Source organism: Polypterus senegalus, chromosome 10 (genome assembly GCF_016835505.1).
Source record: "Polypterus senegalus isolate Bchr_013 chromosome 10, ASM1683550v1, whole genome shotgun sequence".
Lineage (NCBI taxonomy): Eukaryota > Metazoa > Chordata > Cladistia > Polypteriformes > Polypteridae > Polypterus > Polypterus senegalus.
In genome coordinates, this window is record NC_053163.1 from 1,054,585 (window position 1) to 1,198,763 (window position 144,179).

The 144,179-nt window shown below is 41.1% G+C and overlaps 4 protein-coding genes across 4 annotated transcripts; 1 reads left to right on the forward strand and 3 right to left on the reverse strand.

Moving 5' to 3' along the window:
• Positions 1-1,981: 1,981 nt before the first annotated feature.
• On the reverse strand, positions 1,982-27,543 carry LOC120536437 (cathepsin E-like). The gene is made up of 9 exons (XM_039764785.1): positions 27,425-27,543; positions 26,712-26,868; positions 26,507-26,624; positions 19,431-19,549; positions 19,140-19,339; positions 18,740-18,862; positions 16,076-16,220; positions 4,620-4,718; positions 1,982-3,259 (listed from the first exon to the last, which is right to left on the reverse strand). The coding sequence occupies exons 1-9, from the start codon at positions 27,487-27,489 to the stop codon at positions 3,092-3,094; spliced, it is 1,194 nt and encodes a 397-aa protein (XP_039620719.1). The 5' UTR covers positions 27,490-27,543; the 3' UTR covers positions 1,982-3,091.
• A 28,738-nt stretch (positions 27,544-56,281) lies between these two features.
• LOC120536438 (gastricsin-like) lies at positions 56,282-67,211 on the forward strand. The gene is made up of 9 exons (XM_039764786.1): positions 56,282-56,350; positions 59,968-60,127; positions 60,410-60,527; positions 62,051-62,169; positions 62,251-62,450; positions 62,548-62,664; positions 66,226-66,373; positions 66,524-66,622; positions 66,715-67,211. Exons 1-9 carry the CDS (start codon positions 56,295-56,297, stop codon positions 66,877-66,879), a joined length of 1,182 nt encoding a protein of 393 aa, XP_039620720.1. The 5' UTR covers positions 56,282-56,294; the 3' UTR covers positions 66,880-67,211.
• A 15,430-nt stretch (positions 67,212-82,641) lies between these two features.
• LOC120536167 (gastricsin-like) lies at positions 82,642-95,957 on the reverse strand. The gene is made up of 9 exons (XM_039764494.1): positions 95,886-95,957; positions 92,060-92,219; positions 89,278-89,395; positions 87,135-87,253; positions 86,845-87,044; positions 86,639-86,755; positions 84,099-84,246; positions 83,886-83,984; positions 82,642-83,239 (listed from the first exon to the last, which is right to left on the reverse strand). Exons 1-9 carry the CDS (start codon positions 95,939-95,941, stop codon positions 83,075-83,077), a joined length of 1,182 nt encoding a protein of 393 aa, XP_039620428.1. The 5' UTR covers positions 95,942-95,957; the 3' UTR covers positions 82,642-83,074.
• A 28,422-nt stretch (positions 95,958-124,379) lies between these two features.
• On the reverse strand, positions 124,380-135,481 carry LOC120536168 (gastricsin-like). The gene is made up of 9 exons (XM_039764495.1): positions 135,426-135,481; positions 129,140-129,302; positions 128,762-128,879; positions 128,338-128,456; positions 128,042-128,238; positions 126,743-126,859; positions 126,364-126,511; positions 124,759-124,857; positions 124,380-124,671 (listed from the first exon to the last, which is right to left on the reverse strand). Exons 1-9 carry the CDS (start codon positions 135,479-135,481, stop codon positions 124,507-124,509), a joined length of 1,182 nt encoding a protein of 393 aa, XP_039620429.1. The 3' UTR covers positions 124,380-124,506.
• Positions 135,482-144,179: the final 8,698 nt, after the last annotated feature.

Genomic DNA, 144,179 nt, shown 5'->3' on the forward strand with positions numbered 1-144,179 from the left:
GGAATACAAGCGGCTGAAATGAGTTTCCTCCGCAGGGTGTCTGGGCTTTCCCTTAAAGATAGGGTGAGAAGCTCAGTCATCCGGGAGGGGCTCAGAGTAGAGCCGCTGCTCCTCCGCATCGAGAGGAGTCAGATGAGGTGGCTCGGGCATCTGATCAGGATGCCTCCTGGACGCCTCCCTGGTGAGGTGTTCCGGGCACGTCCAACCGGGAGGAGGCCCCAGGGAAGACCCAGGACACGCTGGAGGGACTACATCTCCCGGCTGGCCTGGGAACGCCTTGGGATTCTCCTGGAAGAGCTGGAAGAAGTGGCCGGGGAGAGGGAAGTCTGGGCCTCTCTGCTTAAGCTGCTGCCCCCACGACCCAACCCCGGATAAGCGGAAGAGGATGGATGGATGGATAGATGGATCACAGGCAGGTGAAGTGACTTGCTTGTGGTCACATAGTGTCAGTAGCAAGATTTGAAGTCCTAGGGCCACTACACCACACTGCCTGCCATATACAGTAGACATAAGTCGTAAAAATAAACTAAATGATGTAAAATATCAGTGGCTTAAAAACAAAATCTGCTGTGAAGCACAACACTAGCACTTTAACCTCAAAGGCGCTGCTCTCATTCTTTTTCCCTTCCTGATCACATCAAAAAAGGACTACATAATTAACTGGCAAACAGCAACTGAAAAGATGGCCAAGGTGCAGAACCCAGGACTTGACGGGACTTGGGTGTGCCAAGAGTGAGACAATGCTTTTGGAAGTGTCACAAATGCTGTGGCATTAGCAAGGTACACTCCCGTAAGGTATGGAAATTTGTGGTACTTTTACATTCTTCCTTCTAGTGAAAACCTTGGAATTTTAGATGGGCAGTGATTAGCCATATTCAACTTCTATTGTTAAGCATTTACAACATGGGTCTTTTCTTTGGGGAAATTCCATCTAGCCATACAATGAACAAATGCAGTCCTACTGGGTTATAATAGCTGCAGTTTCTCATTGTAGTCTACTGGACAGTCCAGCCCAGGGGTCTCCAGCTCCAATCCTGGAGAGCTGCAGTGGCTCCAGATTTTCATTCTAACATTTTTCTGAATTAGTGACCAGTTTTTACTGCTAATTAACATCTTTTGTCTTCATTTTAATTGAAAAAGAGCCAACACATAACCAGCTAACATGTGTCCATCGTACAATAACTGAAAATAAAGGAAGGTGAAGGTCTCAGAAATGCCGATCTGCTCAGATCCAAAAAACTCAAAAGAAAATCAACAGCATTGGAAATGTCTTCTTGTAGCAGAATGAGAGCAGCAGTAAACCATAGAATGAAATAATAGGTTTAATTAACAACAAGAAACAGGTTGGAGTTTGAGGCCCCTATTTAGCTGGTCACCTGTTGGCTCACTTCACTTCTGATTTCCTTTTGGTACATTTAAGGAAAAATTTAAACAATTTAGAGGACTGCGTCTTAAAAAACAAATCAATTAAAATGAAAGAATAAAGAAGTCAGAAACTGAGCACTGATAAAAAAAAAATGGCAGGAAAGAAAACCCTGCAGCCACTGCAGCCCTCCAGGATCGGCGCCAGACACCCTTGGGCAAGCCAGAGTCTTGCTGTGATTAAGCAATTTTATTTATGTTTTTTACATTTATTTTTTCCATATGTTTTTGATTTATTTGATTATGGTATGTGACGTCACTCTCACAAGTTATAAAGGTCAGCTTGTGCACTTCCAGACTGCCCAAAATTAAGGATTTTAAACTAAACTTTGTGTGTGCTCTTTGTTTAAGTTTAAATTAGATATGAGAATTTTGGCTAGGACTTATAACTTTAGTAATTGCTTAGAATCATCAAACCCCTACTCAGACGGCAGGCTTCATCCTCGAATGGCCCAGAAATGGAGAGATGGTTTATTTAGTTCAAAGGGTTAAAATAATAACCAGAATTCCACAAAAATAGAGAACAGGAAAAGTACAAAAAACACTAGAACAAATTAAAAACTTTTATAATCAAAGAATTATTTAATGAATAGAAAGATGAACAAAACCAAGAATTACTATCATTCTAGAGAGAGCACCTTCAGTGAATAAGGGGACACAAAGCTAGGAAATCCAGAAAGCAAAAAATGACACAAGAACACAGACAGGAATTGAAAACTAAAATCAATAATCAAGCTCCAAAGGTTCGACTTGAAAGCTATCTGGAGCAGTAGCCTAGCTGCCTAATCAGGTGGGCCGTCCCCCAGATTCTAATTAAATTATTTTTGTGTCTTTTTCTGACAACATTTTGCTTTACATGGATTTGTTGCTGTGATATGCTGACCTGTTGTTAAGGGCGATGGTTTCAGAGGCGGCAACACGTGTCTCACTTTTGTGACAGTTAAAGGTTGGCGCAGTTCACTTCCTGGTGTCCGAAATTGCAGAAAACTCCTTCAAAAGTTTATCTCTCGTAATTTTTCTTTTGTTTTGTTTCCTGATGCATTAATTTTAACTTCATATTTTGACTTTGAATTGGGATTTTTGCTGGGCTTTGACCTTCTAATGTCAACCCCTGCATGCTTATATTGAACAAATTTCATCTTGGGGGTTTTGGGGTTGGATCCCAAAAGAGTTGGGAAACCTCACACTATAAATACTTATTGTAAGTGTATTACTTTTGAAATCAAGTCAGGCAACTACAGAAACCTAAAGTAGACACTATGCATTTTTTCTGTGACATTGTAAGGAACTGATGTGATTAGGGGTGACAGAAAAAGGGGTCAGGTTAGGAATTCCATTTCCTTTGTTTAAATTACAAATTTTCATTCCACTATGATATTGCATAGTGAGTGATTCGTGTAGATCAGTGTAACAAGTATGCTTGAGTTAAAAGATGTGAAAAAGTCAAATGGCAGCATAATCCATTTTTTTTCTATCATTTCAAGCCTACTCGGCTAATCAATTTCATCCCTCACCCAAGGATATCCAACAAAGGTACATGGCTTCCATCTTCAGACTATTGTGAGACACCTTATTTAGTCATATAATTTCTCTACAATAAGAAGACCAGTGTTCCCCCTTCCACAGGATCATCCACAGAAGTCACATTGTCCTTCAGCAGACTGTCTGATCACGGGAGGACCTTTGCCAGCCCCACCCTGTTGTTTCCCCGGTCAAAGACAGCATAGAACTGAGCAATGAAAACGTCCCCCAGAATCCACAGTGGTCCTGCAGGAGGGGGAATATCCATAGCCTGAAAACCTGAGGTGCACAACTGCATCTCACCATTAAGGGTCTCCTGAAAGAAAGGATTAAATCACATCAGACTCAAATTTGTAGCAGGGTGATATGTTTTTCAGCATTACCAATCCAGAAACAAGTCCCAGGCCTACCTCTAGACATGGCAAGAACTACAAAGTTTCTACCCATGAAAGCCTTCAGTGCTGAGCTACCCTTAAATTCAACTATTCAGATGTCTTATGTAAGTAAGCAAAGCTTCTTTGCTACATTTTACCAGTGCTGCCAGGTCCATGATTTTTCCATCCAATTGGGATATTTTTGATTTAGTTACATTGGGAAAAATGTTTTTTTTTTGTTCTTCTTTCAAAAAGCTGTTTTTAAGCCACACTCTAACCCACCCCCACCACTGTGTGATGTTATATACTGTCAAACACCACCCCAGACCAGGTGGGTGTGCCATTATTAATACTTTCTCCCTCTTCATCTATGGTCTGGAGGCTTCTAGACAGGAGGAGCACTGCTGATATCTCTTCTGCTGCTGCCTTCTGCTCCAGAATCCACCCTTCCTGTCTACGGACATAAAAGGAGCCAAGCCACTGGAAGTCCCTGTTCAGTCTGAACTAGAGGACTATCCCAAGCTCTGAGACGCTTCACCTTTTTTTCCCACAGATGTGGCTGTGGTTATTGCATCCACTTGTGCTATTTATTTTTACCTTTTTTAGTCTGCCATCATTAAAGCTGTCTTGAAGCTGTGTCTGTTGTCTTTACAATATGTATAACATAGCACTTGAAATACAAAGGGGTGTAACCCACCACCTGTTGGAAGTTATATATGTATAACATTGTACCTAGGGGAATCTGCTCTTCAAGGGGTGGCATGGTGGCGCAGTGGGTAGCGCTGCTGCCTCACAGTAAGGAGACCAGGGTTCACTTCCCGGGTCCACCCTGCGTGGAGTTTGCATGTTATCCCCGTGTCTGCGTGGGTTTCCTCCCACAGCCCAGACATGTAGGTTAGGTGCATTGGTGATTCTAACTTGTGCTTGGTGTGGGCTGGGATTGGCTCCAGCAGACCCCCGTGACCCTGTAGTTAGGATATAGCAGGTTGGATGATTGATGGATGGATCTGCATTTCAATGTTTTATACAAATTATATTGCACTAAAATCCCCAACTTGGACATGTTCGATAGCATCTAACTATAACATTGCACATTCTTTGCTGTTAGATTATTTATTATGATCAAAAAGAAACATACATCATATATTGAGCTGTTTTCTTGCAGAACTAGGTGGGTTTTGAGCTGGGGATTTTTACAGGACCTGGCAACCCTGCTGTTAATTCTCAGTATGCTGGGCAGCAGTCTTTTGTAACAAGCTCATTATGGCAACATTGCACTCAGTTTAAATGCTGGGGCCTTACCATCTGTATATAAGCAGAAGGGGTCATTGTGAAGTCCACACCATTGATCTGGAAGGTGATGTCTGGGAGCAAGGGGATGTTGCCACATTCCACAGCGTCCTGCAAAATAAAGGACTTGGCTTGAGTTTGGAGTTCATAATGGTGCATAGTCATCTGTTTCAGATGTCACCCTTGCTTTTGGCTTTGTAATGAAGCCTGCCTTTCTCTAGAACAAATGTCAAGGCCAAGCTGACAGAAGTGTATCGATAAGCCTCTTAATACTGATAAGAATACATTTTATTTTTAGATAAATTCTTTCCCATGCTTAAATTGCTTCAGAAATATTTAAAAGGGTATAACAGGAGTAATATCTCAGAAAAAGTTTAAATGAACTAATATGATACATTAACAATTACATACCAAATAAAAGGTAAATACAGGATTCATAAAGATCTGAATTAGAATAAGAAACAAACATTATGTTTAAGCCAACGTCACTACTTTTTTTTGGTCCTTTTGTTATTTGCATTTATGTGATTGCTGTTGTTTATGGTTATTATTTGTAAAATTATGTATTTTTTTATCAGTTTTGTTTATTTTTTCATTTCAGTGTGAGGATGCTGAGTCTGCCATGTCCCCTATGTTTTGTGGGTGGTTCCCCTTGAGGTGGGGCTACCTGTCCATCACCATTGAGGGATGGCTCCCAGCCCTGTAAAGGCTCATGGGAATTGTAGTCCCTCATGGTACATTGAATGTGCTTGGTGTTTGGTGAGTTTTTTTTTCTTTTTGTTATTTCTTATTTTTTTTAATTTACTGGCTTTTCATCCCTTTTTCTTCTGGATAATGTTTTGAGACTTTTGTTTAGGAGTGCCTTATTCATATTTTGTAAAAATCTCCTTTTATGGAGATTTTTATTGCCTTGCTTTGTACTTGCCAGGGGATGACAGCTTTCCCTCCTTAGTGGGGCATTTTGTGCATATTTTGGTACATTTCAGAGTATATTTTTAAACTTTAAAGTTAAGCACATATTAGTTTGGTGTAGACCCAAGTAAGCAACTCAAATTGGGGCGAGTTTGTCTATTGAATCATAAAAAAGCATGATTCAAGAAACAAAATAATTTATTCTTTAACTAATTTATTAAATAAAAGAAAGACCCCAAAGCAAAACAAGATCCTTAAACAAAGTAGCACAAAATTGAACAATACTATTGTTGTGATTCCTAACACAACAATTGTGTAACAGGCCTCAAAAAAGAAAAGATAAAAACACACACACACACACACATGCCACACCAGCACATCACCCAGGTCTGATTCTCCAGGATAGGCCTCTCCAGTAGCAGCCTAACCTCAATTTAGGTGGAAGGCTTTGTGGCTGCACAAGCCCAAAATGAGGTGAATGCCCTTTAAATATCAAAACATTTAAAAATGTCAACAATATAGAGCGGGGAAAAAAAAATAAACCTCTGTTTTCAAATAAACTAATTTCTAATTTTTGAAAAATTATTTAAAAGTTAAAAATAAAACAAAAAAATCAAAAGGAGCAAAAATAGGTTTTGCTTTAGCAAACAAAAGAACACATCACAAACCAGAAAACATTGACATTAAAAAAACACAGTCAATGCTAGTAAATCCAAACATAGTAGGATCAAAATGAGAAACAAGATTTAAGTATAAAAAATGCAATATTAAAGCTTGGACAGTCTCCCAGCTACACTATCAGGTGGCACCGCCTTCCTGTGCTCCACGTACTGTATAGGAGGCAGGTCAGACAACAAGTAACACTAAGACATTGAAACTTACAGTAACATAATACAAAATAGAAAAATAATTAGATAGATAGATTAATAAACACTATGTTAAATAAATAAAGACCAAAACCAGAATTAATAACATAACATATGAAATTATATTTAAAAACACTAAATAAACAATAAATACTTGTTACAAATACTAAGTGCAAAGACATTGGCTAAAATATAACACCTTTAATTCTAAAAAATTGAAGTGAGCAAAATTAAATAACAAATGTGACCTAAAAACAACGGGCAATCTAAAAAGTAAACAAAACTATTAATAAAACATAAAAAACCAAACCAGGAAACAGAGCAAAAATCCTGAAACAGAAAGACCAAATCAACATATATAAAACTGGAGGAGTATAGAAAGAGAGCCAAATGAATCTCAGGCCTTTATATGGGTCCTCACTATAGGCTTCAGCATCAAGAGGCCCCAGCCCCTTAGGTTCAACATATAAAGGACAAGAAATATACTTCACTTAACATAGTTAGCAAACTAAGAAAAAGAAAAATACACATGAAAACACTAAATAAAAAATAACGCAATATACAAAAAACATATTCTATAATTAAAATTACAAATAACCAATAAGAACCAACAAGAGTAAATGGGAGGACACCTTGGCTAAACCAGAACAATGAGCATCAGGACAGAGATGGTGAACTGAGAGAAAAGGTCAGAACGTACTGCAAGTTAAATGCCTTCCTGAACAAATGTGTGTGATATCATGTTTGTGAAACAGTGACTGAAAGAAGTTCAATTTCTTAAGGTGGGCTCTAGTTCCAATCAACATGAGTTTTGTTTTGACACAGTTTAATTTTGAAGAATTGTGCTCCATCCAGGATTTAATTTCTTCAAAGCGAGTGGTGAACAAGAATACATTGTCATGGTAAGAATACTTGAAATGTTTTACTAGGTCCTGAAGCATAATTAAAAGATGATAATATTGCATTCATGCCTATGTGAACACAGCATGGCACAAGGATTTTGCAAACACCGGTAGATAGATAGATAGATAGATAGATAGATAGATAGATAGATAGATAGATATGAAAGGCACTATATGATTGATAGATAGAACTTGATTTATCCTCATGGGGAAATTAGGCTTTTTACAGAAGCTTTTTAAATAAATAAATGCACAAATAGGTAGATTAATAATACGTTTTATAGGTATATAAATATACACTCACACCTTGGTCTGAACACACACTTGAATGAGGTGTGGAAAAATACACATGAACATAAAGAAAGAATGATAATTGAACAAAATAATAATGTGTCTGCGCACAAACCAATCATTGTCAACAAAAGGCCCAAAAGATGACGTTTTTTCTCTTTAACCAAGATCCAAAAAGCTGACATCTAAATCTGTGTTGGGATCTCAGCCTGCTCTAGAAGCTCCAAATACCAAAAAGCCTCAAAAATGAAAGTAGGCTCAGGATTTTATGCAGAAATTGTGAGAGGCACTCCCAAGTAGCCCAGCCTAAGGTAAGACAGGTATAGGGGTGTTTCAATTGTCTATTTAATGGTTTTCTTAATTTTTAGCACCACCCATTTGCACCTGAAGGCATACACCAGCTTAATTAGACGATTACTGGTCACGTGGTAGCACGACAATCAGCGGGCACTGGCTGGATTGGAATTGGGTATAAGAAAGAAGTTTCTTTTTTTTTTAAGAGTTGTTTTATCCAAAGAGAATGATCGCTGGACGGAGAGGCAGAGGAGTGAGAGGAAAGAAAAGGTAGCATCAATCAGGCCAACAATTCAAATGAGAGTCAAACTGAGGGCTGCAAGAAGGCTCTGTGAGGGGGCCAAACAGGATAGAGGGAGAGACTATGGGGCCAGCAGAAGGTGGGAGAAGCAAGGAGCAGCAGCATCTGCAGTAGCATGCAGAGACACCCTAGGAGCTGTGGTAACTGGTATCACTGCAGTTTGGATCAGCATAGTGAACTGGGCTGTAACGTAGAAATCTCCTGATGTCCTGACAATGACTGAGAGAGAAAAGATGAGTGAATGAAAAGAACAATTATCTCTCCACTATTCCACGATTTCAACTTTAATTATTAAACATTTCTATTTAGTGATTTGTACCCCAAAGTCACAGGTTTTAATGGTATGGATTTTAGTGAATCATTTACTGAACTATTTATTTAATGCACAGTTTTACATGTTTGAACCATTTTATTCTCCTGTTTCAATAAAATGACATTATTCTGCTTTTAAACTCTCCACTTGTCTGCCTTTCTTGTCCTGGTCCATCCTGACTGTTGATGTCCTGAATTAGGAATATGCAATGCCTGGGGGTCTGAAGCATCACATAGCACAAAATTCAAGCTGCAGGCTTATGGCCTGCGCAGGACCAAATGGTGGGGTAAAGGTTTTAAAGAGCAATGAATCCACATAGGAAGAGAGGAAACACTGCAAAGATCTCTGGCCTAGAAAAATAAAAGTTAATATTTAAAGATTTATTAAGAAGACACAAAGCTGAGCACAAGTAAATCCAATTTAAAATCCAGAAACAGTACATATTAACGAAGCAATAAGTATATAAGCACAGGAATAAGAGAAAAGTGCAAAATTGAAAGCCAAAGACCTGTAGATAAAAGCAACGCTAAACTAGCCATTACACGGGCTGCTGGCTGTTATGTAGCGCTGGTTACAGATCCCCAACTGCAGAGTAAGTCGGTTTCACCCCCAAAAATAAACTTGAGTGTCCCAAAGCCCGAAAGTCACAATAATATTCATAACATCCAATTAAGGGAAAGTCCTATCAAAAACAAAATAAAAAGATTTATGTTCATAAAAAGGCTCTGTTAAACAGTGAAACTTCAAGGTGCACAAAAGGAGTAGCGGGAAATATTTGAAAAGGCAAAGGCAATCCAAGGCCAATATGTCCCAATCAAAAACCCAAAGAATGGTCAAAAAACAGAGCACAAGAGGGACGATAACTGTTGACCCCTAGCTTGTGAACAAAAAGAGGAACAAAGGATCTTTATAAAACAATTTATAAAACAAAGATTTACTAACAAAATTGAAAACTGGCACAATAAAGCATAAAAAAGGCAAAAGGATTTGCCAAAAAGGCAATCCACAGCAAACCAGCCCCAAACACATAATTCATAGTTCAATCAAAATAATACTCCACAATAAAGAATAAACAAATGATCTTCGCCTTCCCAGCTAAAATAAATGGGCAGAGGGAGGAGCAAAGAGTTGACACGTCAGGGTGACCCCGCGTTCTGGAGCTCTACCCATAAAGAACAAGGAACCTAAATAAATTTCAAGAGACAGTACACAATTAAAAATAATAAAGAAAATAACATAAACATATGAAAAATAATCATATAAAGACAACAGAAAATAACAAAACATTTAAACATACTTTAGTTAAGACATAATAGGCATGTCACTCACAGCAGAGGCTCTTTACATTGCATGTGAATCCACATAAAAATGAGCGTCTAATCAGTGTCTCATTAAACCGCTTCTTTTAAAAACAGCAGTTGTCCCTGGCTGACCAGGTGCTGAAAAAGTTTTAATTTCTTTATAATATATTCCTTCCTCAACGAGTGCTCTTAAAAAAAAAATCACATATTTATTTTAATTAAAATTACAACCATGCCAAAAGTTTAAAAAAGAATTTCATATTACAGTCCAAAAAAAAAAGAATAAAAATCATTCATCATTTCATTTGTAATGCTTTAATCCAGTGCTGTTCAAATCGCACTTTGTTTTTTTGCTCTAAGGCACGTTCAATTCTAGTCCAAACACTGCCACCTTATGGCCAGATTGTATGAAATGGTTATATACAATAACTTTATTATTTTGTTTGTGAATTTTGGTTAAATCTGGCCTTGAGAGAATATCTGCTTTTTCCAATTGTGAGTGCTGTGCTGGACTGTTTCCCGGCTGAGACGCCATTAAGGAAGGACAGTATGGAAGGAGGTATAATCTGGCTGGGATAGAATTGAAGCAACATCCCTTGCAAAAGAATAACATAATGGATAAGGAGGGGGAGTTGGTGCATCCAGGGCAGTTCCTCCCCCAGTACAATAGAAGGCAGTGCTCCACTGGTATGGACCCAGTAAGGACACCCGCATGGATTTATGGGAGTCGTAGTCCTGAAGGACAACCCTGTCGGGGTCCTTGGGTGCCACTGGATGAATCCCTGCTTCAGGAGACTTTCTTCTGACCTAGAAGTGCTTCTGTCGGGCTGTGCCCTGGTACTGGAAATACTCCCAGGTCTGACATAAAAGCGAGCCATCCAGCTCTGGTGAGTCAGAATCAGGAGGCAGAAGGCAAAGCTCACCTGGAGGAGGAAAGGGAGGATTGTAGATTGACCTGTGTTTGAGGTATTTTGTAAAAATAAAACCATTTATTTTGCACCTGGGAATGTTTAATGTGGCGGGTCTGGGATTTTGGAGCTCAGTGGTGCCCCCTGTCTTTTACAAAATGTATATTTGTCCATAATCCATACACTCTATGGCATAAATGCAGCTGCAAGAGTGTAAACTAAAACCTTCAGAAATTGGTCTTTTTCTGATCTGTGTACATATTTTTAATAATATTTTTGTCTCTCTATTATAAAAAAAAAATCCTGGGAGAGAAAGACTAGGGAGACGAGACATGACCTTCAATCTCTATATATAATCTTCATTTGGGTCTTGATCTTTGTTTGTCTGCGAATGAATTAGAAGAAGAAGCACTAGATGGCAGTAGAGAGACAGCTAAAACATAGGCATTGCATTAAGAATCTCCTCCAGGCTTATACTACTGAAGACTGTAGTACGCCGGTCACACCTCAAAACACAGACATGCAAACTAAACAAATTGTTGTGCTTTAAATTAACTAAAGAGATCTTCATTTAGATCTTGATCTTTGTCCGCAAATTCCATGCATGCGTAGACCACCTTCCAGTTTAACGTTGTTGTTACTCACAGATGTCAACAATGTGCCAGAATGACGAAAGGGGTGGTGGACAGTATTATGCTGGTTAGCTCCTGAGGCCTGGTTAGAGAATGAGATTGCAGAAGATAAAAGGTATGTGCCTACGTAACATATGATTGAAAGAAAGACACTGGGTAAAATGAATGACAACGTAACAGCACGTTCCAGAAATTATTATTGTTACGTTGTAGCGGCGAGTGCTGCGCGTCTCACAGTTGTACTATGGCTTGCTCACATGTCAGTGAAGTGATCTCTATTTATGCTCATTGCTCCGTGTATAATGCCTTACTCTTTGGATTGCCAAAAAGCAACCTGCGAGATTGGAGAAAGGTTGAGAAGAGATCGTGAGAGGAAACGACAGCATCATGAAAACGAGACGGACTGTGAACGGACAGAAGCAGAAATGCTCCTACACCACCACATAATTACTATTCGGACAGTAATTCCGAGTAGGCCGTTCCTATCGAATCAATGTCCAAGGGTTTTCTTTTGTAATTTTGTTTCCCTTATAAAAAATCATAATGCTGTGCGACGAAGGGCCCAGTGCACGACTGGCAGCCACGTTTAAACAGGGAGCCCTTCACAGACAACTTTAACACACGCAACGCAGTTGGGCGCACATGGCTAGTAATCAATAATCAAGGCGCAAATTCAGAAAATAAGGAAAGTAATAATCAGCCCGGAACAAGTGGAATTGTAAAAAAAGCATGTCCAATCGGGCTCAGAATTAAAAGACAAAGAGTAAAAGACAAAGTAGAACTTCATAAACACGTTCACAAACGTTGGCACTAAACACATGCAGAGCAGGTTAGAGATTATGAAAGCAGTGGAATTCAAAAGGCTCAAAAAAAAAAGTTGGTGCGATACACATCTGGAGAAAGTTAAAGAATATGAAAGCAGGAAAATTAGAAAGTATCAAAAAAAAGAAAGTAAAGATCGCAGTAGCGCAAACAAACGGAAATTATTACTCGAAAAAAGGGAAAATAATCACCACGGACCAGGTGTCATTGAAAAAAAAGCAGGACAAAGCGAGGTCAGAAATAAAAGACAAAAGAGTAGAAAACAAAGCAAAACATCATAAAGAGGTTAAAAAAACAAGGGGGCCAAACACATGCAGAGCAGATTAGAGATAATGAAAACAGTGGAATTCAAAAGACTCAAAAAAAAACATAGGCGCGATACACATGCAGAGCAACATACAGAACATGAATGCAGAAATAAATGAAAGTGTCAAAAAAAGAAAGTAAAGATTGTATTAGCGCAAACAAAGAGAAATTATTACTCGGAGAAATAACGAAAAGGCAAATAGAGATTGAATATATGGACATAGGTGATATGTCAGAAGTATGTAAATATTGTAAGGCTTTGAAGTTTAAGTCAGAGAATTTCAAAAACGGGGTTTAACTCACATGCATTTATTGGTTACTTTGCAAAAAAAAACTATTAACTGCTGATGATGTGGATCGTTTTGTCTGTGCTGAAATTCAAAACAGAGAAACCTATCTTGAATTATGGTACAAAGTCATTAAACACAAGTCTCACGGAACTCATTAAAAATATTCAGCATATTGGGACTTGAAAGATTCCAAATATTGTTTTTAACAAAGTTCTGAAATAAAAGTGAAACTAATGAAATAGCAACAATTCGAAGAAAAAAAAATCTTACAAGTGTGTATCCGGAAAACCAAACACAGGGGTTGGTGAGTGAAATCCCCTAGTTAACAAAAAGAATGACGGAAGATGGTCTAAATTTTGCAATAGATGAGTTGGCAAACATATCTATTAGGTATGTATTTCCATGCATGAAAACTTGGTACACGTGTATATTGTAGGAAAGGAAAGTATAGAGCTTGGTGATTAGTAAAATGTTTCTTCAAAACACTGAAAGTGCCTGTTGTCTGTGTTGAAAAGGTAAAAACTACTGAAATTTTGATGGGGTGAAAGAAGTCATTTTCCTTCATCTCTTCTATCAAAATCTCCAAATCTGATCAATTCAAATGACTATTTGGGTTCAGGTTGTGATTAGAGTTAACACTGAGATAAGGATTGTAGTAAGGATTAGGGTTGGGTATAGGATTAGGATTATTTAATTTTGGAACTTTAGGGATGCACACCGCTCTGGGTGTGCACCCTTTAATGCCTCCAACCTGCCCAAAGGTGAGGGTTAGGAGTTGAGGACAGGGCTGGGGTGTGGGACAGGATTAATGTCTAATTTTGTTTTTATTCTTACACAGGAAAATGACAATGTTAAAAATTTTGTTTAAGTCAGAAATAATCCTATCTATCTATCTATTATATAGTGCCCATCCTATCTATCTATCTATCTATCTTTAATTAACCTTTTCTTACTGTGCACACTATAATTTTGTGACAAAATGTAGATAGATAAATAGATAGACAGAATTCTTAATTTTCATTATGTATTCACATAACGAAATTTTTGTTGGTAGGACTCAGCTTCAAGGCAGAATACTTAAATACACAATACACTATAAATAATAAAATAAACATAATAAGTATAAAAGACAGCAGCAATCATCAAGTCCAGACTTTTCCTGAGGAAGTACTCCTGCAGAGACCAGTGATCTGTGTGTGTGAGTCTGCTGAGGAGGAATCCGAGTGTGTGTGTTTGATTATGAGGGAAAGTGCGTGTGCATGCCTACAGGGGAGCAGGTTAGGGGTAGATGTATGTGTGTGTATCAGCAGGGGCAGATAGACTTCACAGCTCTGGGGAAAAAGCTGTCTTTCAGTCTGCTGGTACTTGTTTTATGTTTCTGTACCGCTTTCCCAAAATGAAGTGGTACAAACAGTCCATTTCCCAGATGATTGAGATCTACAGCTATACATTTGGCACTCTTCTGCACCCTTCCAGCATATACAGAGTCCAGGTATAGGAGAGGACTTCCCATGATCCCTGTGTTGTTCTCACCACCCGTGCCAAGTACTTCCTGTCCTGTGCAACTGCCGTACCACACTGTCATACTGTGACAGAGAATACATTCTGTAGCAGATCTGTAAATGTTTGTGAGCACCCAAGGGGAGAATCCAGTAAGTCTCATCTTCCTGAGGAAGAAGAGTCTTTGTTGGGCTTTCTTTACCAGGTGAGATGCGTTCAAAGACCAGTTCAGATCCGATGTGATGTGGATACCCAAGAACTTGATATTGTCCACACACATTACAGCCTCCTTGTGTATGAATACAGAAGCATGTTCTGTTCTTCTGGACCTCCAATAGTCCACAATGGTCTCTTTGGTCTTGCTGGTGTTCAAGATGAGGTTGTTGGCTGAGCACAATAGTGCTAGGTGCTGTATCTCCTCTCCGTAGTGAGTCTCATCATTGTCTGATATGAGACTCACCACGGTCGTATCATCCGTAAATTTCACAGCCATATTTGTGGCATGGATGGCAGAGCAATCATGTGTAAATAACGTGAAGAGTGCTGGGCTGAGCACACAACCCTGTGGCGTGCCTGTGTTCAGAACCAGTGTGGCTGATGCACGATCTCCAGTTCTAACCACCTGAGGCCTGTTGGTGAGAAAGTCCCTGATCCAGAGAAACAACAATGTGGACAGACCCAGATTATGAAGCTTTTGTACCAGCTTGTCTGGGATTATGGTGTTAAACACTGAACTAAAATCAACGGGTAGCATCCTAACATAAGTGTTAGGGTACTATGTGAAGTGCTATTGAGATGGCATCCTCAGTAGATCTGTTGCTCTTGTAGGTGAACTGATGGCTCTCAAATCCAGCAGGGATGACATCCTTGATGTACTTTAGGAGGATTCTCTCAAAGCACTTCATTATTACTGGGGTCAGTGATGCGGGCTCTGCATCGATCTGTCTGTCACCTAAGGTCATGAGCTAAGGGTAGTGACCGAAAGAACGAGATCGCGAATACAAGCGGCTGAAATTAGTTTCCTCCGCAGGGTGTCTGGACTTTCCCTTAAAGATAGGGTGAGAAGCTCAGTCATCCGGGAGGGGCTCAGAGTAGAGCCGCTGCTCCTCCGCATCGAGAGGAGTCAGATGAGGTGGCTCGGGCATCTGATCAGGATGCCTCCTGGACGCCTCCAACCAGGAGGAGGCCCCGGGGAAGACCCAGGACACGCTGGAGGGACTATGTCTCCTGGCTGGCCTGGAAACGCCTTGGGATTCTCCCGGAAGAGCTGGAAGAAGTGGCCGGGGAGAGGGAAGTCTGGGCCTCTCTGGTTAAGCTGCTGCCCCCGCGACTCGACCTCAGATAAGTGGAAGAGGATGGATGGATGGATGGATGGAACTTTAACTTATTTATCTAATTGTCACTGTTTTGCTGTACTGCTTGTTCTAGTAATGAAGCAGTAATTTAGGCATCAACTAAGACCTTTATTAAGATATGCAAGTATAGCTATGAAAATGATACCAAAGGGTACAAATATTTGCCAATTTAAATCTTAACAGATTTCACCATGTTCTAATGTTCTCTTTGTCTGAAAAAAACATAATAATTTAATAAAAATAGTGCCTGATTTCTTAACAGTAGAATGGCAAATGCTGCACTCGGGGTCATGTCTAGTTATAATTCAATGCATCAAAGAGTGGATTATAATCCCTTTATAATCACAATAGTCACAAACGACCCCCCACCCCTCCTACACCCTTCTCCCTCCCACACATTCATTCACTTCTATTTCGATCACCAAATACATTTTTTAGTAACTTATTGTTCTCTCATTCGGGCGGCTTTACTTACCACTCCCTCATCCAGGGACTGGGCACTGAGTAAGTTTTGTATGACTTTTATATCCCCAGAGGGTCCAGTCAGCAATGAGGTTCCAGTGTCTACAATGGCCTGACAGCCATCTCTGCAGAACTTGACCACACCATTAACTTTAATGCTAGTGGCAAGCAAACAAACAGTTATTACAGAAATTGGTTGATGAATGTAAAACCATTTATTGCCATAAAACAGATGACAATTCAATTCACTTGTATCAAATGGTGGCTCTGTTATTTATTAGTAGTAAACACATGACCATAATGAACTACTGTGTTTTTAAAATAAGTGTTTTTTGACTTCTTGATTGTAAATCTAAGCTTATCTTACATTTCTGGCAACATTTTCAATGTTTACAGTGCCAACAATCTATCCGCCTATTTCAGTTGCCCAGGAACACCCTGATTATAATATTAATGTCAAGGACTGGGTTATGAAAAGTTGTTTATGGACATCAAAGACACATTTCTATCCTATCTAACTGATTAAGAAGCTCAACCCCACATCCCTTTAATCACATACATGACTTTCCCCTGATGAAGTGTCCAGTACATTTTGCAATTTGATGATCTCTCTGTTATCATCTCTCTTTTATTCCATTATTAATGAAATCTCTTCTTGGTTAATGTTCGAGTGGTTCTGATCTTAAACGGGTAATGAATTTATATTCAAGCTAACACTCTAATAATGGATGCCTTGAATGGAAGCAACAGAATTTCCAGTCCTGCCCTGTTAATGTTCTAAAGTTTTGTTTACTGTTAATTCCCTATCAGTTCTGTTCATTTCATTGCCATCTTTGCAAAGCTTCCTCAGACACAGAAACTTTTGGTTTCGCATGTTGTTTGTTTAAAATCTTTGAGTACTCACTCACTTTCTGATTAATTTCTTCATCTATAAGAATAATTTCATCCACTAATCCTACAAAAGAACTGGTGTCATTATTCTGCAGAAAGTGATCACCGGTTTCTCCATGCTTCCAGTTTGGACATACAGTACCTGTAAGATTACAGTTTAGGCACAGTAAATAACTACACCGTACTGAGGGCACTGACCATGCCACAGTCAAGTGTTCTCACTTTTCTGTATGTATTTGATTTTTTTTTTTTAATTAGGGAGTGTAGATGGGGTTACAGTAAAAGTCACAAATCTTTCTGTATGAGTGACAGCAGAGCCGTCTCTGTATTTAGGTTCCATCAGATGACCGTGTCATGTGAAGTAAGCAATAAGCTTGTAAAATGCAAAATTGTCAGTGATAGGTGCTGACGGCCAGTTTCTTCTGTGTGGGGCCGTGTCTGATTCAAAGCATATTCCTGTCCGTTTGTACACACCTGCAACTTGACCTTTAAGTTTTGCAGGTAAGTGTAAAGGCTAGGGCCTTATTCTTGGTAAGAAAAATGAGCTGCACCTTTTTAATTTTCAAGACAAGTTAAGTCAAATGGCCTAATTGTCATAGCATTAATACACCGCATTGCAGCATACAGTGGTACACAATAACATTCCCAGGATAGCAATACAACATAGGACAACTGCAAGACAAGTAATGCACTGTACTGTATTATATGCTAGTAAATAAAAAACAAGTAAATGAACAGATAGTAATAAAGTGAAATATGAAGACAGTAATAAATAAATAATAACAACAATTAATAATAATAACAGCAGTAGCAATAATGTAACAAATATACTGTGTATACAGTGCCTTCCATAATATTTGGGGTAAAGATAAATTTTTCTTTGATTTACCCCTCTGTAAAATTAGAAATCAAACATATTTGCAACGAATTTGCATACATTTCTGCTATATCACGTAGAAATAACAACACTTTTTCTACACAATCCCACCATTTCAGGGCACTATAATGTTTGAGACAATTGGCGTCTCAGGTGTTGGGATGAGTTATGGCGTATAAAAGATCAAGCACTAGACAATTGGTTAATTGGAGGAAACAACCATGAAACTACAGAAGACAAATAAGTGTCAGGAAAGAACTACACTTTTAAGGGTTATAATGAGCTGTCTCTCTGTATTTCTTACTTAAGTCACTTTTTCTCACCATTACAAAAGCAATATACAATGCAATATGGTCCAAATAATGCTTCTACCACATATTTTGTTCCAGCACTCTTTGTGATTTGTAAGTAATCAATTCAGGTTGGGACACCTTCAGCAATTGTTTGCATCAGCTTTATTTGTACACTTCAGGTAATTCACTGGGCTTGAACTGCTGAAATAGGCAAACCAGAGAGAGAGAGAAGACGAAGAATTAAAATACCTACATGTGTTGTATAAAACGACTAAATACGTTGTTAATGCTAATGGACTGCGGTGGGCTGGCGCCCTGCCCAGGGTTTGTTTCCTGCCTTGTGCCCTGTTTTATGGCTATGATTTGCTCCAGCAGACCCCCATGAGCCTGTAGTTAGGATATAGCGGGTTGGATGGATGGATGCTAATGGTCATCCAGTTTGTCTTTTCTGCTTATTAGTAGCTCAATAAATCACTAACCTTCCTCATGTAATTCAGGTCTTATCCAAGCATCCCTTTCACAAAGAAAGTCCTCTCATCCTCCACCCCCAAGGGAGATGCTGCACACATAACTTACTTACTTACTTACTTACTTACTTACTTACTTATTTACTTACTTGTCAACCAGGATCTGCCAGTAGCCTTGTTGTGTGACAGGGACCCAGTGCAGTTGACCTTCAAAGTGGTTATGGTCAAAGCCACCAAACACAATCTCTCCACCTAAGAGTGAATCAGGATTTCTGGGAAAAAAGTAAGGAAGTGATAATAAAGGCATTTTATTAAACATTTATTAACATTTCACTCCAGTGTGTGATCAATAGAAAGAAATCAACACTGAGATGGAGCCTCAAAGAGCCAAATTGAATGAAAACAAGTTCAACTGATGGTAGCAGGACTGAAAACAGACTAATCAGGGTGGACAGAAAGAAGCAGTGTGAGGTTTACTCAGGCTAAAAATCAATAGAAAAACACAAAGGGAATTTCCAGCTATGGAGTTAATAAATGTTATCAGCTCACCTGTTCAGGTAAACTGAAAAAATGGGCAGTGCCACCAGGCCTTGAGCCATCATGTTGTCAAAAACAGGTGGAGCACCTCCTACAGCAATGCTAGGATACCCCAGTCCAAGAATTCCATCAAAGTTGGCATCGACAAATGTGCTCCCTGGCTCACTAACACTCTCCCCAAATTTCTGTTGGGATACACTAATCCCCTGCACCTAGAGAGTAAGCAAAGGGCAAAGAGTTGACCTGAACAGATCTTGAAACTTCTTCTTGATAGAAGAAGGCAGCAGATCAAGTGCCGCTTACTGTGACTTTATCGATCCCCAGAATTCCTGTCAGGCTGCCTGTGCCATACTGAATGGAGAATGAGCGGCCATCTGCCTGGTAACTTGTGGACTTTGTGGACAGATACCTATTGTGGATCTCTGTGGAAACAAGACAAGTTGTCAAGTCAAATTGTCACATGTATTGTATGATGATTGGACATGCAAGTTAGAATGTACTCATGGCAATACTGTCCAACTTGGTGACACTTTAGTTTAGGCACTGCAAAAATTTACTCTTATGTAATAAGATGTTAAAAAAACACTTCTGTGGGTCTTCATAACACTTACAAGCCTTAAAGCCTTAGTGAAGTATTTATTCATCTCTTTAATGTGACCTCCTAACAAAACGTCACTTTGGAGTGGTCTGAGGTGGCTTAACTGAGACCCATTTCTCACAATATTACATAGTTAATATAAGACCTGTGAATCCTTCATATTAACAAGTCATTTTACCATCATGTCAATATGGCACTCTGCACAGAGATGAATAACTGATTTGCTTTTGTTTAAGAAATGTTATGAGGGCCAAAAAAATCTATGTTACGGTCTTGTTACATAAGAGGAAATGAGTAATTGATGCATTTTTGCAGTATCTAAACTCAAGTATTACCCTCAACGCCATCTAAACAAAGCTAGAAATGCTATATGTACAAATCGTGACAAATATTATTTACATGCCATGTAGTGCAGCAGATATAATCAATAATTAATATGTCCCTGTAATATACATTTTTTATCTGTTGATATACATACTTTGCATTTATGCATCCATTTCTTATAACTGGAATATGAGACACTATATGAGCAGCAGAACACAATACTTTGAAATCATTTTATTATTATTAAGTAGACATTAAGCCCGTAACAATAATGGGCGCTAGAACAGTAGTGAATAAACATTAGTAGGAACAGTCTATATTAAATGGCAAGGGACCTTGACCTCATTCTGTTTCTTGTCTTAATTTTTTTTTGTCAAAAATAATTTTGCAAGAAGCCTAAAGTAAAATAATAATAAAAATAAAATAGAAACATATATGATAATACAGTAAGAATAATTAATATTGCCTTAGTGTAAAACTATCTAAAGAAGATATTTAGGAAAAAGTTTCTATTGTTTTTTACCTCATGAAATTTTTCTATAAAATTTCTTTATAGACAACATTTCTTGTAAATATTCTGTCTGAGTTTGGCAAGAGTTTGCCTTGTTCAGGACCATCTACAACCTTGACACCAACATCTGGATAACTTCTAACTCTTGATAATGCAACATATAACTGACCATGGCTGAATACTGGTTCTGGCAAGTAAATGCCAACTCTTTCTAAGGTTTGCCCCTGGGCTTTATTAATTGTCATGGCAAAGGCTAATGTAACTGGAAATTGTCGCCTTCCTAATTTTCTCTCGCAGTAATACTGGTTTGTATTTCTGTAAAATGCCTGTAATTTTCTCTGACAGTAGTACTGGCTTTGATGTCCATAATATGACATTAATTTTCTATCACAACAGTGGCCAATCAGCAGAGTCTCACCAGCAACTGATGCAATGTGTGGCGTGATAATCGTACCTGTGGCATCTCCCCAGCAAGTAGTGTTCAGCTCCGCAGCAAGAATTTGAATCTGTGCTGGCGTGCAGCTGATTACTGTATGTCTTGTCTCCCCAGCAATGGATTTTATGTGAGCGGCCGCGACTACCCAATCAGCACTCTCCCCAGCAATGATGTCCTTTATTTATTTATCATGCGTGGCTGCGGCTAGGCCATTCACTGTGTGTCCAGCTTCCAGTGTGTGTACGTCCACGGTGCTGTGCGCATGCTCACTTCACCAGAAGACAAACACACACGGACACCCCTGACCCCTGGACACACACAGGGGTTTTATTAAAGTGGATTATCCATCCATCCATCCACCCCGCTATATCCTAACTACAGGGTCATGGGGGTCTGCTGGAGCCAATCCCAGCCAACACAGGGCATAAGGCAGGAAACAAACTCCAGGCAGGTCACCAGCCCACCGCAGGGTATGCACACACGCACACACACACACACACACACACACCAAGGACAATTTAGGATCACCAATGCACCTAACCTGCATGTCTTTGGACTGTGGGAGGAAACCCACGCAGACACGGGGAGAACATGCAAACTCCACGCAGGGAGGACCCGGGAAGCGAACCCTGGTCTCCTAACTGTGAGGCAGCAGTGCTACCACTGTGCCACCATGCTGCCCTATTATTATTATTATTATTATTATTATTATTATTATTATTATTATTAAAACAATTGTATTGAAACAGTACAAAATGCAAAGTACTAAGCAACCTTTTCTTGTTAAAATCTCCCACCACTTACATTATCACTCAAAACAGAATTACAACTGCTATTATTGCATATCCATTTCCATATACACAGTTTGACAAAACTATTCTTGTTGAAAGCATACATATTGCCATATTCTCTTTAGATAACTCAAATCATTCTTTTGCTAAAATATTTCACCAACATGTATTTTAAATACATTTTGTGCCAGTCTTGAGTATCCACAGAGGACCAGTTGAACAGCAACATAGACAGATTTGTTCACCTGCTTTCTAAGTTTCAGCTGACCTCCCAGAATTGCATGCTGGTAAAAGGGAACGTGAGAAACCACAAGAGTGGTGTTAGCCACACTATGAGATGTGCATATTTGAGTCACCAATCACCCCAATCTCAAGAAAGCTGCCACACCACTAAACCTTATGCAACACCGAAACTTAGATTACCTGGGGTTGTTAACTTGATGACATTTTGTCTCCAAATCTAAAATGCTAAAACTGTAAAAACTTGAGAAATGGAAAGCTATGAGTCGTGAAGCAGAAGACGTAAAATACAGAGAGCTCAAAGACTGAAGTTATTCAAGGGATTGAACCAAAAACCAGGGAGAAGTTGCTACAAGGAAAGAATGGCATTGTGGTTGATGTCAAATTGAAAACTATCAGAAGTTGATAACTGGAAGGCAAGCTGCCACAAAAAATGTAAACTATAAACCATACTACAAACAGAAATCGAGCTGACGTCAAAACATTGGCTCAAAACTGTACTATGATCTGAAAGAAAGCTGTTGCCAAAATCTAGAAACAGGACTGTCACCAAAGCTAAAACAAGGATTTCTGTAAATCAAAAAGTGTCCACTCCTAAGAGGTTAAACTGATGGTGTTTGACCGTTTGGTCCAGAATCTGCAATGAATGCCACACAGGGTTATAAAGTCAAGGGTCTGTGATGTAATATGTAATGCCTTCTGAGAGGCAGCCCCAAGCAATGGTGTTCTAGAAACTCAGAGAAGCAGCTACCAAAAACAAAACAGCCAAACCGCAGGCAAAGCCAAAACAAGGACTGCCTGAAGTCATTAATTAGAAAGAATTATTGTCATCACAAAGCACAAAGACTGAAGTTGCCAGTGGGACCAGAGAAGCTGTAGCTAAAACTGATTCATGCCAAAAGGAGAATTACCAGAGGTTGACAAACAGAAAGTGAGCTGATGCCACAATCTTGATTCGAAATTGTACTATGATCTGAAGGTGAGCTGTGGCCAAAACCACACAAACAAGAATCTTTGAGAATCAAAAAGTGTTCAGCCCAGAACCTCGGATGTTGAAATGAATGTCACAGAGGGTTATAAACCCAAGTGACCGTGATGTGGCACATTCAGCCTTCCAGAAGGAACCCTGAATCCAAGGCTACAATGTGTCTGAGAAATACAGTCCCACAATAGTATAAAATGGTGATGTGACGCACTTAAAAATAAATAATAAAAGAATGTTTACTGGTAAATATCTAAATTATTAATAAAGGCACTCACATAATAACAGAAATATAAACATACAGAGAAAGAAAGAAACTAGAAAACAAAATTACAGCTGAAGGCCTAAAAATTGCTAGAAATACAGAAGGAAAGAGAAAGGGCAAATATGGGATTGTACTGATAATTCGGCAAATGTTGAAAGTAATATATGAATAATGTGCTAAAAGAAGCAAAACACTAAACACTGTCTTTTTGTCTTCAATGCAATCTTTTTGGAAATCATCAAGTTATCCATCTTTTGGACGTCTTCTCTCTGAAAAGCCATCTTTGTGCAGCTGGAGATACAAAACTTGAGCCTCAAATAAGAATCCTGCCCTCCTTCCAGTTGATCCAGATGTCATTGATGTGAGCCTGCACAGCAGTTTGTTTCAAGAACGGAAACCAGCAGTAAAAGCTACGCTACGTTCTTGTATTCTCTGAGGTTTGCGTGTTTTGTCCTCCATCTATTTTGAGTTTATTTATGGGGCTAACTTTAAGCCTGAGCTAAATGAATGTGTTTTTCAGAGAGAGTGCACTTTTTGCAAAATATACCCAGAAACAGTGTGACATTTGTATGAGCTGGTGACATGTCGGTTAAGAAATGATGCCTAAACAGATTGAAGGAAAGATCTGTTAGTTCAGAATGAGGATACACATTGGATCATTAGCAAAGTGTAAATCGTCCATATTTAGTGATACAAGAGGTCATGTGATATGGATAAGTTGGATATGTCAGGGGTCAACCAATTCTTGTGAAGATGCATATTCTCAGCCAATTCTGCAGGCATCAAGAAACAGCGAACGGCTAGGTAATGGGAGAGGGGGAGTGCAGGATTTTCCTGTGGAGAGAAAACACAGTAAAGGCGCTTTTTGGTGTGTCTTTGTGTGGAAAATATGCAGAATGTTACATTTAAAAAAAAACACCCCGTGCTCCTTTAGTGTGAAGTGTGAAGGAACAATCAGAGAGTAGTATTCTTTGCTTCCTATACTGGAATAAAAAAAACGTTTAACACCCAAAACAAGCACTTTCTAGTGAGCTTCAGAATTGCAAAATTGCCTGCAAAATGAATGTTAGTGTCAGTTTCACAAATTGAAACTTGCTTGTGTCCCTAGTGCTGTGGTATGCCAGGCAGGTGACCCAGCCTCACAGAGTCTAACATTTAGACCATTTCACTTCTATGTTCTTGTTTCTATAGGACAGGGGTCCCTAACTCCAGTCCTGGAGGGCCGCAGTGGCTGCAGGTTTTCATTCTAACCCTTTTCTTAATTAGTGATGTTTTTACTGCTAATTAACTTCTTTGGAATTAATTTTAATTGACTTTGTTTTTTAAAAAAAATGTTTCCCTGAATTTCTTCATCGTTCCTCTGAATTGCTTCATTTCTTTCCTTAAATGGCACCTAAACAGAAGTGAAATATGAAGAAAGCGAGTCAGCAGAAGACCAACTAAGTTAGGGCCTCAAACTCCAACCAATTGTCGTTAATTAAACCCGCTCTTTAATTCCATGGCTTGTTGCTGGTCTCATTGTGCAATAGCAGACATTTCCGAAATTGTGGATTTTTTCTCTTTTCTAAGAGTGGATAAGCATTCCTGAGACCTTCGCCTTTCTTTTTTTTCAGATATTGTATGATGGTCACAGTTTGCTGGTCTTGTTTTGGTTCATTTTGTATCTCATTATTGTTTAGCTCCTAATTAAGGAAAAAGGAACAATTGAGGGGTCTGAGTCTTCAAGAGTAAGTCAAATAAAATGAATTAAAAAGAAGTTAATTAACAGCAAAAACAGGTCACTAATTAAGAAAAGGGTTAGAATGAAAACCTGCAGCCACTGCGGCCCTCCAGGACTGGAGTTGGGCACCCCTGCAGGGGAATTCTGGGTATGCTGCAGCAGTAGCACACACTCCCTGAGCTCACCCCTAGTTACCCTTGTTCATTATTGTCTTGAGGTGCCAAACCCAATGCACTGTCCACCAGTAATAATCCTGACCAGAACAAACAACCAAACCTAATCGATTGCAAACCTGACCAGGCTGGTCACTCATGATGTTTTTTAGAAAGAGTAAACCCCAGGCTTCTGGGTACAAATCATTTTTGTTACATACTATATATGAATAGTAACTTTAAAAAGATTAAAATGTTTGGGAATGGAATGTGGACTTGTTTTGCTCACTTTGGTTTCCCTTTTAAAGCATACCTTTCAAAATTCATGGTTGCTGTATTTGTGTTCTGCTTCTGAATTTTTTTTTTTGTAATAAATCTTTAAAGGTAAAGGAAATTTAATTTGTCCTTGTGGTCCAGGGGTTTTTGATGGTTTCCCTCTTTCCTTTGCTAGTTTTTGAGTTTGAACACCATTCTTATTTTCTCTTGGGCCTGTGAATGCCATAAGTCTTGTGCCAGGTATATTTTTTGTCTAAATTTCCAGAGTTAGAAAGTATCATAACACCCCTATGTCAAGAGTCACAAAAGTCTGCTTGTTTTTTGTTTTTTTATTCTGAGTTTAAGCTGGAGATGACACCTTGTAAATAGCTATCATAATTGGTATGCAGTAAAGATGGCAGCATATAGAGAGATTTCGATAGGACTATTGTTCAGTCAGAGATATAATAGGCAGGGCACAAGGGCAAAGGAAAATAATAGACCAGGAGATGAAATAGCATCACATGATGTGTCTTTTCGGAAGCTTTGCACGGCAATGGACAACTACATAAAGACAAAAATGGAAACTATGTAACACAGATCCACAAAAGAAACTGAAGGTCCTCAATAAAAATGTATTAAACTTAAGTTGCAAGTATAATAACTTCTTACTAAGTTCAGAGATAACAAAGAAGAGAAGAATTCAACATGAGGTGAGCACATGAATGGTAATTTATGCTTTTAAATGAAGGTATTCTAATATAAAAGGTAAAATGAAACCTTGTCTGATTTCTGGGATTTGTGCAGCCGGGTCTCCATTCAAACCAACCAACATTAGACAGAACCTTCCATAATGAGCAGTATCTCCTGTACGGTAACCTGGGGAACACTACGACGTGAACACCAGCAGGTAAAGAATCTTGCTTAAGTTACGCCACTGGTGTAGTCCAAACTTGCAGTCCTATACCACTAGGCCATACTTCCTATGCATTATTCCATTATATAGTTCATTTGGAAGAATAGAATACTATTAAATATTCCTATATAGAACATGCAGTGAACTGCAATTGAAGAGCCCCCTGCCCCAAAAGCCTTCTGCACTCACCACAGGCATGACTAGTACACAGACTTGATGGGACCCAAAGGTTGGAGGAGCCGGTATCGAAGATCACAGTGAAGTTCTGAGGTGGGGTGCCAATAGATATCTGCCCGGCATACTCAGCCTGCCCAGGAGAAGAAAAGTAGTTTAGTAGGTCAGTGAGAGTGGTGGCCAAGAGCTGCCTGCTCACCCTTACCCTGGTTTTACTTACATCCATGTAATTGACCAGCGGCTCACTGGCTTGGGTGGCTACTGGGCAGGTGTCACTGTACCGCATCATATCAAAATGATGGTTCTTCCAAAACGTGGACAGTACCCCTCGCTCCCGCATCGCTTTCCTCACTGACTTATATCTCTTCAAGGTCACCCTACAGAGATAAGAGGTCAGGTGGACCATGAAAAGCTGGATGAGCACCATTAGAATCAGGCCTAGGCCTGTAGCATTCTGTCCCACATTTGCTTTTTATACTGCTGGTACTGCAAAGCCTACCTAGACTGTTCCATATCAGACTAGCTGCTCACATCCTGCATATTTACTATTATGTTCATACTTTAGGGTATAACTTATGGGGCATCTCCAAGAATGTTGCACACTAGTCACTTCTACAGTAATCTCTAAACACCAAAGCCTCTCTGCACACACAGAGACCTTCAACCAAGCTGAAGGCCCACTGGGCTACAGGAGCAAAACTTGGTAGCCAGTGAAGGGCAGCAGCTTGCACTGGAGTCCTTTCCCAAGAAAAGAGGGTGTAACCTGGGCAGCAAGCTTCATGCACACAAGTGGCCATACAATCTCTGCGCCTCTCCTATAAAGTAAAAAGCAATGCAGTCACAGGAGGGAGGACGCCACAGAGGAAAAGCAAACATACTTTACAGTTGTTCTTTCTACCTGTTTTTGAGGAGAGAGACAGAAATCAGCAGTACCTGTTGTGACCGCTTGATGAGAAAAAGCAGGTGCAGAAAATCAACAGGAGGAACTCGGGTCTCATATTGCCAGCTTCTTCGTCTTGTAGTGAATTCAGAGATAGAGTGCTGCGCCCTGGTCACCGAGTGTGTCAGACTGGGGCCAGAAGCTCAAACAGGGTGGGTCTGTTATCAGACTAATAGAGGGAGGTCACTTCCTGACAGGTAAACATACACACAACCACACAGCACAGTTAGCGAATGTGGCTCATGGCTTGAACCACTTCATTGGCTGGGAACAGCGAGTGTTGTGACCAGTATGTGAGGGCTAGAGGGCACTCTTCTGGTGCAGGCAGCAACATAGGACTGTTCTGGTGACATTACTATTAAGCGTATGCTGCCACCTACTGCCAGCTCATTGAAGTGCTGTTACTGCTACAGGCCAATTGTCTTAAGTTGTGTTCTAAATGTATAAAAGAAAAACCTTTGTCGAAGTATATAACTATACTCTATATATTTAAATAAAGCTTTCATTTCAAGTCAGACAGATGCAGACATCTGGGTTATGTGGAGTGTGTGAGCTAGTTACAAGCCACTCACTTGATTTTCCTCCATATTTGCTTGTTTATATATTGGCAAGCTTCCATTTTTGGGTCAATTGATTGATTAATGATTGTTGGATCTACTATTACTAGTTCCTGTTCCTTTATCATAGTTCATTATTGGTTTGCTATGCCCTGATAAAGGGGTTTTTCTTCGAAAACGTGTTGGCCAGATCTACACCTTGCATCATTGAATTGGTACTGAATCCAGCAACACTTCTTCTTTTGTTATGCCTATTTAGGCTTCATGATATTATTTCTGATAATTATTGTAAATAACTTGGGCTGTTAGTTATTTTTCTAGTTGGCTTACACTATTATTTTTTCTATTATTGTTTCTGTTGTTTGTGGTATATTTATACTATTTTTGCATATACATTTCTATTGTATACATTTTTGGTTTTAGTACTGTATTTACAATATATGTATTCCATAATTTTTGTATCATCTTTTGGCATGTATGTAACATTTATTTTTGGGTTTTGTTTTGCTGTGTGTATATATTTTGTTGTATTACATTTGGGATACTGCAGTGGGCTGGCGCCCTGCCTGGGATTTGTTCCTGCCTTGCACCCTGTGCTGCCTGGGATTGGCTCCAGCAGACCCCTGTGACCCTGTGTTAGAATATAGTGGGTTGGATAATGACTGACTGACTGACATGTGGGATATTAAATTTGGGTCTATACTTTTTGTGGGGGACAGGTATTCTAATTTTTCAAATGTTGATTGTATTATGTTTATTTCTTGTAATAGTTTTATGTACATTACTCCATTCTATAATAATGACTTTTATTTTATTTAAATAGTGAAAGTGAAAGTTTAGTAAAGTAAAGTAAAGAGTGACGATTTTTTTTTCTTTTATACATATAAAATACATGTACAGTATATATACTTTTTGGGTTATGCTTACTTTATCTTTTGGGCATTATCCCAGTAACCAAGCCATTTATATTTTTTGTAGTTTTGAAGTAGTGGTTGAGGTATTTAAGTTGTGGTCTGCCATTACCAATACTAAATAAAAGAATAATAAGCAGCATACAAGAGGAGACCTACAAATCTCTGAAAAATATATTATATATATATATTTTTTTTTTTTTACCATGTCCTGTTCGGCTGTGAAGCAATCAGAATTGATGTCTGAATGCTGGCGACTAGCCTTACAGTTTTTCTCTCAGGTGGAGCGTTACAGCTTCTGCTGACGTCACGCCTGATACCAAAACTTTATTAAAAATATTTTTAGATGTTTTTAAGATTCGAACCGGACACGGAGACAAAAGTGAAAGAAAAGAAGAGAGAGAAGGAAGAGATGGAGGTAAAGGGGGAGGGGGGGTTTCATATAGAATAAACAATAAATGAACCAGAATCCGCTTCTAGACCTGCAGAAAGAGAGGGGAAAAAAAAACCACAAGACAAAAACATTGCTGCATCAGCTACATGAAGATATATAAAAGTAAAAATGTTTGCTGACAATCATACAGTAATTATTACTGAGGCATTTAGGCCACCACAACCTTAGATCATGTGCTGAAGATGTCCAAGTCATACTTATGAAATCACCATGTGAGCACCTGTGTGTACGCACGCTTGTATGTGTAAGGTTTCTCTATAGGAGCATCCAATAGTGAGTGTGAAGGGCCACAGACCTGCCCCCAAAAACATGCGGAAGATGGAGGGAGTTCCAAGCCCAGAGATCCAGAGGTCACCCCAGAGCGCGGAGACCCCAGGGAGGCCGTCACCAGAGAAGCCCCAACCCCCACCGAGAGGTGCAGAGGATCACCTCGGGGGGCCACAACCAGCAGCCGGCAGAGTCCCCGGAGATATCAACGGCAAGCCCTCAGGCCGCCCGCAGCCGCTCCCCGAGTCGGCCGGGCCCGAACCCAGCAGCCCGGGACCCAGGGCGACCCACCCGCCGAGGACCCAACAGAGCCCAGGGAACCAGATCCCACCAGGCAGCCACCGGGAGCGACCAGACAGATGCTTAAGGCAGGGGAGGGTAGGCAAAGATGTTGTAGTATTGCCAGATGTCCCAGGAGAGGGAGGAGTCCAAAACCCCACCTGACATATACAGTCACACACAAACACAGTCATACACTCCCTCCCTCATGCTCTCACATACACATACAACCCAAGACTTACAAGGATGTACGCCAGACACCCATTCACACTCCCCATACACACCCTACTAACTCTGGTCCCGGTGCTGCCGTACCTGAGGTACAGCCATTCCTGGATGTCAGAGTTAGCCCCGTTCCACAGGGGTAATAGTGAGCAGGCACCCCCGTCCAACGTAGAGCAAAGCAACCCACCACTCCAGACCACAGGCAGACGGCCAGCTCCCACTCCTAGCCTCCAGCCCCGGCAGCTAACTGAGAACAGAGGTGTAATAAGACCTCTAGTCTCCCTCCGCCTGCTCTAATGTAGTGTTGGTGTGTGCTGATAAGGTGCATTTTGTGGTTGGGGCGGGCAGTGCCGGCACCATGTGCCCTACACCAGCTGATGCCAACACACAGCCCCACCTCCCCCCCAAAACTCTCCGTGACTAGGTGCAGTTTAAAATTGGAAGTGGACACCGCACTCGGAGTGAGGCTGAAATTTCCCCACGGATGCCGTTGAGTGTGCCCACTCCCAAGGCCCTAAGTGTGCATTTGTGTGGAATGTTTTTTGTGGAAGTGTTTAATGTGCAAATAAAATTGGGGTGTAGGCTGCCACAGGACTGCGGAAATGGGATCCATACCCGCACCCCCTGACTTACCCACACCCCAAGGCCCTATGTGCATGTTTGTGTGATGATGTGAAGGAGCAGGAGGAGGGAAATGTCTGAGGATGGGGAGGAACGGCTGAGGGGCCTGAGCCCTCCAGGGAGCCAGCTCCCCTACTGGCCCCAATAGGCACCTCCGTTCCCAAAATCCACTCGGGCACGGAGGCCCCAGCCTATCTAGCCATGGCCCGAAGCAGCAGCATCACAGAGCCCCACGGAGTCTGAGGCCACCAACCCACACCACCCCAGCAGAATATTTACTCCCATCCCCACATTTACTCAACATTCAGATTAAGTAAGACATAAGACACCCAGGTAAAGCTGGATCCTCCCTCCCGGACATCCCTCCCCATGGTGGAACTGCCGCACGTTCCGCCCTCTTCCCGCAGCGTACATGCCAGGACCCAATCCCCAAGGCCCCACCCATATCCCCATCCGGGGACGGCCGCCCCATACCCTAAGCCACCAGGCCCACACCCAGACCAACCCAGGGGCATTGCAGCCACTAGGCAGCGACCGCAGCCACCGCCAAGACCCCCTAAGGCCCACACACAACCACCAGAAGCCCACCCCGAGGTAACCCAAGCACCACCAGAGTCGGGCAGCAGCCCCCCAGCCCAAGACCCCCCTAGTGAACCCACCCCAGGGATCCTCCAGATACTCCAAGCTCAGACTCTCCACCACATCAACCACAGCATCCCGCAGGACCATATCAATGACCCTCCATCATCGCTATGTGATGGAACCGATCAAAGGAGCCCAGAGAGATTGATTTGAAGTGGAGGCAGAGGCTGTCTCAAGTGTAATATGATCCAATAAAAGATTTCTATACTGGTTAATGCAAAGATTATCTTTGTTTTTCCAGTTTATGAGGATAGTTTTCTTAGCGATGCATATGGCAGTGAGAACCACGTGAACCAAATTTGTTTCAATCGGGACATCCTCTAGGTTCCCCAGCAAGCAAAATGAGGGGGAAGTTGGGATATCACATTTCAGACACTTTGACAGGTCTTCACATACTCTATACCAGAATCCCTGAACAGGTGGACATGACCACAGTGCGTGGATATAACTGTCAGGAATGTTGTCTGTGCAGTGTGTGCAGGTGTCAGATGGCACAAATCCCATCCTGAACATCCGATGACCTGTATAGTGTACTCTGTGTAGAATTTTGTATTGAATTAGTTGTAAATTGGGGTTTCTGATCGTTTTAAAAGTTTTTAAACAGGTTTGGGACCAGAAAGTCTGATCAAAGCTAACTAATAGATCCTCCTCCCATTTGCCTATAGGAATTGCTATTGTATCATCTATTTTGGTCAATGTTTTATATACTTTAGACAGTAATTTGGGGTGTTTGAGATTACAGAAGTCTAATACCCTTGATGGTGTTTGTAATTCTACTTTAAGCTTAAATTTTTCTTTAACTACTGATTTAATTTGGAGATATTCTAAAATCTATTCTTGTCTATCCCAAATTGGGAGACTATTCTGTTAAATGGAATGAAATCCAATCCTTCAACTATGTGTTCCATGTATAGAATTCCTTTACTTTTCCAGTATGGGAGGTTCATCATTTTATTGTTTTGCAATATGTCAGGATTATTCCAGATGGGTGTGTCTGCATGGAATTAGTGAAGACTCCGTCATTTTTAGATATTCCCACCATGCTGTCAGTGAGGTACTGATATTAATACTTTTAAAGCTTTCATGCTTTCTTATTTTTGAGCTAATAAACGGTAGGTCCGAAAGCTCTATAGTATTGCAAAGTGTCTGTTCTACATCTAACCAGGACTCATCCAGCGGGTTATGTTGCAACCATCTTGGTATATATTGGAGCCTGTTGGTTAAGAAATAATGATAGAAGTTGGGTAGATCCAACCCTCCTCTATCTTTGGTCTTCTGTAGTGTTTTTAAGCTAATTCGTGGAGGTTTATCCTTCCAAAGGAATTTAGTGATGGAGGAGTCCAGGGATCTAAACCAATCAGATGATGGCTTGTTTGGGATCATAGAAAATAAGTAATTGATTCTTGGTAAAACCATCATTTTAATTGTGGCAACCCTCCCCATAAGTGATATCGGTAAGGATTTCCATCTAGCAAGATCATCTTCCACTTTCTTTAATAGTGGGATGTAGTTTAGTTTAGTTAGATCTGCCAGCCTGGGAGACACATGAATGCCCAGGTATGTAATATTCCCTGATTCCAATTGTGTATTAAGGGAATTGACAAAAGAGAAATTAATTGGAAGAACTGTGGATTTTAACCAGTTTATTGAATAATCTGAAACTCTTGAAAAGGAGTTTATTAGTTCAATTGCCTGGGAGAGAGAGGATTGAGAATTCTGAAGATAAAGTAACACGTCATCTGCATAAAGACTGATTTTATGTTCTATGTTCTTACACTTTATGCCTTTAATAACTGTAGTTTGCCTGATTGCTGCTGCTAGTGGTTCAATAAAGATAGCAAATAGCGAGGGGGAGAGAGGGCATCCCTGCCTGCTACCCCTCTGAAGACAGAAGCTATCTGATGTTTGGTCATTTGTCCTGACGCATGCTGTTGGTGAACTGTATAATATTTTAACCAGTTTATGAAGAAGTTTCCAAAACCAAATTTATGTAAAGTTGCAAATAAGAACTTCCAGTTAACTCTATCAAAAGCCTTTTCTGCATCGAGAGATAATATACTGGTTTCCATGTTTCTGCTATAAGAAAAGTCTATTAAGTTGAGTAATCTACGTGAATTTGTGGATGAATGTCTCCCCTTAATGAAACCAGTTTGGTCTGGATGTATTATGAAAGGGGTTACCTTCTCTAATCTTTTTGCAAGGGCTTTACAAATTATTTTCAGGTCAACATTAATAAGAGAAATTGGGCGATAGCTGGTAGGAAATATAGGATCTTTGCCTGGTTTTAACAGGAGAATAATGTTGGCTGAATTCATGTTTGGCTGTAGTCTACCATTTTCTTCTATTTCACTCATCATTCTGAAGAAAGTTCCAGAAGCAGGTAAAAGAAGGAAAGGAAAGAGTGATAAAGGTTAAGAAAAGAAAAAAAAAAGTAAAAAGAAAAGGTGTTAGAGGTGTGGGGTGGTGAGAGAACAGGTGATCCCATCATCTAAACACGGATATATTTCATATCCTGACATGCTCATACCCAGTGAATCCCGATAAGAATAATAAACTTGTGACCTGATGTTGGGCTAATAAAGCCAGTCTGTCACTCCTCGCTCCTTGTACAGCCTGTTGTTGACGTAGAGCTTGTCCACAGAAATGACAGCGCGGCTCCCTTCTTGGATGAATTTTTTACGCATTGGGAACAGAACTCTGCAGCGATCCAAAATTTCTTTAGGAAATTGATCATTCACGCTGAAATTTTTCCCTTTGAGCGATTACCCGTGGCTCTTAACAAAATCCTTTTGTTTAAAATGCTCAAATTTGGCCACGATGGGACGAGATCTTCTGCTGTCTGCTCTCTTGGCTCCAAGGCGATGTAACCGGTGAAAGGTGATGTTTTTTACCGTTCCTTCGGGTATCTTCATGTGGGTCTGGAGAAAATACTTGATTGTTTGTTCGCAATCCTCCAGTTGTCCTCCCGTCTGCTCCGGCAGGCCTGCGAACACCAGATTGTCTCTCATGCTGCGGGCCTGAAGATCCAAAACCGTCTCCTTCAGGGTCTTGTTGTCCTGGGAGATCCGTGTCAATCCCTCTGTCAGGGAAGACACAGTCTCCCGCAAAGACGCGTTTTCAGCAGCAAGCCACTCCACCTGATCCTGGCTGAATTCCAGAGATTGTCGGAGGTTCTGGAACTCCTAGTGTAGAACCTCGAGCAGGTGGAGTCGTCCCTCAAATCCCAAAAGCCTTTTATCTATAGAATCAAATAATTCTAATATATCCTTGCGGGGAAATGAGGTCGCCTCGGGGGAATCCTGAGGACGGCTTCTCTTGGTAGCAGGTGTTTCCGTGTTAGCTGCTGCTTTCTTAGGCCCCATGACAACAGACTCAAAAACTTGATCAATATAATTTTGTAAACTTTCCAAATTTTCTTCACTTACCTCCAGGTTGAATGAGTTATACTTACCGGATTAATTGCGTTGTCAGTAAATAAATTTGGTGTAAATGTGTCTTAATTGTTTAGAATGTTTGCTAAGGAGCTGCCATCTGCGTCAAACGCTGCCGAGAATCCGTGATCTTCCTAGCCAGCACTTCTCTCTCCAGCATGTCTTTCCAAGGTGCAAGGTGAAAAATATATTATAAAATGTACAGCAGCTTCCTTTTAGTAACCTTCAAAATACTCTCCTTAGGGTGCATTACACTTGACCCAGAGTTTCTAACATTTTCTTAACTCATCTTTTTAACCATGTCTATATCCTCCTGCATGTTTTCCTAAATTTCTTCCACAACAGAAATTCTTCTTTCCCTCAGTCTCAATTTTAATTTCGGGAACAAAAAGAAGTCACAGAGAGTGATATCTGGCAAATATGGAAGGTGTGAGGCAACAACAACAACGTTGTTTTTGGTCAAAATTCTTTAAATGACAACACAGTGTGTAGATGTGCATTTTCATTGTACAAAATGTAGCTTTGAGTGCTCCAGTTCTCTGGATGTTTTCTTCTGATGCTTTCCCATAGACACCTCAGTACTTCAGTGATTAACAAGTCTGTCCATGGGGAACAACTCTTTAAGAACAAGTTCATCAATGTCCTAAAATCCAATCACCATTGTCTTCATGTTTGGTTTGACATGACACCCTTTTTTTTCTGTTTTGGAAACTGTGATGTCGTCCACTGATTGGACTGTTGCTTGGTTTTAGGGCCTTACCTGTAAATTGAAGTCGTGTTTCCCATGATGACCTTTGATGGAAATCTTGGATCAATCCGCTGTTTTAAGCATCTTTTTCATCATTTGATGAATTTTGGGGAATTGATTTTGCAAAGACTCATGCCTGCCAAGATCCTGCCTCAAAATTGGTTAACACTAGAATTACCAGAGCCTACGAGAAAACTTGTAAATCCGGCCCACCTTAAATTCGTTCACACCTCTCCGTCAGCGTCTATTGTCCTGTAAATGTTAAGACAAACAGCAAGAAGCTGGCTATTCCATCCCCCCCACTGTCGCAGAAAGTTAACAAAATTCTCCCAGCTCATGCCTTGTTTGATTATCTGGGAGTGAGTGAACTGCTGGAGTTTTAGAGTGGAAATAAAAGACGCTGACAGAGAGGTGCGAATGTATTTAAGGTGGGCCGGATTTACGAGTTTTCTTGTAGGCTCTGGTAATTCTAGTGTTAAACTGTTGTCCATGAAACACCAGGGATTTCTGCTACTTCATCAATAGTAGGTCGATGATTAAGCAGGAAGCTTCTCAAATTTCCTCAACATTTTCATCTGCTCAAGAGGTTGAAGGATGGCCAGGATGTGGTAAATGTTTGGCTGACATGGTACCTGTCATAAAACACATGTACTACTCATAGACCCGTGTGTTTTTTTCAAACATAGTCACTGCTTCAGATACGGTTTTACTGACCAAAAAACAAACTTTCACATAAATATCACCCAAGCCATGAACACAATTATAGAATAAACACCAGAAATACTCACTTACTCAACTCAGCACAATGATATTTGGAAGACTGAATGACTAGAGTGTAGACACATGCTACCTGGTGGCACGTTTGACAACTAAACTCTACTATCCACCTTATTGAATTATTTCAGGGATTGTTGGGTTCCCCAAGAATTGTTCCATAGTCACGTGAAACAAATCAGCAAATCATACTAAACCAGCCTTAATTGTTTGTCTTGGTATCTTTTTATCATTATTGGGTTTGCTGTGAAAATCAAAGAGCCTCAGTAATTGCATCTTCTCCCTGTTTCTGGGTGGATTTCCACCCATTACTCCCTACATTCCTGAAAAATGTGCATGTTAGGGTTAGACATAGCAAATCCAAATTGTCCCTGTGTGGGTGTGTGAATTGGTGGGCCCTGTGATGGGGTGGTCTTTAATCCAGGATTGCTCCTTCCTTGAACCAAATACAGTACTTTCCCTTTGACCATGAACTAGATTAAGTGGTCTTGATATTACTTTCTTAATAATGTGAAATAATATAGTATATCTTCCCAACACTGCGCATCCTCTTAAGCCCCAGTACTCCGTTATAAAGAAATTAAATTCTTTCACCAGGATAGATTTACCTGATTTATGTAAAATACTTTCTCAACTGAGACCCTCCACCTGTGCCCTTGACCCAATACCAACAGGTTTTTTCAAAGAATTATCAGGTGTGCTAATTGGTAGTATTCTTGACATAGTAAACTCGCCATTAGATACGACAATTTGCTAACAGATGTGTCTTTGAATAGGCCAGCACTTTAACAACAATGTCCCCCAAAGACAAATCAGTCAGATTTTCTGAATTTCACCCTCTAGAATGCACAGTACACTGTATTTAAATCTCAGCGCATAAAGTGCAAGTCCAAAAAGCACTTCTTGATGTGTGTGATCACCGATACCTCAGACGTCAATATCTTAAACAACATCAAGTGTCTGTAATGCAGATCATGACATGGGCTTGAGGAGTCATCACATGAGTTGGATTCCAAGACTTCTTTGAAGCTGTCCAAAAGTCATTTCTGTGAAGGAACAGGATACAAAAGCTTTCATTTCAGTACTTGGTTTGCCAGAACCTCTCAGTCAGATTTGAAGATCCTTCTACTAACATTTCAAGGAAAGCCTCTCACTTCAAAATTTTTCTCTTACTACTAATGTCCTACTTTGCGGCCTATGGTTGTTGCCATGACAGGCACCAACAACACTTTGGCCAGAGCTCCTTACAAGTGCTTCTGCTGTTGAGGTCTTGAACAGGGTCCTTTAAAACTGACCTATTCTGAGTTGCAGGAGCTCTTAAAAGGTTGAGACTTGAAGACATTCTTAGCAGAAAGATGTGCTGCTTGTTTTAGCATGCACTCAGTACCCATTTAGGTCTTCCAGGTCTGTCATTCCATCTAAATCAGCTCAAGACCAAGTGGTGAGCAGCTGACAATTTGGCACCTCTATTTACCTGGGTGTTTGGAACATACAACCTCAGATCAGGTCATCATTGACGTGAGGTACCAGGTCAAAGCACTAGGTACACTTAAAATACAAACAACCTAAATTTCGAACATAGTCTTTGTTATGGGTAACCTATGATTACCACAGAAATTCAATAGCAGGCCATTCCCCTGACAAGAGCCCCTTGCTGTGGTGGAGGAACTAGCATGCCTCAATGATCATTAGAGCTGCGTTGTCTGGAGCTACGTGCTTCTGATGGCATCACAAATGGAGCAATTAGACACAAAAAATCAATTAATGTTTAATTAAATTTAGTAGGCTTGAGAAGAATTCTAATTTTGCCTTAGAAAACCATTTGGTAATAGCAGAATTGATATCTCATTATGTACAAATCCATGTTCAGATCTGTTTAATTCAGAGGATTCAAACCAAAACTGAATGGGATGTCAGACCAATGCAAGAGTGTCAGATGAAAACCTACATATACACATGGACAACATATAGACTTCTCATGGATAGCGGCCAGGATGGGATATGAACCCTAAAATCTAAAGCTGGTTATACCATCTATATAATAAACACTCATTTCTTTCATTCATTTTCTAACCAATTTCTTACCCTGCTTGCCCATGCCAGCAACACTGGGCACAAGACATGAAACAACCCTGAAACAGGACATCAGCCCATCACAGTTCAACACAACAGTACTCACTCACGCCAAGTCAGCTTTGGGTTCCCAGTTAACTCAACAGGGACATCTTTGGGATGAGTCAGCAACACTCATGCAGATGTACTGGGATTGAAAAGGAATGAGATGGTCATAAAGAAGTGTACTTCGGCAAATCAGGAGCACAATTAATTACCTGACATGACAGATTTCTGCTTGGCTCAAATTAGACTCTGTTTGGATAGGATTAGATTTATACCCGGAATGTTTTTTACTGAGGACCTCTGTAATTTTACTTTTGTCCAAGTCACTCAAGTCAGTAACTTTTAATGGACTGAGCATTCACTTTTCAGTAAAGATTACAGAGCCTTTAACTTTCTACAAATAATTGTTAAAAATAACCCCAGGTTAAACTAGTTCCATGTAAATCAACATGTCAGTAATTTGTGTGATGTGGACAGGATAAAAATGATGAAGTCATCCAATAATACGAACCAGTGTGTGAAGCGGAAAACAGACCAGCCAGTACTCCTTGTTGTGCATGTTGAAAAACGGGGGAATGAGATATCACCTTAGATGTCCAAAGGTGTGCTGATATCACAATTTAAATCATGATGTCCACAGTGGGGCAGTGGAGGTACCTCTTGTAGATGTGAACATTAAGTACTGGAACTCATAAAGCAAGAACAGGGAAATGCCAGTATGGAGTACCAGCCCAGTCCAGTTTACACTACCTCCTAATGTAAAACTAACCCCATCCAAATGGTGCCTAAACATTATAGAAGTCCTCTAGTAATAATTACTTTATCTGAACTTCTGGTGTGAAACTTATCCCATCCGAGCAGGGATTAAGATGGTTGCTTTAACCTGTTTGTGGTTACTAACCCAAGTTTGTGTTGCTAAAGCCCAAGGGGAACAATCTGTGTGACCAAGGCTCTATTTCATTGGCATTGTGACCTGGATTCACCAAGAAACAAAGACATTAAAAGCCCCCGCTGTGCGGAAGGTTCTGCAATTAGAGAATGTAATGAAACTGAGATGGCACAAGCCTCTGAGTGAAGAGAACCTGCACAAGAAGAGTGTGCAAACCCCACATTGACAGAGACCATGCTGACATTCAAACTCAAGAGCACTAATAACTGTGTAGACATCAGCATCATCACTGCCATTTGTTGTGTTTGCCCTAGTTAGCCAGTTGGCTCCCAAATCCTTTTCCTCCACTCTCCACAATAATAATAATAACTAGCCAACCCGCGGTGTACCATACGCGCATAAAAGCAGGCCAGCTTTTTAATGATGTTTAAGCACAGGGAGAAAATGAACATTTGAAAAATCTGTAATGTAATAAATCAGCAAGAAAAGCAACATTGTAACAATGCACGGAACGAACCAACACACAATCGTCCGTGACTGAAAACTGGGGAACCGCCATCGCACCTTCTCCTCCCAGACGGAGGGATGGGGGTGGACGGCGCTCAGGCGCGGAGGGTGGAACGGGAGGAGAGGAGAAGGATGTCCACTCCGCTCCCTCCGTCATGCTACTCTGCTGATTTCTTATTCAGTATGCACTGCCTGCTCATGTGCCCACCTCCAACTCGTCACTTGAGTCGTTGACGTCTTTACACAGTCCAGATGCACCTGTGACTCACGTAGACTTTTCATTGCTCTGTGCGGTTTTGGCTGCTTTTCTATATATAATCCACCAAGACACCCGAACATGGTAGTAGCGAGGTGGGGGTGTACAAAGGGTAGGGACATAATCAGAGGGAGCGTATGAGTTGCACTTAGTGGGAATTCCACGGTTTGCAGCCCGAATGAGGTTCAACGGCTTACCCACGCCTCTCTGTGTAGGCTAGACACACGCTCAATCTCATACATAATTATTTATTGAATGCTAAACACTTCTGCAAAGACACGGTTGTCTAAAACGGGTTGGTGTGAGAATACAACAGTAAGTGAATGAAAAGATGGAACTCTGGAGAGAGCAACATATAATTGTCCGTGAGTGAAGACTGGTTTTGGTAGATACAGGCATATCTTTTTGAAAGTTTGTCCTTGTGCCTTATTAATTGTCATCGCAAAAGCCAATCGAACAGAAAATTGTCTTCACGTAAAAGTAAAAGGCAAATTTGAATCTGACGGGGTCAGGCATATCCGGGGAATAAGGACAGTTTGTGAGGTTGCAGATGTGATAGTTTTACACTCCAGTACATTACGGTGAATGGTGCTAACAGACAGTCTAGTGCCATTACAATGACCTTTTGCAGGCAGGAGGTTTCTGAGAAGCATGATGACGGATCCATTTTTAATTTAGAGTTTATGTGGAAGCATGCCAGTAGGAGTAAGACTATTAAGAAATTCCTCGGGGAATAAACGTTGATCTGCAGGATCATCTGTGATGATGGAAAACACGCTCGTGAAAGTCACCTCATTGTTAGGGATAAGTTTTAGCACTTCTTCATTAAGGTATAGCGAGTCTTCGTTGATGACGCTTAATATAGCTTGCGTGCTGAGTTGTTCCAGAGTGACAGTTGAGAAGTCGATGTTGCCATACAGTTGTTGAACGGGATCAGAAATTAAAGGAAAACAATGTGAAGGCAATGTCACAGGTGTTCCGTTTATCCCGTCTCCAACATCAAGAAGCCATTGTGCGAAATGTTGACCTTCAGGAAGAGCTCTCATATTTGTTGTCAGTGTAAGAACATGCATGTGATGCCACAAAGGGTGCTTATTAATGCAACTGGTGACAGTAGGCGCGCGGGAGATACGCAGAGGCACGGGGATAATTTGTCGGAAATCTCCACCCAATAGTATTGTTTTGCCTCCAAAAGGCACCCATGAGGACACATAATAACCTGTCAACTGCCTGGAATGCATATGCGTGTGTCATTGGCGCCTCGTCCCATATAATAACTTTGGATTGTAGAAGATGTTGAGCATGTGGTGAGGAAGGTTGGATGTTGCATGTAGAAGTAGTAGTGAGCTTCAACAGTATTTTAAAAACAGAATGGGCAGGTCGTCCACCTGGTAATAATGTTGCAGCTATTCCTGTAGATGCTACGGTTGTAGGAATGTCTCCCCTAGCTCTGATGGTATGAATCAGGGTTTTGTACACAAAGGTTTTCCCTGTTCCTGCAGGACCATCCAAGAAGAAGCATTGAAGATGGGAATTGTTGTATGCAGCGTATAAAACAGTATCAACAGCGTGTTTCTGTTCTGTGTTGAATTTGTCGTAGTGTTCTATAGCATATGAGTTTTCAGCCTGAGCGTCGAAGGAGGGAGATGAATGACACAGTGGAGGAATGTCAGTGGGGGGAAGGTGTAATTTGTCCAGGTTGAAGCCATGTGGTTGCAGCATGTCATTAATGTCAGCGAGAGCATACATGCAAGTGGTGGTTGTGGAATATTTTGTGAGAAAGTCTTCAGAAAGGGAGAGTTTATGCATGTCCCAAAGGTGTGGAACGTTGTGTGGTTCACCGTAGACACAGATGAAAATGAGCATTTTTCGCAAGAATCGTGGCATTCGTATCTGGGATGCCTCTGAAAGAGTATCATGCCATATCTTGTCGTCTTTAAGAAGACCTAATTCTTGGCAAGCTTCTTTTAAAGTGTCACATTCGATACCATTGACTGTCCGTAGATGGTGAAAACTTGTGATACCCACGCAACGGGTAAGAAGAAGTCTGAGGTAATAACGTTCGGTGTCACTTATGGCAACAACAGGCATTCTACCGATCACTTTTGTCCCTCCTCTGATTCTCTTTTTCCATTTTTCAGAGGATTTTTGAAATGTGTAATGTTGCGGAACATCAGTGTAATGTAACTTAACAGCTTCAGGATCTGTTTTGTTGAGTTCAAACCATGCTAACAGCATAGTGTTTTTGTGGGCGTGTCTTTGGAGCGCTTGTTCCTCGTGACCTTCATGAAACAAACAGTTACCTGAAGCAGGAATTTCTATAACATTGAAAGAAGTGTTGTTTCCATGAAATACATTTGAAGCGGTAGCCATGGAGGGCAAAAGAATAGTCAACGTGGCTCACAGCTGGGTTTGGACCGCAGCACAGACCAAAGCGAGTGAGTATGTGTTTGATGAGCTGTTTGAGTTGGCGGGCAGTGGTCTGAGGTGCGTTCACGAGCACGTGGGAGGAGGGGCAGAGTTTCTGGGCGGGGCTTCGTTGTTCCTTTTGCATGGTTTTTCATGGTGGACGTGGTCGGGTGTCGAAACCGAAAAGAATAATGAAAAGTCATGGCTCAGATGTGCATGTGGACTCCTAGCACAGATGAAAGGGACTAACTGGGTGGTCGGTGAGTTTTTGCGTCCGGGAATATGGGCAGGCAGTGTGAATGCCTAGAGAGCGAGGGTAGACGCGGGCCGGTGAAAAAGGAGTGTTGGTGGGCAGGGAAACGTCTTCCGTGTTCCTGCAGGAGCATCTAAGAAGACGCATGTTTGTTGCGAATGCGAATTGCTGTATGTAGCGTGTAAAACAGTTTGCTATGGTGCATGCGGTCGTGCGTTGTAACCAAATACTCGGTTTTTAAAGACTGCTTACTTCATTGTGTTTTAACCTCAGTTGTAAAGGATTATTTTAAGGATCCCATGGGATACCCCTCGCAAACCGTTTTACACGCTGCATATGGCGATTCACCTCTGTGAGAAACATGCCTCTATGAACAGTCAACGTGGTTTGGAGATGCATGTTGCCTCTACGACAGACGAATATAAATGACGGCGTTTTTTCTGTGTCGTCGCGTCTGAGTTGGTGGGCATGGCTCTGCGAGTTGTCATCGTATCCAATGGTCTTGGAGTTGGTGGGCATGGCTCCTTCCTGCGTGCGCCATAGGTGTCTTATTTGTCAGCGACTTAGTGAATCCACGCCCCTTCCGGCATGCTTTCCATGGGTGTCTTGCCTTAGTGAATTATATATATAGATAATAATAATAATAATAATAATAATAATAATGACTTTGACATTAAATGGTCATTATTAAGTGGCATTTTTGAATGAAACATTTTATCACCCCATGTGACATGTTCATTTATTTTATTGGCTCCTCATTTCTGAAGCATTTTTCTCCAGGTACACTAACAAAGAGTTCATCAGTTTAGAACAATCTGGATGAGCGCAGGCCATTCAGCTTAACATCAAGTTGAGTTCTGAAGGTCCCTAAAGTCCTAGTGTCATCCACGCTACTAGGTAGCTTATTCCATGTGTCTGAGGTTCTCTGTGTAAAGAAAAATTTCCTAATGTTTGTGTGAAATTGACCCTTAACACATTTTCAACTGTGTCCCCGTGTTCATGTTGAACTCATTTTAAAGTAACTGTCAGGATCCACTGTAGTAATTTCCTTTGTAATTTAAAAAAATTCAGTGATATCTCCTCTTAATCTTCTTTTGTTTTTAATCTTTCCTCATAACTCATCCCCTGTAGCCCCTCAATCAGCCTAGTCGCTCTTCTCTGGACCTTTTCTAGTGCTGCTATGTCCTTTTTGTAGCCTGGAGTCCAAAACTCCAGTTAAGGCCTCTTACCAGTGCATTATAAAGCTTGAGCAGAACTTTATTGGACTTGTACTCCACATGTCAGGGCGCTATGTAACCTGACACTCTGCAGTGGCCTTTTTAATGGCTTCTGAATACTGTCTGGCAGTTGATAGTGTTCACTACGTCCACTGCGACTCCTAAATCCTTCTCATAAGGTGTACTTTTTATTTTCAGACCAACCATTGTGTATTCAAACCTAACATTTTTACTTCCTATGTGTAATACTTTACCTTTAGTTACATTAAATTTCATCTGCCCAAGCCTGTATGCAGTCCAAGTCCCTCTGTAATGACTCAACTGATTCAAGATTATCCACCTATATTGGTATCATCTGCAGACTTAACCAGCTTGTTACTTATATTCCTATCCAAGTCATTTATATATATTAAAATAGTAGCAGTGACCCCTGATGGATGCCACTGTTAACATCAGCCAGTTCTGATAAGGTGCCTTGGCCATGACCCTCTGTTTCCAGTGTCTGAGCCAATTCTGCACCCATTTACAAACATCACCCTGAACTCCCACTTCTTTTAGTCTGATAGCCAACACCTCATGTGGCACCTCATCATTCTGAAAGTCAAGATAGATAGATAGATAGATAGATAGATAGATAGATAGATAGATAGATAGATAGATAGATAGATAGATAGATAGATAGACAACATTTAAACCAAAGTGGCTGACCCCCATGTTTCCTCGTGTTTGTTTTTTTTAGCTGTTTATTTCTTTCTAATTTGGACTCTCAGCTACAGCTTCTCCTACTCCAGTTGATTTCCTCCTTTCTCTCACTACTCTCTTTTCTTGATGAAGGGTTCTTTTTTGGAAACATTACTGTCTGTCGTGTGTCAATTGTAACGCTGGATTAATTTCGTTTTTCCCAACTGTTTTTTTCCATTAAGAGTGCATCTTGGTCCAGCCATGATAACAGTTTGTTATCAAACAAGAGAAGGAGTGTAATCAGTTCTTATCGAACCAAACGAATAGGCCTATGGAAATACCCACAGAGTGTTACTGGTACATTCATTATCAGCATTTTAATAAAATATAACAATGCTCATGTGTTATAATATCAAGAGATATTATTGCCACCATGTGTAAATATTCATTTAATGGACAATGATAATTGAATGTCACCGCAGAAATGTTTTATAAAAGTCAAAACAATTATAAAGTCCTTGGGTTTCCCTTTCTGCTGATGATAGGATTAGTGCTTGAAGTTTGAACAGCTTTCATTTCAAATATCCCTGTAAGGGCCATAACTAAAAACATACTGTTGATACTCATAATGCTTTGAACATTTTCTCTCTATTAATGTGAATTGTCATTTTTATGAATCACTTCTTTGATTTTGAAAGCCTCTGAATCCTGGTGCAGTAGGTGCTTACTGGTCCATTTGTAAACTACTAGTTACGAAACCTCTAACATGCCAATGAGATTTTTTTCTTGTCATTTTAAGCAATGAAATGACTTATCAATTTAAGCATTGTTCTTTACACAAAGAATCACATTACAGACAATATGTCGCCACCGGTGCAAGCTTCTCAATGGAAGGCTTGCATTTGAATGTCAGATGCTTGAAAAACTAAGCAATTGTAGCCACCTGCTTCCAATTCATTTTAAAACTCAGAAATGGATGCCAGTTATTCACAAAGCATGCTCATGCACACACTCAGACTCTCTCACACTGGCCCAATTTAGAGTCTCTCATTAGTCTAAAATGGCGGCGCCGTGGTCTCACAAATCCATTGTCTGAAGTTCAAATCCCAGACTTGGCTGTTGTCTGTGTTGTCTGTTGCGTCTGTGGAGTTTGCATGCCCATCCTTCCTCCAGGTGTCAGTGTGTGAGTTTTCCATCTTCATCCCAAAGACATGCATTGTTAGGTCAATTAGTGACTTTGAACTGGATCGATATGGTCACTGGCATGACTGGGAATCTGATAAATTCATGCCTGTTCAGGTTTGTGCTCTGTTAAGATAGAATAATAGAATATGAAAAGTACCCTTTGCTAGAATCCAGAATCTGCTGATGGTGTGACATTGTCAGTAAAAGAGAACATTAAAATGGCGGCGTGAGACGGATGTCAGCTGGATTCTTCCATAAAAACGATGTGGGACAGATGATCTGAAAAATGGAAACTGTAATTGATGGTAATCCATCCATCCATCCATTATCCAACCCGCTATATCCTAACTACAAGGTCACGGGGGTCTGCTGGAGCCAATCCCAGCCAACACAGGGTGCAAGGCAGGAAACAAACCCTGGGCAGGGTGCCAGCCCACCACAGGGCGCACACACACACACACACTAGGGACAATTTAGAATCGCTAATGCACCTAACCTGCATGGACTGTGGGAGGAAACTGGAGGAAACCCACGCAGACACGGGGAGAACATGCAAACTTCACGCAGGGAGGACTCTGGAAGTGAACCCAGGTCTCCTAACTGGGAGGCAGCAGCGCTACCACTGTGCCACCATGCCACCCTAAAATGGAGTATGTGACACAAAAATTAGTAAAGGACCAAGAAATGAGGAGCAACAATTTTTTAGTCAGTCAACAAGCAGAGGTCTTAAAGCCATGACACATAAGATGACCTTTCCTGAGATCTTCAGTTGCAATTTTAATTTACATAATCTTAGCAAATCAGAGACAGTTGGTGGTGCACTCCTGTGAAAACTGTCGTGTAGTGTGACAGACCCGGCAAGTCTCTCCAACTAGTCCATGACTTTGACAAAATCCAACACCTTGGGGTGTGCTGCGTATGCGTGAGAGTTGACAACCAATGAATGCTCAATACATGAGTGCTTAGTTCTTTCTGTAGATACGTGAATATTTTTTATAAAATATAAATTACTTAGTGTATCACAAAACATTAAGTAATATCTTTAGAAACTGAATTCTGATTACAAAGAGGGTCAAAGCCAGAAAAAAGAAATCTGTCTCACATATACTGTATATGATACAGTACCTGCCAAATAGTGCAAAGAGTACATGACATGTGTTTCACCCTAATTGAGGGCTCATCACCTTTGCTTCCCCTTATAGAAATTGAAATTTGGACATCAGCGCCTGAGGCAAAGCCTAGTCCATGACTTGCATTGACAAAATCCAACACGTTGGGGTGTGCTGCGTATGCGTGAGAGCTGACAACCAATGAATGCTCATCTGGAAGTACAATGCATATCATACTGCAACAAGGAATAAGGAACACGGGTGCTTTGGACCTCAAAAACAGAAGAGAAGCTCATGTGTCTGATGTCTCAGATTTTATATACCATAACAGAATGGAAAAAAGAAAAAAAAGGGAAGAAACAGCAGTTGAACTCACCATAACTGTTAACGCTTCACACAGCACTGACTTCAAAAGGCAGAAAAAAAGGGTAAGCAAGACTGTCCTGAAAAGTCATCACACAGTCACTAGATTTGACATGCTCATTGATTTTCAGTTGTGTAAACTGTGTAAACAACACTTTTATTTCGGCCGACAGAGCATAGCTTGCTGACAACCATCTTCTGGCAGCTCCTACAGGTAGGACATCTCACGAGTTCTCCAAAATCCTGATGAAGTTAGGAGTCATTCCCTAAATCAAGAAAACTGATAAAATGCTTTTAATACAACTCCTAAGAGTAGCACTAAATTTGTGCCAGTTTTAACCATTTTCCTATTTTGAGATGCTTGATAATTATGGGCACAGGCCATTCAATCATTTTCTACTTGTTCCAGTAGATGCCACTACAGGGAGCTCTAGCCTGGTGTGCCAGGTTAAGAATGAAAGGCCAACATGACCTCAGAAAAGACTTCAGGATGGGTTTTAAACTTACTCACTGGAATGGCTATCTGACTGCAGATTATAAGATGTTAATACTCATTTGGCAGGGAAAATAGAGTTCAGAGGGAAAGACTGCAATAGAGACAGAGAGAGAGGAGATGAAGAGATGGCCTGTGAGGAACGATGATGAGCAGGCTTTGTTGATGCCAGTCCAGAATAGGCAACAGAATTTTGGTTACTTTCCATTTTGTTGAACCTTAAGTTCTCTTTGTTATTGTAATGCCAGCTTTAAGTTTATTTTTCTTAGTAAGGGCGTTGTGCTTATCACTCTGTGTTTAAGATCACTGAAATGCACAGCGCTGTAGGGCAGTAGCAATGTGTTCAAGGTCACTTCTATATCAGACAATAACTCGGTATGGCTGAGCCAGTTGACAGACTGAACTATTTCTAGGAATAGCCAAGCTTATAGAATAGAATCGCTTATGGCCTTGTGGCCTGTAAGAGGCCCAAACTCACACAGTGAGGTAATGTTTTAGCACCCAGGCCTAATTTGTTACAAATTTCAAGAAAGAGACACAGTCTCTTGGTGTGTGATTGTTGCTTTTGATCTGAGCAGAAACACTTTGAATTTATGACAATGAGTTGCTACTAAGAAACAACTAGGAAAATAAATTCAGCCTTCCATTTGAAATGTGATGAAAGCATAACTGAGTATTTGCACATCTTAGGTGGTTGGATCAAGTAGATCTGCATAAGCCACTCACACTGCTACCTGCTATCCAGTGCCCTGCATGAGACAATTACACACGGGAAATGAATGAGCATTAAAAGCTGGCTGGCTTTCATAATATAAAGGGAAGTGACATGGATCTTCTCCTGGGTAGAACTGTAATAGCCCAATTAACACATCCTTTGGGAACAAAGCCCTTTTATAAGAAAGTCTGCAAAAAACATGCAATGATACACAAGCAAAGTTAAACACCAAAGTGCTAGAGTGCAGTCATTGCTCATCTTCTTTACACAGAATAGTTGTTGTGGGTTGTTGATATCGTGTGTATTATAATCTGTGAGTGCTTAATTATTTCTATAGATACGTTAACATGTTTTATAAAATAAAATATAAATTGCTTAGTGTATCACAAAACATAAAGAAATATCTTTAAAAACTAAATGCTGATTACAAAGTGGGTCGAAGCCAGAGAAAAGAAATCTGTCTCACGTATACTGTTTATGATACAGTACCTGCCAAATAATACAAAGAGTACATGACATGTGTTTCACCCTAATTGAGGGCTCATCACCTTTGCTTCCCCTTATAGGGATCGAACCTTGGACATCAGCGCCACAGTAGCTGGTTCATTTACTTAACAGGGTGAAGATCAAAGTATTACATCCATTGGTCCGAAGTGCAATCTGATTATTTGGATGGTTACCTATCAGGTAAAGCTTGTGGTTGATCAGCCAGTTGGCAAAACATCCGCTACGTCCTCTCAGTTTCAAGAAGCTGATTCATAGATATGTGATACAGTACCTGCCACATAATACATATATATATATATATACAGTATATACTGTGATTCATGGCGCAATGAGAGAAGTAGCAAAATCAAAAGGAATGTTCAAGCAAATTATAGAAAAAAAACCTGAACTAAATCCGTTAAGCAGTTGTCTTGTTCGCTAGCTAAGCAGACGTAAGATACATGACCCGAAGCTGGAGCGTGAGTGAGGAGAGCCCAACTCCTCTTTCCTCGGTCTGCTGCATCTCTCTCGGATTCACGCAAATAAATTGGTTTGGCAAGTGAACTATGATACTTAGCACAATGATAGAAGTAGCAAAAGCAACCAGAATGTTCAAGCAAAGTATAGAAAAAAACCTGATCTACATCCATTAAGTAGGCAGACAGAAGTTGGATTTAATATATATATATATATATATATATATATATATATATATATATATATATATATAGTCACACATGTGCATATGGGAGACAACTTCACTGCTCATCTACTGGTAATAGCACTCCAAACTACAGGGTGGTTATGCCATTTAATGCCTTTTCTGCTCCTCCTTCTGCAGAATGGATGATTGGCTATTGCACCTCTGACATCACTTCCAACTTTTGCCTTGCTGAAGTCAACCTCATCTGAAGAAGACATCTCACTAAATGTATTTTCAATCCTCAAAAATCTTTTAAGTATATAAGGCTCACCCAGTACCCCATCACGTTACGACTTGTCTTATTGATTTACTATACTATTTATATAAACTGCTCAAAAAAATTAAAGGAACACTTTGAAAACACATCAGATCTCAATGGGAACAAGAAATCCTCCTGGATATCTATACTGATATAGACTGGGTAATGTGTCAGGAACGAAAGGATGCCACATCGTTTGATGGAAATGAAAATGATCAACCTACAGAGCCCTGAATTCAAAGACGTCCCAAAAATCAGAGTGAAAAAATTATGTGGCAGGCCAAAATTTAATTGCAGCAACTCAAAATTGTACGCAGCACTTTGTATGGCCCCTGTATACATGCCTAACAACATCGGTGCATGCTTCTAATGAGATGACAGATGGTGTTGTGGGGGATCTCCTCCCAGATCTGGACCAGGGCATCACTGAGCTCCTGGACAGTCTGAGGTGCAACCTGGTGGCATTGGATGGACCAAAACATAATGTCCCAGAGGTGTTCTATTGGATTTAGGTCAGGAAAGTGTGGTGGCCAGTCAATGGTATCAATTCCTTCATCCTCCAGGAACTGCCTGCATACTCTCACCACATGAGGCCTGGAATTGTCGTGCACCAGGAGCCACTGTACCAGCATAGGGTCTGACAATGGGTCCAAGGATTTCATCCTGATACCTAATGGCAGCCAAGGTGCCTTTGTCAAGCCTGTAGCGGTCTGTGTGACCCTCCATGGATATGCCTCCCCAGACAATCATTAACCCACCACCAAACTGCTCATGCTGAATGATGTTACAGGCAGCATAATGTTCTTCATGGCTTCTCCAGACCCTTTCACTTCTGTCACGTGCTCAGGGTGAACCTGCTCTCATCTGTAAAAAGCACAGGGCACCAGTGGTGCATCTGCCAATTCTGGTATTCTATGGCGAATGCCAATCGAGCTGCATGCTGCTGGGCAGTGAGCTCAGGGCCCATTAGAGGACATGGGGCCCTTGGGTCACCCTCATGAAGTCTTTCTGGTTGTTTGGTCAGAGACATTCACACCAGTGGCCTGCTGGAGGTCATTTTGTAGGGCTCTGGCAGTGCTCATCCTGTTCCTCCTTGCCCAAAGGAGCAGATACTGGTCCTGCTGATGGGTTATGGACCTTCTATGGCCCTCTCTAGCTCTCCTAGAGTAACTGCTTGTCTCCTAGAATCTCCTCCATGCCCTTGAGACTGTGCAGGGAGACACAGCAAACCTTCTGGCAATGACACGTATTGATGTGCCATCCTGGAGAAGTTGGACTACCTGTGCAACCTCTGTAGGGTCCAGGTATCACCTCGTGCTACCAGTAGTGACACTGACTGTAGCCAAATGCAAAACTAGTGAAGAAACAGTCAGAAAAGATGAGGAGGGAAAAATGTCAGTGGCCTCCACCTGTTAAACCATTCCTGTTTTGGGGGTCATCTCATTGTTGCCCCTCTAGGGCATCTGTTGTTAATTTCATTAACACCACAGCAGCTGAAACTGATTAACAACCCCCTCTGCTACTTAACTGACCAGATTAATATCCCATAAGTTTCATTGACTTTATGCTATACTCTGATTAAAAAGTGTTCCTTTAATTCTTTTGAGCAGTATATATACTAGCAAAATACCCGCGCTTCGCAGCGGAGAAGTAGTGTGTTAAAGAAGTTATGAAAAAGAAAGGGAAACATTTTAAAAATAACGTAACATTTGCTTTCTATTCATTTGCATAAGCACAGTCCTTCATCAGCAATTATTTAATGTTAGCTCAGACCCGGCACTTAAAAGTTTCTGTCGCACTTTTGCTGAGTTTGTGCCAAACACTATTCTATCCCTGACCATCTCATCTTCGTTTGCATAAGCACAGTCCTTCACCAGCAATTTTAACTCAGTTACAAAGTGATCAAAAGTCTCGTTTATACCCTGCGTCCTCTCAGTAAACTTGTATCTCACGAATATTGTATTCGTCTTAGGCATGACAAACGCCAGCGGCAGCGTATCTATGAACATAATTTAAAGTTAAGCTTTACATCTTTCTTTCCTATTCATTTGCATAAGCAAAGTCCTTCACCAGCAAGTTTAACTCCGTTACAGCAATTTTAACTCTGTTACAAAGTGATCCAAAGTCTCATTTATACCCCGCGTCTTCTCATTAAACTTGTATCTCACGAATATCGTATTCGTCGTAGGCATGACAAACGCCAGCGGCAGCGTGTCTATAAACTTAATTTAAACTTACGTGCTTTGTTTCCGCAGTAGCTGCACTTGTGAATATGCTTGTATGCGTCACTCGCTTCATATTCTTTTGCTGTCTTCTCAATTGTGCAATGCGTTTTTTGTTCAGCGCTCTTTGGAGCTCTTCCTTGTTCACTGCATACTGCGTTCACAGTCAGTTCACATGAGCCACTCGGAGTGCATGCTTTGAAGGTTCTCAGCTGTGCTTGTGCTATCACGTGCAATGTCCACGGCTTTATTTAATGTTAGCTAAGACCCGGCACTTAAAAGTTTTTCTAGCACTTTCGCTGAGTTTGTACCAAACACCACCCTGACCATCTCATCTTCGTTTGCATAAGCACAGTCCTTCACCCACGAATATTTAGCGGCAGAGTGTTTCGATTGGATTGCCGCTGACGGACGGCCTTATTGGGCAGGCACTCAATTACGTGGGAGGTGTGACGATGAGGGACGCAACTCCGCCTCACACGGCGACCGAGCTGCAGGCTATGGCGGTATATATGTACATAAGTAGGTTCCAGTTATGACCGTTATGCGTAGAATTTCTAAATGAAACCTGTTTAACTTTTGTAAGTAAGCTGTAAGGAATGAGCCTTCCAAATTTCAGCCTTCTACCTACACGGGAAGTTAGAGAATTAGTGATGAGTCAGTGAGTCAGTCAGTCAGTGAGGGCTTTGCCTTTTATTAGTATAGATATATATACAGGGTGGTCAAGAATTAATTATGCAGATCCAGATCGTCTGGATGACTGATTTATGCGGGGACGATTCAAGTTCGGTGCGAAGATGATTCTTCATGTCATCAGTTCGCACACTTCTCGATGGTCCGGGATTTTCTATGTAATAAACTTAATAAGTTAAAGCGTAATGAAAATTGCATAATCAGATCTGGACTACCCTATTGTAATTAGTATATATATATATATATATGCTAATTATTACACCCTAATTTATTAGAAAGTACAGCAAGCGTCCCCTCCAGATCTGGGATCAAGATAGCACACAAATTGGCAAACTTTTTATGGACTGTCCTTTTCAATTCCTAAAGAAAAAAAATCTACCACAGAGAGAAGAAACACAGTTTACAGCATTCCATGCAATATATGCCCAGTGGTATACGCGGGACAAACATCTAAAAGACTCACAACACATACAGTATACAGGAATATCACAATGCCTTCAGAAGGGAAGACCCATAGATTTACACATATGCAAATTCCACTGGATACACATTCAACTGAAATAGATAGTGTCAACGGCACCCGGGCACAGACAGGCAGACATCTTGTTTTGCACAAACCACCACACGTTTATTTACACTATATACAATTGTTCTGGTCACAAAGACCCCAGTCCTTTGGTCACACAGACCCCCACAAGTGCACAAACCCCTCCCCAAAGTCCTGGCTTCACGATGCCTTGCTTCGGGCCGCCTTCATCCTCTCTGCTCCTGCCTTGTCCTACTTCCACCCGACTCCAGCCTCGAATGTATGAAGGACGGCCCCTTTTAAAGAGTGCCCGGATGAGCAGCAGGTGTTCCCGGCATTCCTCCGTTGGCCATGCCCCAGCGTGGCGGAAGTGCCGGCTGTCCTCCTGACAGTGGCGGAAGTGCTGGGGCAACAAGTCTCCAAGATATCGGGGCGCCTCCTGGTCGGTGACCACGGGCCCCTACAGGGAAGGCCTTCCATGCCGTTAACCCGTGGCCCCCAAAGCAACCCGGAAGGCAAACCCCACGTGATCCAGGCAGGGCTCTGACCCTCTTCCGGTCCCTCCTGGCGTCCCGGCCGGGTCATGGCCCCTGGCATCCCTGACAACAGATAGATAGATAGATAGATAGATAGATAGATAGATAGATAGATAGATAGATAGATAGATAGATAGATAGATAGATAGATACTATGATGGTAAACCTCAGGGCCAATACTAAGAGTTGCAGAAGAGAGCGGCCAATGCTAAGAGCTGGCTGTATCATGGCTCTGAAATGAAAACGACACTAAAAGACACTTTGACCAGAACCCAGCATATGCAGGCTTACAAAGAAGAACATGCAAATAATAAAAAAAAAACTTTTACAACACCTTCTGAATTCCATAATATAAATCCTCGTCTTACAACCCCCCACTCTTCACCTGCTATATACTGCCTTTGATCCCTGTATGTCTACTCATTCTCCTCTGATGGCTAAGGCGTGACTCATTTTTTCCCTTTGTGGATCTCTAGCTACAAATATGCAAACTGTATCACAGACCTTTGTTTCCATATACTGTATATATTTTATAAATGTAAAGATAAAATAAGCCACCTGTTGTTATGATGTTATGAACACAAACATGTTGTAAATGTTTGAAGCTACTTTTTGTGGGGCTAAGGAAAAACTGGGAGTAGAACATGTAGAGTTCATTTACCAGAAGTTAAAAAAAATTATGTAACTAAAACAGGAATGAAAGACAAAATCATAGTCAAGAAGAACAAAACCAGGAACATAATATAATTAATTTGACATTTTTTAAAGGACATCATTTGGATAATGTATAAAACCATGCCACTATCTTGAATAGTGTCTGAGCGATAATTTCAAGTATTTGAATGATATTAGCCCAGTCACATCACTGTCAGAAACAGCATGGCCATTACCATCTAAAAAATGGAGGAGATTGAAGCTAAAAACCTTTCAAGATGGCACCCCAAAGACATCACCATCACAATAATAAAGTTAATAAACAATAGAAAAAATAAATGCAAATAAATAAAAAATATCATAAATGAATTCCATAATTCAGATGTATTAAACTGGTAATGTAAGCCACTGCAAAATAAAAAAATAAATAGGCACGTTCAACAAGTTTCCACACTTTTATATTTCCATTGGAAACGGTGAAGGCAGGAGGAGCAGTAATTGGTCGTGCCTGAGAGTGTCATGTGACTAGTTCTGTCTGGCAAGTCAGCTGCCCATGCAGTTTAGTATAAGAGTTATCACCCTGTGGTGAAGATGGAGGCGAAATGTCTAAATTGCACCAAACAGGAACAGAGTTCTGTCATACGCTTTTTGTGGGCAGAAGGTGTGCCAGGAGCACCAATTCATCTCCGCATGTGTGCTCAGTGTGGGGTTAAAGTTCTCTCTCATAGAGTCGTCTATGTGTGGATTGAAATGTTCGAAAATGATTGTACTAGTGTGATGGATGCATATAGCGCTCCAGACGTCCAGCTACAGCCATGACCACAAGGAATGAAGAAAGAACCCTTGAACATAAGAAATTTTTCTGATGCCATTAAAACGCTGGTACAGGGCTGGGAAAATTGTATCGCAATTGACTATGTAGAAAAGTGATGTAATTTGTTTTTGAAATCCTTAATAAATAGAGAAATAAAAAAGTAAGGTTTACAGTGTAACTTAAAAGCCATTCAAACTATTACTCATTAACTGTATCTTTCCAGTGATGATGCAATAGAGTCCTTAGTTTATTATTTTTACAACAGCTATGGCTTGATGGTAATGGCAGACAGATAAAAAAAACTCCAGGAAGGTGAACCCTGGAGAAAATACGTGACTGGGTGTCCCCAGTCTTCACATATTATTTGTATAATATCAAATTTGGTGAGCTACACCAAACAGGCCCCCAGTGCCCCCTGGTCATAAACGTTTGGTAGCAGTGGTGGCAGTAGTAGCACGTTGTTGCCACATGCCTAGAGTTGTATCAAACTGGGAGTTCTATGAAGAGAAACCAAAGCCATCTTATTTATTTCAAGGTGGTAATTTGTTTTTATCTTTTTAATGAACCAAACTTAATTAAAGTCCTGTAAATGACCATTTAGGAAATGGCTGACTTATTTGCATAAATCTCTTGATGTATGGCACACCTCTTATCACTTAAGCACATTTTGATAACACTCCATGTTAGCTGAAGACCACACAATGCTGTAGATGACCCCTAATTTTTCCATTCACCTGGCCAAAAGCATGGGTGGGTGGTGCCTCGCTAAGCTACAGATAAGAAGCCCACTTGGAGGGTATAAAACAACCACCACTGACCCATGTTGAGTGTGTCCACTACACGAGGAGGACTGCTTTGGAGAAACCATGAAGTGGCTTATCGTTGCTTTGGCCTGTCTGGCTCTCTCAGAGGGATTAGTCCGGTGAGTTTGGCACTCTTGTGGGTTAAATCTCTTATACTTTAGCTAAGGTCCTCCAGCTTTTCTTTAAATTGACCACTGACTGATAATGCAAGTGTGTCATTATTTTCAGAGCCTTTTCTGAACCAAATTCAGAGTAGCAGATCTTGGGCAGGAGGCAGCAGCGGTCAATCCAAATGGATAAAACCTCTGATGGGTTTTCCAGTGGACATGCAGGAAGGGAAGGGTGGCATGCAACAGAAACAGTGCCAAGCAGGCTACTAAGGCAGGGGTGATGTGTGTCTCTGGGCCAGGACAATATTGAATAAGCTGGAAACCTAACCACAAATGGATAACTATGTTTAAAAATAATTTGTAATGAAAAGTAAACAGAAAAAAGACCTACAAGACCTGTTAAACAGGGTGAAAATGTAATCCCAAGAGATCAAGATCGGCTAATAACGCTGTCTTACTTCATAAGTATGCAAATAAAGACACCGCAGAAAGTTGTGTGAATGAGAATTAGTTTATTCGTTCAGTGAAGTTTAAAATCTGCCTCAATGCTTTTGTTATGGGAAAACATGCAAGGAAGGTGAGAATAGTTCTGGTGGTTTTAACACAAAAGCTTTGTAATCTAGATGGGTATTATATACTTATATATTTTAAGGTGTGTTAAACAATCAAATTATTAACATCTCATCACATTCTATGAAACTGATTTTCCTGATCAGGAGCAGGTCACCCCAGACCTCCCTGTCAGCAGCTACAGAGATCAGCTCTCCCTGGTGAATTCTCAGGCACCCCAAGCCAACTGAGAGATATAATCCCTCTAGTGTGTCCTGGGTCTGCCGCAGTCAAACGTGCCAGGTCCAGCTCCAGGGGGAGCATCCTTACAACATGTCCAAACTACAGTAACTGGCTCCTTTCAATCCGGACGAGCGGTGACTCTATATTTATTTTTATATGCTTATTTTTATTTAACCTTTACATAGATTTGTTCCTGAAAATTTGCACCCATGCAATTCCTTCTTTTGTTTATTTTCCTTTTTTTTCCACACCTCCCACAGAAGCCATGTTTATCTCCTTTCCCAACCCTGACTCTCTGAGTGAGGTGAAGCGCCTCCTTTTATGCTGAACCTGGGAGTAATTTTGGTGCCACAGCACTCAACTGCTTCCATGTCAGGCAATAGGCACCTCTACTCTCAGAAACTCCAGAACCATGGGACTACAATTCCCAGAATACCCCACGGGTGTGTGTGTGTGTTGGGTGATCCAGTAAAAGGACACTCCCACCTAGTGTATTGGGAAAGAATACCAAAATAGGTGCTGATCCCCCTGTCCTTCTGCTTCACTGTTCCACCTGAGAAAACGGAGTTCCACTCATCACATTTGTCCATGTCTGCCTTACATTACATTAATAGGGGAAACTCAGCGGGTTGTAGCAAAGGAGAGAATTAAAACAAAACTTTGAACCATTATGAACAATGCTGTAGATCCTTTCTCTGACACACTAACACTGAGAATTTTCAGTCCATGAATCATTCAGCAGAAGTGTGTCAAGAAACACTACAAGGGGCTCCTTTATGCCAACAACAATATTTCTGCATATTGCCTGACTGGGACTGCAAAATCAGAAGATTTCTTTTTTTGAATTGTCTTGCTTTATAGTCATTCTAGTGTGTGTTCAGACCCAAGTGTCTACATATTTATTTATTTATTTTGTATGTATTTATTTTAAGAGCTTCTATAAAAAGCCATATATCCCCCTGGGGACAAATAAAGCTCTATCTATCTATCTATCTATCTATCTATCTATCTATCTATCTATCTATCTATCTATCTATCTATATTTATGTCTACCATATAGTGCCTTTCATATCTATCTATCTATCTATTATATAGGTCCATTCATATCTATCTATCTATCTATCTATCTATCTATCTATCTATCTATCTATCTATCTATCTATTATGTTTTGTAAATAGAAGTCACATTATGCATATATGGAGTAATGTTTGAAATACATAAGAGTGGACAGACCTGAGCACATTTCCAGTAAACACAGAGGGTTTCTGAATCAATTTAGTGAATTATGTTTACTAAAACAATAAATGTAAATCAGCGTTTCGCAACCTTTAAGTATTTGCGACCCGAGTTTTCATAACAGTTTTAATCGCGCCCCCCCCCTAACATTTTTTTTGAAATGTAGATATTTTATTATACCTACTTAACTTTTATCGACATTTATCTAACTCTATATTTACTGTTCTAGTATCAGAATGTAGTTTAAGTTAATTTGTTTTGGTTTCAACAGATGTTTTTTCATATTTTTGATTCTTGTTTTCTTTTTTCACATCTTTGCGGACCCCTTTTTGTTATTTCACGCCCCCCTAGGGGGGCCCGCCCCACAGGTTGAGAACCACTGATTTAAATATTAAAAAAATATGAAATTATTGCTCAACCAGTACACTTATACATGGACCTATACATAGTTGCAACTCAGTGCTTTTGTATAAAGCCATATGGTTCGGTCTCTTATACTGTATATAAATGTCTACATGTGGAAGTGTGTGTGTCTGTCTCAGAAGTGAGAGATGGAGTCGGGGTAAGGGCTCCACTTCCGAGGAAACAGAAACTCGCTTAGCCACGAATGCACAAGCAGGCTCAGCACGTCAGCAAAACAAATCTCAAAAGAAAGAGAAAGTCGCTTAGCCTCTAACACCATAAAACAGTATCCCTTTTGCTTTTCCTCCCACAGCTAATACACAAGCAATGCAAGCACATTGGCAAGGAGAGAGATGCCCAGAGTGGTTCCTTTCAATTACCTGACGTTCAATAGTTTCTAGGACCCGGGCTTTTTACAGCATGGGCTTACACAGCTAGTGTCTAATAATGAGCCCACACACATAAAAGGAGAAAAATCTACAAAAACTGCATATTTTACATGCATATTCAGAAATGTAATATATTTGCCTGTTTGGCATATATTATATAAGTAAATGGTAGACAATATACATACACTTCATGGTAGGCTGGTGGTTAGTGCTGCAGCCTCATGAATCCAGCATTCCAGAATCAAATTCCACACCAGTTCTACAAATTAGAAAATCAATCATTTCAGTTTAATCTTCATTAATTTAATGTAGAATTTTCATTCATGTGCTCCTAATGTGTGTGTGTGTGTGTGTGTGTGCACGTGTGTGTGTGTGTTTTTGTTCACCCTGTGTTGGATTGGCACCCTGGAATTGTTCCTGCCTTATGCCCTTTGCTTTCTGGGTTAGATTTTCTGATTGGGATGAAGTAGGTTAGAAACAGATGGATGGCTGAGCATTTTTTCTAATTACCCCTGAAAACTTAACAAGCTGGGGTAGGACTGACATTAAGCCACAATAAGTGATTTAAAATTCCACTATTGATTCAAACTCAATGCTAATTTAATGAAACTTTAATTTAATATTAAAAACCAAGTAAGTAGGTTGAAATATATAGACTGCAGGCCCTGAGCCAGCTGAACTCAGCAGAAGGTTAGCAGGTGGAGAAAACTGGTCACCTCATGGCCTGGTAGGGCTGGTCAGAACATGATGGAACATTTCAAGTTGTCCACATTTTTTGGCTATAACCGAGTTGATCTTTTAAACAGAGTCCCTCTGAAGAGGTTCAAGTCCATTCGTCAGCAGATGAAGGAGAAGGGTCTGCTTAAACCCATCCACTACACTGACCCCGGCCTCAAGTACCAGCACCTAAACCCCTATGGTGCCTATGCTTACTCTGCCAATGAGCCTCTCCTCAACTATAATGATGTAAGTCCTTCTTTTTCTAGATGGTGGGTGTCTCTCAGTTCAAAGGCTGTATGTAACTTTTAATTAGGCAGCATGAAGTTCTTTGACATTAAAACCATGTCACCCAGTTGGTTGGGAGGTGCTGCTAGTAGGCATCTTGTTCTGTTTGTCTAAATTCAAAGAGAACAATTTAGATGCACAGGTGCACATGTCTCGGGTATTTTCTACCTGAAGATGCAGGTGTACATCTCAGCCCACCCACATTGTATTAACTTAGCTTCATTGTCTGTTCCTTTCTTGCAGATGTCCTACTATGGCGCAATCTCCATTGGAACTCCAGCACAGTCTTTTTACGTCTTGTTTGACACTGGATCCTCCAACCTGTGGGTTGCCTCTACCTACTGTAGCAGCCAGGCCTGCAGTAAGTCAGTGTGGGGGGTGAATTGGATTGTCAAGTAAATGGTAGCTCTGTGGTCTTGTAGGGGAATGATGGGAGTAGAGAGAAATACCTTTAATTCAGAAGACTATCATGTTGGACATCTTTTAAAGCACACTGAGCAGAGTAACAGATGGCACCAGTGGTAGCTCTCTAAGAAGTAGCGATGAGTGAAATGATTCACATGAAATTGAATTCACTGCAAAACTTTGTGTTTTGCGTTGAAAGAAAATCACAAAATAAATGGTCTTTCACTTGCAGCTTTTGGCACAAGATGGAAGCTGTTCATTTCCCATATTGAAGGTTTTCCACGCTTTAATTACACAAGCGTCTGCCAGTTATTTAGTATTAAAATAAACATCCCTGGTGGAAGAAAAAACACTGCACACATTCCCTGTCACGTGTAGACATTTTATTGAGCATGTCTTAAGTTTGTACCCGTTATGATGACAATCTTGGTGATCACAATCCTAAAGATGCACTGGAGACTGAAATGAGAATCAAAGTGAATCTCCATGATGTAGGGAGTGAGTGAACCCGCATTTCCAGGAATCAAGAAGCAGGAAATGGAGGTTGCTAGGCACAGGCAGTCAATCCATTAGGCGACATAGGCAGCTGCCTAGGGTGGCATCATCTGAGGGGGTCCATTTATGAAAGTTAAGAGTCGTGTGCTCTGTACACCGAAGAGGAATCTCTCGTTGAACTCTCTTACACGCTGGGTGCTAGAAGTGCACTCGCTCCATACACCATGGGGCACACACTCCTTAAAGTCTGTAGTATAGACACAAAGAGGTTCCTTTTATGTTACTGAAGAGGCAGACACGTCAAAAATGTCTAATAATACTGACTACCGCTGTGGACAACGAGGGGCGCCGTCCATCCATTGTGTCTAGGGCTGTAAATGAGCTTCGACCGACAGTGTTTCTAAGTAATGATAGCTGGGTGGAATGGGCTTTTCATGTAGTGAGTTTTCTTATGGAGAAAACACAGTAGTGTACAGGAGAATAAGCATGTGGAAAATATGGCGTGTGTCACATTTTGGAAAAACACGCTGCTCCTCAAAAGCAATGTGAATGAGAGGCATAAATAGAACTGATTGGACTGGTGGCCGAAGGATTACAGGCATTACAATACTGTGGAAAAATTACAAATAAACATGGAAGTGTAAGGGAGCAGTATTCCTTGTTTTCTGTCCCCCCAAAAAACTTTTTTTTAGTGAGTTTATATTTCTCAATTGTGAAATCATCAGCAAACCTAACTTTATTGTCAGTTTTGTGAATCAAAACTTTCCTGTTTTGCTCATTAGAATTAATCATATGAACACCTATTTATTTTTTTAAACTCCCATGTCTTATCTTCATTACAAAGAAACTCAACGTCCACAGTCGAACCTCAAGTAAAAGTGCCTCCACAGAGAAATGGCAGGAGTCACAGAGGCTCATTGCATCCTAAATGAAATAGCACAACAGTCTTATCTTATCAGAAGTATTTCCTGTTTTCTTTTCAAGCCAACCACCCTCTGTTTGACCCCAGCCAGTCATCCACCTACACCAGCAATGGGCAGACCTTCTCTCTGCAGTACGGAACTGGCAGCTTGACAGGAGTCTTTGGCTACGACACAGTCAACGTAAGTTTTTAATCATTAATCTAAAGATGGCCTTCCCTTGCTAAGGCAGGTTCTCATTTTTTTTTTTCTTTTTCCAATCAGATCCAAGGCATCTCCATCACCAACCAGGAAATTGGCCTGAGCACCAATGAACCTGGCACCAACTTTGTCTATGCTCAGTTTGATGGCATCTTGGGTTTGGCTTACCCCAGCCTCTCTTCTGGAGGAGAGACTCCTGTTATGGACAGTATGATTCAGGATGGCCTGCTCCAGTCAAACCTGTTTGCCTTTTACCTTAGCGAGTAGGCTACTAACTAGTTATTGTCATACCTTTAATCATAAACTCTAACTGCCTTCTGTTTTTAACCAGAGTCTTTTCTCCTTTTCTTTTCTTTGTAGTAATACTCAGCAAGGCAGTGAGGTGACATTTGGTGGCGTAGACCCAAACATGTACTCTGGACAGATCTACTGGGCACCAGTCACTCAGGAGTTGTACTGGCAGATTGCCATTGATGGGTATGTGTATCAGTAAATCCATTAATTGAAAGCAATCAGAGTGCCATTCATATATGATATAAAGCATTTATGGTAAGATGTCCTTATGACACATCTAACATAGGTACATGACAAGGTTGCCTTAATTCAGAAAATTGATTCATGATGACTGCCTGGAGTCATATAGTGTCACAGAGCCAGACGTATAATAGATAGACATCTGGAGACAACCATGAGTGAATTTTGCTTAAAAGTGGGTGAGAACATTTAGACGGCTCCCTGAGTGTCACATTTCTGAACCAATCCAATACTTAATGAGTGTAAAGTAGACGACGTCAATTTTGAAGTACAAAGAACAGTGGTGCTCTCGTTAATCTGGTCCAACAGAGAGGAAGCTTCTGATGATGATAAACTGTACAGCCAAAGTGTCTCCTGAAAAGCCCCTATTAAACATATAAATGTGTGTTGCATATGCGGAGAGCAAACTGCATATATCTCTCTATATATAAAATCCAACATCCATCTGTCTGTCTGTTTGTCCACTTTTCATGAGAGAACTACTTAACAGATTTAGATTGGGTTTTTTTCTATAATTTGCTTGAACATTCCAGTTTATTTTGCGACCTCTCTCATTGCACTAAGTAGTATAGTTTGCTTGCAGTACCGATTTATTTGCACAAATCCGAGAGACGCATAGCAGGCCGAAGGGAGGGTGGTCGGGGCCTTCCTCACTCACGCACCAACCTTGGAGTGTGTACCTTACCTCTGCTTAGCTAGCGAACGAGAGAACCACTTAACGGATTTAGATTGGGTTTTTTTCTATAATTTGCTTGATCATTCCGGTTGATTTTACAACTTCTCTCATCGTGCCAAGTATCACAGTTCGCTTGCAGGAGTGATATGTTCGCACTAATCCGAGACAGAGGCTGCAGGCCGAGGGGAGGGGGAAGTGTGACGTCAGGAGCGGGGAGTCGGTCTACCTCTGTATTATGGAGTGTACTTTGCCTCCGCTTAGCTAGCGATACTTTTTTGTTTATTGATGTTTAAAGTTTATCCTGTTTCACTACTACGTGGGCGAAGCCAAGGGGAATGGCTACTTAACAATACACAACCTATTGTGAAGTAAAAACCTGTCAGTAACATCAGATTATACTTTGGCATTCAAAGACGTCAGCAGACTAGTAATAAACGTGAACAGTACGTTGTCTCTGTTGTTCAGAGTTCCGATGATAGAGAGGGATGTAAGGTTGAAAGAATTGCCAGCTACGTTCATGAAAATATCAACTGCAAAATATGTGTTTGAAATAAATGGTATGTCAAACTTCATGAAAATGAGGTGAAAATGACTAGAAAAGCAATCAACTAAGAGCAACTGCCAAGCGATATGCAATATTTTTGCTTTGCTTTTAGTTAGGACACACAATCTACAGTATGGACAGGAATTACAATATATATATGCTTTGATATTGCATAGTGCAAAGCAATTGATCATTTGGATGATATGATGATATTTAATTATGATATAGTAAAACCATGCCAAAATTAAATGCACCACATATTGTACTGCCATTGATAACAAAGAACCACAGGGGATGCAAATTTTGGGACCTAAAACAAATGAATCAGTAAACGTGCCTAATGAACCGTGGACAAGATTGAACAGCAACAAACTGTGGATGACAAATCAAAATGAATAACTAAAGGAAGTTAATATTACTGTCAAAATAGAAATGCAAATGTACCATCTCAGAATACAGCATTTTAACACGTACTATATCCATAGACCCCAAGGCTTATCTAAACTCTATTTGCTGATGTTAGAACATTAGAACAGTAAAACAATGTAGACGAGAACAGGCCGTTCAGCCCAACTAAGCTTGCCACTTAATTCTTCTAAAATAACATCAAGTTTTAAAGGCCCCCAAAGTCCTACTGTCTACCACACTACTTGGTAGCTTATTTCAAGTGTCTGTGGTTCTTTGTGTAAAGAAAACTCTCTAACTTTTGTGCAAAATTGACCCTTAATGAGTTTCAAACTGTGGCATTGTGTTCTTGATGAACTCATTTTAAAGTCACCGTCTCGATTCACTGGACTAATTCCCTTCATAATTATATAATATAATTACATAATAATGTCTCCTCTTAATCTTCTTTTGCTTAAACTGCAAAGGCTCTTTTAATCTTTCTTCATAACTCATCCCCTGTAGCCCTGTGACCAGCCTAGTCGCTCTTCTCTGGACCTTTTCTAGCGCTGCTATGTCCTTTTGTAACCCGAAAAAAACTGAACACAGTACTCCAGATGAGGCATAACCTGTGCATTATAAAGCTCCTTGGACTTGTACTCTACATACAGGGTGCTATATAACCTGACATTCTGTTAGCCTTCTTAATGGCTTCTGAACACTGTTTGGAAGTTGACAGTTACAAGTCCACTATGACTCTTAAATCCTTCTCATATGGTGTAATTTTTATTTTGAGATCTCCCATTGTGTATCCAAACCTAACATTTTTACTTCATATGTGTAATACTTTAAAATTAGTGACATTAAATTTCATCTGCAGCAAATCTGCCCAAGCCTGTATGCTGCCCGACTCCCTATATAATGATTCAATGGATTCAAGATTATCTGCCAATCCACCTATCTTGGTATCATCTGCAAAGTTAACCAGCTTTCTACTTTTATTCCTGTCTAAATCATTTAAATATATTAAAAATATCAGAGACTCTAGCACTGACCGCTACTGAACACCACTCTTAACATTAGCCAATTCTTGTAATGTTCCTCACCCCATCACCCTCTACTTGCTGTGCCTGAGTCCATTCTGCACCCATCTACACACAACACCCTGAACTCACACTTTCTTTAGTCTGATGGCCATCTTCTCATGTTACACCTTATCAAATGCTCTCTGAAAGTCCTGATAAATAATACCATAAGCTCCACTCTGATCATATTCTTTTGTTGCTTTCTCATAGAATTCAAGCATGTTGGTAAAACACAACCACCTTCTTCTGAGCCCATGCTGACTCTTCAGTAAAATTATATGTTATGCCATTTAATGATGCAGTTGTCAAAATGACAGACAGATACCATAGCAGACAAGAAGCATTCTTCTCAAATGCGTGGGGCCAGGTACCTGCAGTGGCCTACATGTTTGTATGCGTGTGTCCATCTCTTCTGTCGACACTCTCATCACAACGTACAATTCATTTTTAAGATGTAGTTACTTTGTGCTACCAAGCTCCTAAATTGATAGCAGCGATTTTATTGTGTCATGTCGTTTTTTCAGTTTCTTTTCCACTCTCCACATTCCATTAATACATGAGTAGAAATATGGTACTGCAACCCTAAATTGTTTAAAGTGCATCGACTAAAGGAAATTGAAGGTGGGCGTTTAGGAAGAGAGCCTTTTCAGCAGCAGCTTTTGCCACTACTCACTGCAAACCTTTTAGAAAGTTGCCCTTAGAAGTGTATTCTTGCTCAGAAATCATTTCTGGCCTTGCAGAACTAAGAGGCATGTAATGCAGTTGCGCATTCTGAAATTGCCCAGTTAAACCATTTGCTTCGCTCTGACTTGCAGCTTCCAGATCAACAACCAGGAAACTGGATGGTGCAGTGATGGATGCCAGGCAATCGTGGACACTGGCACCTCCCTGCTCACCTGCCCTCAGCAATACCTGGGCTATCTGCAGCAGTATATTGGCGCTCAGGCTAACCAGTATGGAGAGGTGAGTGTCTCCTAGGAATAAAAGATGAACACATGATTCCATAGCCCAAATTCAAAGGTGCCTAGTGCTTGCTGGACACATGGATAAAAGAGTACAAAGGTGTGATTGTAACCTACCAGTGCCTCTGACATCTGTTGTTGTTGTCCACAGTACATCATTGACTGCAACAACATGAGCAACATGCCAACCATCACCTTCACTATCAATGGAGTCAGCTTCCCTCTGCCACCCTCTGCCTACACTCTGGTGGTAAGTGACCCAGATATGCATCACTGCTTTGAGTTTAAAATGACAAAAACAACAATCTACTACACTTTTTTCTATTCAATTTATTATTTCAGAACAATGATAATGGAGGAACCTACTGCACAAGTGGGATCATGGGAACCTACCTGCCTTCCCAGAATGGCCAGCCCCTTTGGATCCTGGGTGATGTTTTCCTGAGGCAGTACTACTCTGTTTACGACAGACAGAACAACCAAGTTGGATTCGCCACCGCTGCATAAGTCCTCCTCCTCCTGGTCGAACACCTCTGGAATCCCCCTTACAGCACACACCTCACCTAAAGAGAAGACGTGAGATGATAAGAGCTCAGCATGTAGGGCTTCACTTTAAATCATCATCTGAAATGAGAAAGATGTCAACAAACAGAGAAGAAGAGTCTGATGGAAGTTGGAGTTACTTCAGACTCTGGCCATAACTGGGCAGTGAGCAACAGCCTAAATAATCTTCTATTGACCCAAACATCGGGCCTCCAGCTCTCTAGTTTCCAAACTTGGCATTCTGTTATCGGCAGCAATAGTTGAGGAGTGGGGATGGGTGTTGTTGTAAAGTGTTACTGGGATCCAGATTCATATTTGGAATGAAAGAATAATAAATATGTCTGTTGTGATCAAGATTAATTAAAGTTTATCAAAAATTCATCAACCTTTTGCTTTTTCTTTTCCAATGGCATATTTTGGCACATTGGCATCTTTCCTTCCATCTGCATTTTAACGGTTACTGTGCTCACAGCTACAGTGGTGTTTGAAAGTTACTAAACCCTTCAGAAATTTCCATTTTCCTTCATAAATGAGACTTAAAACATCATCAGATTTACGCACTTGTCCTAAAAGTAGATGAAGAGAACACAATTGAACAAATGAGACAAAAATATCATACTTGGTCATTTATTTATTGAGGAAAATCACCCAGTATTATATACAGTAAATGAACATTGTAAAAGATTTAACAGGAGACAACAAAAAGGTTTGGGGTTTTCCGGCCCCTTATATTGTCGACACTCCAGTATTCAACAAATAAAGCAGTTTGGTCAGACATAAACAATTCACAATTCATGCCGTTTTTATATGGGAGGAGCCGTAAGTGCAGGAATGCTGGGAAGGAGTGTGATGGATGATGGGAGAAATGACGTCAACAAAGATGGCGGAGGGAGGGCGGAAGTAGTCGTACTGCGGGCAGGTCTTTATGGCGGAGTGTCTTTGGGTCTGGAAAACAAAGAAATAAGGTTAGTACCCCGCCATTCCCCGCCGGCGAACATCCTTCGATGTGTTTTAAGATCCGTCCGCGATCTCCTACTCGTGCATGCGTGACAAGACCCCCCCCTCACCCCGAAACCGTCAGGACGGGCGGACCGAACCGAGAGGTTGTGGATACGGGAGAGGGCATCGGCGTTGGCCTGAAGGCCGCCACGGCGATAAGTGACCGTGAACTTATAAGGTTGTAAGTCCAAAAACCACCTGGTGACCCGCGGGTTCGACTCTTTATGTAAGGACATCCACTGCAACGCGGCATGGTCAGTCACCAGAGTGAACTCGCGACCCAACAGGTAGTACCGGAGATAAGTCACGCCCACTTTATGGCCAGGGCTTCCCTCTCCACCGCCGCATACCGGGTCTCCGGTCCAGCAGTTTCCGGCTCAGGTACATTACGGGGTGTTCAACACCATCGATACTTTGGCTCAACACGGCACCCAAGCCTGTGTCCGAAGCATCGGTCTGGAGGATAAAGGGAGCTCCAAAATCCGGAGTCCGTAACACAGGTGCCGACGTTAGGGCCTTCTTTAAGTCACTGAATGCATGTTCCGCCACATCGTTCCATACCACGTGGAGGGGAGCACCTTTCTTTGTTAAATTAGTCAAGGGTGCTGCTCTTTTGGAGAAACGGGGTACGAACCGGCGGTAATACCCAGCTAGCCCCAAGAAAGCCTGCACCTGTTTCTTGGTACTCGGACGGGGCCATTCCAGGATGTCTTTAACTTTGGAGCATTGTGGTCTCATCTGTCCTCGTCCCACTAGATACCCTAAATACTTGGCCTCCTTTAAGCCAAAGAAACATTTGCGGGATTAATACGGAGGCCGGCGTTAGCCAATGTCGCGAGGACAGCTGAGAGCTGCAATAAATGTTCCTCCCAGGTGTCGGAATAGATGACTACGTCATCCAGGTAGGCGGCACTATAGGACTGGTGGGGCTTCAACACTCTATCCACCAGACGTTGAAAGGTAGCGGGTGCCCCGTGCAGCCCAAATGGGAGGACCTTGTACTGCCAATGCCCGCTAGGGGTGCTAAAGGCTGTTTTTTCTTTTGCGGATGCCGTTAAAGGAATCTGCCAATACCCTTTTGTCATGTCAAGGGTAGTCAAGTTTTGGGCGGCACCTAGCCGCTCAAGAAGGTCATCAATGCGGGGCATCGGGTAAGCATCGAACTTGGAGATCTGATTCAGACGTCTAAAGTCATTACAGAACCTCCAGGAGCCGTCAGGCTTGGAAACAAGGACAATTGGACTAGACCAGGGGCTGTTACTTTCCTCAATTATGTCCATATCCAACATCCGTTGCACCTCCAGTTCCACTTCGGCGCGTTTTGCCTCCGGTAGTCGGTAGGTTCTCTCCCGAACGATCATCCCAGGTTCCGTGATTATGTCGTGCACAATCAGTGTGGTTCGGCCCGGTGTCTCGCTCACCACTTCAGGGATGGCATGGACAGTTTTAATAATCTCCTGCCGTTGTAAGGGGGTGAGCTCTTTACCGAGGTTAAGGGCGTTCCCGCCAGCGAATAAGAAGAGGGACCTACTAGCATTGGGAGACTCTTCCCGGTCTTTCCAAGGCTTTAATAAGTTGACGTGGTAGATCCTCTCGGTCGGTCGGCGATTAGGTTGGAGAACTAAATAGTCGACCAGCCCTTTTCTCTCCTTAACTTCGTATGGCCCTTGCCAGTGAGCTAACAATTTGGAATGGGAGGTGGGAACGAGTACCATCACTCGATCCCCGGACGGAACTCTCGGAGGACCGAGTTACGGTTGTAGCACCGGACCTGAGCTGCCTGCGCACGAGTCACGTGGTCTTTTAGTATTGGTTTGATTTTTTCGAGCTTGTCACGTAGTTGCGCAACATACTCGAGCACATTAGAGGAGGGCAGGGGCTCGGCCTCCCAGCCCTCTTTTAGGATGTCCAAAAGTCCCCGGGGCTGTCGCCCATACAATAATTCAACAGGGGAGAAACCCGTAGAAGCTTGGGGTTCCTCCCTGTAGGCAAAAAGGACGAGCGGAAGGAGCTGGTCCCAATTCCTGCCATCGGCGCTGACTACCTTACGGAGCATCTGTTTGAGCGTCTGATTAAAGCGTTCTACCAACCCGTCTGTTTGGGGGTGATAGACAGACGTCTTTAGGTGCTTTATCCGGAGTAATCTGGCAACTTCCTTGAACGTATCCGAAGTGAATGGTGTACCCTGGTACACCTTTGGGGATACCCACTCTTGAAAATAAATTAACCAATTCCCGTGCAATATTTTTTGTAGTAGCGGAGCGCAGGGGAACCGCCTCTGGGTATCGGGTCGCATAATCAACCATGACTAATATATATTTGTAGCCACGGTTTGAGGGTTCCAGGGGTCCAACTAAATCGACCCCTATTCTGTCAAACGGGACATCTATTAAAGGAATAGGGACGAGAGGAGCGCGGTCCCTCCTTGGAATCTGGTGAATCTGATATTCCGGACAGGACTGACAGAAACGCCGGACCTCCTCATTGATCCCAGGCCAATAAAAGCGGAGTTTAACTCTCTCTAATGTTTTTTCGGCCCCAAGATGGGCGCCTAAGAGGTGAGTGTGTGCTAGTTCACACACCTCCCGCCAGAAGGTACGTGGCACTAACAACAGTTTCCGCACCTCACCCTCGTGAGTTGCCACCCGATACAACAGATCATTGTCTAACACAAAGAAGGGCTCGCGTGGCATGGAACCATCAGCATGTGTGCTACCAGGAAGAACAACTGCATTCCGGGCAAACCGTAGGGAATCATCATTCCACTGTTCTCTTTTAAAAGACGCAGGCGTAGACCGAAGTTGATGATCCAGGTTGCTTAGTGGATCTTGAGAAGGGTTTGGCGGAAGTGTTCCCCGGCTTGTCCCTTCCCCGGCGGATACTTCCGGGTCAGAGGGTGTCGCTCGGGAATCAACTCCCGACACACCTGCGCCATCTTGGCTTGCCCCTGGGCATGGCGTGGAGATCGCGGGAAGGGCACCTCGTCCCCTCATGGCTAGACCTCTGGGAGCGGTGTTCATCCTACCACTGCTAATTTTGGACCAGTCTTGCCCCAAGATTACCGGATAGGGGGGTTCAGGCAACACCGCGACCATCAAATTGGACACCTGCCCCTTCCAGGTAACGTAACACTGGGCGGATCGATATGATCTGGTCTCCCCGTGCACACAGGTGACTTGTAAATGTTTTGTGAGCCACTGTCGCGGTAAGACAAAACGGCGAGCAACAATGGTAATGTTACTGCTGGAGTCGAACAAAGCCACCACCGAGTGCCCATTTAACAACACCACTCCCGTATTCGGACTTGCCAGCGGGTGAGACGGAGTACAGTACCTCTCTTTAGTGGCCCAGGTGCAGTCCATCGGCTCCGATGATGTGTTGAGGGGGCAGGTTGGCAGTAGATGACCGGCCTCTCCACACTTGTAACAACATGGGGAGGCCGGCTTCTCTTTGAGTCTCTGCGGTGCTTCCACAGCGCGTCGAAAGGGCTCGGGGTGGGCCACCCATCCCTGTCGGTTCCCATGCGCTTGCCGTTCCGATCCCCCGGTTCGGTAGACCGCCAGTTGACGTTCCAGGACCTCCATGAGACCTGACATTTCCTTATAGGGATAGGACCGGACCTGCTGGGCGAGAGAACTAGGCAGGGCGTTAACCAGGCCTTCACAGGCCACCTGTTCGACCACTTTTCTGGCTTGGGGGCCTTCTGGCCATAGCCACCTCCCGATCTTACCCCAGAACTCGAATGCCTGTGCTCGGGCCGGCTTCTCCGGGTCGAACTGCCAGGTTCTCCATTCCGCCGCCTGCTGGCCCGGCGTTATGCTGTAGCGTGCCAGTATCTCCTTCTTTAGGACGTCGTATTTGGCGGCCTCCTCCTCGGGGAGGTCGTAATAAGCGCGCTGCGCGGGTCCCTTCAGGTAGGGCGCCAGGATGGACGCCCACTCAGACCGCTGCCACTCGTTCCGGGTGGCCGTCCTTTCAAAGATTCCGAGGTAGGACTCGACATCATCGGCCTCCGTCATAGGTACCAGGGGTGGAGGTGTATGGCGCGGATGGCCTGCTATTGCTCTCCAGGCTTCGGCCAGCTGAGCCTTCATTAATTCCAACTCCCGGTTCGTCGCGGCCTGGGATTGCTGCAGTGCCGCGATTTGGGCGCTCATCCCCTGTAGCACTGAATTCAGGTCCTGTCCTTCATACATATTTCTCGGACAACGATCCTGCCGACTACGCCAATGTAAAAGATTTAACAGGAGACAACAAAAAGGTTTGGGGTTTTCCGGCCCCTTATATTGTCGACACTCCAGTATTCAACAAATAAAGCAGTTTTGTCAGACATAAACAATTCACAATTCATGCCGTTTTTATATGGGAGGAGCCGGAAGTGCAGGAATGCTGGGAAGGAGTGTGATGGATGATGGGAGAAATGACGTCAACAAAGATGGCGGAGGGAGGGCGGAAGTAGTCGTACTGCGGGCAGGTCTTTATGGCGGAGTGTCTTTGGGTCTGGAAAACAAAGAAATAAGGTTAGTACCCCGCCATTCCCCGCCGGCGAACATCCTTCAATGTGTTTTAAGATCCGTCCGCGATCTCCTACTCGCGCATGCATGACAACATTTACTTTTAGTATTTGGTGTGACCAGCTTTTGCAGCAATAACTGTAATTAAACATTTAAGGTAAGTCTTGATCAGCCCTGTATATCAACTTGGAGAATTTTAGCCCATATAGAATGGCCTCAACTCAGGAATGTTGCTGGGTTTTCTCAAATGACTCAACATTTCTATTGAGTTAAGGTCAGGACTTTGGCTTGGCCATTCCAAAACCTTTATTTTATTCTTCTTCAAGCACTCTTTGGTAGAATGACTTGTGTGCTTGGGTTTGTTGTCTTGCTGCATGACCCAGTTTCTCTTGAGATGTAGTCCATGGACAGATGTCCTTACATTTTCATTTAGAATTCACTGCAATAATTCAGAATTCATTTTCCTGTCCACAATGGCAAGCAGTCCTGGCCCAGACACAGCAAAGCAGGCCCAAAGCATACTACTACCACCACCATGTTTCACAGATGGGATGAAGTTCTCATGCTGGAATGCAGTGTTTTTCTTTCTCTGAACATAACGCTTCTCATTAGAACCAAAAAGTTCTATATGGGTCTCATCTGTAAATAAAACATCAGTCCAATAGCTTTCAGGCTTGTCCGCAAGCTCTTCAATAAACCGTAGATGGGATGCAATAGTTTTTTTTTTGAAAGCAGTGGTGCTCTCCTTGCAACCCTGCTATGCTCAGCATTGTTGTTCAGTGTTCTCCTGATGGTGGACTCATGAACATTAACAATAACCAATGTGAGAGAGGCTTTTAGTTGCTTAGAAGTTACCTTTGGTTCTTTTGTGACCTTGCGGAGAATCACACGCCTTGCCCTTGGAGTGATCGTTGGTCAACCACTCCTGAAGAGAGGAACAATAGTGTTAAACTTAGTCCAATCTGTCTGACTGTGCTTTGGTGCAGTCCATACTCTTTAGAGATGGCTTTGTTGTTCTTTACAGCATGATGAGCATCAACAGTTCTTTGTCTGAGGTCCTCTGAAATGTCCTTTGTCCGTGGTAAAGCACACTGATACTGCACAAAAGTGTCTAAAGATGAAGCCCTTGATATAACCCTGCTCTTTTAATATGAACAGGGTGACAATTCACACCTGATTGTCATCACATTGATTGACAACTATGACATTGATTGACAACATCTGACTCTAATCTCAACTTCACATACTTTTGCCACTCATAGAGATGCAACACTGGGTGATTTTTCTCAATAAATAAATTATCAAGTATGATATTTTTCATCTCATTTGTTTAGCTGAGTTCTTCATATCTACTGTGAAAATCTGATAATGTTTTAAGTCATGTTTTGTCAGGAATATGAAACGTTCTGAAGAGTTCACTCACTTTCAAGCACCCCTGTATATTTGAAGGTGGCAGCTTTATTTATGGGGCACTGATGGAGGAAAATTACCACCTTATCTAAAGTAGAATAAATCGATAAGGTTACAAAGGTGACAAAACTAATAGAATATGAAAAGTACCCTTTGCTAGAATCTAGAATCTACTGATGGTGTGACATTGTTAGTGAAAGAGATCATTAAAATGGTAGCGTGAGACAGATGTCAGCTGGATTCTTCCATAAAAACGATGTGAGACAGATGATCTGAAAAACTGAGACTGTAATTGATGGTAATCCATCCATCCATCCATCCATTATCCAACCCGCGAAATCCTAACCACAGGGTCACAGGGGTCTGCTGGAGCCAATCCCAGCCAACACAGGGCGCAAGGCAGGAAACAAATCCTGGACAGGGTGAAAGCCCACCGCAATTGATGGTAATTGTTATTATTATTATTATTATTATTATTAGATAGATAGATAGATAGATAGATAGATAGATAGATAGATAGATAGATAGATAGATAGATAGATAGATAGATAGATAGATAGATAGATAGATAGATAGAATGTAAAGTACTATATGATAGATAGATAGATAGATAGATAGATAGATAGATAGATAGATAGATAGATAGATAGATAGATAGATAGAATGTAAAGTACTATATGATAGATAGATAGATAGATAGATAGATAGATAGATAGATAGATAGATAGATAGAATGTAAAGTACTATATGATAGATAGATAGATAGATAGATAGATAGATAGATAGATAGATAGATAGATAGATAGATAGAATGTAAAGTACTATATGATAGATAGATAGATAGATAGATAGATAGATAGATAGATAGATAGATAGATAGATACTTTATTAATCCCAAGGGGAAATTCACATATTCCAGCAGCAGCATACTGATACAAAACAATATTAAATTAAAGAGTGATAACAATGAAGGTATAACAGACAGTAACTCTGTATAATGTTAACGTTTACCCGCCCGGGTGGAACTGAAGAGTCGCATAGTGTTTATATTATATATATTATCCATCCATCCATTATCCAACCTGCTATATCCTAACTACAGAGTCACGGGGGTCTGCTGGAGCCAATCCCAGCCAACACAGGATGCAAGGCAGGAAACAAACCCTGGGCAGGCACACACACACACATCAATCACACACTAAGGACAATTTAGAATCACCAATGCACCTAACCTGCATGTCTTTGGACTATGAGAGGAAACATTATTATTATTTTATTACTGATTGTTGGTCCTATTTTTCTTGTGGTAAGAATGCATTGCCTTTTTGCTTGTCTGCAGCCGCTCTCTTGTGTGGAATTACCCCTAACGCCAAGCAATATTCTGCTTGTAATCTGATCTTATCTTCTGCAATTCTGTTTTTTTGGTGCTTATGTTCTACTATGGCTTGTAACAACACATAAAACATATGATTATTTTTTTCCTAAATGGCACTGACTTTTCTCCTATTACATTCTTTGCTGCTGTGTTACATAGCCTACAGAGCAAGATTCACGCCAATTGTCAGCATAGTGAGTTGACATTTTTCTGCTTCATTGTAGTTGTCTCACTTGTTCAAATTTTAAACCCTTAATTCCATATTTTAACGTCAAATAGATGCAGTCACTGTTTTTAATTGTTCCTTATTGGGAATAAGACAGAAATGACAAAGGAACCAGCAGTTCTCCATCTTACTTGTTTCCATTCACACCTATGAGCATTTATCATGGATTATTTGGTTTAATAAAATACTGAAAGACTGAAAATTATTCATCCGTTTTAGGCTTCAAATCATTTGGATGATATCCTTAGAAAGGAAAAAATCTAATCTAAAGCAGCTAGATTGGAACAAAAATCTGCAGCCACTGTGGCCCTCCAGGACTTGTGTTGCTCACCTCTGTTTTAACCAGCTTATCCAGGGCAGGGTCATGGGGCAACTGGTGCCTATCCCCATAATCACCAGGCACAACGCAGGAACAAAACCTGGACAAGGGTGCCAGTTAATCACAGAGTGAACACACAAACACATGTGCACATCAGGGGCCTGCCAATAACTCCAGTCCAGCAAAGCTTTGTGTCTGGACTGTGAGAGGAAGCTCATGTGTGTAATGATTGCAACAGCACACAAATCACAAAGGAGTGAGACATCCAAAATTGACCAAAAGCAGACCAGCATCCTCACCAGCCTGCTCTGAAAAGACAACACTCCAAGGCAGTCGGAGCTCCCACTCTATAGGCTAACTCCGACCTACACCAAGCCAAGAGGGGCTTTGGCTTCAAAAATATTCTTGACAGTCTCAAAATAACAATAAATATGCTTCACAAGAGTAACAGCCATGAAAGTCTGACATGCAAAAATAAGTCCTGCTGAGAATCTTTATAAATTAATGATTTATTCACAAGAATGTAGAAAAATAACAAAATATTTCAAAAGACTAAAAAAGGGGACAAAGGGAGTTACCTACAAGACAATTCCAAGCAGGCAAGTCCTATCATGAAAACTCTAAGAATAACCCAAAGAAGCAGAGCAAAATATAAATCATAATACAGAGATCAAAACCAAAGGAAATATAATACTAGCAGAGCCATCAAATTCCACCAGAGCACATTTGAATGGACTTCAATTCCTAGCAGCCTTTACAGAGCTGGAGGTGTCCACTAAACTATGATGGATGGGTGGCCCCATCCCTTAGGAATCCACCCACAAAATACAAGAAACATGACAGGACATATTCTCACACAAAGAAACTGCATACTAACTAAATAGAATAAAATTAACATATATTATATTATTAGGCAATAAATGAATAGAACAATATTATAAAAAATAATGGAAATAATGAGCGATATGAGAAAAACTTTAAACAGGAGCCAGAGGAGGTTCCTCTGATTTGACCATAACAATGTGGACACGGGGAAAACATGCAAAGTCCATGCAATGAGCATCCAGGAGCCAAACCCCGGTCTCCTTGTTGTGAGTTAGCAGTGCTATCACTGCACCACCATGCCATCGAATCAAGAAGTAACAATAATGAAATGCTAATGAAGCAAGTAGCTGGACCTTTAACAGGAGTAGACCACATAAAAAAGCAACTCTTCAGCCTCATTATTAATCATGAGATCTATTGGCCTTTTATTGCATATTTTGGCAGATCATCTCAAACTTTAGAAGTCCTATAAACAGCCACTCCCTGTCTGAATAAATGCATTTATCCACAAAATTATACCAACTTCTGATCAGAGAATGCCAATAATGGCCTCAACAAAATATCAGAAGGTGTGTCAGTTTGGTGGTTGCTGTGGTCCTCTAAACCAGTGGTTCTAGAAGTGTGGTCCATCAACCACTGTTAGTCCATGAGCACATGCCAGGTGGCCCATGGGCTCACCTAGTCATTCCTAGATTAAATCTCTTGCTGATTAAGCCATGTGAAAAAGCTTCAAGACATCAACAATGAACCATATTCTCAGACGTATTTGCAGACCATAACATCTTTTACTTCTGCATTACCCCTTTCTGTTCTGAACCTGTATGATTGTAGTGATTGCTCCTCCTCTTTCTCACTCTTAACATTTCTTTGAACTCGCTCCTGTCCACCTTCCCTTCTCTCCTGTACACCCTAACTCCTGTATAATGTGGGACTCTATTTTTAAATCCAACTTGATGTCCACCTTAAGAGGCAACAACAATCCCTTAATTTAATCTTTAGGCATTTATTGTGAATCATTGTCTAAAATTTGGGACTTTGAAACATAAACCCAGCAAGGTTTGAATGTTAGACTTTTACCACAGACTTTCCTTCCATTGAGCACCTGGTATACAAAAAACTTTACCGTATATACCCACAAAGAAGTCAGGTCTCGATCATAAAATCAGACCCTGACTTATACAACCATTCAAAAATGCGATACTTAAATTTTTTTTTATTACATCTTCTTGCCTCCTCCAATCTCACATCAGTTTCTCAGATGCATTGAATTTTGTTGCAGCAGCACAGTTACCAATTTCTTTCGCTACTTCAATGACGTTTAATTTAAAACCAGCTTCATATTTTCTTCTGATCGAGTGCTCCATCATAGATAAGGGATGCTCTTACGATAAAGTTGTATGAGAGTATGAGATACAAAAAACACAAATCAGCGCAAACATTGCTTCGGAATAGTTTGGGTATTACTGTGTGGTCACGTAGGCACAATACATAGAAAAAAAAAGCAGTGTGCTCTCTGGTTACTCTCTCAGGTGGGCATTATCATATCATAATCTCTTGGACCAATAGCGTGAGTTTTCTGCATTCAACTTATATGACCAACATTATAAAATACCAGAAATTATACGGTAAAATCAAGTCCTGACTTATCTGTGAGCATATACGGTAAACAGGGAGAGAGTATGCCCCCCAGATGTGAGAGAAGACATGTACTGTATAAACGGCGCATATGCACAAGAATGTTGGGTACGCCCATTCTCATGCTCACTTTGAGATGTGTAAAAACTAAACTTGGTGTAAAGCCACGCACATTTTCACGGCAGCCTCACACCAAGTGTACATACTTTTCTGCTTGGTTTTGCAAACTGGCGACACCCGTCATCAAGGCAGTGCTACTGTTTCTGTGTCGTTTCCTTTCTTTTTTAGATTCACATCCATGATGTGGGCTTTATCAAATACACCGAAATTATTGCATATCATTTACAAATCTAAGGCACTCATCATTCTGTAACAATATAATGCTGCACAGAATGGCCAAACTTTCCAAATACATAGCTGCTTTAGCATTGTTACTCTTAATGCACCAAAGAGAGTATTTTAACCTGTTTATTTTATTTGTGTGTGGTATCATAGCTGCACAGGTTTACAGAAGAGGAATACAGCTTTCAGCCCTGGTGGACATTTATAGCACACACTGCTTCAGGAAAGTCATTAGCATCTGCATGGATTCCACTCACCCATGACACAGTCTATTTGAACTTCTCCCATTCAGCATACACTTCAGAGCCTTTCCTGTACAAACCTCGAGGCTCAGAAACAGTTTAATCCCAAGAGCTATAAAAACACTCAACCAGTCCATTAAGTGCTCCCGGTAGAACTGTTTGTACTTATAAGTATAATTACCTCACTGTAAACTACAACCTGAGCGAGCCACTTTATGAACCATTTGCTCTATCTGCTTTATATGTACATATACATACTGTATGCTTTCATATTGTATATGTTTCATTGCTTTTTTTTACCATATTATTATTTTTTTTTATCTTTTTTAAGGAAAATAAGTTTATGGAGTAGTTGCATATTGAAACTCATTGTACCATACAATGATAATAAAAGAGTTCAATTCAGTTCAATAGAAGACAACGCATAGATGATGATGACTGGCTTCTAAGTTGATTTAGATTTCCAATAGCTATCCTCTTGGATCTGAGTGTTATTAGAATACTAGGGTGTATACTTGATTTCAATTTTATGAAGAAATTAAAGTTTGTTAAAGTATTAACTTTAAAGTAAATGTGTGTTTGTTAAATGTAAATGTGTGGATGCTATGGATCACCATTGCCCCTTTAACCCCAACAGACAGACACAGGGCACAGGTTAAAAACACCAAGAAGTTATTTAAATTTCTTCTTTTCTTTCTATAAAGTGCCCACAAGCACCACAGCCACAAATAAACAGGCAAGGGAAACACCAAGTACAATAATAAATTCTCTCTTTCTCCACTACACCTCTCACAAGGCCCTGTCCTTCACCTCCCAACTCTGGCTCGCCTGCTGGGCTCCCGACAGTCCTTTAAATAGTCCTTGATGCGGAAGTGCTTTCGTTCTTCCGCCAATGTGACTTGCCAGCACTTCTGGGTCAGCTGGAGAATCTAAGTTCTTTTAATCAGCCCAGAAGTACTTCAGAATTTCTGTCTTCATGATCCACTAGTACTTCCAGGCTGTAGGGAAAGCATGATTCCCCAGGTCCATCGACAGCTCCCCAGGTGGCACCAACGGCACCCAACAGGGCTGAGAAACTGAACTCCAAGTCCCAGGATGTCCTGTGGTAATACAGGGCACTGTTACACACCAGGGAATCTGCCATCTAGCATTTTGGGGGAGGCAGTGTTGACAAGTAGCTGCCCTCCCCCATCCTTCCATTTTAGGGGCGTCCCTGCCAGGTTGAATTGCCGGCTGTCTCCCACATAACATATACATATTACATTTTACAGATAAATTGTTAACCTAATTTAAATAATGTATACTGTTACTAATTAAACATGTGAGGACACAGTGGCGTAGCTGCAGCAATAAGCTGGCACCCCCCCTCTTGGTATTGTACCTGCCTTCCACTGTGTGCTTGCTGGTACTGGCGGAACCCTGGGTGGATGGATGGATGGATGAATGGAATAAATAAATATGTATAATGAAGATTTTTCAATGTTCCTTAAAAGTATTGAAGAATCAGTGTTTTATGCTTACAGCTGGTATAACATTTATTAAAGACGCTTATTGTGTGGAGATTTCTTACATGGAGAAAAAAAAAAAGAAGGACAGGAACTGGAGGTTGGTATGTTTGACAGACACAGTACTGCCGCAATAAATTATTCCATCCAGGGTCAAACGCGTCACATCAAGCATCTTACGGGAGGCAGGAGCAAGGACGGGGCGCCAGCTCATTGTTACTGCTGTGCCAGCCTGCCCTCACATGTTTAATACACGCTTTAATGTATTTAATCATGAAATTATATCAAGTATATATCTTAGTATTCTAAAATGTTCAGAGAGCTATAAAATCATGAATGTTATGTATTCTGTGGGGCGATCACTGGCTGCACACTCCTGTCAGTGTAAGAGAATGTCTGTTTAAGAAACACGTAATGATTAACCACTGGGTTAGGGAACATATAGAATATGAAGTATTCAACATGCTACTTTAATGACAATGAGATTTGAGAATAAACATTGATTTAAAGATTACGTTTACAACGTTCTACTTTAATGACAAACTACGAGATTACAGTCGTCATTTTGAGAATAAATTCCACATTTCGACCTTAATCTCGACATATTATTTCTTCACTATTTCCCTATTTTTTTTCCTCTTCTACGTGGCCCTAACACGTTTCTGTATTCCATGCAGACACTCAACTTTTTCACATCAACTTTGACATCTGACCGCTTCTTTTTTGAAATTCTTCTTTTTATGCATGCTTTTATCATTGTCTTTAAACAAATCACTGTATGAAATGGGCTATTTATATTGATTTGCATAATTCCATCCATCCATTTTCTAACCCGCTGAATCCGAACAGGGTCACGGGGGTCTGCTGGAGCCAATCCCAGCCAACACAGGGCACAAGGCAGGAACCAATCCTGGGCAGGGTGCCGACCCACCGCAGGATTTGCATAATTAAATATGCAAAATTCTGGGAGGAGTCAGGTTGGGGCTTTAGGTGCGTGCATGTGCATTAAAATTCATGATGACTGGAGTTTAGAAAGGGGAAGCATGTAGAACTTTCCCTACGCACAGTTTTATGCATCTGAATTTTTTTTTTGCATACACACATTTCTGTTTTTGTTTGTACGTCTGGATTTAGAGTGAATTCTATGCAGTGTTATTCATGATGCCCCAGGTGAGAAGCAAAGATCTGCAAGTAAAACCAACAAAAAAGAGTCAACTAAGTAACTAATAAGAGTAGCAGTGCAAGAATTAGCTTCCAACACAGAAAGAGACCAAAAAGCAATATGAGTTTGATTGAGTTTGGATCTGTTTGTGCTGGATTCTTGCTGTCTTTCTTAGGAGACCTTCCAAAGTACAACAGTAGGATTAGTACTGGCCCTTACAATAAATTAAGGAGTCAGATGAGGTGGCTCGGGCATCTTATCAGGATGCCTCCTGGACGCCTCCCTGGTGAGGTGTTCCGGGCATGTCCAACCGGGAGGAGGCCCCGGGGAAGACCAAGGACACGCTGGAGGGACTATGTCTCCCAGTTAGCCTGGGAACGCCTTGGGATTCTCCCGGAAGAGCTGGAAGAAGTGGCCGGGGAGAGGGAAGTCTGGGCCTCTCTGCTTAAGCTGCTGCCCCCGCAACCCAACCCCGGATAAGCGGAAGAGGATGGATGGATGGCATTTAAATTGAATCACACATTTTAATATTTCTGCAGTGGGCTTGTGCCCTGCCCGGGGTTTGTTCCCTGCCTTGCGCCCTGTGTTGGCTGGGATTGGCTCCAGCAGACCCCCGTGACCCTGTAGTTAGGATATAGTGGGTTGGATTTTAATATTTCAAATTTCTGACAAAACTATTCTTCTTTATTATGTATTTCTACCTCATTAAGAAAATCTTTTCATATCTATGAATGTCCCTAATTAGTGCAACTTATACAAAATCTGACTTTTCTGCCCTTATTTTGCTTTTTTATATTTATTCAAATAAACTCTTCATTTATAAAGATTCTTTGTTGGTCTTGTACTTTAAGCAACAGGTTTTTAAAGTGTCCTCTCCCTTGAAAGGCATTTTTGATTTTTGTGGAATATTTGCAAGAATTTTTGAACTTTTAAAATTTTGGGCCTACTTGGGCTTGCAAGCCGTCCTCTTGAGTTTGGGGTCTGGCTGCTTGGACTGAAGCCTGTTTCTGAGGCAGACCAGTGAAGTCCTCATCAGGTTTTAATTTATTGTCTTCAGCTCATTTCATCATTTTGTGTTAGTGCATTCACAACAACATGAGGGAAAGAGTGAAATGGCAGATGTGCAAACAAACATTCTTGGCAAAGAGAAACAATGATAGGCAAAACAAACATTGGGATTTCTGATACACTTTAATTAGGGTGAATTACAGAAACCATTTTTAATTATTATTGTGTCATTTCCAATTATAAATCTTTTACAACACACCTGTCTGTCACCTTATTGCTGTAAAAGTCCCCAGGACAGTAGAGTACGAGATTTGTAAATATTGAGGGCTGGCTGCCTTAGTTATCGGGTTAATAAAGAAGCATTTGGTGTGTTGCTCACTGCAGATTATATAGGAGCTCTGCCTTAATCCCAACTATCTCTGCATGATGATATCTTTCTTATTTCAGATGGTGACTATCATTGAAGCCCTATATGCAATACTGAGGAGGTGGCTACCATATCTGTCAACTCTGTGTGTTTTCTGTGTGTTGAGTGGCAGGATGCTTGTTGAAATACAGTGGGAGAGACAAGTGGGCTGTGAAGGGAATGTAGAGGTCTTATGCAGCAGTAGCGAATCCAACTTGGTTGTTCTGTCTGTCATAAACGGAATAGTACTCCCTAAGGAAGACATCACCCAGGATCCACAGGGGCTGGCCATTCTGGGAAGGCAGGTAGGTGCCCATGATTCCACTTGTGCAGTAGGTCTGTCCATTCTCATTGTGCTGAAGAAAAGAAAATAAAGAAAGAAATCTGTTAGAACAATGGCCAAGGCTGTTGTTTTGTGCTCATAAGAGTTACTTATGAACTCTTTGGATTTGCTTCAATTTTTTTTTTGTCTGTCACCTCATGACTCATCAGTACAAGAAACCCCCCTCATGCGATATTACGACATACCATTTGACTTGTCTTCATATTTAGTTATGAAAGACGTCAAGTTTTTTGAGGTACCCCTTATTTTTGGCACCCTAGACCCAAAAAAACACCAATTTTTTGCACATTTTTGGATCATATTTTGGGCAGGAAATTACACCCTTTCGATAAAGAACAAGGTATCATTTTAGACTCTTTCAAGGATTTTGATGATGAATATGATATTTTTGATTTTTAATCCTTTACTATGACTCTAAGCCTCTATGGACCTCTACCAAAGAGTGACAGACTTGATTTACAATTGAGAATATTTAAACTTTAAATATTTAATTTGAAGTACATATTTTAATATTTTAATATTCTTGTTCATTATGTACATCTACCTCATGAGATACCTCATTATATTCCTTATGAATACTCCAAATTAGGGCCATTTATTTAAATTCAGACAGTTTTCATTTTTAAACTCAAAGCAGTGATGCAGAACTGGTCGCTTACCACCAGAGTGTAGGCAGAGGGTGGCAGAGGGAAGTTCACTCCATTGATGGTGAAGCTGATGGTTGGCATGTTGCTCAGGTTGTTGCAGTTGATGATGTACTGTGAACAACAAGAGCACATGTTACAGATCTTGGGAGCAGGTGTCCAGCTGGCAGCGGGCAACACTGGATTTGGGCTACAGAGTTATTCATGTCCTAATTCTACCTGACTCACCTCTCCATACTGGTTAGCCTGAGCGCCAATGTACTGTTGCAGATAGCCCAGGTACTGCTGGGGGCAGGTGAGCAGGGAGGTGCCGGTGTCCACGATTGCTTGGCACCCTTGGCTACACCAGCCAGTCTCCTGGTTGTTGATCTGGAAGCTACAGATTGGAAAAAGAAGAAAATTATTGAACTGGTGGGAACTCAGAAATGATACTTTAGAATGGGATTACTAAAATATTAAAATGTGGCTTATTACACAAATAATAAAAAAAACATAATTAAGGATTACACATGGGAGAATTCAAAGTATGAAAATAACAAGACAAAACAAGAAACTCCACTTAACATCCAAAGAGTCTCCTCTAACTGATGGGGTGGCTGCAGCATCTCTCCACTTCAACCCATAATCAACATTAGAACATTAGGTCAATTGTAACAAAAACAGGCCATTCAGCTCAACAGGCTCTTCCATCCTATTCACCTACAGTCATATGAAAAAGTAAGTATACCCTATTACTTTTCTATTTTCTTTTTTTTTTTTTGTATATACAGTATGTGAACTTAACGAGATTTGATCTTCATTTAAACAGTGTCTATAGATAAAAGTGATAATACAAAAATCAAACCCCATTTACATTTTGTAGCTCGTTGAATAATTTAAACAAACATAAATGCAAATTTTGCATGTGAAAATTACTACCATATGCGAAACTTCTGGAAATTAGAATGAGGTGCACCAGATCAGGTGCAAATGATTAGAACGTCATTAAAGAGGATCATGTCTTAATTAAACCTGACTCATTTAGTTTGGTTTGCTTTTTGTTATTGAAGTGTGTGTTATCACAGATGCCTTTCAGTCTGGGAAGGAACTCTCATGCAATTCCTCTGTCCAGAAGATCATCTGCAAGTGGAGAAAATTTCAAGCAGTTTACAACTTCTTTTGGCCAGGCTGCCCCAGCAAGCCCAAGAGCAGAACACAAGATGCTGAAAGAACCCCAGAATCTCATCACTAGATCTACAGGTAGCCCTTGTCACTGTTGGCATCAAAGTGCATAAGTCTACCATTAGAAAGAAGCTGCATAACTTAATTCTACATGGAAGGTGTACCAGGACGAAACATTCGCTGTCCAGAAAGAACATCAGGGCAAGACTAAAGTTTACCCATGTGCACTTAGGCAAAGATCAGAACTTCTGGAACAATGTGCTCTGAACAGATGCGGCCAACAAAACTATTTGGCCACAGTACCAGAAGACATGATGGGAGAAAAACAAAGACATTTGATCAAAAAATCCTAATACCAACTTGAAAGCATGATGGTGGAAATGTTATAGTGTGGGGCTGCTGTGCAGAATCTGGGCCTGGCCAGTTCACCATCACAAAATCCACTCTGAATTCTTCTTTATACAAGACGGTGCTTGAGAATAATGTGAGACCATTTGTCAGAGGATTGAAGCTCAACTGAAAATGGACTTTACAACCTGACAATGGCACTAAACATACCAGTAAATCCACCAAGGACTGGCTGAAAAAAAAGAAATGGAGGGTTCTAGCATGGTCAAGTCAAGGCCCATATCTGAATCCTATTGAGATGTTGTGGGGAGTTTGAAATCGGTTGATCTTGCAAGATACCCATTAAACATCTCACAGCAGAATTCTGCATGGAGGAGAGCAAAAAAACCTTCACCTGGTTGATTTCAGAGATAGCTAAATAGTTATAGAAAATGTGGACTTATGGGGGCAATACCAGCTATTAGAGCCAAGGGGGGACTTACTTGTTCCATCGATGGAAATGGAGTATCTGTTACATTTATTGAATACATCATTGCAAAGTCAAATTTTCCCTTTTTTCAATTACATTGCCTTTACCCATTGGTATTGTTTAAATGAAGAACAAATCTTCATATGTCTAAATATTTTAGAAAAGAAACATCATTTAATGGGGTGTACTTACTTTTTCACATGACTGTAGATTATTTAAAATAGATTTAAAGGTCCCTTTTCCTACTCCTAATGCTTTTATCACCCCCGGACCTTTTCCAACATGTATCTAGCTTCTCTGCCTCCAACCATTTGAAGCTTTGTCGAGCTCCTGACCCAGTTGCAGGTTCAATGGCCTTTTAAGCCCTAGTCTAGAAGTACTTCTGGGATCACCTCATGTTCCTTTAGAAACACTTCCAGGCCTTGTCTCCTGATGAGTTCCTTTAACTGGATCATACTGTCCCTACCAACCACCAGATGTCCACCAATAATATGTAATAGACTCCCAGTGGCAATCTAAGACTGTCTGCTACCAAAGGCAGTGCTGACCCTCACGATGGGAAACCACAGCATGGGTGACAGACATATGTGACTCCAGTGTACTTTCATGATGGAGCTTCCTTATACCTAAACAGGAGTGGATTTCCAATGACTTAAGGCTGAAGAGTCACATGATTCTACAGGATTAGAAGGTCAGAAAATGTCAGACCCCAGGTACTGAACTTGAAAATATTAATGTCACCCTAACCAGACTAATGTAAGTGCCACGGTGACAAGAAGACATGACGTACCCATTCACAGCAATCTGCCAGTAAGTCTGCTGAGTGACGGGGGTCCAGTAGATTTGTCCAGTGTATCGGCTCTGGTCAACACCTCCAAATGTCACCTCACTGCCCTGCTGAGTATCCCTAAGAGGAAAAGCAAAGATGTCCAAATAAAAATAGACCTGGCAAAGGTTAAGAAAGAATTGTGGAATGTTAAGTGGTAATCAGCCTACTTGCTGAGGTAGAAGGCAAATAGGTTGGCCTGGAGGAGGCTGTCCTGCATCATGGTGTCCATAACAGGAGTCTCTCCTCCAGAAGAGATGCTGGGGTAAGCCAAACCCAAAATGCCATCAAACTGAGCATAGACAAAGTTTGTGCCAGGTTCGTTAGTGCTCAGGCCTATTTCCTGGTTGGAGATGGTGATGCCTTCAATCTGATTGGCAGAAAGAAATTAGTAAGGAAAAACATGAATACCTGATTCAAAAAGAAGAGGTCAAGTGAGGGTGAATGTCTGAGAACTTACAGTGACGGTGTCATAGCCAAAGACTCCTGTAAGGCTACCAGTGCCATACTGCAGAGAGAAGGTCTGCCCATTGCTAGTGTAGGTGGATGACTGGCTGGGGTTGAAGAGTGGGTGGTTGGCTGGAGAAGAAAAAAGAAAGTAGTGAAAATGCTAGGGGTCTGCAATGTTTCCAGTGGTGATCACTGTGTCCACAATGTGTTCTGCTGTTGCTCTTAAAGTCAGGGTGTTGTTCTTTGATATTATCTTGCCTGAGCTAACAATTCAATGAAGGTGTAGGAGTGGGTGGATTGGCATCCTGACTGCAGTCATTTATAATTCCCTACAGTGCAGCAATGGAGGTGCAACCTGGCCAGGAATATCTTAAATTTCTTCCTAATTGGGAGGAACAATTAATGTACACTAAGAGACAACTGGATTCTATGAAAGTGAGATGGCAGTGCTCCTCTGACCGGATCCTAGTTTGGACACCTGCAGTGTTTCCTGGGATTTGTAATACAGAAGGGTAACCCTGTCGGGGTCCTTGGGTACCACCAGGGGGTGCTGCTGGGAGAGAACTCCCCTGTTATGGGTGGCTCCAATTTGGCCTGGAAGTGCTTCCATCATGCAATGCCATGGCACCAGTAGTACTCCCAGGCCCCATATCATCTCACTCGAGGAGATGGAGTTAGGAGGTAGGGGTCAAGGCTTACCTGTTGGAGTGTGGAGGGAGATAATTGGATTCATGCATTAGAATGGCGCTTTTCAATAACTGGTATTTGGAGGAAGAACCTGTAAAAGGTACTTTTGTATAGTAAAAATACAATTTATTTGAGCCCTTGACTATGTATGTGCACTTGTATCCGGAGTCTGGGGCTCCAGTACGCCCTTACTGGTTATATAAAAAAGTCAAAAGGTAAAGTAACAAAATAGTATGAGAAAGTGTTTTGAAGAGAGCAGGCTATTCATCCCAGTACAGCTCATCAGTCTCTTCTTGCTTAATGATTACACAACATCAAGTCCTTCTCTTCCTCCTATCGACTACACTATCTGGCATCTTAGTCCATGTATCTACAGTTCTTTGTGTGAAGAAACACATCCTGACACTTGTGGGAAATTTTGTCCCAAATGAGATGATACCTGTGACACTGTGTACTTGTTGAAGAACTGACTCTAACATAATCAGAAGCTTGATCTAACCTCAGGGGTCTCATATTCAATATTGAGGGCAAAAATAACACTTTATATACCCAGCATGGGCAGGAATATGTCAACAAATAACTGCTGCCACATTTCCTTTACAAACAAGAGATACATGTGCCTGTCTATTCATCGCCATAATCTAGTCTGCTTTACAAATGCTTGAAACCATATTCTTCCTTTACCAGCTTTACTTTTTATAGACATTGCAGTAGGTTAGGGGAGCTACAAAAGGGTCCGAAATCAGCACTGAGTGAAAAACATACATCAGCACATAAAGTCGAGCGAGAGTGGCAGTCAGGGCACAGATAAGAATTTGTAGGTAAAGCAGGGTACATCTGTTTACACCTGAATTAACATGAGTCACGATCAGATGGCACTTGATGACATTCAACAATCGGGTGTAAATACGCTGGTGTTGGACCACATAAACCATATACAAAGTTTTTCATAGCAGGCACATTTAATGCTACTGAAAATGCAAATGCATTTTCTATCCACATACAACAATCAAGTTAGCATAAAAGACAAAAGCATTGTGTTTGGTGGTGACAAAAGTCAAAAAAGGCCAGTAAGGTGGTCATCTGTGACACAAGTGCAGCAGTAGCGTATTTGAAATCGAACTGCCATCTCCTAAATGAGATTGTCACAACTTTGATGTCATCCTAAAACACAGAGAGTATTTGCGGCAGTGTGCATGTCACTGTCTTTTCCCTTTTTCCCTTGTTAGGTCGGTTAAGTTTTCATTTCTAAACACAGGTTAGTAGTTTTGACGCACTGTGCTACGCAGGTGAACATGAATGTACATTATCTGATTTAAATGATCAATGCATGCAAAGCAATCCTTAGATTAATATTGATTTTTGAATTAATGACAGAGAACAACTGTAAACTATATATGTGACAAGTCTTCAGACCAATCTTAATTTTAAAATGCCACTAAAATAAGCGTCAGACTAGAACTTACTACAGGCCTGGCTACTGCAGTAGGTAGAGGCAACCCACAGGTTGGAGGATCCGGTGTCAAACAAGACGTAAAAAGACTGGGCTGGAGTTCCAATGGAGATTGGGCCATAGTAGGACATCTGCAAAGAAGCAAGAAGAAGTAGGTGTTAGACTATACTCTGAGGACAGGCCTAGGCTGGCACTATTGAAGTCTCCCATTTTTGGTGTCAGATTGCCCTGTAGCAGTGCCACTATGAATTAAAACTGCATCTCCCAGCAGTCCCTGCAGGGGCTGTTGGGGGTCAAAGGTGGTCAGAGGGGTTTAAAAGGAGGGCAGGTGTCCAAGGGAAAAAAAAAGTGTTTTTTGTTGTTGTGTTTTGTGTTTCATTTACCTGTCGGACTGCCTTCTGTCAATTAAGCCATATTTAGTCTCTATGTCTTGGATTGTATTCGTCTGTCTACCTGGGTGCTGAGGACTGATTGTGGATTCATGGCTTTCCCGCAAGTGTAGAAGCGCTCCTGAACCATCCATCCGTCTTCGCCCTTACAGTGTCTACCAGTAGGACTGTTTTTTCATTCCCTTTCAACATACAGATCTCTGGACTTACTCTCGTCATCTCTCATTACATCCGGTGTGGTATTACAGTGGTGTGAAAAACTATTTGCCCCCTTCCTGATTTCTTATTCTTTTGCATGTTTGTCACACAAAATGTTTCTGATCATCAAACACATTTAACCATTAGTCAAATATAACACAAGTAAACACAAAATGCAGTTTTTAAATGATGGTTTTTATTATTTAGGGAGAAAAAAAAATCCAAACCTACATGGCCTTGTGTGAAAAAGTAATTGCCCCCTGAACCTAATAACTGGTTGGGCCACCCTTAGCAGCAATAACTGCAATCAAGCATTTGCGTTAACTTGCAATGAGTCTTTTACAGCGCTCTGGAGGAATTTTGGCCCACTCATCTTTGCAGAATTCTTGTAATTCAGCTTTATTTGAGGGTTTTCTAGCATGAACCGCCTTTTTAAGGTCATGCCATAGCATCTCAATTGGATTCAGGTCAGGACTTTGACTAGGCCACTCCAAAGTCTTCATTTTGTTTTTCTTCAGCCATTCAGAGGTGGATTTGCTGGTGTGTTTTGGGTCATTGTCCTGTTGCAGCACCCAAGATCGCTTCAGCTTGAGTTGACGAACAGATGGCCGGACATTCTCCTTCAGGATTTTTTGGTAGACAGTAGAATTCATGGTTCCATCTATCACAGCAAGCCTTCCAGGTCCTGAAGCAGCAAAACAACCCCAGACCATCACACTACCACCACCATATTTTACTGTTGGTATGATGTTCTTTTTCTGAAATGCTGTGTTCCTTTTACGCCAGATGTAACGGGACATTTGCCTTCCAAAAGTTCAACTTTTGTCTCATCAGTCCACAAGGTATTTTCCCAAAAGTCTTGGCAATCATTGAGATGTTTCTTAGCAAAATTGAGACGAACCCTAATGTTCTTTTGCTTAACAGTGGTTTGCGTCTTGGAAATCTGCCATGCAGGCTGTTTTTGCCCAGTCTCTTTCTTATGGTGGAGTCATGAACACTGACCTTAATTGAGGCAAGTGAGGCCTGCAGTTCTTTGGACGTTGTCCTGGGGTCTTTTGTGACCTCTCGGATGAGTCGTCTCTGCGCTCTTGGGGTAATTTTGGTCGGCCGGCCACTCCTGGGAAGGTTCACCACTGTTCCATGTTTTTGCCATTTGTGGATAATGGCTCTCACTGTGGTTCGCTGGAGTCCCAAAGCTTTAGAAATGGCTTTATAACCTTTACCAGACTGATAGATCTCAATTACTTCTGTTCTCACTTGTTCCTGAATTTCTTTGGATCTTGGCATGATGTCTAGCTTTTGAGGTGCTTTTGGTCTACTTCTCTGTGTCAGGCAGCTCCTATTTAAGTGATTTCTTGATTGAAACAGGTGTGGCAGTAATCAGGCCTGGGGGTGGCTACGGAAATTGAACTCGGGTGTGATACACCACAGTTAGGTTATTTTTTAACAAGGGGGCAATTACCTTTTCACACAGGGCCATGTAGGTTTGGATTTTTTCTCCTAAATAATAAAAACCATCATTTAAAAACTGCATTTTGTGTTTACTTGTGTTATATTTGACTGATGGTTAAATGTGTTTGATGATCAGAAACATTTTGTGTGACAAACATACAAAAGAATAAGAAATCAGGAAGGGGGCAAATAGTTTTTCACACCACTGTATATGGACTTTGCTGTGTGGAGTTGTGTTTTTGTGTTTAACGTAATATTGCCGTAGTGGTGCTGGGGTGGTATTATTTCTATTATTTAATTTCATTATATTCTTTAATTGTTGTTAGTTCCCAGTGTGCTTTATTTTGTCTCTGTTTGTGAGTGTGTGCAGGTCGGGCCAAGGCTGGGAGCGTCCCTGGGATCCTCTATAAAAATAAATAAATCACCATCATCTTGACGGTGTGAATCTTTGCGGCACCGGACTGCTACAGCCCATCTAAACGAACCCTTGATGGCAAGTGAAAAATGTGACTGACTTTGGCATTATCTCAGAGTTCTCTCTTGACACTTCGAAACTGGAATGGATTGTGTCAGATGCGTGTGCTTGTAATGCCAGGCTGTTTTGACTGAATTGTGCATTTCGACTGACCACAGAGGCCATTTACTAACCCCACTCTTTCAGTGTTGGAGTAGCTTGATGTACTCTCGTCCAAAGCAGGACAGACAGAGGGACACCCAACTCCCACCCACCAGAGCTTGGCATAAAGGAGGACTTACATCAGCATAGTTGAGGAGAGGTTCGTTGGTGTAAGAGGCATAGGCACCATAAGGGTTTAGGAGGTGGTACTTGAGGGCAGGGTCAGTGTAGTGGGTGGCCTTCAGCAGGCCCTTCTCCTTCATCTGCTGACGCATGGACTTGAACCTCTTCAGAGGGACTCTGTTAAAAAAGATCAGCACTGTTATAGCAGGTATGCACTGACAACTTTGCACCATCCTAGACACCCCATGCTGCCTTAACAAATGGAGGTAAGGTGACACCAGCTTACAAATTTACTTCTTAGAAGATCTTGCCACCCTGGGATCTGCAGGCGTAATGACAAAGTGGTCTAACACTCTAATTCACCTAACGTGCACATCTTTGGCAAGTGGAAGGAACCTGAAATACCTCGCCATGACCGTGGCAGAGTCAAGAGGACATGCAATCTCCACGGTTAGAGTGAATGGGCTGGTAGATGAATGTGCACCCTTGTGACTAGAGATATAATGATAAAGAAGAGTATACCCCTTTGAGAGCTGATTATTTTGTAATAACCCAGGAGTTCAGGAGGTGTGCAAATTTCAACCTGTTTCTTCCACATTTTGCCCATCTGTAAAGGGGAAGATGATTAGCTATTATTTGCTCCAGAATTTAGTTGGTGCCTGCACTCCAAACACCTCTGGGTACTCCTGCTTGTGATTGTTTGTTATGCAAACCCACACATGTGAACTTACCTCGACTAAATTTTCAATGAATTGCCCCATTTGAACAAGGGAGCATGACCGGCTGATTTATTCAGAAATATAGTTAGTGCTCAGACCCAGGGCAAAACAAGGTATCACCAGGTAGTTTCTTAATAAAGAAAATGTCAACCTCAATTTTCTTCTTCTTTATCTTTTCCCACTTCTATGTGGAGTTGATGTGCTTGATCAACCTCAGCTCGGTCTTACACCTTCTTGCCAGTCGAGCCCTTTTCCTTCCGATCTTCTTTTAATTTTATCTATCCATTTTAGATTCCCTCACTTTCTCTTCACCTGTACTTCCATTCCCATCTCTCTTTTGCCCACACATTCATTATCTCTTCCTTACCACATGGCCATACCACTTCAACCTACTTTCCTGTACTTTCTTAGATATTTCTCACACTTTTGTTGTATCTCTGATTGTCACATTTCTTATTCTGTCCTTTTTTTGTAACTCCACACCTCTCCACATTCTCATTTCTGCCACATCTAACTTCTTCTCCTACACTCCGTTTACTGCCCATTCCTCAGCTCCATACATCATTGCTGGTCTTACCACTGTCTTAAAAACCTTAAGTCTTTCATCATACAATACTCTTGATATCTTCTTCCAATTGTTACATCCACACTGCACTCTATGGGTTATCTCTGATCTCTAATTTTCCATCTTTGGCTGCCACTGATCCTAGATATTTAAATTTCTGAACTTTTATCCATAGTTCCCCCTGCAGGTTAACTTCTGAATCCTGGTCATCATTAAACCTCATATACTTTGCCTTCTTCCTATTTGTCTTCAACTCTCTATCTTTCACAGCCCTTCTCCATTCTTCCAACTTCCTCCCCACTTCCTATTTTCTGGTGTTATGCAACGCAAAAATCTCAACATCAACACAATCCTTAAAAGCAACAAATTGTTATATGACGTCATAAAATGACAAACATCCCCGAAGCAAATCAGGCAATGTATTGAAATTCAACATAGCCTACGCCTGTGTGAAAATGGTGGGCCTGTGCAGTGCTCCTCTAGTCACACTCACCTCCACAAATGTTATGTGAAGCGGAATGCCTGCCCTTCAAGACTTTCATGACATTAACATATTTGCTTAAAAAACGTATACATACATGGGTGGGCAAAAGTAGGTTTACAGTTGTTCATATGGAAAAACACATAAACCTTGCGTACTCACAAGTGTAAACTTACTTTTAAGTTTATATACCACAAGTAATGAAATTCTAGTTGACTCTGCAAGTGTAATGCGATTACAGATATTTAAATTTTAACACGCTATACTGCATTGTTGCTGGGATTACCTGAAAGCACTGCTTTGTACCACATAAGCTCTGACATTAGAATACTTATCCCATTTATTTTATTTTCAAGGTTAATTTACCTATACATATAAAGGAGAGTTGGGATCCGAGAGACTGCGTTTATGTGTTTGTGGAGGGATGGAGAGTTAAGGCGGGTGGGGGAGTCACGTGATCATCTCCCCTCCCATTCACCTCATTTCATTCACTTCATTTCGCTCCGAGCTGAGCTCCGCAGCTGACGCGGTCTTGCCGTTCTTTTTCCTTAGTGTTTAGTCGTCTCTCCTTTACTGATTTACTGTTTACTAGACACAGTACTTACTGAATAGTATTTTTTTCCTTTAGTGTTTCTACTTAGTGTTTCTTAGTGTTTAGTGGATGCAGTGTGCCGGTGTTCCTGGCGGAGTTGTGGTTTAATGTTACTTTCTACTTCAATTTTGTGTTTTAATGTTTAGTAGACTTTTACTTTATCTCATTTACTGTTGTTCCCGGTGGTGTTGCCGTTTTTCCCGTTTCTATTTTTTATGTAGCATGTTCACGAATTAGTCATAGAGAAAATTTATATATTTTGGCTCCAGGAGGACAAACCAAAAATGTTGTTTATAAAGAAGCTCTATAAGTCGCATGTAGATACATAATTATTCCAACTACAGCGACTGCAGCGAAGCGCACGTGGTCTGCTAGTGTTCAAATAAAATTAGCAGGTTCAAATCAAGTAATCTGACATGATATTTCCTTGTTAAACTGAGGTTTGCGTATCCCACTTTTCCCTGAGATGAACTCTCACACCCCCCAAAAATACAGTCATAGTGTGATATTTACAGTCACTATCAACCGTATTCAACATCCAGGCCTTCCTTCACCTTTAATTCTCTTACAATTTAAAGTTTTATGTTTAAATGAAGATTGTGTTCTACAAATAAAGCGTGCAAGGAGCTTTATAATGTCAATGTGCAAACAAATCAGATCCTTCTGTAAGCAGGACTTTTCAGTTTGACAGTGCCACCACCACCATGTCTTCATCACCGGCCTCCAACATGCCAAGTGGAATGCAGAAAGTAGCCATTTTGGCCACTTGAACCCTGCCACACTTTTAAATTCAAGTCTTTTTGCTGTGACACACTCATACAGGTCCTATGCTGAAGTCTCAAATCATTGAGTGATTCACCTGCCCCTCATCTCCAAACTCCTGGGTTCCAATTTTAGCCCTGTGTACATTTCATGTGTCCTCCACTGCAGCTTTTCCCCCGCATTCCAAAGCCTGGCAGATAAGTTGAACTGGTAACTCTTAACTGACTTGGTATGAATGAGTGATGAACGGACAACCTATCTACAGCTAGCAAGATAGCCTCTGACTTTCTGTAGCCCATAGGTTGAATAAGCAAGTTTGAAAGTGTGTGACTGGACGACAAGAGAAAGCACAAATATCAGCAGAAAGAAATCAAAAGGCCATCAAGAGCACAGCAGAGCACACATGGAAATTTTAAAAATACCAACTGGCAGCAGTGCAGGCTTTTGGAATGTAAAAGGAGTTAATTAAGTAAAATTACACACAAAGAGATTGATCTGCAGCAAGACACCTGGTAAGATCCCAACTAGTGTGAGATAGCAACTCCTGTCTTCTATCAGCTATCAGGTTTCATTGCACCTTCCTTCTGCACAAGATATGCTTTTTAAAAAGGTCTTGGATGTGAGGATATAGTTGGATTTTCTATTATGTGGAGAATTTTTAAACAAGGTTACGGAATCTCACCCAAATGATCATAGAGATAACCCTCAAGAGTGCACTACTCACCGGACGAATCCCTCCGAGAGAGCCAGACAGGCCAAAGCTACAATTAACCACTTCATGATTTCTCCAAAGCAGTCTTCCTCGTGTAGTGGACACACGGCATCTGAGTGGAGGATTCTTTTATAGCCGGAGAGAAGGCATCTTATCTGGAGCTCACATACTAAATCAACAAATTCCTGCAGCCTTTTGCCAATACACCGCCCACCCATGCATTTGAACCAGGTGCATGGAAAGTTAGGGGTCACTGGAACATTAAGCAGACCTCAGCTATTAAGGAGTTTTATCACAGTGTACCCAAGAGATAAGAAGTATACAGGAGAACTTAAGTCAACGCGCCACCTCTTTTGACGGTTGGATGGACATTATAACTTGTTAAACAATCACCTTTTGTTTGGCATTTTCATAGTTTTGTAACCTTTTAATATAATACTAATAATAATAATAATAGAAGGCATCACAGTGCTATTGCGTTTAGCATTTCTATTTCACAAATCCAAAGTTATGGGTTCAAATCAGCAAGGAGGGAGATGAACCTCGTCTACTGTTTAAAGAAGTTAATCCCTGAGAGTCCTACCATTATGTCAATCTTTTATAAATCTCGTATTACATCTTTACTTATGTACTAATGGCCTGGTTTGGAAAACTTACTCCCAGCAACAAAAACAAAAATAAATGAAATTATAAACTGGAATAATAGAGTAATGATTTTAATTCTTACTTTGTCTATTTTTATGAAAATATGCTATATAAATAAATGTTGTTGTTGTTGTTGTAACAAGATCTCAACAGTCCAACCTGGCAGACCTGGCTAATATGCAAGAATAGGCAAATATTTAGACCTGCTGTCAATTCAATTGATTTCACATGATTGGGAAAAACACAGTTCTGTCTATAGAAGGCCCCACAGTTGACAGTGTATATCAGAGCAAAAAGCCAGGCCATGAGACTAAAAGAATGGTCTGCAGAGCTCAGAGACAGGATTGTGTTGAGGCAAATATATGTGAAGGCTACAAGAAAAGATCCTTCAGAAATGAGGGTTCCTAAGTGCATCGTGGCCTCCGAAAAGCTTTCATAGAATAAGTGTGGAAGAACCAGGGCTGACCGCCCAGTTAAGCTGAGCAATCAGGAGAGAAGAACCTTGATAAGGGAGGTGACCAAGAACCAGATGGTTACTCCGGCTGAGCTCCAGAGAAACTGTGTTGGAAATAGGAGAAGCTTTTAAAAGGACTGCCACCACTGCACCACTCTAGTAATCTGGGCTTTACAGCAGGGTGGACTGCCTCTCTTCAGTTAAAGACACATGGAATGCCTCATTTGAGTTTGTAAAAAGTCACCTGAAGGACTCTCAGACTGAGAAACAAAATTCTCTGAACTGATGAGACCAAGATTTATCTGTCTAGTGTAAAAGAGCACACGAAACAAAGGGAAAGATTTGGGGATCCACGCCCTATACTTGGAAAAAGGTTTGGTTGATATGTCTTTACAGACGCGAGTGAGCTCAAAACAGAACTGAAGTAAATGGAAGATGGCTGCCATAAATTTAGCTGATAAACCAGAATTGATGTAATGGGGTGATGGAATTCTGGGAACCAGAAATAACATCAGAAGGAGTTGGGATCTTGAGGACCGGAAGAGGAAGTGATTATTGGCTGACTGGCTCCTGAGGACCGGAAGACATCTTAAGATGAGAGTTCGTTGGATGGTCTGCAGGGAAAGAGGAGAAAGAGTTACAGGGCTGCGACAGCCCCTGGTCTATTGGGAACATGAACGTATTCGAGCCCATAAACTGTCTCCCAAGTGCACGTGTGTGACACTAACCTCAGTTCTAAGTCTTGAGAAAACCAGGCATCACTCATCACCTCCACAATACCATTCTAACAATGAAGCATTGTGGTGGTGGCATCATGCTGTGGGGTTGGGGGCTAGGAGACTAGTCAGGTTTGAGGGAAACTTGAGCAAAGTACAGAAAATCCTTAGTAAGAACCTGCTTCAGAGTGCTCAAGACCTCGGACTGGGCAGCAGATCCACTTCCAGCAGGACAGTGGCCCTAAGAACAAGGCAAAAACAACACAAGAGTGGCTTAGAGACAACTCTAAGGAAGGAGGTCTTTGAGTTGCCCAACCTGAGAATGGACTCGAACCTAATTGAGCATCTCTGGAGAGACCTGACAATAGATGTCCACCTATGGTCTCTATCCAACCTGACAAAACCTGAGAAGATCTGCAGAGAAAAATGGCAGAAAATCCTCAAATCCAGGTATGTAAAGTTTGGTGCATCAGACCCAAGAAGACTCCAGCCTGGAATTGCTGTCCGTTTTTTATTTGTAATGCATTTAAAAACATTTCTAAAATCCTGTTTTTGTGTTGTCATTCTGGGGATTTGAGCGTTGCTTGATGAGGGAAAAAATGAACGTAAATGGTTTTAGCATAAGACATAGCAAAATTGTGAAACACATGAAGGGGTCCAAATACTTCCTGAATCTACTGTGCATTTAATGAGACCTTTACGCCACTTCAGATTTTCAGACCTAGCTAGCAACACTAGGGGGTAATTGTCAGTGGTCCTCAATTCTCTTTAATATGATCCTTTATTCAAACAAGGGTCAAATAAACTAAATATTGACCCCATAGCTTGCTTTTCATGGACTCACAATACAGATTTAGCCCACTGAAGCACATCCAGCGATAACAAAAGAAAGTATTATTTTAGTATCAATAATTTTAATGTCAGTAAAGAAGAAAAGGGTGCATTATTCGCAATATCTGAGACTGACTTGATGGATTTATTTTATTAGACAGAATCATTTTAAAGTATATGTCATCACAAGCCTCCCAATATAGCAAATGAGATTATCACAGCCCGTCAATTTGCTATCATTCCATTGACCAGACCTTATCAGTCTGAGCTATTCAGTACCAAATGGATTAACTAAGACATTTATGGGTTTTTAATATTAGTGATTTATTTCAAGCGCCTTGACTACTGCAGTGCATAAATAAACATTGAATATAAATAAATGACAATCTGTCAAACAGTTTTTAGGGTCATGTGTACAAATTTAATGAAATTCTTCCCGTGCAAATCAACAAAACTTCAAATGATAGATTCCCTTTCTCAGAAACGTGTCCTTCTCAAGCGTTTTCAAGGTTAGAGCTTTGCAAGGCTTCATTCACAAAGTGCTAAGTTACAGGACAAGCCGCACTCCAAGAATGATAATCAAATCTACAGCCCTACTGCTGATAGTTCCATAAACACTTTCTGTGTATGACCATCGCTATCGGCCATTAAATCAAAGAGAGTAAACCTTCTAAATGTACTTGTAGGTTGGGTGGCCCGATGGTAGGTGACTGATAACAATTGAGAGCGCTAATTGCCTGCCCGTCCTTGGCAGATGCTCAGGTCCTCTGTAATGCTTCCCTCATCTCTCATCTGGGATAATAAAAACAGATGACTTGAATTAAACGATGGAGGACATGATACAAACAGAATAAAAAACAAGTGCATTGATAGGCACTTGAAGAAGGCTACAAACAACCTGATGTCAAGAATAAGGAAAGATGTACTGGGAAACAAAACAAGTAATTGAAGCAAAGGAGATGGAAACACTGGAGAGTCCACTTTGAAAAGATCAGTTGTAAAAAGATAAAACTATGGAGCCATGTAGGTGACAGACAAAAATAAAAAAAAAATCAGTTTGAACGAGTTGTATAATTCATTCAAACATCCATCCATCCAACCCGCTATATCCTAACACAGGGTCACGGGGATCTGCTGGAGCCAATCCCACCCAACACAGGGCGCAAGGCAGGAAACAAACTCCAGGCAGGGGGCCAGCCCACCACTGGGCACGCACACACACACACGCACACGATAACGCACACGCACACACACACGCACACACACACACACACGATAACGCACACGCACACACAGACCAAGCACACGATAACGCACACACACACGCGCACACGATAACGCACACGCACACACACACACACACGCGCACACGATAACGCACACGCACACACACACACGATAACGCACACGCACGCACACACACACAGACCAAGCACACACTAGGGACAATTTAGGGTCGCCAATGCACCTAACCTGCATGTGTTTGGACTGTGGGAGGAAACCGAAGCACCCGGAGGAAACCCACGCAAACACAGGGAGAACATGCAAACTCCCCGCAGGGAGGACTCGGGAAGCAAACCGCGCCACCGTGCTGCCCTTCATTTAAACAGATTATTTTTATTTAATCCCTGACTCTTATTTTAGTAGCTATTTATTTTTCCTGGTACGCAGTTTAGTGAACAGGAAGATGAAGAGTATAGCCAGCCAATAGTTTCAGTCTATTCGACATTATACTGTGCTATTACAATTTAAACTTACCTTTTCGTCTATTAATATTTCCACCACTGACTCTAGAAAATCATTTTCTCGAAGAAAATTCCACAATTCCATTCTTTAACTTTTGTTTCATTTCAGGACTCCTCAAAAAAACTGCTTCAACCACAGTGGTCTTCCAACTAGTTCCTCTTCTGGTTCACTGATTTTAACACACTCCTTAATGTTCACTTACGATTCACTGAACTGTATGTCAGGAAAACTGTAATGGGCTCCATAATAAGAACTGGACTGCAAGGGGGAGAAATTATAGTAATCTGTTCAAATGAACGAATGCGGAAAATAGTTCTGTACTTCTGAAATAAGAGTCAAGGTAAAAAATAAAAACTATCCATTTCAATGAGTTAATAATAATTTCGAATCGATTAATAATTCATTCATAATTTTTTTTTTTTTTGACATCTACGGGGATCTATAAAAAAAGAACTCATTTTGCAGAATTCCAAGCACTATGTCTGCGAAGACCAGGAACTGCTCATCACCTGCCTAATGCCATCTCTATGGAGTAGTATGGTGTTGTCAGCATTAGGCTACAGAGTTCGTCTCAAACAACAGTGATATGGACACTGGTCAGAACTGAGGGATGGTTGAATGCAGACAAATAAAGAGAGGCCCGTAAAGTAAACCTTCTCCAGAGTGTGTGCGACTTCAAACCGGGACAACTGTTTACCATTCACCACACCAATAACCCAAAGTGTATGGAGGACAAAACAATGCAGAAGTGACTTTAGGTCAGGTCTGTGACTGTCCTTGAGTGGCTCAGCCCAATCCCCGACATAAACCCCATAGAACATCTCTGGAGAGACCTGAAGATGGAGATCTGGGGCCCACATGGCCATTTTCATTAAAAGATTTGGCAAACAATGTCACCATACTGTGAAAAATACCTTGGCAAATTTTGGCAATCAACACTAGTCACAAAACTATACCATACACAAAAAATAGCCTTTCCAAAGGAACAATATAACAATTTAAATATATTCACTCAAATGAAACAAAAAGAATCATAGAAAGCAAAAGCAAAGAACCAAGACCCTTGTCACTTGGATGATAATGAACACATTATGGAACGGCAGTGTGTTGTTCAGTCTGAGGGACTTCCTGCTGTGACTAATATTTCAGGTCTCTATGACTTACTGGAAGAATTTCTTAAAGTCAAGGGATGGACATTTTATCCTCAAGAACATTCCAGAAGACTTCACCCTATAATTATCCTGTCAAAAGATCCTACTTTGGGGATATAACTACATCCACACACTGCATTTATATTAAAAACACAAAAATGAATATCTGCTTTCATTTTCCATCCACATTACCCTATTACTTGTAATGCTCAAAAACATGGACTTTTGAAAATGCCCTTCAGAGCCATATACTCCTGAAAATATGCCAGGCATGGTATTGCCACGCAGATGCGTGAATATGGAGATTTTTGAAAGTGCAGACTCTAATCGTGCTGTAATTGGCTCATGCTTATAACATGGCCCTTCCCTGATTGGGCACTTTCTGCTGATGCGCACATGCTCAGTGTCGGTGAATGTCTATGTCATATACACTAAGTTTTAAGTCGTTTTAGTCTGAGCAGAGATACTTTCCAAAGGATGTGAAAATACTAGTGTGGACAGAGATTGTTTTAGTTTCAAAACAGTGTTTTTAAATGAAACCGCAGCCGTGTGGATATAGTCTCAGTGTAGGACAGTCATGCAGGAATTCTGAAAAACTCCCAAAGTGGCCCACTGACATTTTTATGAGCACACTGTTAATTTGTTTTAATGGTGGATTCACTTCTTTAAAAATAAATGTAAAAAATAATGATTAAAATAATAATTCATGTTGATATATTCATTATTATATTAATAAAAATCATTAATAATTAATAATATTTAAAAATAATAATTTGTTTTAATAGTGGTGTGTAACTTATGGTATCCAAGTTTTGGATTCACCTCTTTAAAAATAAATAATAATAATAATAATAATTAATCATTAATTTGTTTTAATGGTGGTGTGTAACATACGGTATGCAATTTTTGGATTCACTTCTTTAAAAATAAATGAACGTCTTTTTCTAAGTGAGTCTTGATGGTGATAATTGACTGCCATACTGGATGGACTGCTATCCTAACAAGAATGATGGTGGTCCCTTATCAGAAAGGGAGGCCATAGTTGAATTGGCATCTCATCCAGCTAGTACCCAGGGGAGGCCTGCTTGGAAAGACAGAGGGTGCCTGCTTCCCAGGGTCTTGTGTTCTTGCACAAAGTGGCAGCATCCCATGAGTAGAACTCCCATATGTCGGGGAGATGTAGTCCTGTTGGACAGCCCAGTTGGGGTACTTGCGAGGAGCTGCAGGAGAGAGCTGTTCCTACTTTGGGGAACGTCTGCTTGACCCAGAAGTGCTTCTGCCACGTACTACAGTGGCACCAGATGTACTCCCGGCTTAAAAGGATCCCTCCACCTTACCTCAGGGAGTCGGGAGGATGAGGACAATACTCACTGAGCTATGGAAGGAGACAGAAATGACCTTCATTTGGTATTACATTATCCAGAGTGACAAGGAATCTTGACAAGGTATTGATCCATAATAAAATAACTTTATTTTAACCATTGGAACTGTGTCTTGTGGAGCTGTGTCTGGTGTTTGGGGGTGGATGTCCACAACGTACTAAATAAATGTGTGGCAGTTCTAGTGCTAATCTATGCTAATTCCTATTGTGATGGCATAGATGTTTAAAAGATAAATAAAATCCATCCATCCATCCATCCATCCATCTTCTTAACTCACTTAATTTGTTAAACAGAAGTTTAGTGGACCCCTCCTGAATATGACAGTTTCAGAAATGCTAAAAGATATTCTTAGAAAAGAGTAAACGCAAAACTCCAAACATAAGGTTACATCATAGTTTAAAACCAGTTTTAAAGTCTACGGGAGGCATGCTCAGGATTTTTCATCCAGTTTCTGGTACAACTCCAAATCTTTGGAACTCTTTACAACAAACCCTTCTCCCTCTGTGCTGTAAAGATCAGAACATGCATGGGAATGTGAGAGGAGTGAGTCAGTAGAGGAGTGCGGGTCTTTGGAGACTACTGACCTCCTGAATGAAGCTCTACATGCTAACAGTAGTCAGTAAGCAGTAGCTCTCATCTCTTTGCTTTATCTTTAAATGGGGGGGTTCTTGGTAGTTACACCTCAGGAACACAACAGCAGAGAGTTTGTCTACAAAACACCATGAAAGATAGAAGCCATACCGTCAGAGCGGAGATCTCAAGCGGAGCTCATTTGCTGGCCCTGAACTGTTGTAGCAGGCTGAATGAGAGGAATAATCATTTTTATTAAAATACTACAGTCATCCTTAGTCGTGTAAGTATAAATCTATAAAAGTGAATGCTAAACATATTTACCATGGGGGGCCTTTACACATTTGTTGGAATAAACTGAAATGAAGTGATTGTTCACTAAATTCATTAAATGGCCTTCTCTGATGGTCATGGCATTATACACCTTACTGTTTGTCATCAAACAGGTCCTCTGGGCAGAAAGAAGGCCAGGATGATCATAGTGAACAATCATGAAACTTCGTTCTGCGTGACATACGTATCATGTACGGGAATCAGCTAAGAGTTATGTGGATTTAAAGCTAATAGAAAAAAATTGTACTTTTTACAGCAATTGCTTGATAACAATGGAGACCACTTGAGCTACTGAATGGTTTGTTTGATAGCACTTAGCTAGAGAGGTTAGTGGAAACTCAAGATAACATACACAAATATATTAAAAGAACAAACTTGACAGAGATAAGAACAAAAGAACATGAAAACAGTTGTGAGAGGAACAGGCTATTAAACCCTCCATAATCTGATGCTACATATTCACCCAACTTCTGTAAAATACGCTGAGATTTGTAGGCCCCCAAAGTGCTACTATCTACGACCCAAGCTATCCCACACATCTCTGGTGCTCTGTGTGACAAAAAGCTTTCCTTTATGATCCTTAACCAGTTTCCACGTGTGTCCTTTTTAAAGTAATGGCTGAGATCCACTGCACTAATTCTCTTTATAATTTAAAAATGTCATGCATGTCATCTCTTAGTCTCCATTTTCTTTAACCATTTTTAAAATAAAGAGGTTCTCCACCTTACTGTTAACACTATTAGCACTACTGAGGTAAGCACTACAACTCGGACTGATTGTTTAGAATCCTAGCAAACATCGAAGCTGCAGCTGTAGCAAAGTAATGTTTTTTTTTAACAATAAAATTCTCATTAACTGTAGTTATCAATATGTCTACATCAAATAATATGCAAAAGTGGCAAAAACCGACATCCACATCCTGCCTCAAGTCAACTTTGAATCCTTTTGAAATCATTAAATCCAGCGTGTGTCCCCCCTTAAGTGTGGACTGGCTGATGTGCTGAGATGAAGACAGTGCAGTAAGTTCATGAATTCTCTTGCTTTCAGTTCACATTGGTTATCCACATGAAAATTAAAGTTCCCGACAATTAGGAACCTGTCATAGTTAATTATTATTATAGATACTAAGTCTGAGAATTCCACAATGAAAGATGCATTATATTTTGGAGGTCTATAAACAGTCAAGGGGCAGCACAGTAGAGCAGTGGGTAGCGCTGCCGCCTCGCAGTTAGGAAACCAGGGTTTGTGTGGAGTTTGCATGTTCTCCCCGTGTCTGTGTGGAGTTTCCTCCCAAAGACATGCAGGTTAGGTGCACTGGCGATTCTAAGTTGTCCCTAGTGTGTGTGTGTGTGTGTGTGTGTGTTTGCTGCCATCCTGCCCGGGGTTTGTTTCCTGCCTTGTGCCCTCTGTTGGCTGGGATTGGCTCCAGCAGACCCCCGTGACCCTGTGTTAGGATATAGCGGGTTGGATGGATGTTTGAATTAATTATACAACTCGTTCAAACTGATTTTTTTTTATTTTTGTCTGTCACCTACATGGCTCCATAGTTTTATCTTTTTACAACTGATCTTTTCAAAGTGGACTCTCCAGTGTTTCCATCTCCTTTGCTTCAATTACTTGTTTTGTTTCCCAGTACATCTTTCCTTATTCTTGACATCAGGTTGTTTGTAGCCTTCTTCAAGTGCCTATCAATGCACTTGTTTTTTATTCTGTTTGTATCATGTCCTCCATCGTTTAATTCAAGTCATCTGTTTTTGTTATCCCAGATGAGAGATGATGGAAGCATTACAGAGGACCTGAGCATCTGCCAAGGACGGGCAGGCAATTAGCGCTCTCAATTGTTATCAGTCACCTACCATCGGGCCACCCAACCTACAAGTACATTTAGAAGGTTTACTCTCAGTGATTTAATGGCCAATAGCGATGGTCATACACAGAAAGTGTTTATGGAACTATCAGCAGTAGGGCTGTAGATTTGATTATCATTCTTGGAGTGCGGCTTGTCCTGTAACTTAGCACTTTGTGAATGAAGCCTTGCAAAGCTCTAACCTTGAAAACGCTTGAGAAGGACACGTTTCGGAGAAAGGGAATGTATCATTTGAAGTTTTGTTGATTTGCACGGGAAGAATTTCATTGAATTTGTACACATGACCCTAAAAACTAAATTTATTTATATTTATTGTTTATTTATGCACTGCAATAGTCAAGGCTCTTGAAATAAACTGGTAATATTAAAAAACCATAAATTGTCCCTAGTGTGTGCTTGGTGTGTGGGTGTGTGTGTGTGTATGTGCCTTGCGGTGGGCTGGCACCCTGCCCGGGGCTCCAGCAGACAACAACAACATTTATTTATATAGCACATTTTCATACAAAAAGTAGCTCAAAGTGCTTTACATGATGAAGAAAAGAAAAATAAAAGACAAAATAAGAAATTAAAATAAGACAACATTAGTTAACATAGAAAAGGACTAAGGTCCCTGTGACCCTGTAGTTAGGATATAACGGGTTGGATAATGGATGGATGGATAAACAGCCAATATAAAAGACTGGGATACTGATTGAATAACCCTGGCAAAATACTTGAAAGATGTGAAAATACCAAAATTGGCATCTTCACAGTTTAATTGACTCGAGTATCTCTCTAAACCACTGCCTTTTTTTGCCTTGGTGAACCAAATGAGCAAAGCTGCATCATATATTAGTTGTTCTATCAATAAAGTTCTAGAACTTGCTACTGCTGAGTAAAACATCCTGCATTGTTCTGTTCCAAAAAAAAGGCAGGCATCTCTTCACCTAATGACTACAGACCTGTGGCCCTTACATCTCACATCATGAAGACCTTCAAGGCGCTGGTCCTGGACTACACGAGTCCCCTTGAAAGACCACATGGAGCCACTGCAGTTTGCATATCGGACAAAAACTGGAAAGGAGGATGCAATTATCTGTCTGCTTATTCTCACCTGGACAAAGCTGGCAGCACTCTGAGGATTAGGTGTTTTTTTTTTTGTTTCTCCAGTGTCTTCAGTACCATCTAGACAAGCCTGTTAAGGGGTAAACTCAGACATATGTAGATGGATGAGCCCTTGGTGTCCTTGATAATGGGCTATCTGTTCTGAGATTCTTATGACTGGAGCACCACAAGGAACATTCTGATCATCTTTTCTCTTCACTCTGCACACTTTGAAATATAATTGTAACATCCGGTCATGTCACTTGGAAACATTTTCAGGCGATTCTGCAGAGTGGAGGAGTCTGACAGAGAACTTTGAAAACTGTTGACCCTTTAGACCAGCAATTGCAAAAATGAGTCTATTGCTACATACTGTTTCATAACCACATCGACCCTTAGTTCAAATAACACTTACAAAGCATCAGTAAAGTGTCTCTGGAAAGGGTGGTAAAGATAAAAGGCTGTGATGCACTTGTACTGAGATGATTAAAAAGACAGGCTCAGTTAGGGGACCAGTGGCGGTTGTAATTAGGAGAAGAGAATGAAGGCAAATCTGAGTGCCATTGTGAGCAATACCGCACAAAGAAGCATTCCGCATAAGTGTGTGAAAACACGATTTTGGGGCCTCCATAACGCATCACTGGGACTGCACTCTAATCCTGAGCCAAGTTAGAAGTTTTTGTCTTTTTTCTTATTATTGTGTGTATTTGAGGAGGACTGGTGTTATTAATATTTGCTAAACTTCTGTAAAAGCTAAATTTCTCCTGGTCTATCTATCTATCTATCTATCTATCTATCTATCTATCTATCTATCTATCTATCTATCTATCTATCTATCTAAAATGTATATGGCCTAGACAAGTTGGCAATTGTTTGAAGTGTTCTCCACTCATAAATCATCTTCCCAGACTCATAGGTATAACCTTCCTTCTGAAGGCCTCAGAGAGTTCTTTTGATCTTGGCATTGTGATAGCAAACACTTCAACAACAAAAAGCAAACCATATTAAATGTCCGAGTTTGTTTAAATGAGCCAGTTTCAAATAAAGTCCTCTCTAATGATATTCTGATCATTCACCTGATATGGGTGCACTATATTCTCATTTTAAATATTTGAGGTAGTAATAAATGTAGGAGTGTACTTACTTTATCCACATAGGAAATTTTCATTTATGTGTTTTTAAAATCATACAGTGGACTACAAAATGTAAATGTGGTTTTCTGTATATACAGTATATATATACTGTATATATATATATATATATACTTTGCCCCCTACTCGCTTCACTCGCCCACCCCCCAACCCCTCTCTCAGGTGGCGCACTTCACGCTCGCAACTTCGCGTCTCTGCCGCTTGCACAGTGAATCAGCTGCTGCCGAGCTGTGTGATCTGCATGTCGTGCTGCGCGGCTAACATTTAAAAGCCTGTACAACAGCTGTCCTTTTGTCTCACCTCCTTGTCTAATGGGATGTTAAAGTGTCTCCGAGAAATTGTTTGTAAGTAGGACGTGATGTGCAAGTAGTCTCGTGGGACTTCAAAGTGTCTCCCCGAGATGATCACATCTTGACCCCAAATTTTTAACATAATAGATAGATATATATTGTGAGTTGGGGAGCTGTTCGCACCCCTACAGGTTAAAAAAGACGCTGAAAGACTACCTTCACATTGCTCCCTTGCTTGCTGGACTTGCGGCTGATCTATTGCGCGATCCACGCAGTACTTCGCAGACTTTAAAGCCCGAGCAACACCTATCAGTTTTTGATTGCTTGTTTGCTTTTCTCTCTCTCAGACCTTCCCTGCTCCTGACGTGCACTCCTTTGAAGAGGAAGATATGTTTGCATTCTTTTAAATTATGAGACGGAACTGTCATCTCCGTCTTGTCAAGGAGTCCGTTTAAACCTTTAAAGAAAAGGAGGCATATGTTTGTTTGCAGTGTTTGAATAAAATTCCTGTCTCTACAACTTCTCGTGTTTCTGTGCAAATCTGTGACCCAAGCGTGACAATATATCCTATATATATATACAGTGCTGTGAAAAACTATTTGCCCCCTTCCTGATTTCTTATTCTTTTGCATGTTTGTCACACAAAATGTTTCTGATCATCAAACACATTTAACCTTTAGTCAAATATAGTTTTTAAATGATGATTTTTATTATTTAGGGAGAAAAAAAATCCAAACCTACATGGCCCTGTGTGAAAAAGTAATTGCCCCCTTGTTAAAAAATAACCTAACTGTGGTGTATCACACCTGAGTTCAATTTCCGTAGCCACCCCCAGGCCTGATTACTGCCACACCTGTTTCAATCAAGAAATCACTTCAATAGGAGCTGCCTGACACAGAGAAGTAGACCAAAAACACCTCAAAAGCTAGACATCATGCCAAGATCCAAAGAAATTCAGGAACAAATGAGAACAGAAGTAATTGAGATCTATCAGTCTGGTAAAGGTTATAAAGCCATTTCTAAAGCTTTGGGACTCCAGCGAACCACAGTGAGAGCCATTATCCACAAATGGCAAAAACATGGAACAGTGGTGAACCTTCCCAGGAGTGGCCGGCAGACCAAAATTACCCCAAGAGCGCAGAGACGACTCATCCGAGAGGTCACAAAAGACCCCAGGACAACGTCTAAAGAACTGCAGGCCTCACTTGCCTCAATTAAGGTCAGTGTTCACGACTCCACCATAAGAAAGAGACTGGGCAAAACGGCCTGCATGGCAGATTTCCAAGATGCAAACCACTGTTAAGCAAAAAGAACATTAGGGCTCGTCTCAATTTTGCTAAGAAACATCTCAATGATTGCCAAGACTTTTGGGAAAATACCTTGTGGACTGATGAGACAAAAGTTGAACTTTTTGAAAGGCAAATGTCCCGTTACATCTGGCGTAAAAGGAACACAGCATTTCAGAAAAAGAACATCATACCAACAGTAAAATATGGTGGTGGTAGTGTGATGGTCTGGGGTTGTTTTGCTGCTTCAGGACCTGGAAGGCTTGCTGTGATAGATGGAACCATGAATTCTACTGTCTACCAAAAAATCCTGAAGGAGAATGTCCGGCCATCTGTTCGTCAACTCAAGCTGAAGCGATCTTGGGTGCTGCAACAGGACAATGACCCAAAACACACCAGCAAATCCACCTCTGAATGGCTGAAGAAAAACAAAATGAAGACTTTGGAGTGGCCTAGTCAAAGTCCTGACCTGAATCCAATTGAGATGCTATGGCATGACCTTAAAAAGGCGGTTCATGCTAGAAAACCCTCAAATAAAGCTGAATTACAACAACTCTGCAAAGATGAGTGGGCCAGAATTCCTCCAGAGCGCTGTAAAAGACTCATTGCAAGTTATCGCAAACGCTTGATTGCAGTTATTGCTGCTAAGGGTGGCCCAACCAGTTATTAGGTTCAGGGGGCAATTACTTTTTCACACAGGGCCGTGTAGGTTTGGATTTTTTTTCTCCCTAAATAATAAAGCCATCATTTAAAAACTGCATTTTGTGTTTACTTGTGTTATATTTGACTAATGGTTAAATGTGTTTGATGATCAGAAACATTTTGTGTGACAAACATGCAAAAGAATAAGAAATCAGGAAGGGGGCAAATAGTTTTTCACACCACTGTATATATATATTCATGGCATCTGATTGTATGGGTGGTTACCTACCAGGTAACACTTGTGATTAGTCAGCAAATCAGTAAACATCCGCCACGGTGTCCTCTTTCAGTTGTGAGAAGCAGATCATAGAATGGTTGAAATAGTTTACTGTCAAATAATGCAAAGAGTACGCGACATGTGTTTCGCCCTAATTCTGGGCTCATCAGGCATACACACTCACTGCACCCCCTCTCAGGAATCGAACCTCGGACGCGGGCGTTAGAGGAGAAGCGTACTCCTTGCATTATTTGACAGTAAACTATTTCAGCCATATACAGTGAAACCTCGGTTTGCGAGTAACTTGGTTTATGAGTGTTTTTATGCAAGACAAGCTAAATTTTTTAAGAAATTTTGACTTGATAAACGAGCGATGTCTTACAATACGAGTAGTATGGATACACTTTGTCTGCTGAGCATCATGTGATCACAACTGAGCTGATGGTTCTTCTCTCTCTCGTGTGCGCGTCTCTCTCTCCTTATCTCTCTCGCTCACGTGCGCGTTCCTTATCTCTCGCCCAGCGCATCTCTCTCTCTCTCTCTCTCTGGCAATCGTCTCCTATTCTCCGTCTGAGTCTGCGTACCTCACTCATATAGTCAACATCCGTACGTGCATATACTGTTTACTACAGCATTGTGACTGTGTGACTGTGTGTGTGTGTGTGTGTGTGTGTGCTGTGAAGTGCAAGTCCCCATCTTGCTCCCCAAAACACGAAGCTGAGTCTCAGTACTTTAACAACACCAGCTTTATTCAGCTTGAAACAGCAACAGCGCAGTTATTTATTGTACCGGGATCTTTATAATGTTCCTTGTATCACCCATCGATGGCAGGCGCTTATAGCATGTCTGTGATCTTTTTGGATGCGCTTATACGGTGAACTGCTACAACGCTGGGAGACTGCGATTGCTTTGGGACGCTCTTCCGCGTGTCGTCCTGTATGATGGAATCCCACAAGAGTTTAGAAACTCACTCACACCAGCCATGATTCTTTTTAAAGGTAAAGTGCAGGTTAATTTGTTTTATGTATTTTTACTTTATATTTTGCATTAATCATTTTTCATGAATAGTTTTGGGATGTGGAACGAATCATCTGAGTTTCCATTATTTCTTATGGGGAAATTTACTTTGATATACGAGTCCTTTGGACTGCGAGCACGTTTCCGGAACGAATTGTGCTCGCAAACCGAGGTTGCACTGTATATATATATATATATATATATATATATATATATATATATATATATATATATAGTGGAGGAAATAATTATTTGACCCCTCACTGATTTTGTAAGTTTGTCCAATGACAAAGAAATGAAAAGTCTCAGAACAGTATCATTTCAATGGTAGGTTTATTTCAACAGTGGCAGATTGCACATCAAAAGGAAAATCGAAAAAATAACTTTAATTAAAAGATAGAAATTGATTTGCATTTCATTGAGGGAAATAAGTTTTTGAACCCCTACCAACCATTAAGAGTTCTGGCTCCCACAGAGTGGTTAGACACTTCTACTCAATTAGTCACCCTCATTAAGGACACCTGTCTTAACTAGTCACCTGTATAAAAGACACCTGTCCACAGAATCAATCAATCAAGCAGACTCCACACTCTACAACATGGGAAAGACCAAAGAGCTGTCCAAGGATGTCAGAGACAAAATTGTAGACCTGCACAAGGCTGGAATGGGCTACAAAACCATTAGTAAGAAGCTGGGAGAGAAGGTGACAACTGTTGGTGCGATTGTTCAAAAATGGAAGGAGCACAAAATGACCATCAATCGACCTCGCTCTGGGGCTCCACGCAAGATCTCACCTCGTGGGGTGTCAATGGTTCTGAGAAAGGTGAAAAGAATCCTAGAACTACACGGGAGGAGTTAGTTAATGACCTCAAATTAGCAGGGACCACAGTCACCAAGAAAACCATTGGAAACACATTACACCGCAATGGATTAAAATCCTGCAGGGCTCAAGGTCCCCTGCTCAAGAAGGCACATGTGCAGGCCCGTCTGAAGTTTGCCAATGAACATCTGAATGATTCAGAGAGTGACTGGGAGAAGGTGCTGTGGTCTGATGAGACCAAAATAGAGCTCTTTGGCATTAACTCAACTCGCTGTGTTTGGAGGAAGAAAAATGCTGCCTATGACCCCCAAAACACCGTCCCCACCGTCAAGCGTGGGGGTGGAAACATTTTGCTTTGGGGGTGTTTTTCTGCTAAGGGCACAGGACAACTTAATCGCATTAACGGGAAAATGGACGGAGCCATGTATCATGAAATCCTGAGCGACAATCTCCTTCCCTCTGCCAGGAAACTGAAAATGGGTCGTGGATGGGTGTTCCAGCACGACAATGACCCAAAACATACAGCAAAGGCAACAAAGGAGTGGCTCAAGAAGAAGCACATTAAGGTCATGGAGTGGCCTAGTCAGTCTCCGGACCTTAATCCAATAGAAAACCTATGGAGGGAGCTCAAGCTCAGAGTAGCACAGAGACAGCCTCGAAACCTTAGGGATTTAGAGATGATCTGCAAGAGGAGTGGACCAACATTCCTCCTAAAATGTGCAAACTTGGTCATCAATTACAAGAAACGTTTGACCTCTGTGCTTGCAAGCAAGGGTTTTTCCACTAAGTATTAAGTCTTTTTTTGTTAGAGGGTTCAAAAACTTATTTCCCTCAATGAAATGCAAATCAATTTCTATCTTTTATTTAAAGTTATTTTTCGATTTTCCTTTTGATGTGCAATCTGCCACTGTTGAAATAAACCTACCATTGAAATGATACTGTTCTGAGACTTTTCATTTCTTTGTCATTGGACAAACTTACAAAATCAGTGAGGGTCAAATAATTATTTCCTCCACTGTATATATATATATATATATATATATATATATATATATATATATATATATATATATATATATATATATATATATATATGCATGTTGTGACACACAAGTGCATGGGAGGCAGTTAATGGGCTTAACTGAGGGTGAAGTGCTGAGTCAGCGGTTGACAAAGTGCACTAATGTCTCTTCTCCTTCCTCTGCAGATCACCAGAACGGTAGACCAACTAAATCCCAACCAGGTTCCATGTCTCTCTCCAGACCACACCCTCCTACTGACCTCATTTCCACCAGCTCCCTGTTGGACCCTCCTCTTCCTCCTAACCACCTATAAAAACCAGCCATTTGTCTTACCTAGTCAGTCCTATTTTGCACACCATCTTTTAAGACTACTCAGAGCAATTTACAATATATGGGGTGGAACCCCAGACCTTCTCTGTTTCTGTCTCTCTTTATTATAATGTGCACATTGTCAAACATGCACATCTGTGGTTCTCTAAGGTACTACCCCAGGTTGAAAGGGGGTGCAGTTACTAATTATGTCCTCTCCTATTCCTCCCATAGCACTAAGAAAATGCCCAGCAAAGGGCCTGACTCTGCCAATTACAGTCTACTACATATAAGTCATGGGATCAATAGAAGGAGGTGTCACTCTATGAATAGAGCATGACACAGGATGGAGGAATAATATATATATATATATATATATATATATATATATATATATATATATATATATATACAGTATATATATATATACAGTATATATATGTAGTTCTTCATTGTTTATGTTTATATCACATTTTGCATTGATGTGGAGCATTATGTGGACCTCTTTATTAAGAGTAAAACTGGAATGCTAACTCTTCAGATTTGATAAATCTCTGCAGAAAATATATAGATTTTTTATTCACAGATAAAACTATTAACTGTCACTTTGGCAACACTTTAAGAAAAAGATTTCTTTCCTCAGCTAAGATGTATTATAAACTTATGTCAATTTATTAATGTGTATAGTGAAGAATTAATTCTTGCCTTATTATCCTTGTTGAAAAGGCAATATATTATTTATGTGTTGTACCCCCTTAATTAGTTGTCTTCCGCCTTGGTTTATTGGTTGTTGTGGTTGGCCCGTGGTGAGTTGGAACTTGGCCAATCACGGGGCTTCACTTTGATCATTTAGATTAGTTTGGTGGCGTCTGAGCAGTAGAGTAGGAGCTTCGTTTAAATGTGAAAGTTTGCGTAATTGATTATAAAACCATATCTTCACATTGTATAAGTTTGGAAGAAATTAATAAATAGAATTTGGACATCTTCATTCATCCCTGACCGGATGTGTGCAGTGGTTGTAATTTAATCCGAACCAACATAATTCTTCATTACAATTTATGGTCCTTCGAGCCGGATAGACAACTGCTACACTGTAAAGAAGATGTATTCGTCTTTTCCAACAAATACTACAGATGATAATGAAGCCATTGTTAGACCCAGGCGCCAAGTACGTCGCCCTGTGTATTTGGAAGATTTTGATGTGAACTATGTGAGTTGGTGTAACAGTGCACCCATATTACCGAATCAGTTAGTTGTGATTCCACCTCAGACAGCACATCACTCCGATTTGCAGAATTGTACGCTCAGTCAAGAAGGTGTAATTAGAAGGGTGAATCCAGAATCTGAGATTTATCATTCACCTACAAGTTATTGGAAGAGGACCGGTTATGAGGGTGCTGCCAAGATGACACCCCTCCCCTCTCCCTCTCACATTCCCGATTCTGACATTGAGCAACAAAGTGAGGTCCGGATTGCTGCTGAGAGAAAACTCCTAACCCTCCAAACCCAGGAGCTAGTGATGAGGTCCTTGCAGCAATTAGAGAGATGCAAGCTGAAAATAAGTATTTGCGTGAGAATATGATGCATCTTACCAATGCCATAAGCAAGTTGCAGCCTCATGGAGATGTAGTCCCTGCACAGGAGCCTGATAAACGACCTCAAACTCCTTCAGTTACTGAAATGGAAAAAGAGGCCAATACTTCAATTGTCTCCCAGAGTAGGCCTGTTTCAGTTTATAGCAGCCCAGTTGCCAACATTGCAGGTGACCGTGGATACCGGTCAGAAGATTTAACATTCTTTGGAGATCCTCCATTAATCCAAAGAGTACAAACCCCTTTAGGCACTGATCTTATAAGACAAAGTAGTCCAGAGAATGTTTCAGTACGATTTGTCAGACAGGACACGATGCAGAATAAATTCAATCCATTATGCCCCACTATCTATCCACCTGCACAACAGTATCAAAACGCTCAGAATGAGACATATTCAGTGCCACCAGCTGAAGGCCAGTATCGTAATCCTTATTCTTCACTAATACATCAATCTCAAGAGAAAAGCTACAGAGGACCAAAACCTACGATACCTTACTTCGTCCATGAGGATCCAAGAGAATTCTCTAGAATGAAGATAGCTCTCGAGAATCTCCTCCCAAGTGATGCTACTGAACGTTTTAAGTATCAAATCCTTATGGATCACCTTAAATTGGAGGATGCACTATTAATTGCAGATTCTTATAGCAACTCTCCATATCCTTATAGTGATACTATGGCTTCCTTAACTGCACAATATGGTCAGCCTCATAAACTGGCGTTAAAACGAATAGCTGAACTAATGGATGGTGCAAATATCAGAACTGGTGATACTGTGTCCTTCCGTAGATTTGCCTTGCAGATCCGTGCTTTAGTGGGGATGCTTGACCAACTAGGTGAAAAGGGCAGAATTGAACTGCATTGTGGCTCACACGTAAGTCGACTTTCCTCCAAGCTACCTCACGATTTGAAAGCTAACTTCCGTCGCTATATCTTGTCAAGGTACATTAATGTCCCAACACTCTATGATTTCTCAAATTGGCTTGAGTTTGAGGTTCAAGTGCAAGAAGGTGAAATAGAAATAACCAGTACTGGAACCAAGGCACATACCAGTCAACGAAGAGAGCAAAGGGAAGGCCGTCCACATAGGCAGCCCCCACCTAAGGCCTCAACTGTTCTCCTTAGTATAGATTCACCTGCTGCCGTTCCCATTCCCCCTGTAGAGGCTCAGAAACCATTTGAATCATCCACATTTACTGAGAGACCTAAAATGTATTGTGCTTATTGCAACAATAATAAGCATTCTCTTAACCAATGCACCAATTTCAGTCAGTTAACAAAGGAGCAAAAGGAGAATTGGATTCGATCTAATAAGAAATGTTGGAAATGTGGAAGAAATCATCAAGCTGCCCAGTGCAGGATGAGAATTACGTGCAAAACTTGTAATGGTAAACATTTGGAAGCTCTTCATGAAGTGAATGTTAAGCCACGAATGGAGAATAAAGAGCCAGCCAGCTCCACAAGTGAAGTACTCTATGTTGACAAGCCTACCTCCTCAAAAAGGGTTCTTCTTAAAGTAAGCAAAGTTGTTTTTAAGTGGTGACAAAGCACTAGAAACATACGCTATATTGGATGATGGTTCCGAAAGAACTATTCTGCTCCAAGCGGCAGCAGATTATCTTCAATTGAATGGTGATCCCGAAGATCTTACACTTCGAACAGTAAGACAAGACCTTAAAGTGCTAAAGGGACAATCAGTATCTTTTTCTGTATCTCCCGCTTTCCAGCCAAATAAGAAATTTCAGATTTGTGGAGCCTTTACTGCAAATCACCTGGGATTAGCAGAACATTCATATTCTATTGCCATATTACAAAGTAAATATCCACACTTGCAAGGTCTTCCTCTTCAGTCATTTGAAAATGCAAAGCCACTTCTCCTCATAGGATCTGACTACCCTCACCTCATCACCCCAATTGAACCAATTCGCTTAGGTCTCCCTGGAGGACCTGCTGCCGTAAGAACCAGACTTGGATGGACACTTCAGGGACCATGCCGAGCACTGAAGCAGCAGATGTCTGAACAGGTAATGGTTTGTCATTTCACTTCAGTATTGGCTCTGATGCTTATCTGATTCAACAGATTGAGAGGCTCTGGCAGTTGGATGTTTTACCTTACGAAGTAAAAACAGGTGAGCAGATCAAAACAAGACGAAAGGGCAATACATTTATTAGAGGAGAAAACTGTGAGAGTTAATGTGGATGGAGTTATGCGGTATGCTACTCCTCTGCTTGGGTTGAGAATATGCCTCAGTTGCAGGCACCTAAAGAAGCAGTGATTTCTCTGCTAAGAGGTACAGAAAGGAGATTAGCTAAGAATGTACAGAAAGCAAAGACATACGCTATTGAAATTGAGAAATTGGAAAAGGCAGGCTATGTTACCAGATTAAGAAATGATAGCGTTGAAGAAGCCAAGGAGACCTGGTATATTCCACACCATATGGTAGAACACAATGGAAAAACAGAATTGTGTTTAACTGTTCCTTTAAATGCCAAGGTCAGAATTTGAATGATTTTCTGCTACCAGGACCCACTCTGGGCCCTACCTTACTGGGAGTGTTACTGCGATTCAGAGAACACACCGTGGCAATTAGCAGTGATATTAAAGGTATGTTCCATCAAGTTCGTCTGCTCCTGAAGACAGACCACTTCTTAGATTTTTATGGCGAGATTTAAAGGTAGACGAGCCACCCACTGTTTTAGAGTGGCAAGTTTTGCCATTTGGAGCGACATGTAGCCCTTGTTGTGCAATTTATGCTTTACAGCGCATATCAGAAATCACAGTTCTCCTGAAGAAGACCAAAGTAAATGTGTAGAAAATAATTTTTATGTCGACAACTGCCTATATAGTTCAGCATCATTGGAGAACTCAAAGGAATTGGTTGACAAATTAAGAAGTGTGCTGTCACTGGGAGGTTTTGAACTAAGGCAGTGGGCAAGTAATGTGCCTGAAGTTATAGCCCATTTACCCGTTGAAGCTAGAGCTTGTAACAGTGACCTTTGGCTTAATCACAAGCAGTTTGATCAGCAAGAATCAACACTTGGATTAGTATGGGATTGTAAAGGAGACAACATTAGTTACAGGTGTAGAACAATAGAGAGTACAGTACCTACAATGAGGCACATTTATAGAGTCCTCGCAAAGCAGTACGACCCAATTGGATATATTGTACCATTTACAACTCGGGCCAAATTAATTGTACAGCCTGTGGGATAAACAACGAGATTGGGATGATCCTAATTTACCAGAGGGCCTCCTTCAAGCTTGGTGTATGTGGGAAAGAGAATTACAGTTTCTCCCAGACATAAGCTTTCCACGGTGTTATGTGAGCCCAGGAATGGACACTCCTGTTGCTACTAGAGATATTCACATTTTCTGTGATGCCTCTAGTCAAGCATATGGGTCAGTTGCATATCTGAGGACAGAAAATAATGAAGGTAACGTGGAGATTGCTTTTCTGACAGCAAGATCAAGAGTAGCTCCAAAAAAGCAGCAGTCCATTCCCAGGCTTGAGCTCTGCGCTGCACTCACTGGTGCTCAACTTGCGAAACTGCTGACCAGGGAACTATCATATACAGTACATCATGTTGTAATGTGGACCGACTCAACAACAGTACTGAATTGGATTCAGTCTGAGTCATACAGATACAAGGTATTTGTTGGAACAAGGGTAGCTGAAATCCAGGAACTCACAGACGTGCGAAAATGGCGATATGTGGAGTCTGAAAACAACCCAGCAGATGACATTACACGTGGGAGATCACTTCAGGCACTTGCAGGAAAGAATCGCTGGAATCAGGGTCCCGCATTCCTAGCTCATCCACCTGACAGATGGCCCATTCTGCCTGATACAGCAAGTGTTGCAGATGACACTGAAATGAAGAAAACTGATTTCTGTGGATTCACTTCAACAACTGTTAATTCCATTCCTAAGGCTGAGGAGTGTCATACATTCCAAGAATTAGTTGAAGAGACAACAATATCCCATCATGGGGCGGCGGGCCTTACGAATGCCCCATCAGCTGACAATTACAGAGATGCCGAGCTGACAATACTACATCAGAGTCAAAGAGACAGCTTCCCAGAGGAATTCGGCCTACTACAGTCGGGTAAACCTGTGCTACCAAGTAGCCACCTCATAAAATTAGCTCCAGAGTATGATTCTGATATTAAACTTATTCGAGTGGGTGGGCGTCTGCGCCAGAGTGAGCAATTGAATATTGAAGCTATACACCCTATAATATTAGATTCTAAACATCCAGTTACCAAATTAATAATAGCTGAATTTGATGAAAAATTAAAACACCCTGGTCAAGAAAGAGTATTCTCAGAATTACGTAGGCATTACTGGATAATCAGGGGCAGAGAGGCTGTAAAACAACACCAGCGTAAATGTATAGAATGTCAGAAATGGAGAGCAAAACCACAACCCCCTCAGATGGTAGATCTTCCTCCTTGTAGATTACAACTTTTCAAACTACCATTTTTCTCTACAGGTGTTGACTGTTTTGGACCATTTTTAGTTAAGATAGGTCGTAGAAATGAGAAAAGGTGGGGTATTTTATTATTGTTTAACAACAAGAGCAGTTCATATTGACGTTCTATCTACTATGGAGAAAGATTCATTTTTAATGGCATTAAGAAGATTTATATCACGGAAGGGAAAACCTTCTGAGCTGATTTCAGACTGTGGAACCAATTTCCGTGGAGGAGAGTCAGAGCTAAGTGATACATTTAAAGAAATGTGCCCTGATCTTCAAGATCTTTTGGCAAAACAAAGAATTAAATTCAATTTCAACCCTCCTGGAGCTCCACACTTCGGAGGTGTGTGGGAGCGAGAAATCAGATCTATTAAAGCAGCGCTAAGAGTAACACTTGGGACTCAAACAGTTACTGAAGAAGTGTTCAGGACTGTATTAATTGAAATTGAGGGAATTATAAACTCAAAACCACTTGGCTATACTTCATCAGATATTACTGATTTGGATCCCGTAACACCAAATTATCTCCTAATGGGGCGGCCGGACTCAGCACTACCTCAGGTTGTTTACCCAGAGTCTGAACTTTTAACTCGTAAGCGATGGAGGCACAGCCAAATCCTTGCGGATCAGTTTTGGTCTCACTTCATTAAAAATTACTTGCCCAACTTACAATCACGCGAGAAATGGCAAAGTAAAAGGGACAATTTACCATTAGGTTCGGTTGTTATGATTTGGGATAAACAATTTCCCAGGGCCTTTTGGCCTGTTGGCAAAGTGGTCCGTATAATACCAGGAACTGATGGGACAGTCAGGACTGCTGAAGTGCAAGTAAACGATAAATCATATATCAGACCAGTCACTCGTCTTATTCAACTTCCAGCCGTTCCAAAGGAGTGATTCGTAAACGGATGAATGGTGTTTCACTATAGCCTTTTCCTATGTAACAAATTTGAATAACAAATTTGGGGGCGGCTGTTGAAAAGGCAATATATTATTTATGTGTTGTACCCCCTTAATTAGTTGTCTTCTGCCTTGGTTTATTGGTTGTTGTGGTTGGCCCGTGGTGAGTTGGAACTTGGCCAATCACGGGGCTTCACTTTGAACATTTAGATTAGTTTGGTGGCGTCTGAGCAGTAGAGTAGGAGCTTCGTTTAAATGTGAAAGTTTGCGTAATTGATTATAAAACCATATCTTCACATTGTATAAGTTTGGAAGAAATTAATAAATAGAATTTGGACATCTTCATTCATCCCTGACCGGATGTGTGCAGTGGTTGTAATTTAATCTGAACCAACATAATTCTTCATTACAATCCTCCTTAATACAAAGGCAAATGCCTGTGTCTCTGTCTCTGTGTCCATCTGGTTGCTATGTCTCTGTCATTCCAAAAGATGGCACATCACAAACATATTTAGTAATGAAATGCATTGCAATTTCCATTCCAACAAATGGTGCATCACAAACATTAACACTGCTTTTACAAATCCCATACCAACTGGCATGTAACAGACACATATGCATCACATGTGCACTGCAAATGCTAATGCTGAGGTATACAGCAGGTATACAGAGGTACCGCAGCCAGGGGGTAGCACAGAACTCTGGACCCTATACATAAGCAGTCTCTGTGAGACCCTTCCTCTTGATCCATGTCTGTCACATCTCCTCTTCATTCCAGGATTCAAGGCCCCCCTTACTCAGTGGGCCCTGGGCAATCATTACTCTTTTTTCCCCCACTACGATGCCCATGACTACAGCTAGTCAAAATAAATTATTAGAAAAATCTACTTCCAGGCATATCAAACCATTCTGTGGTTCAAGTGGTTGATCCAAATGCATAAATGAAGATCCAAATTAGTATGGGCATATTAATCAAATCCTCAGGTATGTTCAGCGACTGTCTGTTTAAAGCAAAAATACGTGTATAAAGGAGTGCATGCTCTGCACTCACAAGATGGAGGCTGTTATATAATTCTTAGGTTATTTAAAATTCCTACAGGCAACAAATCTCCTATTTATATAAGCTTTAAATTTGGAAAACAATCTGCCAACAGCTGTAAAAGACTCCCAACATTTAATAGCAGAATCTTTATTTTAATTGGCCTCTCTCTGCTGTCACACTTGTCCACATTGTCCCTCTGCCTGTTGAACACATCAACTGTTACAAACTCAAAGTCATTGCCATCACTCCAATTTCTTCAATCCTTGGGTTGTGACCTGCTAGTAGTGGGGAGATGTGGCATCATTGAAGTCAGACCCCCCAGACCTGACTTCCACCCCTTCACTTACCAGCCACAGAGAGGTTCCTAATTGTCAGAGATTCTCCATTTCTGGATTCCTAAATGATTTATCAAAGCAGAGTTGACCTATTCTGTTGCTTCTGTGTTCTGTAAATCAATGAGCCCATCCGTCCGCTGGGGGTGAACATTTTCATTATGGCAGTATGCAGAGTTACCCAAGGAGTGGAGACCATAGGTATCTTATCTGGACTTAAGTTCAGCATTTGACACCATTGACCATTCTATTTTACTGCACAGGCTAGAAAACGATGTTGGGCTTACAGGCTCCATGCTCGCTTGGTTCAGTTCTTATTTATCAAATCGATTCCAATATGTACAGAAATGTGCTGACAGTACTCCATCATTATACACAGAAGTGAGATATGGTGTCCCACAGGGCTCAGTACTGAGACCTTTACTGTTTTCACTTTACATGCTTCCACTGGGATCTCTCATTAGGAAACATAATGTTAATTTTCACTCGTATGCAGATGACACCCAGTTATACCTTTAATTTAAATCAAATGAAGTTTCTCCGATGTTGTCTTTAATTAGTTGTGTTAATGAAATAAAGGAGTGGATGAATGAGAACTACTTGTCTTTAAATACAGATAAAACAGAGATGTTAATTGTTGGAGGGAATGACGCTGATCACAGCAATATTTTGTCGTCATTTAAATGAGTTGGAATCCCAATTAATTTTACTGAATCAGCCCGCAATCTAGGAGTTATCTTTGACTCTAGCATGTCATTTAAAGCACATATTACAAAGTCGTCCAAAACATGTTTTTTCCATCTTAAAAATGTTAGGAAATTAAGGCGCTTTCTAAATAAACAGGATTGTGAGAAATTAATTCATGCATTTATCTCTAGTAGGATTGACTACTGCAATGTGGTGTTCACTGGCTGTTCAAACTGGTCTTTATACAGCCTCCAGTTAATCCAAAATGCGGCTGCAAGAATTATTACAAGAACAAGAAAATATGAACACATAATTCCAGTTCTTAAATCTATACACTGGCTCCCAGTTAAGTTTAGGGCAGATTTCAAAATCCTCCTTTTAACATATAAAGCATTAAATGGCCAAGGTCCGGCTTACTTGTCTGAATTTATCATGACTTACAAACCAGAGCGCACATTAAGATCTCAAGATGCCGGTCTGCTTAGGATTCCAAGGATTAATAAAATAACAGTGGGAGGTCGAGCTTTTAGTTACAGGGCCCCTAAACTGTGGACTGGTCTTCCTGCTCCCGTAAGAGATGCCCCTTCAATCTCAGCCTTTAAATCCCGGCTGAAGACTCACTACTTCAGTTTAGCATATCCTGACTAGAGCTGCTGATTAACTGTACAGACTGCATCTCTGTTGTTAGTCATTAGCACTATAACATAAGTAACATGATAATTATATTTGAATACTAACCCTCACCTAATTTGTTTCTTTTCTCGGTACCCAAATGTGGCAATTGGTGCCACGGCCCACCTGCCAAGTTGTTTGCCTGCCTATGGTAAAGTCATCCCTGATGGAGGATCACAGGAATCATGAGAAAGAGGGGTCCTTTCATCTGAGCAGCGTTTCAGCCGTGGCATGGCCAAATGGGAAGGCAGCCAGATGGATGAGGTCTCCAGGACTCTAAAAATATCCAACCCTAATTATGTCATATCATCTACTGTTAAACCGTACTTCTAAAATTTTTATTATTATGCTGTCTTAAGGAATTGTTCTGTTCTGTATATTGTATTGTATTGACCCCCTACTTTTGACACCCACTGCACACCCAACCTACCTGGAAAGGGGTCTCTCTTTGAACTGCCTTTCCCGAGGTTTCTTCCATTTTCCCTAAAAGGTTTTTGGGAGTTTTTCCTTGTCTTCTCAGAGAGTCAAGGCTGGGGGGCTGTCAAAAGGCAGGGCCTGTTAAAGCCCATTGCGGCACTTCCTGTGTGATTTTGGGCTATACAAAAATAAACTGTATTGTATTGTATTGTATAATCTAATAAACTTAGGACACCAATGTACCAATGATAAATTTACCAGCTGTTAAAGGATACCTTGGCAAAGAGTTAGGGCTGTGTAGATATGGAGTCCGAGGACTGCAGCCCAGTCATATACACACAATCGGTGCTCAGTACACCCCTTGTCCTTTGGACCTGTGCACTCTCATTATTTATTTCTCCAGATGAATACCTTGCACACTTTTTGTGGTAGAGGCACCGAGGTTTACAACATTGAAGATTATACCATGCATCTTCTGAACATGATTGACATTTAGACCCGGGATGAGGAAAACTTCAAGTAACCACATGAGTGGAAAGACACCTTAGCAAACACTAACAAAGTATAAGATTTAATTCATGACATTTTTATTCAGTTTGGATCATATGTTTATCATTTTTCTTTCATTTATATTCAGGTTTAGAAACACACCACCCTCTCTGCCCCCCACTTCTGTCAAGACTCAAGGCCAGCTGGCAGACAAGGCATGCAGGTCAGTAATGGAGTGTTGGATGTTTAAAGTCTTCTGCCCTCTGGTGGCTGAAGGCTGAAATTACTTCATGTTGATCCCATTTTTTAGCTGCAGTTGATAAATTATTAAGCCCTTTGTGTCATGAATACTCAGGAAGCTGTAGCTCTCGTCATTGTGTCTTCTCTTTGTATTGGTGGTCCTTAGTGTGTGGGAGCAGGAAACAGAATGTGATTTAGGCTGCCAGGGCAAACCCAACTTGGTTGTTCTGCCTGTCATAAACTGTGTAGTACTCCCTCAGGAAGACATCACCCAGGATCCACAGAGGCTGGCCATTCCGGGATGGCAAGTAGGTGCCCATGATTCCACTTGTGCAGTAGTATTGTCCATTTTCATTGTGCTTGAAAAAGAAAAAATACAAAAAAAAAAACTAAAGAGTGCTCTCAGATGTTTCTTAAATTATTATTTTACTGGCCTAGTCACTTACCACCATAGTGTAGGCAGAGGGTGGCAGAGGGAAGTTCACGCCATTGATAGTGAAACTGAGGGTTGGCATGTTGTTCAGATTGTTGCAGTTGATCATGTACTGTGGACGATAAGAGTAGCTGTAAGGTCGTCATATTCACAGCATCTCCGTCTTGGGATAAGATGTTCAGCTGACTGGGGGTCACTCGAGTAGTGCATTGAAAGGTTATTCAATTACAGTAGGTTAGAACATTAGAAACGTTTTGACTAGAACAAGCCCGACAAAGTTCGCTAGTCTTATCCTCCTAATTTCTTCAAAATAACATCAAGCCAAATTTTGAAGGTCCCTAAATTCCACAGCGCTGCTGAGTAATTTATTACGTGCCCATAGCTTTCTGTGTGAAGGGAAACTTTAACTCTAACATTTGTGCAGAATTGTGTATTAACAAGTCTCCATGTTCTCGTTGAACTCATTTTAAAATAACAGCCTCGATCCATTGGATTAATTCTCTGCATAATTTGAATGCCTTCTATCGCTTAATCTCTTAATCATAGTTTGCTTAAACTGAAAAAGGCTCGGCTCTTTTAATCTTTCCTCATAATTCATTCCCTGTAGCACTGGAATCAGCCTAGTCGCTCTTCTCCGTACCTTTTCTAATGCTGCTATGACTTTCTTGGAGCCTGGATACCAAAACTGTAGATCTGTCTGTTATAAAGCTTAAGCATAACTTCCTTTGACTTAAACTCAACACATCAGGGGTGCTGTACTGTATATATTAACATTCTGCTAAGCGTCCAGATGAGGCCTCACTAGTGTGTTACATACAGTAACTTACATTTAGCATAACCTCCTTTGACTTGAACGCCATACATTGTGCTATATAGCCTAACATCCTGTTAGCCTTCTTGATCACTTCTACACATTGTCTGGATGTAATTAGTGTCGGGTCCACTGTGACTTCTAAATTCTTCTCATAATGTGTCCTTTCAAGTTTCAGACTTCCCATTGTGTATTCATACCTCACATTTTTACTTCCAATGTGTAACTCCTTACTATTTTTAAATTTCATCTGCCACAGCTCTCCCCAAGCCTGTATTCTGTTTAAGTCTCTTATTTTAGCTTACCTGCCATTCCACCCAGTTTGATATTATCTGCAAACTTAACTTGTTATTTATATTCCTATCCAGACACTTCATGTATATTAAAAATAGCAGTGGCCCTAACACTGACCCTGTGAGACATCACACATAACTAAGGTTCCTTGCACCATATCCTTCTACTCCCTGTGTTTTTAGCTATTCTGCTCCCATCTATGCAGTACACTCTTAGTTCCCACGTCGTTAAGTTTGATGCCCAACCTCTCCTGTGGACTTTACCAAATGATTTCCGAAAATCCAGATAAATAATTTCATATGTACCTATCGTATCGTATGGTTATGTTGCCTCCTCATAGGTTTCAGCATATTAGTGCAGCACAACCCCAGCTCATCTGAACCCATGTTGACGTTTCCCTAAAACTCCTGTTCTTGTCATGTGATGCTCACTTCTTTCCTTAATAATTCCTTCCACTATTTTATCCATGATGCACATTATTATTACTGATCTATAGTTCTAGAAGACACTCACCTCTCCGTACTGGTTAGCCTGAGCGCCAATGTACTGCTGCAGATAGCCCAAGTACTGCTGGGGGCAGGTGAGCAGGGAAGTGCCAGTGTCCACAATTGCTTGGCATCCATCTCTGCACCAACCAGTCTCCTGTTTATTGATCTGGAAGCTGCAGGTCAGAGATAAGTAAGTGACTTAACTTGAAAACCACAGAATGGATGAATGCATTGCATGACCTCTGGGAACCGATATGACCCTCCTCATCAGTGTTGACCACTAATGACTTGAGTCTGCATGGTCACATGACTCGACAAAGTTTATGAAAACAGAAACAGTTTCTGAATGTGAATATAGGACCAGACTCATTTCAGTGCTGTGATGAAGGGAAGAAAGGACATACCCATTGATAGCAATCTGCCAGTACAACTGTTCAGTGACTGGTGCCCAGTAGATTTGACCAGTGTATCGGCTCTGGTCAACACCACCAAAAGTTACCTCACTGCCATCCTCAAAATTCCTGAAAAGATAATCAGATCAGTAAAAGCGCGATATACATTAACCTCAAATATACCTAATCCAGGTCTGGGTCCTGGGGGCACTGAGCCTATCCCAGCAGTATTGGCCACAAGGCAGCAAACTATGAACAGGACACCATTTCATCACTGGACCCAGTCAAGTGCACACCTGCATGGAGAAATTTAGACTCTCCAATAGTAATAAGAGAAATAGGTAAGTTTTGATCTGCATGCCGTTTTGTGAAACTGACTCTAAAGTTCATTATGCAGGTGATTTTACAATTGCAAAATGCAAAACTTACTCGAAGGTTTTAAACATTTTTTGGTGTGGTAACAAGGTCTCATGTCACATTTCGTGTTTACCTATGTTCTTTTTTGCAACTACATAATGCATGTAACCAGTCGACCACAAGTAAGCTCAATTCACATTACCGTGAAAAACATAGAGCGTTTTTTAAAAAATATGAAATGCTGTATAATTTCCATGCCAGGACTCTCCATAATGCACCGTTGTGTTTACAACTATGGTTTCTCCAACAGAAAATGTTATTCCATGAGAAACTCCACCCCCTCTGATGCCATTACCTAGCAACAACCCTTTCCTGTTTCTTAATTACTATTCATGTCATTGAGTCTGTCTCCAGTGCATCTTTAGGATTGTGATCGCTATGATTGTCATGATAGTTGGCAAAGTAGGGATCAGACTACCAGAACATATCTGGGAGCTCAACATAATGTCTATGACAGGAAATGAGCCTGGTGGTTTAGTTTCTCACTAGAGATCTTTATTTAAATACTAAATGACAGACAGGCACATGAAGAAGTAAAACATATACATGTTTCCTAACCCCTGTTAAACCCCACCTAAACTCTTTATTTCTTGTGTCGACTGCACTAATATCCTGGAAAGGAAATGCAACTCGTTTTGCAAATTCTTTTTTAAAGCGAAACATTGAGTTTCATTATAAATTCAATTTCTTACAAATCATTTCTCTCATCACTACTCACCAATGAACCAAGCGTCCATGTAGGGGGAAAACTAAAATGCCCAGTTATTACCCCACTTGTGAACAAGACACTCAGTCCATGAGGTAACAGTGCTAAGCACTCAAAGGAAAGGCTCCCTGTTAAAAAGTAAAAACAGGTGGAGTGTAAGGAGTGCAGTGAAAGAATACATAACCTACTTGCTAATGTAGAAGGCAAATACGTTTGCTGGGAGCAGGTTGTCCTGCATCATGGTATCCATAACGGGGATCTGTCCATCAGCCATACTAGGGTAAGCCAGGCCCAAGATGCCTTCAAAATTAGCATGGACAAATGTATTGCCAGGTTCGGTGATGCTCAGTCCTACTCCCTGGTTGGGGATAGAGAGACCTTCGATCTGATTGGCAAAAGAGAATCAACCAAGAAGTAAGTGAGAAATTGGTCCTGCAAAGAGTGTTAAGGTGAGTACTAGGGTAAGGGTAAGGTAAGGCCTTACATGTAGGGTGTCGAAACCAAACACTCCTGTTAGGCTGCCAGTGCCATAACCCTGATAGAAGGTGCGGCCCCTGGAGTAGTAAGTGGATGACTTGCTGGGGTTGAAGAGTGGATGGTTGGCTGTAAAGAGAAGGAGAAAGCAATTAGAAGGAAGATTCACCTAGAGGTGGAGACAAACAGCCTTCTTTACTTAGAGCCCCAATATTTTCTGCTAATTCCCTGGGGAGGAGGACTTGAAAAGATTTACTGTATGTGTATGTCTAGCCATTCATAGGTGTGACGTCTCACTCACCAGGGACTAAGTCCTGGTGGCCCCTAAATAATGCTCTTCTGAAGCAACACAATCTCTGATTTTGCCTTTTATCCCCCAGCAAAGAAAAAGACCTGAGAGCTCTCCACCACCCCCTAGTGCTCCCCAAACTTACTGCAGGCCTCACTGCTACAGTAGGTAGAAGCAAGCCAGAAGACAGACGATCCTGTGTCAAACAAGACATAGAAGGACTGCGGTGGAGTTCCAATAGAGATTACTCCATAGTAGAACAACTGAAAAATAAGGACAACATGAGAACATTACTCCAAATATTCTGGGATGTGAACTGAGCTGTTCAAGAAAAAGTCATGGTAGACACAAAACGCTTAGATAAACAGGAGAAGGCCGCCCACCCACAATCACTTCTCCACCTCCCTACTGAAGTGTCATTTTAAGACAAGAAAGTAAGAATCCTGAAAAGCAATCTTCAGACTGACAGACACTCTCACCCACCATTGGCTCAGAGATCAGCAAGAAAAGATGGAGGACTCACATCTGCATAGTTGACAAGAGGCTCATTGACAGCATAGGCATAGGGGCCATTCGGGTACAGAGTCTGGGAGTACTTGAGACCGGGGTCAGTGTAGTGGATGGGCTTGAGGAGACCCTTCTCCTTCATCTCCTGACGAATGGACTTGAACTTCTTCAGAGGAACACTGTTGGAAACATCAGCTCAGTTTTACCCAACCTGTGTAGATACCTGGGAAATTTTCTGGACAGCTCAGCCCTATCCCACCCAGTTCTGCCCACTAGGAGAAGGCAAGAACATTTACCTCTAACTGCCAGTTGACTTGCTGACTTTACATTAAGTTCACTCTAATTTAGTTTACTTACAGAAAGTGTCTATTTATAAGCCAAGAACATTATGTTAGAACATTCAACCCAACAAGCTCATCCATCCTATTCACCTACAGTATATTGTCTAAAATAACATTAAGCTGAGATTTGAAGGCCCCTAAAGTCCTGCTCTTCACACTTCTTGATAATTTATTCCACAGCAGTCGTCCCCCGCAGCTCCACCCGTATAGTAGTGAAACAGGAGAAACTTTAACAAACAATAAACAAACAGGTATCACTAGCTAAGCGGAGGTAAGGTCCGCTCCAAAACATAGCCAGAGGTAAAACGATTTGAACAGAGGCTGGCACGTGAGTAAGGAGGGCCCAGCCCAGCTCCCCACTCCTGACGTCATGCTTACCCCTCCCATCGGCCTGCAGCCTGTGTCTAATAAATAAATAACGAATAAATCAGTCCTGCAAGCGAACTATGATACAAAGCGTGATGAGAGGTCGCAAAATCAACTGGAATGTTCAAGCAAATTATAGAAAAAAAACGTTCTAAATCCATTAAGTCAGTGGTTCTCAACCTGTGGGGTGGATCCTCCTAGGGTGGCGTAAAGTAACAAAAAGGGGGACGCGAAGATGTGAAAAAAAGAAAACAAGAATCAAAAATATGAAAAAAAAACGTGTTGAAACCAAAACAAATTAACTTAAACTACATTCTGATACTAGAACAATATGTATAGAGTTAGATAAATGTCGATAGAAGTTACATAGGTATAATAAAATATGCATCTACATTTCAAAAAAATGTTAGTGGGGCGATTTAAAACTGTTATGAAAGGTCGCAAATACTTAAAGGTTGAGAAACGCTGCATTAAGTAGTTCTCTCATGAAAAGTCGACAGACAGTCAGACAGACGTTGGACTATATACATATATTATCACACACGTGCGAGTAGGACATTGTATGGACCAAGCAAAGGTAATTCCACGCCAGGTCAGGAGGTGCCAGGGTGCACTAAACCTTCCCCTGTTTCCCCTGTGGAAAACCCTGTCTGACTCAGAGCTCATGACGTCACTTTCGGCACTCAGCATGACATCACTTTTGGCTCGAGCACCCAGAAGAATGCCACTTCCGGTTCCCCTACATCACGTCCGGTTTCTACACATCACTTCCGGTCTAATCCCTTAAAGCTGCCATCTTTGCAAACCCTCACCAGTTTTTTTTGGACTCAGTATTGTGAACATCTCTGTGCTTTTCAAAACCCTTTTGCAGCCAGGAATATTATAAGGGCAGCTGCCCCAAACCTTTTTAAGTGTGTCGAGTGTTCATTTTTCACAGTGGCATAGTCGGCAGGATGATGACCTCCTGGAGAGATCAGATGTCAAACTAAAACATAGACTCGACTATAGGTTTAGTGCAGCCCACCACCCCCTAATCGAACGTGTGTGACAATAAATATATATATATATATATATATATATATAGAGAGAGAGAGAGAGATGTGTCTACAGTCCTCTGTGCGAAGAACAACTTTCTAGCATGTGTGTGAAATCTGCCCTTAATGTTCCAACAGTATCTACTTGTTCTTGTTAAAAAAAATATTTTAAAATAACCAGTGCTACCTGAAGCCCATTTGGAGCCTTAGGCAGGGTGGACGAACGTCACCCCTCATTGTCCATAGCAGATAGTTGGTATTATTAAACTTTGATGACCAATTGGGTGCCCCTCGGTGTCAGCAGAACACACCCCTTCCGAAGCCCAAACAGTGCTCCTTTGTGTATAGCCGGTAGACTTTAAGGAAGGTGCGCACTTTTACTTTGATAAATGGTGCCTATTTAGTACTATTAAAGTATGACAACAGTTTCAGTGCTCCTCTTCTGTGTCTGGAGCGTTCTCCCCTTAACTTTCATAAATGGCGCTCCTCAGATGATGGCTCCCTCAGCGGCCAGTTATATTGCATAATTGATTGACTGGCCTTGAAAGTTAAAGCCTGGATCCACTTTACTTATTCCTTTCATAATTTTAATACACTTCTCCTCTTAATCTCCATTTCCCTTAAACTGAAATTGTTCAGTTCCTCTCCTCACAGTCCTGGAATCAGCCTCATCACTCTTCTGTGGATCTTCTCTAGTGCTGCTATGTCTTTTTTGTAATATGGAGCCCAAAACAGCACACAGTACTCCAGGTGTGGCCTCACTAGTGTGTTATGAAGCTTGAGCAGAACTCCTAGGACATGAACTCCACACACCAGGTGCCACATAGCCTAGCATGTTATTTACTTCTTTGATTGCTTCTCTACCCTGATTGTATGTAGATAGTGATGAGTCCACTGTGACTCCCAGGTCCTTCTCATAAGGGGTACTTTCAAGTTTTATAGACCTTCCATTGTGTCCCCAAATCTAACACTCCTATTTCCTATGTGTAATGACCTACATTTACTTACACAAGAATTATATAAATATTAACTGAAAATACAGTGTAGTTATATAAAAACACAAAACATGTTCAAATGTAAACCACAAATTTAACACAATATTATATCAAAATATATATATATATGTGTGTATGTGTGTGTGTATATATTCAGTACCATTTCTTAAAATATTAATGTAGCGAAAAGTCAAGCAAAATGACACCTTTTATCCAGCCATCCATTTTCCAACCTGTTGAATCCGAACACAGGGTCACGGGGGTCTGCTGGAGCCAATCCCAGCCAACACAGGGCACAAGGCAGGAACCAATCCCGGGCAGGGCGCCAACCCACCGCAGGACAGACACACACACACACCAAGCACACACTAGGGACAATTTAGAATCACCAATCCACCTAGCCTGCATGTTTTTGGACTGTGGGAGGAAACCGGAGTACCTGGAGGAAACCCAAACATGCAAACTCCATGCAGCTCCCCTGGATTGCAGCAGTGCCCCAGATTCACACTGGGCACAATGGACTTGGAGTTCTTTATCTCAGCCCTTTTGGGTACCGTGGGTGCCACTAGGGGGTGCTGTAAAAATGGAAAAGCCATATGGCCTGGGGTTTCCACCTAACCTGGAAGTGCTTACAGACTACGTGGGTGGAAGAACAGAAGCACTTCCAGGTTGGACACTATAAAAAGACTTGGCAGCCTCACAGCGACAAGCCGGAGTCAGGAGGAAGAGTGGAGACTGGGAGAAAGAAAGAAGAAAAAAGAAAGGACTATGATATTGTCACAGCAAAGTGGTCTCAGCTTCGTGTGTCGATATTCTCATTTTTCTTTGAACAAAATATAACATTTCAAGTTCTCTATAGATCTAGTTAGGACTCATGGCTAACAGATCAGTAAAGCATTGAAGCAGGAAATTAAAGGACAGCCATTGTTGGAGCGATGTTAGGTGATAACTCAGAAAACAAGAAGATTCATTTAAATAGGGTGATTTTGCACTGTAGTAAGGTTATATTATAGGCTTATTGGGTCATCATTGTCATGTGTACAGAGTTCCACAAAATTCTAATCAATGAGCAACACATTTGGTGTTATTGCAGTGCAAATATTTTGTTGTTTTTTCATATTTTTACAAAAAACTAAAATCTTCAAGAATCATGCATTGAAACTTATACATGAAGTGCACTGATTTAAATTTACTTTGCCATGTTTTGCTTTATGAGTGCCTTTTAATAGGCCACACTAATGTACAGCACACTTCTTTGAAATATATCAGAAATGTCGCATTATTCGGCCTGAATCGCGATATAAATCATATCATGTGATAAGTGCATCGTCCAATGCCTAGTCCTGCGAAATCGGCCAGCCACCACGGCTACTGTGGACTTTTGCAGTGAAAACTGGCTCATCACTAGTGAAGAAACATCTCACCAAGATAAACCAAACGGCACAGAGGACACCAAAAGGAGACAGAAAAATAGGAAGGGCTTATTTATTATGAATTATTAATTAATTAGTTATCAGGAAAACCTGCTCCATTACAGGGCGAACCCTGGACACACTGGACGCTATTGTAGAAATGAGGATGGCAGCACACTTAGATGCCATCATGAAAAATCACCTCCACCCTCTCCAGGAGGCGCTCTATTGGAGCACTTTTAGCTACAGCCTCTTTCCACCACAGTGTTCTTGGGGGTCTTTCCTGCCCACTGCTATTAGGAAATTCAATGCTTCCATCTCGTATATTTTTATTTATTTATTTATTTTCTTATCGATTGATTGAGTGGCTTTATTATCTGTCATCGGAGTCTGTTTCCTTCTATTTTTGTATTTCTGCTGCTGTGTGTGGTTGTGTTTGTGTGGGTCCTGCGGTAGGTTGGCACCCTGTCCGGGATTGATTCCTGCCTTGTGCCCTATGTGTTGGCTGGGATTGGCTCCAGCAGACCCCCATGACCCTGTATTCAGATTCAGCAGGTTGGAAAATGGATGGATGGATGGATGTATGCATCTGAATTTCCCTGTGGAATTAATAAATCTAACCTAATTGTGCAGTTCTGACTGAGATTTGAATTAAGTTAATGATTAAGATTAGCACCATCTAGTGGTGATGTTCAACATTTTTTGTACTTCAGGAATAGCCGGTCTTTTGTTAGTGATGTCATCAAGCTGAACCTCACAGAGAGAATAGAAATAAATAGAAAGCACGTGTTTGTCTTGCTTCTTTTACTTTAAATGTTCACCTCAGTTTGGCTTTTAAAGGCATTGTCGGTATGTAGAAATGTTTTATAGATGTTTATCTCTTTACAGTAATGCAGATTTCAGACTCTTAAAGTATTTCAGTTATTTAGTGGCATATTTTTAAGGTAAAACATTTTCATGAGAGCTTGCACTGCATTTAAAAGAGTACTTGCCTGCGTGCTTTTCACACATTCTTACTAGCTTTGCCAGAGTAAGTACAGAGAAATGTCTGCCACTTATTTGAATGTTATTTATTTTTTATATATTTGTAAAGTAATTTTGCCATTAATTTTATCGTGTGAGTTTATATGTAAGGATTTCTCACATCATTCTGTGTTTATGATTTACTTGTAGTTTTACCCTATTCCAACTGGCTTCGGTAAACCAAGCAAACTGGAAACTCTTGTCTGTGTGGTCATTGAAAAAAAAGAGATTATCTGATTTATCTGATCTCGAGCAGAGCACTTGAAGTAGAGGACAGGACCCTCATCTAATGACAAACTGGGAAGATGGTTACCACAAAAGGCCACAAGTGATGATGTAGCAGGATATTTTCAGTTACTTTGCTTTATCCCGTGGTGTGGATGAACCAACAATGAGAAATTTCAGACAAATTAAGGCTAAAATCCCTCCCGTATGGATGACCTGTGAAACTGGTGTAATAAAACATTTTATTTCTGTAACGCCTTTCCAATGCTCAAAGTACTTACATTTCTAAACTTGATACTTTATTCCATTTGTCTGTCCTGTCCAGAGCTGCTCCCTGATCTCCTCCCTGATCTCCCTGTGCTTGATATGGTGGGTTCTGAAAACCGATGGTCTCATTACAGTATATTTGTTACTTTTGGTAGGACTAGATGGTACAAAATATTAACAATTTTGAAAAAAAATAATCTAGCTTAGGGTCAGAGGGTGAGTAAATATTTGCAACATAACACACAATAATAGACACTTTACCAAATTTCCCCCTGGGGACAAATAAAATTCTATCTGTCTATCTATCTATCTATCTATCTATCTATCATATAGTGCCTCTCATATCTATCTATCTATCTATCTATCTATCATATAGTGCCTTTCATATCCATCTATCTATCATATAGTGCCTCTCGTATCTATCTATCTATCTATCTATCTATCTATCATATAGTGCCTTTCATATCCATCTATCTATCATATAGTGCCTCTCGTATCTATCTATCTATCTATCTATCTATCTATCTATCTATCTATCTATCTATCTATCTATCTATCCATCATATAGAGCCTTTCATATCTATCTATCAACATGTTTAGTTGTAAAGCAGAGTTAAACCACAATAAAGCGAAACTCACCGGACAAGTCCCTCTGAGAGAGCCAGACATGCCAAAGCCACAAGCAGCCACTTCATGATTTCTCTAACACCGTTCTCCCCGTGAAGTGGACACACTGGCCCCCAGAGGTTTTTTATACTATTTGAGCAGGAGTCTTATCTGGGGGTTTACATGCTAAATCAATAAATGCCTTCTGCCTGCTGGGGCTGTACCACCCTGCCATGCCTTTGAACCTGCTATGTGGAGAGGTGGGGGCCACTGGAATATCAAGTGGTCCTCAGCTGTTAAGACATCTTATCAAAGTGTACCCAAGAGATAAGACCTCGCTCGGCTCAAAGTCACACTGCAAGAGGAGCTTTGGGCACTTTAATTCTAACTACCTGTCGAACATTTACTTTGTGACCACCCTACTGTAGTCTGCCATCAGGGCAAAACACACAAAAAGCTTGAGAAGTGTATGCAGCCATCATTTCCCATTTTAGTGAACATAAACCATAAACTACCATTTTGTGCAACACACAAAGGGCTTGAGAATCAAATTGTGACACTCCAAACCCACAGCTAAGACCACCTTCCTGTATTCAGGTCATCAATGGTCTTGAATCAAGGATGGCACACAAAAAAAAACTTTTACTTCAAATGGATAGCAGAGTTTATTATAAACAGAGAAATAAAGTCTGTATAAAGGTTCAGACAGTGCATATTCCACAGTTAATAAAAAGTTTAATATCTAATTAAATCCATAAAATCATGTCATAAAAAGAATTAGTAACTTTTAGAGTGCAATAACTCAATAGTTTAAAATAAAGTATAATGTAATCTAATCCATAAATCCAAACCAGAGCGGTTAAACCATGTTCATGCCATTCTCTCTCCTGCTCCATCCTCATCAGGACATTGGGAGTTTTCTCCTGATGCAGCCCACCGCATCGCAATCTGCTACCTCTTATGGGGCCTCATGTATAACACCTTGAATTCATGTTGTACGGACAAAACTGGAAATGTGTGTATGCACAAAAATATTCAGATGTATAAAACTGTGTGTAAGCAAAGTTCTATGCAGCTTCCCTTTATAAATCCCTATCAATGCGAATTTTAATGTGCCTGCACGTGCCTACAGCCTTACCGTGGCTCCTACCATAATTGTTACATATTTGAATATACAAATCAATATAAATAACCCCTTCCGTTCAGTGTTTTGTTAAAAGACAATGGCAAAAGCAGATGTGAAAAAGAAGAATTTCAGTGAATGCAAAATGGAGGTCCTGCTCAGTGAAGTGGAGGCAAGGAAAAGTGTACTATTTGGTGGCTTAAGCAGTGGTATAAGCAACAAAAGGAAATTGATGGAGTAGCTCAGTGTGGTGGAGGCACTCAAGTGTTTAAGTTAAGAAAATCACCCAAAATAAAATACAAGTGGTCAGATATCAAAATCGACATGAAAAGTGTAAAGAGTGTCAACACCACTGGAAGAGGTAGCAGAATTCCAGGCTGCAAGTTGCTGCAATTATTGGTGAGACACTTATAACTGGCATTTTACCAGTGGATAATAAATCAAACAAGGAGGCAGCAGATGCGGTATTACTGTTTATATAATTCACTAAGGCAAGACACCCATGGAAAGCACACTGGAAGGGGCGTGGATTCACTAAGCTTCTGACAAGTAAGACACCCATGGCGCATGCAGGAAGGAGCCACGCCCACCAACTCTAAGACCATTGGATACGACGACAACTCGCAGAACCACGCCCACCAACTCAGACGCGATGACACAGGAAAAACGGCGTCATTTATGTTTGTCTGTCGTAGAGTCCACATGCACCTCTGAGCCAAATTGACTGTTCATAGAGGCATGTTTCTCGCGGAAGTGAATCGCTATATGCAGCGTGTAAAACAGTTTGCGAGGGGTATCCCATGGGATCCTTAAAACAATCCTTTAAAACTGAGGTTAAAACACAATGAAGGAAGCAGTCTTTAAAAACCAATAAGCCCTGTGCCTCTGTTTCATTACCGTCTCACCTGCTTCACCAATGCAGGTCCTGCAACAGTCGAGACGCTCTCTCAGCAGCTGAACTTCTCTGTGCCTGACCGGTTCACACAGAGGCAGCGCAAGAGAAAGCCACGCACACACACAGGCAGCCGCAGCACCAGAGACAGACAGAGGCACACACACAGGCAGCTGGTGGGCGGGTCTCCGTAAGTGTATGCTTCGAGAACGAGGGTGGACGCGGCAGGACTATCTAAGAACAGGTATGTTTGTCATGGATGTAAATCGCTGTATGCGGCGTGTAAAACAATTTGTCGCAGATGTGAATCGCTGTATGCAGCGTGTAAAACAGTTTCCAAGGGGGTTCCTATGGTGTTACAGTTGGTGGATGGGTCTCTGTCAGTTGCTCAACTGTGTCTTTCAGGAAGTGTTCGCCCATCAATATATAATTATGCGGCGTATGCTACGCCGCAGATTGGCTATTTACTGTTTATTCATTTTTAGACGATAATACAAAAGCTGACCTGTGTGCCGAGGACGCGACTCCATGTGGTGATGGTGCTGCTGTGCCCAGCACATCTTCTAGCACTGGCTGTGCACACACCTCTGCTTCGGAAACCATTTGGTGACCATCAGGCCATGTGGTGACAGTTACTGTTGTGGCGTCACAATATAAGAGATGTGCCTGATGAACTAAGAAATATACTGTTACTATGTCATGTCGACCACAAATTAAATGAATTGGTTAAAAAAATCAATGTTGCATTTGATTACCTGTTTTTACATTCTGCTAATTACAATCAAATGAATTTGAACCGCTATCCAATTTGGCTGATTATTTGGTGGGTCAGGTTCATCATACCGCATCTCTTCAGGTAAGGGCAAGCCACAAATGTGTGCCACATTATGCAGCACACTACATGCTTGCACAATATGACACACTTTTTGTGCATTATAGAGCAGCATATTAATTGGAATTGCTTTCTACTTACATAAGCAGATTAATTCTCTAAAAGCGCCTTTATAGCAATGTGCATGAAGTCGACTGCTCCGATTACATTTGGAAAACTGGACATTGCTGTGAATTGTGCTTTGATGTTTGCCTGTTCAACTAGAGTAAGGAAATCTTATATATCTGACAAACGGATAATATCATCCTATACAGCTGGCATGGTGCGACTCAGTGATGATTGTGAAATACACGATCAGTCAGCCAGTTCACGTTGAAAAGCTCCTAAAAACCTGAGGGTGAACAGAACTTGCAAAAGTGTGGGGGAGGAACGATCTCCTCAGTCTGTCAGTGGAGCAGGACAGTGACAGCAGTCTGTTGCTGAAGCTGCTCCTCTGTCTGGAGATGATCCTGTTTAGTGGATGCAGTGGATTCTCCATGATTGACAGGAGCCTGCTCAGTGCCCGTCGCTCTGCCACGGATGTCAAACTGTCCAGCTCCGTGTGTACCAGTTTTTCCAGGCATGAGGCATCCCTCTTCTTTATGCTGCCTCCCCAGCACACCCCCGTGTAGAAGAGGGCGCTCGCCACAACCGTCTGATAGAACATCTGCAGCGTCTTATTGCAGATGTTGAAGGACACCCGACTTCTAAGTAAGTATAGTTGGCTCTGTCCTTTCTTACACAGAGCATCAGTATTGGCAGGCAATTCTAGGCATTCTACCTAACATCAATGATCTCCTGTCCTCATGGTTTACAGGCTTCATGTAGAAGACTTAGATGATGGTGGTCATGTGGACCTCTGGCCTTCAGTCCATCAATGTTGGGACTGCATGGTGCCCTGATCAGGTGGTGGAGGTGCAGATTGCCACCACAGAAAACCCAGAAAAAGAACAGCAGAGAAAGTATGGGTTAGTATGGACTGCAGAGCCATGATAAAGACGATAACTAAATGCATATACAGAATATCAGGGTTGCACTAAAGGTAGCAATAAGAAAGCCATGTTAAAAATAATGGGTTTTTAGCAGTTTTTTAAAGTTCTTCTCCATATTAGCCTGGCAATTTTTTTCCAGATTTTAGGTGCATAACAGCAGAAGGCCGCCTCACCACTTCTTTTAAGTTTAGCTCTTGGAATTCTAAGCAGACACTCATTTGAAGATCTAAGGTAACGATTTGGAGTGTAAGGTGAGAGGCATTCTGACATATCGGTTGGAGTGAGATGATTTAAGGCTTTGTAAACCATAAGCAGAATTTTAAAGTCAATTCTAAATGGCATGGGTAACCAATGAAGTGACATGAAAACTGGTGTGGATTCTGGCAGCAGCATTCTGCACAAGTTGTAACCGATTGATGTCTTTTTTTGGGTGGTCTTGAGAGGAATGTGTTACAGTAATCTAGTCGACTAAAAACAAAAGCGTGAATTCATTTTTCAGCATCTTGCAAAGTTATGAGGGGTCTATTTTTTGCTGTATTTCTTAAGTGAAAAATGCTATCCTAGTGATCTGATTAATACGTGATTTAAAATGTAGGTCAGAGTCAATAATTACCCCTAAATTATTTACCTCGGTCTTGACTTTTGAGACTAATGGATCAAGTTTATTTCTAATATCCTCACTATATTTTTGCCAATCACTAAGATTTTTGTTTTCTCTTTATTAAGTTTGAGAAAATTACTATTCATCCACTCAGAAACACAAGTAACACATTGTATCAGTGAATCAAGAGAGTCGGGGTCATCAGGCGCTATTGATAAATACAGTTGTGTGTCGTCAGTATAGCTGTGGTAGCTCACGTTATGCCCCGATAATCTGACCTAATGGAAGCATGGAGATTGAAAAGAGCAGCGGACTCGGCATAAATTCTTGTGGAACACCATACAGAATATCAAGTGTTTTTGAAGTATAATTACCACAACTAGCAAAGAATTTTCTGCCTGTTAAGTAAGACTCAAACCAACTTAAGACATTACTAGAGAGACCCACCCACTATATATTGTGATAAACGGTATGAAATGCGGCACTCAGATCTAAGAGGAGGAGAACAGATAAACAACCTCTGTCCGCATTTACCCGCAAGTCATTTACTATTTTAACTAGTGCAGTTTCTGACACATTTCAGACATGACGCTAAAGTAGGTAGTCAGTTTTACTGTTTTCTTAACATAACATTGAAATTCAGGACATCTCATTAGATTCACCATTGCTCTGAAAATTGTCAAGGTGATGGCCAGAAACGGCGATGCATTTCAGCATTTAAGAAATAAGTTTGGTCTCTAGAAAAGTGAAGCCAAAATTAAGGAAAGTGTTTTTGTTAATCCAAAAATCCGGGAACTGATGCTTGATGACGAGTTCAAAAGGAAACTGAAGCCAAGTGAATCAGCAGCATGGGGAGCATTCGTGTAGGTTGCCCAGAATTTTCTTGGCAGTCACAGAGTAGAGAATAATGCTGAGCTTGTGGAGAACACGTTGAAAGCGTATCAGCTTGTGGGAGCCAGAATGTCACTGAAGATGCATCTTTTTACATTCTCATCTCGACTTTTCTCCACCAAAGCTGGGCGATGTCAGCGATGAGCATGGGGAAAGATTTCATCAAGGTACAGTATTAAGGTGACGGAAAACCGATATCAGGGAAAATTTACTCCGAGCATGATGGTTGACTACTGTTGGTAATTGCAAAGACAGACGGATGTGCAGTACAAGCGTCTCAAACATTTTGGCGCACGCTGACCTTGCCTTTCCATTCTTTTAATGTGTCTCTGGTATTATCTTCTGGTTTGTTTTCAGAATCAACACATCAAAACAATTTTGGTGGGACAGAGATCAAACTCTAGATATCGTGTTGATATATTATATTGATATTCAAAAGTGTCAAAACGTCAGTGATGTGTCTCTCAAAAACCTGACGTGATAGCTTAATTCTGATTATACTGTAAATATGAAATCACTGTAAAAAAAAAAACTTCATAAAAAGCTGGAAGTTCCCAGTAGCAAACAAAAAATATTTTTTTGTAGACCAGTATCATGTGCCGCCTGATTAACCCATATAACAATTAAATGAACAAATTGAAGCTTTAGGGATTTTCAGAAACCTTCATTCATTGATCATTCTTTTGGGAATCACTCCAGATTCAACAAGCGTCCTTCAACGTTTTCCTGGTTTTCATCAAATTGCTTACTCAGTGATTAAGATTTTCTTCCTCCAAGAACCCCACAGGTGACATTCTTGGATCTGGTTGTGCCAGCTGCTGCCAATACACTGAACTGTACAAGACAAGCAGGTCAGACTGTCTTCTGTTAAAGTGTCTTACTGTAGGTCGACTGAAAGCTTTGATAATGTGTAAGATCTCAGCACTCACAGCTGCATCAGCTTTCTGGAAGGGTCTTTTTCCATCATTTCGTAATGAATCTGCACTCTGTGGTGATTTTAGAGAGAGTTTTAAAGAGCTAATCAGGTGGCCCTTTGGATGGTTGGACTGAAGGTATTGTGAAGCTTTCAACATGCTGGAAAAGACAGAAAGTGAGTGAGTGAGAGTGATCAACATCTATTAGGAACTGGGAGCAGAGCAGAGCAAAGTTGGTAGCCATAAGCATCAGAAGCAAAGTCCAGCAGCATACTTGGGGTTTCTTGCTTTATAGGCGTTCCTCATGGCATGAGATGGGATCAGATGTCGGATTATAAAATAAAATAAAAAGTATGCTGAGAACAAGGGCTCATCTGTAAGTTGCGTGTAAAGGGGTGTCACTATTTTTCATCTTGGTGTCCAGTAGTCTTCTACTAGTCCTACCAAACAAGAACTTCAAGCAGAAAAAGAAAAGGATGAACGTCCTTTAAGGACTTCTGTTGTGTGTCTTTCTTTTGTATCACATTCAAATGGTCTCCATAAATATGGAAAGAGTTGCATGGATCAGAAAGCTCTTTCAAAACTCATTTATAGTTACTGTAATCAAAAATAACAATAGGTTTCCATTTGAGCTTCTGAACTTCTGAATTTGATAGCAGTTGAACAGTGGAAACCCAAGATAACAAAGGCAAATATTAGAAATGTGAGGCAAATCATGGCAAGCTTCTGGGAAAGGATTTTAGGAACTGGGCCTACAGACAACTGACAGAGGTGCCCTTCACTGGCAGTGGAAATGTACCAGTCTGCAGAAATGCTGGAAAACAGGAAAAAAAAATCCAGAGGAGACAACAGCACTTTGCACAGCAATGTCCACGTCTACAGTGATGTTTATGGAAGGATACCCCAAATTGCTTATTTGTATATGCTATGTAGAGTCCGGAGTCTACAACAACAATTTAATTTGGCTTACATGTGGGAGAGAACAATTAGATGGTTCACTATGTGCAACATTATAAACCATTTCAACACCTCATGCGTCGGAACTCAAAGTAGGGGTGACTGAGACAGCAAATGTCACCCATACAGCAGCAAGCCTGTGGTTATGATGGTTGGCCCACCTACGGCCGAAAAGTCTGTCAAAAACATTCAGAGAATTCAGAGAGCATTCAGACCCCTTCACTTTTTCATAATATGCTACATTGCAGCCTTGTACTAAAATCATTCATTTTTTATCATCATTCAGCACTCAATATCGTAGAACATCAAAGAGAAAACAGGATTTTAGAATTTTTTGCACATTTTTCAAAAATAAAAAAACTGAAGGATCTCACTGTCACAAGTATTCAGACCCTTTATTTGGTACTTCATTGAAGCCCCTTTATCAGCAATTTCAGCCTGGAGTTTGATGGTTACAAGTTTCACACTCCTGGATTTGGAGACTTTCTGCCATTCCTCTCTACAGATTTTCTCCAGCTCTGTCAGGTTGGGTGGACACCTTCAGTGAACAGCTGTTTTCAGGGTCTCTACAGAGATGGTTGATTGGCTGGGCAATTCAAGGACTTTCCCAAATTGCCCGTAAGCCACTCCTGTGTTGTCTTTGCTTTGTGTTTAGGGTCAGTGTCCTGTTTAAAGGTGAATATTAAGCCCAAGGTGACTATTAAGCCCGGGCTGATGTCCAGAGCACAACATTTCATTAAAGGTATCTCTGTACTTCACTCTTTTCACCTTTTCCTCAATCCTGTTTAGTCACCCAGTCCATGCCATTGAAAGGCAACCCCACAACATGATGCTGTCACCACCATGCTTGGAATGGTACTTCACAGGTGATGAGCGGTGCCTGGTTTCCTCCACGCATGATGCTGATCTTGGTTCATCAGATCATCGAATCATGTTTCTCACATTACATGCATCCATTTGTGACGATGTGGGTTCTGCTCCATGCTCCCATCTGGCTGTCCTTCTTCACTTGGCTGGTCTGTTGGCCTCCCGATCCCTGACTTCATTTAGCCATCTGCCTTGGCTTCCCACAACGGCCAGGACACTCGCGCTCAGGTTCCACTCCAAATCTCTGACTCCCGCTGCCTTCGCTGTGGCGAGCCAACCTTCTCCCGGTCACTCCTGCTCCTCTCAAGTGCTCAGCAGGAGCGACCACTACTGTCGGGCCCCGGTTGTCGGCCAAACACCCTGCTAGGACTCGCCTCTCCCAGCTGCCTGCAAACATCCGCGAGTCTGCGCTCGCTCGCTCGCTCCCAGCTACCTTCATCCTTAACCTCCGTTCCCTTTTTCTTTCCTTCCACACCAGCGCTCCTATTATATATAATGGAGACATGGATCAGGTGTGGCAATTAGCAGGTCCCGGCATCAATTATGGATGCAGATGACTCCTCACCGGTGCACTTAAGTGAGGACAGCCCGCATCACGAAGCTCCCAGGAACCACTCCAGGTACTACCACGGCCCATCTTTAAGCCGCGAGTGTGGCAATTATCTATTTAAAATTGGCC

Coding starts and splice junctions, on each gene's coding strand:
- LOC120536168 (XM_039764495.1), bottom strand. CDS start 135,481: ATGAAGTGGCTGCTTGTGGCTTTGGCATGTCTGGCTCTCTCAGAGGGA. Junction 129,303..135,425: donor CTCTCAGAGGGACTTGTCCG/GTGAGTTTCGCT, acceptor TGTTTCCAACAG/TGTTCCTCTGAAGAAGTTCA. Junction 124,858..126,363: donor AGGCTAACCAGTACGGAGAG/GTGAGTGTCTTC, acceptor TATCGTCCACAG/TACATGATCAACTGCAACAA.
- LOC120536167 (XM_039764494.1), bottom strand. CDS start 95,941: ATGAAGTGGTTAATTGTAGCTTTGGCCTGTCTGGCTCTCTCGGAGGGA. Junction 89,396..92,059: donor CTCTCCTCAACTATGCTGAT/GTAAGTCCTCCT, acceptor GCTTCTTTGCAG/ATGTCCTACTATGGCCCAAT. Junction 86,756..86,844: donor TTTGCCTTCTACCTCAGCAA/GTAGGCTGATTA, acceptor TTTTCCTCTTAG/GGATACTCAGCAGGGCAGTG.
- LOC120536438 (XM_039764786.1), top strand. CDS start 56,295: ATGAAGTGGCTTATCGTTGCTTTGGCCTGTCTGGCTCTCTCAGAGGGA. Junction 60,128..60,409: donor CTCTCCTCAACTATAATGAT/GTAAGTCCTTCT, acceptor CCTTTCTTGCAG/ATGTCCTACTATGGCGCAAT. Junction 62,170..62,250: donor TTGGCTACGACACAGTCAAC/GTAAGTTTTTAA, acceptor TTTTCCAATCAG/ATCCAAGGCATCTCCATCAC.
- LOC120536437 (XM_039764785.1), bottom strand. CDS start 27,489: ATGAGACCCGAGTTCCTCCTGTTGATTTTCTGCACCTGCTTTTTCTCA. Junction 26,869..27,424: donor TCATCAAGCGGTCACAACAG/GTACTGCTGATT, acceptor TTATCTCTGTAG/GGTGACCTTGAAGAGATATA. Junction 19,550..26,506: donor GTGTACTAGTCATGCCTGTG/GTGAGTGCAGAA, acceptor TTGTTTCCACAG/AGATCCACAATAGGTATCTG.